At 38.8% G+C, this 144,179-nt stretch overlaps 2 protein-coding genes across 3 annotated transcripts; one reads left to right on the top strand and one right to left on the bottom strand.

Annotated features, from left to right (window-relative positions):
• Positions 1 to 46,966: 46,966 nt before the first annotated feature.
• Positions 46,967 to 78,555, top strand: FANCL (FA complementation group L; the record flags this gene model as incomplete). The annotated part of the gene is made up of 14 exons (XM_082307578.1): positions 46,967 to 47,059; positions 50,126 to 50,184; positions 51,158 to 51,218; positions 52,275 to 52,331; positions 54,050 to 54,147; positions 60,948 to 61,044; positions 65,924 to 65,992; positions 73,835 to 73,985; positions 75,781 to 75,864; positions 76,497 to 76,542; positions 76,627 to 76,708; positions 77,517 to 77,633; positions 77,967 to 78,038; positions 78,520 to 78,555. The coding sequence occupies 14 exons, from the start codon at positions 46,967 to 46,969 to the stop codon at positions 78,553 to 78,555; spliced, it is 1,122 nt and encodes a 373-aa protein (XP_082163704.1).
• A 60-nt stretch (positions 78,556 to 78,615) lies between these two features.
• Positions 78,616 to 125,003, bottom strand: VRK2 (VRK serine/threonine kinase 2; the record flags this gene model as incomplete). Of its 2 annotated transcripts, XM_082307577.1 has the most annotated exons (15): positions 124,879 to 125,003; positions 124,459 to 124,599; positions 113,467 to 113,522; positions 112,879 to 112,948; positions 111,961 to 112,048; positions 111,714 to 111,822; positions 110,162 to 110,254; positions 101,227 to 101,359; positions 91,365 to 91,485; positions 88,728 to 88,786; positions 86,728 to 86,900; positions 82,492 to 82,665; positions 81,974 to 82,150; positions 81,137 to 81,231; positions 78,841 to 78,858 (listed from the first exon to the last, which is right to left on the bottom strand). In XM_082307577.1, exons 2-14 carry the CDS (start codon positions 124,592 to 124,594, stop codon positions 81,157 to 81,159), a joined length of 1,464 nt encoding a protein of 487 aa, XP_082163703.1. In that variant the 5' UTR covers positions 124,595 to 124,599; positions 124,879 to 125,003. The 2 variants fall into 2 exon arrangements, with proteins under 2 accessions (XP_082163702.1, XP_082163703.1); XM_082307576.1 differs by lacking the exon at positions 81,137 to 81,231 and having other exon boundaries at positions 78,616 to 78,858.
• Between the last annotated feature and the right edge of the window lie 19,176 nt (positions 125,004 to 144,179).

Genomic DNA, 144,179 nt, shown 5'->3' with positions numbered 1-144,179 from the left:
AAAAAGTAGCCTTTATATTCAAGGCTTGTCTCTGTGCCGGATTGCTTCCTTTGAACATGTGATTTACCAATGAAAGTATTTTGGGGGTTTAGAAGCATAATCAGAAGGAGAATTCCCAATATCTTTCTAACAATCGTCAGTCTGTTAGCGACTTTAGCTAAAACATCCCGAGACAAAACCACTGCTACCATAACCTGGAACCATCCTAGGGAGTCAGACAGCTGAACAAGGCTGCGCCAACCGCAAATGTGACCCACACAAACAATAGGGTTAATAACAATGACCTTATTGCAAAGATTAATTAATGCTTACAAAAAGCTTCTACTCTCTAAACTGCTATTGTATTAGCCAGGCCACGGCATCTCTGTGAGCAAAAGGATGTGCAACTGTGACACCTAGGCTGTGCTTTGCTGAGAAAAGTTCCTCAGGAAACACCTATACTGACGTTGGGACCAGCTTTATAATGACCCTGACGTCCATATCCACTGACCATCTGCCCTGAAAGCCTCTCCGCTTCTCCCTTGGCAACAAGTCTGTCTAGGATTGGAAGTGCTGCTTGAGCTCCTAGACCTCAGCTGGGGCTGGCCCCTCTCCCCACCTTTCCCATACAGGTGTGTAGAACTCACCTAGGCACGGCACAGCTCACCCGCGGGGCCACGGTGTCAGCCGGTGCCAGTCCCAGGACCCCCTGCTCTGGAGTTCCTTTCTTTGGGGCTCAGCTTCTTCTCTGTATTTTTCTTAACAGCAAACAAGCCATGGGGAGAAGCAAGTGGCCTAGATGACCTCCCCCTGGTATGTAAACAATGACAGAGAAGTAAAGTTGGTATTTTACTATCCCTTTTCTGAAATTTAATTTTTCAAATAATTCTAAGCTCTTAAGGTGTTGTGCAAAAGACGGCTGCAAGCAGCTGTAGCACTTCAAAATGAAAATCTCCCCAGCAATGTTTATAAAGTTGTGCATGTATTGTGGCACTGATTTTAATACAAAACATTAGATTGACATCCGATCTACACATAACATGCATTTGACTGACATGGGCATTTATTATACATTGATGTGACATATGCCAAGCATAACAACAGCTCTGACTGACAACACAGCGAAAAAGGACTTGTGTTATTCATGTTTGATTCAGAACATTTCCATTCTTCCTTCTTTAGCGGTAATAATTGTGCTACTCATATGAGAAGATATTTTTGGAGTAATACAGCACTGCAAATTGGCCCAAGTGGCACTTAAGTCCACAGCAGAAAGAGCAAGAGGTCTTTTTAGTCTCTAAGCATTTAGAAAAGATAACATAACTAGGGCTCCAGTGAATTGGAGTTGTCAAAATTCACACCTAAGAGAAAGGGGGTGTTGGGCCTGTTGCCAGGAAACAGCATCTGGTATCACATTTCTAAAAGGATGCATGCATATGAATGCAAGTGGGAGCTGCAGCATGATAAATCTATCACAGAAATTGCACCTCCTCATGTCTGCGTTGTGGCACCCGCCCATACGAACTTCCTTGCCCTGATTCCTTAACAATACTTTACTCAACAGCCAGAGACACGTAGGCAGTCATTTGCAGGACCAGTGACAGGTTTGTCTTCACAGTGTGGCCAGTGCTACAGACTATGCCCAGGGCCAGAAAGCAAGCTTGACTACTCTTCATAATATTGACTGCTTGCACAATATTTAACTTGCTCCCTGGCTCAGTTCTCAGGCCACACTTGGACGTGGTTTGAGGGAAGCACATGGAAGGAGCCGCTCCCACAAGGTTGTGTGGACTGGACTGCACTAAGCTTGCCTCCCACCATTCTTCACAGTCCTCCAGCACTGTCCCAGCACCCTTTTAACCTCTAATATTTTCTGTGCCCTAATGCCATACTCCATGGTATGGCAATAAATTCTGACAATGTTTCAGTTACTGTGAACAAAGGCACACGGACACACAAGAATAATTCTGTTGTATGGACATGGGGACATCACAGAGCTCAGAGGAGACCCAGGGTCAAGTGCTACGCGATGTCGTCATGGCCAGATAATCCGCCTTGCCCGTAGGGGCAGAAGACCCATCTGTCCCTGCTTTATTCAGGGGGGGGTTGATACAGACCTAGAAGATGGAAGAGAACAGAAGGGAGTAATACTGGAAGTATTACCCATGACCCAGGGCATTGAAATAGGTTGGTAGTAGAGATTAGAAATATTCACTCTATCTTTTCCAAGACTGCTGAGTTTCTTTGTAGGACAGAAATCTCCAGAACATATTCTGGTAGAGCGAGGCAAAATCTTTACTGGAAATTCCAGTCTCTGGGCAGGCTTTCCGCTCCTAGTGATGGTGTGAGCAGACGACCAAGGACTGTGAGAACACCTGGTGTCCTGACAAGGTTCCCAGGACTGTTTTATGATGTGATGCTGCAATTGTAATAATTAATATTGAATGGACAGTATATTACTGAGTTTTCATAAGTATACAGACACACAAATAACTTGCTAGTTCACCAAATTATGAAACACACTTATTCAAGGAGTAAAAACTAAATGAATAACAAGATATTATTCTGGGCACCCATTCCACCAATGACATCAGCACAGCTTTCACAGACTCTATGTACAGCCAGTGCAGGCGCAACTTAAAAGTGCTTTTTTAGACAGAATTTCTGTTCACTCTCAGTATGGTCTGTAGTGCAGAAAATGAAGATATTTTCTTTTTTTTTTTTCATTAATTCACAGCAATATCTTTCTTTGTTCTAAAGTTTAAGTGATTTTCCCAACCAGATTATACTTCTTAGGTATGTAAATTTGTAAAAACTTAAACTACCTGACATCATTTAAATTGAGGTGGAAAAGGAGATTTAGGAACTGACAAAGCAAAGGCCCTTTCCTGAAGAAAGAAAGAATGTCTTTATTTAAACACAGTGCCTCCCCCACTTCCCCACTTAAAGGAATAGCTGTTGTATGGTAAAAGCAGGTCATGAAAAGTTTTAATTGCCCAGGTAGGTGTTAGTCCAGGGTAAAAGAGAAGAAAAGCTGGTTGAGGGAGATATACAATAAGTTAATGTTTCCCACAAATTATTTCTTGCCTGTTATTTAAAAGGCCTTTTATTTCAGACAGCCTTTGGCACTGTAACCATTCTGTGGATGTGGTGGGTTGACCCTGGCTGGACGCCAGGTGCCCACAAGAGCTGTTCTGTCACTCCCCTCCTCAGCTGGACAGGGGAGAGAAAATATAATGAAAGGCTCGTGGGTCGAGGTAAGTCACAGCCTCCTTCGGGCATCCCCCTGCTCTGGCGTGGGGTCCTCCACGGGCTGCAGGTGGATCTCTGCTCCCCCGTTAACCTCCATGGGCTGCAGGGGGACAGCCTGCCTCACCATGGGCTTCCCCAGGGGCTACAGGGGAATCTCTGCTCTGGCGCCTGGAGCACCTCCTCCCCCTCCTTCTGCACTGGCCTGGGTGTCTGCAGGGTTGTTCCTCTCACACATTCTCACTCCTCTCTCCAGCTGCAGTTGCGCAGGTGTTTTTTTTTTCCCCCTTCTTAAATATGTTACCCCAGAGGTGCTACCACCATTGCTGATGGGCTCGGCCTTGCCCAGCAGCAGGTCCGTCTTGGAGCCGGCTGGCATTGGCCCTGTCAGACACAGGGGAAGCTTCCAGCAGCTTCTCACAGAAGCCACCCCTGTAGCCCCTGCTACCGGAACCTTGCCTCGCAAACCCAATACCGCGCAAACCCAAATAAGTAGCGAATTCATTTTACAGAATGTCAATCCTGTGTCTCTACATGACTGTTATATTCGTTTTTAAGTAAGGCCTTGGCATACCATTTTGTTTTATTTATGGTTGTATTATTAATTTTAATTATATTAACCTTGTATACTTGCAATCTTCTAAACTGTGTTTTGTAATAAAGTACCTGGTACTCTTGGGTAGCAGACAGTGTACAGGCACATTTTCTGAATAGAGAATTCATCATATATTATGATTATTTACATCACACCTGAAGTTTACCAGAATATTAGGCTTTTTTATGGTCTTATTTACAGTAGTATTAACAGGAATAGTTCTTTCAAACTAAAGGATTTTTGAGTGGCGAATCATTGCTTTATGTTAGAATGTGTCAATAGTTGAATAGGACGGTATTGCATTCCAAGCTGGAAGGCATTCCTTTCTATAGGGTCACCACTGCTAATATATAAATTTCATGAAAGTAACTACCAGACAAATGCTGATCTTTTCTAGTTTTCTGCAAGTAAAAACAATCTCTGCCTTATGAATAGCAGTAGTGTTGCTGTTGAAAGTGACAGAAAACTATGCCATAACTTAACAATTTCTTGACTATGGTAAACTGAATACCATTCTTGTCACTTACATGACTGTTATAGAACAGATGAGCAAGCAAACAATAATTTGGGGCAACAAAATCTAACTATAAAGATTACTTAAATTTCTGCAGAGGTAGGCAAAATAACTTATGTAAATAATTTTGAAAAGAGAAGTTTTAGCTGAAAGTAAAAAGGCAGCAAATACATTTTTATGGTAAGATTTCAGTTCTTCCCCGCAGCAGTCTGCTGATCTCTTGGCCAAGAAAATCTAGTCTAGTATAAATCTAATGCATTCAAAGGGGCTGCAGACTCTAATCAATTTTGGTTTAATCTTATAGTGTTCTCAAGCTAACTTTGCTATAAAGAATAGGTAATATACATAAAGAGCATCCCTTTGGATGTGTTTCCGAGGGCTTACTCTGTTCCACTGAAGTCAGTTAAGAGCTTTTTGACTGATTTCTGGACATACAAGTTTAAACTGGATCATACAGAAGACTGCTGAATATTTTTTTTGCACTTTTAAACTACAGAAGCAAAGTAATTTATTTGCTTGGTACTGCTGTTCAACTGTTTTAGGATTCAGTCCTATAAGGACTGGTTTCTTTGAATGCTATTCTCTGTGTTGCTCATTACTTTCTAGGATCAACTGTCTTACTAGAAGATTCCTAACACTGATTTGAGAATGCACTTACTATAAAAACCTGAAAGGAAATTTTATCATGGAATTTATCTCTACAGTGCAATGCATGGAGCTGTTGTCACATGCCAGTTAATTGTAGAAGTTAACTATTCTCTCTTTATCTGCATATTTACCCACAAGAAACTTGTGCAGATGTAGATATCAAAGATCTCATACAGCTGAGGAGATTGAAGTTTTCAATTTTAAATATGCATTGCAAAATAATAGGTGTATTGCAATTGTAAGAAATGTCCAGTGTAGTTTATATAATGCATTTAATAAAATATTTGGAAGTAATTATTAATTGATACTTTTAAAATATACTGCATTCTTGCTAATTATCTGCAATAATCCCTATCATTTACTACTAAGAAGTAGGTTGGCTGATTTTTAGTGCATAGGAAAATTGCAATTTAGAACTGGGAGCATATCAAGAAGCTGTATGTTGTTATGGTGAGCAAATACATTTCCTTGTAGGCCTGTTAACTGTAAACAATAGTGGAGTGTAGTTTACATATCTTATTCCACATAGATGTTTTTATAGCTTGCTGTGATTTTTTTTAATTGTACCTACAATAATATTACTTATCAAGATCCTTTTAATTAATTAGAATAATTCAGATTAATTATGAACATTTTTTCTTTAAACCAGCCTTTCTTTTGCCTTACATGTCTGTTGTTTTAAATTTTCTGAGATTCAAGTTCTGTATGGACATGCCATATTTCCAGGTCTTTCCTCTGTTTGTGTTATTTGGGCTGGTTTTGTCTAACACGGTTAAGGATGTCAGAAGCAATATGTACTCAGGCCATTAGTTTGGCAACTGCACAGAAGGCCACCATTTGAGAGCTGGTCTGTGCCAGGGTCAGTGGAGTTCAGGTGTGCTGCAGAGACAATGTATTCCCATAGAATGGGGAGATAAGATTTGTGATGACCTGTTCCATGGCCTGGTAAAAGTAATAGAAAGCTCCTACTGCATGCCTGCACTCTGTAGGCTGATGTATACAGCGGGAGTAGTGCCGGCCTCAAAAGAGACTGCTGCTTACCCGCTCTTCACCTAAAGCATTTCCAGCACCTAGATGTTTCAGGGAAATGGGGCAAAAGGTGTTTCCTGAAGAAGGTAAAAAATAAGCTTCCAGAGGGTACAGGAGAGCTTCAAATTCCAGAGGGAATTAGATGCTAGGAAGCAAGAATATCCCAAAGTGGATAAAGCTGTGTGCTAAATCCCACTGTCTCCCTCAGCTCTTACATCAGCACAACTAAAAGTATATAGGCATGCTAAGATTTTATATCAATGTGGTGCTCATGAAAATGGGAGATTAATAACAGCGCGACATGATGACCCCTCAAATCAACGTTGTGTTTGAAGAGGTATTATTGTGCCATGTGTGGCTTCTCTAAAAATGTTAATAAGCTGGAGATGCGTGAAAACGCTGCAAAACAGAAAAACCTGACGGTGAGTGGATTGCAAGAGGCCACAAATAAATGCAAGCTTTACTATTGCAATTACCTTGATTTCCTCTGGAAAAACAGTACACGTGCAAAAAAAATCAGCTCTCCAAAGAACCTTCTTACACATGTCAAAGGAAACTGCCTTTCAGATAATGTTTTGGGTACTCTGCTTGAACTGTCAGTACAAGTTTGTAATTGAGAACGTAAGCCTCGGGTTTACTTGTATAAACTTCTTTTTGTTTTAAATTTGTCCAATACTTAACATAAATTCAGGTCACTCTGAAAAACTGAATGTGCTCTTATTTATTCAGATTCATTAATACTGAAAAAATGTGCGTATAAAGACGAATTTTTTTGAGTCTCTGTTGCACAAGAGAAATTTAAGATCTTAAGACCTAGAATCTTTCTCCTGCTAACCTGCAGGCTGTGGCTGCCTTGATCAAGCACCAGAGAGGGGACACATATTAACCAGTGCAAAATACAGACTGGCAAGAGACAGCCAGACTTTGGCTTTTGCAGTCTGAAACGCACAATATTATTTAAAGTCTCACACGCAGCTCTGCAGCAAACTTCTGTCCCTTTGTAGCTCTCATAAGACCCCATTATATGGTTATGCCTGCACAAAAAATTGCACATTATGTGGAAATCCACTGTGGTTGTGTTGTGTGTCCAAATGGGGACTCATTAGGCAACCAGAGTTAATTTAATGTATAACTTCAGGTAAGGTTTAGCTTTTATGTTTTATTCTTGGAAATTCTAGTTACTCTAACCCCTATGTCTTAGCCAGATGCTTACTCAAAAGCAGTCTTATATCCAGCCACAGACTACCTGTAGCGTGCCAGAAGCACTGTCCTATGGTTGGTACTGTCAAATAAATTCAGTCATTTGGAAAAGAGCATTCAGGAGGGTGGTAAACTTTCTGGATAGCAAAGAATTATTTAGGTTAGTCAGCACTACAGAGCACTGCAAAGATGTTCAATGAGACCTAATAAGCCTGCACAATGGCAGCCAAATTCAGCATTGACAAATATGAAAATACATATTGGAAGGAACAGATTGAATCGCTCATGCACATTGCTGGGTTCTAAATTAACTGTAACAACTTGGGAAAAAGACCTGGGGGTCACTGCGGGCAGCTCAATTAAACATCTGATCAATGAGCAGTGGAGGTTAAAAAAGCAAACAAAATGTGAGAATGTATAAAGAATGGGATGGAAAACAATGACAATATTGTAATTGTGCAATTATACACATTGTTGGCACACTTTCCCTGAATACAGTATTCATTTCTGGTCATGCCATCTTAAAATACATAATGGAAATAGAAGAAGCCCAAAGTTAGGCAACAGAACGGAACAGAGACAAGGAGAAACTTCCATATTAAGAGAGATTTAAAAGATGAGAACTGTTCAGTTGAAAGAGGAAATTAATAAGTGGGGACATGATAGAGAGATATAAAATAATTAATGGTATGGAGAAGGTCAATTGGGTGCTCCTATTTACTCTTCCCCATAATGTAAGAACAAAGTGACATCCATTAAATTGAAAAGAAACAAATTTAAAACTGATAAAAAGAAATACTTTTTTACACAATGCATAATTAGCCTGTTGAACTCACTGCAACAAGCTATCATTATGCCCAAGAGCTTAGCAGGATTCAAAAAGGATTATACACTTATTTGGATAATGAGAGTGCCCAGGGATACCTTAGATAGGATAAAAATGGTTGGGGGTGGAGATATATGAACCCTCATGCTTCAGGGCATAAACCAATCATTAGCTGTCTGGGATTAGGAAGAAACTTCCCCTACGAGCAAATTATTCAATAATTGTCCATTATGGGTTTTCTTGCAAATTCCACTGAAGCATCTGGTCCTGGCCACTTACTGTAGAGACAGGGCATTGGACCGCTGATGCGATCCAGTATGGTCTCTCCTATTTACATTGCCCAAATTGTCATATGCATTTGCCATGAGCCTAGGAAAGCCACCTCTGTACCAAAAGGGATAGTTCTGTCTGTTCTGTGACCTCCTTGCTGCATGGCAATTACTGAATATTTATTTATGTATTTATTTGTGATACAGACAGGACAGGATGAAGTTTCATCTTTCAGAGAGGACAGATTTTTCATTTTAAATGCATGCATGGCTTGCACTGAACTATCTAACGCTAACGTGACAGTGTTTTATCTTTCAAAGTTTTGTAAAGCCTTTTGTGAGATTCACTGATAGTGAAAAGAGTATGTGATTCTACTGAAGTATTATTAACTCTATTTTGGTTTTTATTTTGTTCCTTTTGATAGTTCACTTGACAGATTTTTCTCCTTTTTCCACATTCTCCGCAAGTGGGAAATACATCCTGATACAAAGTCTTAAGGAAACAGTGTTCCAGTCTTCTATTGTACTAGTCCTATAGCAATCTAGGTTAGATTTTCCAGTAAAGGTACACCAATTTACCTGTCCTGGAACATCAGTGAGATATTCTAAGTTACTTTCTGGGGGTGCTTTGACTATAGCAAAGTCAAGTAAAACCTGCCAATTTTTTCTACTGTGCAATATATTAAGAATCAGATGCCATTGAGATGCTTTTGCATTTATTTTCATTTTATGGTTTGTTCTCTGCCATCCATTTACCCTGGTTTTAATTCATTCACCGCATCTTATGATCAAGTTTTACTATTACCATCTAGTTTTACTATTTTACTATCTAGGGTTTTTTTACTATTATTTTTTTCCTACTACTACTTTCTCCTATTTCACTATTACTGTATAGTTTTACTATTACTGTTATTTACTACTAAGTTTTACTATACCATTTTACTACATGAAATTCTGCAACAAAGAGAGCGTCAGACGAAAATATAATTTCTGCTTTAAACCAACCAGAAGAGCATGCATATACATAATGCAGAACTGGTACAATTATTCTGGAATACCCCTTTCACGCGTTTGTGCCTTACTGACGAAGCTCTGCGCCTGGAACTCTCTTCTACGCACTTGTTTACCTATGGATAGTGCTGATAAGATCCAGTAGGGTCAAATAATCACCAAATGCAACCTAAAGTGCCTTTGTTTAGTAGATTTAATTGTCAGGACACATGACTTCATTATTAGTTCTTAGAGTACTGTGACCTGACAATGCTGAAAGCAAAAGGATAACAATGCTTCAAAGACAAACTGTTTGTGGAGAAAGGAGTCAACAGTGCAGAAAATAAACCAAGGTAGATTAATTTGAGGGAGTAAATTCTTAAAGTCAATGGAAAAACAACTTTAAAACATGTAATTGTTTCACTATGCTGCACAAAAATCATCCTTGAACCACACAATTATAATACTGTTTTCCACACAAGAGCTATGTAAATGTATTTAAATCCAGTTTATGGAAAACAGACACAATGACTACTTGTAATGGTGGAATAGCTTTTATGTTTTAAAACCAACAGAATGTTTAAAAGTTTTGTAAGCTTGCTCAGAGTTTTGAAAATTTGGAATAAGGTTTTCATATAAAAAAAATGTTTTCCTCATATGTAACTTCTTAGTCTGCAGTATGTGTGTGTGTATTTTAATAATACATTTTTGTTAAATAATAATAGCAACCAATCCCATTTTGAAACTTTAGGAGCCCTTAGGAGATATATCCAGTGTTTATCAATCTACAAGTAGCAGATGCAATTTCAGATGGAATATAATGGAGAAAATGAATGATGAAGTTAAATGCAAGGATCAGCACTTCCAGAAAGCCTCCTGCATAATGACAACCAAGTTGGAAGCATAGTTTTACAAAACTATATTCAGGGAGACCAGCTGGACTGAGTTAACAAGTAGTTTACAAGATTAATACTAGAAACTTTCTAAGTCTTTACTTTGAATTCAGCCCAAGTTAGCAGTGACCAAAAGCAGTTACTATATAACAACTCTGTCAGTGGCCTAGATGAAGTGAGTTTTCTGGTTTTGGTCCAATTCCTATCACCCAAGCGTTCACGCCACAGAAATTACCATTCTGAGTGATACTGGTTAGCATCCTTTTTGGCAAGTCTCAAGTAGCTATGGATTGACTCGTCACGGAGAATGAACAGTGCTGTCAGACCCATGTGAGGTTCCTCTGGGTCATGCTGGAGGCTCTGCAGAAGCGAACATAGCTGCTGCCTATGCTCTATCAATTTACAGATAAATGGAGGTCATCAGCCTCTAGGGATGCCAATCAGTGCCTTTTCTGAGTGCAGATTTCACATTTACAGCTGTGTTTCCTGGCTTCTAAAAGCCCTAAACTGGAGGGAGTTGGAGGACTTCAAGTATACATATGAGCAAAATATTGCAGAGAACAATGCAGCCAATATGAAATAAATAAACATTTCCTATATGTTTCTTTGAAAAAGGCTTCATAACCACTGTTGAATGTCCTTTGTTGAAAGTGCTGAAGCATTAGCCAATACAGTCCTCAAAGTGATTTCTGTTGTAAAAAGTCTTAGGTCTCTCCCTGTTGTGGGGCACAAATGATGCTGGCATTGAGACTGCTTTTACAGCAAGGATGCACTAGGTGAATGTCATTTCAGTGTAGTTTCAGAACAATGTTTTTAACATTTCCGCTTGGGAGTTCATCCTTCAGATGAGTCCTCACGTAAGTTCAGGCCCTTCTTGAATGCATACTTGCCCCAGCCTAAGCTACTGATTTTGTTGGCATTGGCATTGGCTAAGATTTTTCTTGACAGACACTTTCAAGATCCGCCCCCTGCTCAGGGGTGATCCGCCCCCCGATCACCACTCATGCAGCCCTGAGAGCTCTCTTGGGACAGCTGAGCATCGGGGCCATTGTCTGGTGGTGGTTTTTAGCTTCTTTCCCAACAGCTTTCGTATCAAAGGAAAATGTACAATTAAATGTATTAGAATAGATATAGAATTGTATATAAGGGACCTGAAAATGCACTGTACAAGACTATATTAAAAAAGTAGTCACATAAAGACTCATTGCTACAGCATATTTTCTTCATTATTTCTGCCTCATTGTATGTGAGACTATATTAGTATAATGAAGTGAGAAATAGTAGGATATTGGATATTGTATTTCCTGCCTAGCAGTTTCAGAGAATTTAGCTCAAGGCAAGAGAAAATGCAGCCTTTCTGCCCTGAAGAATAAACAAAAACCTGTTACAGAAATAAAAGTGTCAGTAAGAAATCAGGTGGTCTCTCCACATGCATCACTGCATTTCTTACCATAGCTTTATAGAGAACTGCTTAGGGTTTAGTTTCGTTTGGTTTTTTTTAGAAACACTCATGCTTATTCCACCAGGATATGTACTTATGTGTATCTTTCCTCTTTATAAAGAATGGAGACATTTGGGATGTTGAATGATCAAGCTGCCATTTACCAAACTTGAATGTCAAAGGAGTGGGGCACTGCAAAGCTCCCTGCTTCAAGACTTCAGATCCCCTAGATCCCAGTTAAGAACAAAATGATTTCTTTTGCTCTATTTTCATCCCCCATGCTTTATTTTCCTTATTCCATATGTAAGATATCTGATGTTTCAAAAATCGCTCTTTCTCTTCCTCTTCCCTCTTATCTATGTTCTCTTTGGTGTGCCATTAGTCAGTCTTCAAAGAATACTTTTTCCTCCATGCAAATAGTAAACTCTTCACACTCGTTGTCTGTCAGCTATTTTGCTTGCTTAAGTGGACAAAGAAAGCTGATGCCATCAGGAAGAGGAGAATCCCAAAACTACAGATACCAACATTTGCACTCAGCAGTAGAAAGATAAAGGTATCCAACCTTAAACTTACGACCGTTTTACGGTAACAGAACTAGATTTCAGTTATAGAGGTTTCTGGATTTCCTGATGATTAAAGTATTCTAGTTTTACAGGAACAGAATAGCAGATTTATTTAAAAGGACTTTGTGATTGTTAGAAAACAGACTTGTTCAAGCATTCGGGGATCTACACGGAGCTGCTGATTTGTGATTTAGTAAATAGGCAAAGCTACTTATATCAAGTAAATGGAACTCTTCAGAAAGATAGAGCATACAGTATAACAGTATATACATATGTACACTTATATTACATATATATGGCATGAGATACAGCATCACAGGCACCACAGTAGCTATTCACCTGTATCATAACGAAGAGAAACCAAATTGCTAAATTACTGATAATTGCACAATTCTAAAAAATTATATACTCAGAAAAATAAAAGTTACAAAATAGCAGAGGAGCCAGTGTTGCTGGAGTGGATCTTAGTGGACAGAAGTCCTGCTTCTACCAAAGACATCTTGCATTCTTTTTGCATAAGCTATTTGTAATGTATGTCACTGGTGTAAACTATGTACAGCAGACTCATTCACTTAATAGGTTCAGGTCAGAGAGTTATTGTATTACAGCAGCTGGCGTTCAGAGATTTTGTAATTTATGAAGCTTATTAATTTAGCAGGTATTTGTTTAAAATGTCACTTTTCCCTTTACCAGGCCTTAGCAATAAAACAAAAATGTGTTATCAAAACAGTGGAACTTCACAAACTTTCCACATTATTATGCAAAAGTCCATAAAATTAGACAAAATATCTAAAAATAAAATGACCCAAAAAGTAGAGCTTAAAGGAACAATAATGCTACTGCCCTGAAAAAAATAAAAAGAGAAACATGAGTGGGAGACTGGTGGGAAAAAACCAGAAATTTTAAAAGACCGGATGACCTAATACATTGTGTAAACCAGCAAGAAGTAACAATTAAATAACTAGCCACCATCTCATGAATGAAGCACAATATAAAGTTGCATTGCAATCTGCCTACTTGATCTTTTGGAACGAGTTGCTCCCGGTCTTATGCAAAAAGAATTATAAAGGGCTGATATTGAAATAGCCTTCGAGGGAAGTATATCCTAAGGCAGGCAGGAAGAGGTAAGAGTTTCCGCAAGGACTCTGCATCTCATGCATTGGCCTTAGAGACAAGGCTGCTGCACTCTTTAAAAAGGTGTGACTCCCATTAGCTTAGCAAGCACAATGCTTTTCATTATAATGATACTCGCTTCCCATTTTCACCCCTCAAGGCAAAGCAGCTCTGTGCCGTTCCAGAGGGCAGGGCTGTACCTCCCAGGAAGGATCTAACACCTCTGCTGTAGCCTTGTAAAGAAGCATGATGCTGATTAGAACCTGAATGCTCTTTGTTTTAACCTTCCTTCAGGTGAGACCATTCTAATGTTCTTAAATGTGCATTGCTTCCAAATGCTGATTGTGAGCTTTGTCAAATGCACTTACTTCCTCCTAGATCTTGGGCTTGGGTAAGTCAAGGCAGTGTACCTAGAAAGGCACACAGGCATAAGTCTAGCCCATTAATTTGAAAGCTCACAGTTATAAATAAGTATATGGTACTCAGAAGTCAGTAAGGCAAGTAGCCCATGTCAGAGGTTGTAGTGAGGCGATTTTATTCCACTTCCATGTGAAGGTATTGTACTCCCAGTGTAACCTGCAAAGAGGTGTCCCTCCAGCAGCAATGTTGAAGAGGTGCTCTACGAGATCAAGTGCAATGTTTTTGCTACAACCACATATACAAAAAAAAACCCCAAAAACAAACAGAAGAGCTACTAACTATTGTCACAGTACTGTGACTCCCAATAGCTGGCACTGCTCAGACAGCAGAGGGCTAGATACTGCAATTCGATGTTGCTCTGAACTAACAGAGCCCCTCTGCTCCACCATTCCTATCAGCCCTACTTTCCCCAAGTGGAAGGGAACGGAAAATGCTTGCAGCTTAGAGATAGCTTCGTTGTTTTTTTGTCTCTGGACCATGATGTCCACCCAAGCTGCTTTGTGAACCTGGACTCCTTCGAAATTGCCTACGGGTCTCTGGAAGTTCCTCCTTCTTTCCCAGCCCCCTCTGCCCTTCAAAAAGGGAGATCCAACAGTTGCTGGAACTGGATCTCCTCTACTTCACTCTCCTACTGCCAGATACTTGCCCCCCCTTATTCCAGTTCAGACTGCTACAGTAAGACAGGAGGGCTGACAAGAGCTCCCTTTGCGTGGAATTGAGAACTGCAATCACTGGCCTAACTTTGGGCAACTTAAGATCAAAAAGGGGCTGCTCTTGCAGCTGGAAACCACAAAGAATTAGGAGTGCTTCTGTAATGTTGCTTTTCCCCTCCCATTTCTTCTACCGAAGTAATGCCAGGATACCCTCATCCAAAGACTTCCCACTTATTGCTGCTTGAGGACATGTTTGTGCTATTAGAGAAAAGGAACACTACCCTAACGAAGGCCAGGTTCCAGCCCTGCATGTCTAACTTCTTTAATTCACATTAAAACCGTTGCATATCTTTCTTACCAACTACCATTTATTTTCATTTCACCCTGTTACAAACAGTTTCCTCTGTATTACAGCAGAGCTAGTAGTTACTTCACTGCTTGGATGTGTTACTTGCAGTTCCTTAGTGAATTTACAATATACATGGTACCAAAATCACTTTGTTTTACCTTATAGCCCAAACTAAATCACTTTTAGCGAAATTTCCCAGTACAGATACCAGTCTACTCTATTTTTTAATTCTGTCCAAAGGAGGATATTACTTCAGCAGCTGCCACCAAACTCCATGCTTTGCATATATCTCAGAAAGCAGACTTATCCTAGGGGTCTGATGATCAGTTTTGCTGGAAAAAGCGATTTAGCCTTCAGCTAAGGCTTTCTTTTCTATCAAGAGCTCTACTGTGAACTGTGTTTCCTGATAACTTTTCAACTTGTTTTATATGACATTTCTATATTTTCTCCCTAACACAATAATTCTATCTTTGTTTCAGGGATAAGGGTCTTAATATATTCTCATGTTTGCCACAGAGCAAGTGCAGATTCATCTAAGATATGACAACCAGCGTGCTTTCTTATCTACGAAGAGGGTCATCTGTTGTGCTTAAGAATATGGTGCAAATGATTGTACCAGTATATTGCTAATGCTTAAATCTACATTTCTATGTAAAATTAATTTTCTCTTTTGTCTGTAGTTGCAACTTGGAACACTTTCCTTATATGCACTATAAAATGTTAATAGCAAAATTTAGTGTGACTTTATGACTGTAGTGTCATTTTTCTCAGCTTGATCAGCTCTTTCAAATGGCATCATTATGATCAAAGTTGTTTACAGTAATAAAGCAAGAATAGTTCCAATAAAATAGTAGGTGCCTTTACAGTTAAAGAGTAGCTGGCATTTAAGAATGCAGCAGCTACTCATTCTGTGGGTGCAGAATCATAGAAGTCCACAATATAATAGAGTTAATGCATGTAATTACAAGATTGCGCCCCTGAGGATTTGAGGGCATTGAAAGAGACAACAGGAAATACATTATTATCTGAAAGGGGGAAAAGTAGCAAAATTGTATATATTGACAATATAAGGAGAAACAACTATGCATTGAAGCTTTGAAGTCTCCAAAATTGTGGATTATTCTAATGCAACATCCTTCTTCACCAGTAATTTGTCACCGGTTATTGACTTATGAGAACAAAATGGTGACACTTTAAATTAAGGTACATTTATAAATATTTTACTAATGTTACATGATTAATAGAAATTACTTTAAAACTAAATTATTGTAGGTATGCTTTAACATGCGGGAACACATATGGAGGATGTTTCAAAAGATGTTTAATAAATGATGTTCTAACCACCAGCTATAAACATTAATACTCTGGGACATATGAAATCATTTATAAACTATGGGTTTGTATGAAATCTTTAAAGAAACTTTGTAGCAGTAAGAAAATAATCAGGGATGGTGATTTACACCTACTTTACCCCACGTAAAGCATAAAGGTGAAGCCTGGGAAAGCAGGACTAAAGGAATGTAATGTGAATGAGATCTCACAGGATCAATTACTAACTGGGAATTTCATAGTTACAGTAATATGTTAGGTGAAATTCCAGGTCAGCAGTTGCAGTGAGTAAGATAATAAAGAAAATAACGAAAATTTGTTCAGTGGAGGGAGGGAAGAAATAAGATCGATGATTCTTTAGTGAAGCACTGCCCAGTACTCCAGAAGACACGGGATCAACGCTCAGCTCTGCCACATACGACTTCTGCGACCTCAGGTGATTTACCTATACCTTGATTGTCAGTAACGTGTGATACCATCCCTATCCACAGCAGTTTTAAGCACTGACTTCAAACAGATTTAAGCATCGGCTTAAAAGATGAGCTAGAGCTATTTTTCTAAATCAAGACCTTCAATTCTAGGATTCAGTGTCCAGTCTGTAAAATTAGATTAATAATACTTCCTCTTCTGCCTCTTTTATTTACCTGTACAGTATGTCAAGGCCCTGCGTGTACCAAGTCTCTACAGCCTCTTTCCCCCGTGTCCAAAGTCAGCTTTGATATGGTGCAGCTGTGTAACCTTGCATCCGACTGCTGGGAAAACAGCTAAGTTGTGAGAAAAAGCTGCAAGAAACCTCACAGGGGGCCTCTGCCCCTTGGCTTCTAAGCTGCATTTAAGCTTTGACCATCTCACTTGGCCCTCCTCCAATTTGAAAGCTGCATCAGGACAATAATAAAAAGTGCTATTTGCTTGTTAACAGTGGTAACTGGCGAAGTTTGGATCAAGGTTAAACAAGTGAAAACTCACTCTGAATGTCCATACCTTTGGTAATAATTTATTAGCAAAGTTTTTACCTGGGACAGTAACAAGTAAATCCCAGACTGATCATTGCTCTCCTACAATGAAATCTAGCAACAGTACTGATTCCATTTGAAGGCTGTGCTTTACGATTGCAGGTCCCTGACAGAGAACTGAGGATGTGATTGATTTACATGACACTGTTTTAACTGAGAACACCATAAAATAATTCAATACCAGTTTGACATCTTGGAAGACAACCTTATATTAAGAAACGTCAAGACTGTAGAGCACAGAAAGAGAAGCCCATGATATATTTTTTCAATGAATACCAGAAGTGGTAGGGATGCATACCTATAAAACTCCCCAACAATGTGTTGCAGCACATTGTATCCTTGGAAAGGCCAATCAAGTAGCACATTATATGGTACTTGTGAAATGTTGCAAGTCTTGGAATGAGGAACAGAAATTTGAAACAGGCATATAAATCTGAGTCACGCTGTTAGGGTTGAAGAATTTTCTTTTATCTGGATTACCCTGCTGCTCTTATTTGATGCTGAAAGGTGTTTATAACTGTTAAACTGGGAATGAAAAATATAAGCCAAGATAATGTGGTGCCACATTCACCCAGAAAGAAGGCTCATTGAGGAAATCAAAGTTGTCTTTGACTCACGGGATAAGAGAAGGAGACCTGTGCCTGGATAGGGGCAGGTTCCTGTGTTTTCACAGGAAGAACAGCCTTTCAAAAATGATTGCCTCATGTTTTCTGTTGGTAAACTACATCCTTATTACATAATTGATTTTTTAAAATGTACAGGGCCACATTCTCCTCTTTTAATCTCACAGAAGTTTAATGACTTTCCCTGCCTTTTGAAGCAATTTTAATCACTAGAGACTCATGTCTACAGGGTACATAACACTGTGGTTATAGCACACAATGCCTAGACAAACATAGCATTATTTCTGCTTCATCCTTCCTATGCAAAGAGAGAATGAATTCAGTTCTGATCCTTTGGATGCTCATTATTAGACAGATTTATACAAATGATTGTCTGTACACATGGTTGGCAGTCCCACTGAAATAAAGAGTGTTGCAATGCAGGAAGTTAAATATGCGCACAAAGCTTTGCAAGATTCAGGTCATAATAACAAATGGGCTCAGTCTCTATGCATTCACTGCAGTGTTTTCTCATTTGCCGTCATCTCAAAGCGACAGTGCATTTATACAGAGAGCTGCTTTTTGGAAACTCTTTTCAGTATCATTTATTAGACTTTAAACTGTTAAGACTACAAATTATTTGAATTAGTATTATTTCTTGTCTCTCCTCCACTATTTTTTCCAGTTCAACCTGTCCAAAGAATGAATATTGGATAACATCCACTTTACAATCCAGGTAGTAAGAGAAATTTTTTGGTCCTAGGATACCCTAGGGCCTCTGAAATGGCCCTAGATGAGTACGTTTAGATACCTAGTCCCGAGGCTGCAGATAGTTAAGGTCCCAACTACGCATCTTCTTATGGAGGAGATGTCTTATCCCTATCCAAAGCCTTACTGAAGTCAGTGAGGAAACTCACATTTAATTTTTTTTTTTTTAAATTAGAAGAATTTTCTCCTCTGAAGAAAACATCCATTTCGTCCTGTCTTTGCCTGAGAACATGTTTACATCTCTCTCCTCTCATTCAGCATTATTTGGAATTGTATTAGGGGTACATTAGAGCTGCAGATGCATTAAATCCCTTTGCCTTTCCCCCTAAAAAAAAGCAGGTAAACATTCTCCGTCTACACACCATCCTGATGCCCTGCATCAGTCTGAAATGTCAGCTCTCTGTCTCATTGCTAGCATCTGGCAGCGAAATGCTTTCTCCCTTGTCACAGAACATGCAGGATGAGTTGAAACATTATCCACCAACAGACGCAGTAAGCACACAGAAGGGAATGTGTTGCTTACAGCAACTCTTTGCCTCTTTGATGCTGTCATGCTCCATGGCTGTAGTCTTTTTACCTTTGGTCTGGTGGACTTCCCAGTTGGGATCTGATGTAGTTACACAAAGCAGTGAGAAACGTACAGATCCAAGAGCTAGTTTTCCTTTCTCTTTGCCCTGCTCTGTTCTCTCTTTTTTTTTTTTTCCCTTCTCTTCTGGTTTGCACAAGGGTGGAGCAAAGGGGGCATATCTGATTAATCCTTTTCAGACTGGAAGGCTTTGCAATTTTATTACAGGACAAAATTATTATGAACAGCTCAAGCTAGAAATACTCTTTGATACAGAGAAATTTATTTAAAAGTTTGCCTGCAATGCCTGGTAAGACCAGAGCTAGAATATTTGAATAAGCCCTTTGAAGCTTGCAGTTGCCTGAGTTCATTGTCATCCAAAGCTATAGTCCAAGATGACTGGAGCTGCTCCAGGCTTTGCGAACTTATTACAAGCACAGGTGAGTTGCTGTCATGAAATTGGAGTGTCCATTAAAACTTCAAAGGATAAGCGTGATCTAAGTTTTCCTTGTCATAATGTGTAATACTAATTACAGAGAGATTTATTAAGCTTCTCTCATTTTATAGGTTGAATCTAGTGTAGGGTCATGGAACATATTAAGGTTTTGACCAACAGTAAAGAGCTGAAATTTTCATATTTTGCTATTCATGACCTTGGGACTACCTGAAATGGCAGCCACCTTTAATTCAATGCAATTGTGCCTAAGCACATCCGTACTTTCACTCCATTGATGTTTCAAGAGACAAAAAAAAAAACATGAGAAGATGAATGTTGAGTGGGTTTAGGAGGCATTTTAAAAGACAGGCACTATGCTAGGCCAGAAATGAGGGACCTTGCCATGTAAAATAGTCTTACACTCAGGTGGTAATGCTATAAATATTGAGAAAAAAAGAGATATAATTTAGTAAATTAAGTTTGAGTGCTCTGTCCTGTCCTGAACTAAGTCTGCATCCCTGCTGCACATTAAAGACCCATACTGTGTGCCTGAAAAATCAATGTTTAAAACAGTGAGGTTTCGCACATACTTTAATATTGCACTCCTGTCTACTGTGAGAGAAATTACCAACTGGTACAGCATAGGTAATAATCTTATTTTTTTTCCTACTGGCACTGAGCAGAACCACAATGCAGATGAGAGAAGTGTTTATATTGCTTATGGTGGTGTAAATCTGTAGTAGCTTCTGGAGATTGAGCAAGTTTGGAGGGGCCGCATTTTCCAGCTGCTCATTTATTTCTTTTGCCACTGGTTTTGCAGACTTGAGGGTGGGCTTCATCTGGCTAAGAACAGCCCTGACATGACCTAGACTCTCTTGGTATAGCTAGCTCAGATCTAGTCAAAGGAGCCCAGGGCTCAGTTTGTTTCACCTTGAAGTAGACTTTAAAATGGTTCAGTGACTATTTTTCTCTGTTGACCTAAAAGCAAGCTTTGTGCGCAGTGGGTACGTCATTGTGGATGCTTGCGAGACAAATATCTTCATTGGGTTTAGTATTCCTAGTGCTCACTTTCATCATTTTTGCCCAACATTTCAGACAAATGTGAAAATTTTAAAAAAATTTAAATTGCTAGAAGCCCTGTAATACTGGATCCCAAATACGTCATTTAGTGGATGGTGTTGTTTTCCATGTATTATGTTAATACAACTAAAAGCAACATTAATCTAGCTTTCAAAGTTAACTGGGAAAAAAAAAAAAAACAAAACAAAAACAAACCAAAACACCAAACCAAAAACCAACTAGATTTTTTTTCTTCTGAGGTTCTTTATGGTACCTAACAAAAACCCAATAACAAGGTTGTTTCTGCTTAAAAAAGCCAAAACATTTCCAAGGGTTGCAAACCCCATCAGATTTATGGAACAACCACTCTATTTATCTTGAGCCACTACACTCAGAGCAGTTCTTACTATGATAACAGCAGTTCCTACTTTCACTTCACATCATGTAGGATAATTCTTTTGTGAACTAAGCTAAATTATCCTTAAGGGCATCACAGGAGTTATTCAGGATTTACAATAATGTAACTATGAGCAGAGTGTGAGCATGAATTTGTGTCTTATTCTGTTTTTATAGGCAGTTTTCACAATTTTGTTTTTACATAATTTGCCACACTGGGAGGGCCAATGGTATGAATGTGGCAGGCAACAGGGAAGTATTCATTCCTCCTGATAGTTGACAGCAAACTGAGAATGCTGTCCTAGTGAGGAGGTTAGTCTCCAAAAGCGTCCTGTGCAATCCATGCAGAAAGAAAGGCTCCTCCAGAGAGTGTCTGAGAGCACCTGAATTAGGCTGCTGCTCTGAACTACTCTGTGGAGGTTCCTTTAACTCTCTTCATATATAGGGAGATTGCCTTCCCCCCAATATACATTGGGTGCCTAAACTTACATGAAGGTGAAGAACCTCCCCAGAGAATCTATTTTGTGCATGGATTTTTGTGCATAGACTACATGACTAGTGGGAGAATGCTTTTTATTTGGGGGGGGGGGGTGTAATTTGGACTGCTGTACAACTGTATTTAAATCTTTTTGCGAAGAACAACCTTTTGCCTACTGTCCTAAAGAATTTATTTGTTTTCATGAGTTTGTCTCAACCTTCAAGTTATTGTAACAGTTTTTGTATTTAATATACAGTGTGTGTTAATATCGCAGACAGTTTTATAACAGCATTATAACATACACCATTCCCTCCAGCTTTTTATGGACATCTACGCTTCTGCATTAAACTACTGTAGCTTGTGGAATTTACAGTAGAAATCAAGAATGACGCCTGATGAAAAGCCTTTTAAATTGTGTTGTATACATCCACTGCATCCATCTTGCAAAAGGACTAAAATGAAGAGAACTCTTATGTGATAATTTCTAGCATCGTATCTTAGCAAGAGTACAGGATTACCATTCCGCTAGACAAACCATAAAGGAAAAAAGATTGTACTACAGTAGGAAGGCTAACTTCATCTTTTTATTGGAAGTCAAGTTTAATTATTTATGTTTTCTGAGGAAAATAAAACCAAAATGGTAACTATGCATTCTTGGTTTAATAGAGGTCTCATTTTAGATTCTGCAGCATTAAAATATGACTAATATATCCTATCTAGAAAAATAAAACCAGAAGAGACCTGGGGGGGCCGGGGTGAGAGGGGGAGAGAGAGAGAGAGAGGCAGATTCACAGATACCTTTCTCCCTACCTCTGCAAAAAATGGAGCTAAATAATGAGGAATTTTATAATTACAAAGCAGTCTAATTACTTATTGTACTCTAAATTTATATTAATTCTTAATTTGAGAATTTCTATATAATTTTTAATGTAAGCTTTATGCAAGTGACGGAAGTTCTTCTTATATTACCGACCAAAAAGAAAAGACACAAAAAAGCTGGACTGTTCTTTTTACCTTAGAAATGCTCTGAATTTCTACTGAAAAATATAATAGATGACACAAGTTATACTTCACATTATCAGTAAATACTACCATAACCTCACCATGAGGCAACACAGGTTGTCATATATAGTTACTATTTTCTTAGGAAATAAATGACTTCTGGTTATCATGGGCCGATGTGACATGACAGTGTAAAATCATATTCCAGTCTGTGGTGAGCAAGATTATAACATATGTCACCACTCTACTAAACCTGTGAAAATCCCTTGGAATTTCTATTTATTAAACTTCATGTTCACCACACCGTACAGTATGTGGCTTCTTCATTGGTTACAGTAAAGCGCTGCTTACTGTTAATTGCTTCTATGGATTCAATTTCAATAGCAATCAACCTTAAACAAACTAGTGAAAACTCTCCTTAAAGAAATACTATGAGCATTTTTCAAAAGTACTAGTATGCTACCAAATTAACTCAAGGACAGCTCTCTAGCAATCTGCGTCGCCTGTTTGCGGTCTACTAATTCAACTAAATTTAGCTCACAATTAAAGCACAGCTGACCCATACTAAAAGTACATTACCTGCATTTAGGTTCTATTTACATAACAGTTCTTATCCTTTTTATCACTCTATCTCTCAATTTTTCTCTTGTTTATCTTACTACAGATGTTCTTAATGGCGAGTTATCATCCTGAAGAAATACTTTGAGGAAAATTATGATTAAACAGTCTATATATAATAGATAGAAGTAATTCCTACAGAACTATCTTTGCACAGCAAAGCAAAAAGCAAACTGAAAAATTTAATTCCAGAGTTTAAGACCTCTACGTTCATCTAAATGTCCAGTCCCTCTTTGAGTTTTGCCAAACTAACATCCCCTAGCGACAAGCTCCACGTTGTGTGAGAAGTATGTCTTCTGCTTTAAATTTCACGAGTGTTCTTATCATACATGAAAAGATCCTAACCATCCTTATCAAGACGTTATTTCATAGCTTTTTATCATACCTATCATGTAGCCCTTCTGCGAAGCTGGTGGTGCCAATTGTTTCAGTCTTTTCTCCTTATCCTCTGTCATTCTTGCCAGATAGAAGAACTGAGCTGCTTCTAATTTTGCAAAACTTCTGTTTGCGGTTGGTGACCAGGATTGTACATGGTGTTTGAAATGCAGAGGACAACCAATTTAATGGCATTAAAGAGTTTTTCATATTATTCTTCCTTCCTGTACCAAAACTTTCTACTATAGCTGCATGCCAAGTGGAGGACTTTATTGCACTCTTGACAATGCAATCTAGGTCCTTTTCCTTTGATACAATTAATTTAGAACTCACTAAGGTGTAAAAATAGATTTAAAAAAATCCTTGTAATGTACATTAATTTGCATATATCAACACTGAATTTAATCTGCTATCAGGTTGATCATTCACCTAACTTGTTTATTTTCTTCTGAAGTTTCTTATTACCCTCTCTGGACTTGATTAACCTGAATAATTTTGTGTCACCTGCAAATTTTATCACCTCAATGCTCATCCCTTTTTCCAGTTCATTAAAAAATATATTAAACTATGCCACTCCTGCTGCAGAATAGCATGCACTTGGATGTCAAATTCTACTGTGGAGAAAACTAAGATTCATTTTCTTCCTCCTTTTTATATCTCCTAGTTGGATTGATCTGTGACAAAACCGAAGTGAAATCTTTTTTGAGTGAAAGCTACGGGAACTTTGTTGGGCATGGAATTTCTATTTTTGTCTCCAGCTTTGTGACTACTTAATTTATTTAAATTTTGTGAGGGTTTGAAAGGCTGTACTTCAATGATTAAGCGGTTTACCTTAATCCACATTTTTATGACATATTCAATGAGTTCTAAGAGACAAATTGGTATGTGAATGTCCTGTTGTATACAGGAAATCAGAAAAACAGTTTTTGTTTACCAGATCAGGTTCATTTAAAAGTAGTGTTTATATTATAGTAATTCTAGGGTGCATTGTTCTGAGCACTTTGGACATTTCAACATGTGTCTTTATTTAGAATATTTGTCTGAAGGGGTTAATTGAATTCCTTCAGAACGTGTGGCTCCCCGTATTTGTCATTTATGTTTGAGAGGACACTCAGCACACTTGGAGCCTCTTTTAGCCCTGCAAGGTTTCATTTTCAGAAGCAAACAAGCAACCTGTTTCCCCACCTGACATGTAATTGCTCCCTAGGATAGTCTGGCAAGCAAAATCATTACAGTACTGAGAGGCTAAGTTTCTTGTTCCTGCAAAGAAGGATTTGCAGTTGTTAGTTCAAACATAAAAATTCTCTGTATTTCTAACTAGCAGATTTCCTCGGTTCTCTGTCCCTTGAGAGCAAGTTATCAGTTCAATGAAGGCCAAAGAATGGGCCATACAACTACTCTGAAAGTAACCAGGTATGTCAGGGCTGCCTGTCTTCCCCCTGAAAGATGAGACCCTGCTCCGCTGCTGTCCTCTGCCTGATGATGAAAGTGAAATTAATAGCAACATTGGAGCCTTCCACTGTCTGAAACAAGAGGACTTTTCTGAAGCCCAGCGATCTTTTGGAAGGTGGAAAAGGGAATGAATAACAGAGGGTAGAGGGAATTATTTAATACACTTGCTGACCTCCCCGAGATATCTTGGGAAAGTTTATTGAGTTTGCTAAGGATTTAGTAGAGGGCGGCGACTGGAAGCTATAGAAGTTTCACTGATGCTTGCCTAAAATTGGGGAGTAATCCTCTAAGTTATAGTAATATTTAACTCCACATCTTGATGCTCTGTAATTCCTTTAAAAGGAATCTATATTATTATTTTCCCAGGAACATGGGTTACACTATATTATACACAGGATTAACAGATCTGTCTGGTAATTATGTAATCTGCATGTAACCCATATTACAGAATTTTTTTCCATGCCTTAGAGATTTTCGGAGCTTTTTGAACACCTGAGAGCTCAATATGCAGAATAGAAATATATTTACATAAAGGAGTCCCTACCTCTTTGCTGGATTATCTGTTGTATACAAGATCGCGGTTAGAAAAATTCTAGTGAAAGGGTGGCGCACATCAAATTTTTTAGTTCTAAATTCCTTGGAAATTTATATTGCATTGTGAAAACAGTTTCAAGATATGTAAACTGAATTTTTTTGGTGATCTGATGACTTAAGATCATCTCTTCATATGAGGAGAGGCTGAGAGAACTAGGGCTGCAGCCCGGAGAAGAGAAGGCTGATGGAGGATCTTATCAATGTGCATAAATACCTGATGGGAGGGAATGAATTCTAAGGAGCCAGACTTTTCTTGGTAGTGCCCACTGACAGGACAAAAGATGATGGACACAAATTAAAAAGTGTAAAATTCAGTCTGAACACAAGAAAACTTCTTTACTGTGAGGATGGTCAAACAGTAGAACAGGCTGCCCAGAGAGGTTGTGGAGTCCATCTGTGGAGATCCTCAAAACTCAAAAGTCAGTCCTTCAAAACTTCTGAGATGCTCTTACACATTTACAAAATTTATACCCAGTGCCTCTTCTTTGTGCATAGATTTAGTCCAATTATACAGGTCCAGTATTGAATATAAACTGTCAGAATTTCAAAACATCATCAAATCCATGCACCTCTCTTTTCTGAAGAAGTGAGAGAAGTGAAAAATCCACCCTTTACTGATTCAGCCAGTAACAATTCAGTTCCTTGTCTCAGTGTAGTTAAATCCCCAAGACATGATTTTATGGGTGAGAATGTGAGAAATGCTTTAATAAAAACTCATGCCTCATTATTTTTTCCCAGTAAATTCACAGAATAAAGTACTAATTAAATTATTAAACCCTTATGCTCTTTTGTAAAGACTACCTTTTTCATAATAGAAATGATGAAAAGGTTTCCACAATGGTACTTAAAATATTTTCGGAGGAATCTTTATCCCATTATTGCACATTAGACATGTTTCATGATATATTAGTGTTTCAAGTATGAAGAAGAGACTTCTCACTTCTTCTAAAGCAACACGTGAGACATCTCGAAAACAGAACACAACAGACAGGAAATGTTTATGAGTTAGAGGAGCATATGCTACCAGAGCCAACTTAAATAAGAGGTATCAGATGTCTCTGGTGATGAAAATCTTTGTGTAAGGTGAAATGGGCTACATTCCATTTCTTTTAATCCAAAGATGAGATGGATTTGAAAAACCTACCTGGCTCCTTGATACAAGGACTCGCCACATGAGATAATCTCCAGCACATTACTATTGGCAAGCAGATCTTTCACCCTTTTTTCTCCATGCATTACAGAAAATATTAAATCAGTTTGGTGTCCATAAAAACTTTTGATCCTAGGAATAGCCTAGGGTACTATCATTATCTTCAGGAGAACCATTTGTAGATCTTCAGTAGGTAGCACTAATTTAATTTCTTTGCTAGAGAAAAAGTGGCTGATTTTCTAGATCAATATTTGATTGAATATGTTTGAAATGTCAGCAGATAAAGGCCCCTTTTTCTGGCCCAAAGAGTTTTTGAACCACAGAGGTCTACTGTTCTAGCTCCCCTGGGATCTGACTGCAAGGAGGTCTCAAAGATCTGTTAGAAACCTTCCTGCTGTTCCTTGTGTTCTTCCAGCAAGACTTTCTAAAGGTTGAGATGAGAAGAAAGAAGATCAAGAACCAAAATGTCTTTATATCCATTTTTTAATCTTTCCTGGTGCTTCTCTTAACTAAAAATAATCGTTTATAACACCAGTTTACAAAAAAACTCCTGTAATACGATCATGTGAAAGGAAGAAAAAAAATAGTGAGGGCCAGTCCTTCAGATTTGCTTTAAGAAGATGCTCCAACAACTTTTGCAAGCCATTGACATTTGAAGGGCTTTTTCTCTTTCATGACACTAATTAAAGCAGAATATCAATGTATCATCTTCTTGAAAGTGATCTATTAAAGAGACATGCTCAAGGCTGAAAAACCAGGGCAATGGACATATGTTTTAGAACTTCAGAAGAGAAGTTGCCCAGTTATGTTAGATAACTACCGAAAAGCATAAAAGTGAAAAGATATTCTTAAACAATGATAAGAGATGCTGTTGAAAAAATGGCATGATGTGAGACCCTGCGTCAATATATTCCATATAAATTCATGCCAAATACATGCACACACAGACATCCCCCTCCCTCAGCCCCACACAGAACAGTGCTTGTGTTCATGCTGTTCAAATGGAGAGGTTTCTTTAAATCTTCAGGACCTAGACGTACACTTCTCAGAATGAGACAATGAAATATTGTGGATGGAAACTTCTTGTAAAATTGAGATAAGAAATGCATCTAAAGAGTAAACCATATTGCCTATCTTGACTACATGTATACCTTGATGTTACATGATTAACAGTATATATACTTCTACATAGTAATACCCATTCATCTTAACCTTAAAAACTAACTTAAATAAGAGAAAATTGATGGTGATTTGCTTCATAATATTTTACTTAGAGCTTTGATTTTATTTTTAAAAGTATGTTTAACTTGCTAATAATGTATGTGCACACTTTTTCAATATAAAAATTAGAAAGAAAACTGTACCAAAGATAGTGAAAGCATGTGGTACCATATCAGTTCTGATGACAGCAGTTCTTACTCATCTGCTGCAGTGTCTAATATCAGTTTTCTGCCATCTTTATAATTATTATATTATTTGCAGGGATCCAAAGTCCCCTGCTTTAAAAATGCCTTTCGAATTAGCCAGTATTTGAGCAACGTAATACATTAATGTATTTCACCGTGAAGTAAACATATCCCTATAAGGCAAAAATATGTAAGATACACCAGTAGCTATTTTGTATGTCATTTCAGTGACCCTGGGAAAGACTTTCAGTCTTTGTGTTTCTTTTAGAAGCAGCAAAAATGCACCAACATTTCTGTTACTCTCTTGGGAAATACAGAAAAAAAATCACTACCGCTCTGGTATCTACCACGTAATTTAGAAGGATGCTCTAGTAACTCAGATGCCTTGTATGTAAATAGAATGTTGGTCGCTCATTGCTTCATAAAAAAAAAAAAATTAGAAGCTTTGCCACCCACTATTTCTGCATCATACCTAAATGACTAGATTATATCAAAAACACCTCATCCAGTTGCTGTACCAGGTTCTGCTAACTGAAACCATAAGCCTCCAGCAGCGAAGTCAGATACCCAATAGTCTCTGCATGGATCAAAGTAAGCCAAACAAAATCTATGTTTTGTACCTGCTTCCAATACGTTTGGGAAGCACTGTTAATGAAAAATGAGCTTGATGTACCTATTGCACACTTTTGGATTATTGTTCGCTACCATCAATCTGAAACCTAATGAAACAGAGACCACCTACAGTGGAGGGATATTGTGTCCATCTGACAAACTGCATCCAATTTACTAACTGATGGGATGGCATAAGCTGCCACTGGTCATATGATTTTCAGCTTCTGATTGGTCATACATTAAGCATTAGTAATGGGGCAATGCCGTTTCCACTATCATTCTCTGGCAAGAGTAAAAGTATTACATAGTACACTATAATTCTGTGATAATGATAGCATGCAATGTGCTGTTTTCTCCCCACTGCGGACACAAAAATTGTAGGAGACTTGGCTTCTCCAGACTGTCTTTATGGAATTAACAGAGAAATATGCTTGCCATGACATATATTGAACCTTTTCAGTGCATTTCTGGGTAACTTTATGGGCACATGTGTTATGTGTGTCACAACCAAACTCTGCAGGAAGAGATAAAATAGTGCACACATCACACAATGGGTATAAACAATGGGCAACCTAGGCTCCAACCTGCATAGTACAAAGAGGCTTTTTCAAAGAAAAATGCTGACTCTCTAAATGGAAGATGCCTTTGTTTCTGCACCTGTTTTGCTCGGTATCTTGTTAGGCTGCTTCTACTTCTACTATATGTCATACTAATAGGGAGAAGCAAAACAGGGAGAAATTATGATGGATATTAGTTGATCCTCTTGTTATTGCTAGATGTGATTATTGCTTTTTGCTGCTTGGGCTCCCTCAGTGTACTCCTAACAGAGTGCAGCTCATTAAAAACCTCTGCTGTTTAAGTTTTACTAGCATAATAACCAGTTCTCTCTTTATGGTTGTTCTGAAGTCGATTCGCTGGCCACCTGTCAGTTTGTGAAATAAATGTTAGGTTTTCCTAATGACTATTAAGGTTTTTCATGGATTTTTCTCCCATCGTATCTCTCTGAACTTGTCCAGTGCTGTGTTCGTGCTTGTGATTTATGCTTAGCAGGTGTTTGTTTGCTATGGGTTTCTAAACGTTGGCTTCCTACTGTAAGAAACGAATGGGAAGGTGGGAATGGGTTTATTGTATTCTGTATATTGTTCCACAACTACGAAATGGATTTCCAGCTGACACTCTATGTGCTGCTATGTATTAAGCCACAAAACCCTATCTATATCGGCAATATACCAACTAATGCAAGGGAATCCACAGTTAAGACTGAAGCTCCGTTATTAACCCACTGTGTTGTGCCTAGGTATTGCTGTACATATTGTTTTGCTATATACCAAGAACACTGCAATAGGTAAACAAAAGCAGGTGAGCTCACAATACAACTTCAGTCTTCACTATGAGATTCTGTGCCCTGACTGTTTTAACCAGACCTTTTATATTCCCTGAGTTTTATCTTTTGCTATTTCAGTTTTTCAACTTTGAAATGTTTGGTGAGGCTATGTGATCCAGTAAAAAATATCCTTAGAGATCTCTTATGTAAATCCGTAAAAAGTTTAGCTAACTTCTTTTAAAAGAAGACATTATGGACACAATACTTTGGATCTACAACGCTAAAAGCCACTGCAATTCGGTAGATTAGAGCAACCTAATATTAAAATGCATATTACTTACCTGATAAACTGTAACAGCTCTTGTCAGGACTACTGTTTGTTCTAAATACTTTTTGCCCCTAATTCTCACAGACATTATTCACTTTAGAGAGGATAACTACTGCTGTGAAGTTGTGGATTGTTAAGCGTTACTAACAGCATTGAGATTGTTTTCAATAGTGTACCTATACAAACAGTGGAATACTGTAGGAATCATACCTTCTTGAAGAGGAAAGAAGATATATCTCAGCTTTCTGGAAAAATATGAACCAACCCAGTACAAGATAGTGCAAAAACCTGCAACTGATCCACACACTTAGTACTGTGGGCTAGCTTTGGTTCACCTTAAAATCGTGATTATAGAGGCTTAAATCAGTATTTCACTTGCAATTAGAGCCTACTATAAAGAATGAAATTCTAACAACAAAACCACTGCACTTCATGGTGTTTGGAGGACTCTACCCAAAATTTACATTTAAACTAAAATAACCTTGTATCTATCCTTCACAGGAGTTTAGTTACTGGTCTTTATTCTTCAGCCATTCAGTGTGCTTGGGAAGTTGCAATGCGTACAATTTTATTTATCGTGTAACTTTCCTTCATATCATTGAGATATACACTAGAGCTAAGATTGGCTGTCATTTGCCAACAAAAGGTTGTTATTTTTGTTGTTAAGTGTCTGCATGCTGTTTTGACAATAACTCTTCTGTTTCCTTGTCTCCTCTGCTTAAACTTCCTAGCACATACTTGATAATTTAGAAGATCTTCTGAAGACTGCTACTTATCAATATCTGTTAGCTCCATTTTGTAACTCTCATTTGAGGAAGGTGTCATTTGATTTATTTCTTTATTTGGATTTTTACTACTCTATAATAACAGTACCCAGTCAATGCTCTGGGCTCTACTGACAACCTTTTAAAAACATGCACATAAATAAATAGAATTTCCAGTTGTCACAAGATCCATCAGAGAGTCCAGCAACAAAATAGACATAACAAAAGTAATTTGTCCCTACAAAGTGACTGATAGTCCCAATGACCTCACTGGAACAGAAGCTGTGTATCACTACCATGGTACCATAATGACATCACCAGTCCTTTCCACCTGTATTCTTATGGGATAGGGAGAAAGAATGCGCCGAAGATGAGAAAACATACGATTTTATAAACTGAGGGAAGGTACCTTGTACAGTTCTAAGAGGGATGCTTCTAATATCTGTAAGACAACTTAAGGGAAAGGAATCTGGATGTAAGACATCCTGATTACATCACTTTAATCACTAGTCTTAATCTGGCCCATCAATTTCTGTGGATTTTTCCATAATTTTATTGGTTTAAAAAGAACACAGCCAAGCTTATAATAGGCCTAGTTAGCACTATAAGAATACTAACACAAACTACCTGCCAAACAGAATCACATATACATGCGTGTTTCTGTAAAATCTGAATTCCAGTATTGTTCCACAGTGGAATCCCATTTTTCTCATAAAGTCTGCAACAATGCTGTATAGCTCTGGAGAGCGGAACTTTTTTATATAGTGTTTGAATCACCTTCCTTTTAAAATGCTGCTAAGTGTGAAATTAGTGTTGTCCCTCAAAGTGCATGAGAATAATTGTCAGTAATTGAACACAGTTTGGGGGCTAATTATATAAAAATTGGTATTAAAAGAATACTACAGGATTGATTGAGTTTTGCAGTTCATATTTAGTTTTCAAATTACTAGAGTTGAAAGGCTGTGGTAAGAAACAATAAAAATCCATTCAAAGCTGCTAAAGCAAATTAAGGTTTACTAGTCCTTTGAAAGACAAATGATCCAAGTGAGGTAATGTAGGGAGGACAGTAAAAATGTTCTTGACATTTACCATAGATTTAAAATATCAGGTGTTTTAGGATGCCACATGAACACATTTAATTTTTCCACTGATTTTCTGTTCAAATGGTTGGGATTTCTATTTTGGTTTGTCTTTAAAAAGAGGAAAACTCATAATGTCGTGGAAGAAATGCCTTCTTTAGGTGTATCAACTCCAGAATATTGTTGAGGATCCGTTAGAGTAAGTACATGCTGAGATGTGAGAGGAGCACAGCCTGTCACGACCTTGATCTATGCTTTTGAATGGGAGCAGGAAATTAGTTTTGGGGAGAATTTTTAACCACCACTTGTTCTAATTATACAGTGTCAGAAATAAATGGGATCTTGACAAAAGTAGAGCAAATGAACTTACCAGCGTTCCTCATCTGGGAAGGAATTTTGCAACCCCAGAAGCAGTTGAAGCACTCCCAAATTTTCTTGGAAGAAGAACTGTAAAAAAATAAGACAGAAGGGAGAGAAATCATGTACACTGTTGCATGTCATAGGCCCAGAGGGTTTCGAAACCTATTGTATATTTCTTTGCGACCAGAAATAGATGGAAATTGCTGAACAATTAAGGGAAAAAAAAAGTCAAATAAACATTGATCTACCCCAAAAAGTTATTGGTACAGAAACATTTCCTTTTTAAACTAGCAGCACGGAAAGACCACTAAGCGATATTTTGAACATGCACATGACAGTGCAGAATGGTTTAGATGTGAATAGCTTACTCATGGAACATCCAAAAGACTGGACCAAAACAATTTAATTCAGGGGTTTTTTAATTGGAGCTTATAAGTATTGTGAGGAAGATTATACCCTTTTCAGATTTGTTTATTTTCCTATAAAAATGTCATTCCCTCTTTATCAAAAAATCTAGAAAAGGTTTGTAAGAATGATTGCTGATATTTTTCTCTTAATGAAAAATAGTAACTCTAGGAAAAAGAAGTATTACAATAACATTTTAAATAAATACAGGCTATTTAAGTATAAAATAAATATTCTTGTAAAATATTTTTTAAAATCTGATAAATTTCAGTTTCCATGTAATTGTTTGGTAAATATCTTGCTATAAATAGTTATCATTTTACAGGATTATTGTATCAAGTAATTTGGATGTTACAAAAACAGTGAATATTTACATTGATAACAAAAATATTTCTAAATGAAATAGCAAGTTTTGGAAAAATAACTGAAATGTATCTGAATAAAAGAATCCATTTCTCTCAACAAAGGCCTGGTTCAAGGCTAAACAATTTAAAAAAAAAAAATTTAAAAAAAGGAAAAGTAATCACACCAGGATGAAGAGATATGAGGAAAGACTGCATTAATACCTGCAACTTCTAAATGATTGTAAATAAGCAATCAGCCTCTGATGAATCATAAGATTATCATTAAAGTCATCGCTTTAAGGAAAAAACTTTTTCTTCTATTTTACTGTTAGTGTAGAGAACACAGAATTTGTGCTTCCAAGGCTCCGCTGACAGTCACAATGTCATTGACTTAAGTTGCTCTCAGCAGCTAGGCCTTTTAAAAAATTAGTAATGGTATCTAGAGTCACATCTCTCAAATTCACAGCTTTGGCTGGACACTAGGTATACCGTGAGAGCATCCGTTCTGCAAAATTGTTTTGTGTCCAGCAAAAATTTAAGATTTGCAAAACCACATTACATGCCTGGGCATACACTAAGAGAGCAATGTTTAGATGATCATGAAGAAACTGAGTTCATTATTCTGTTTCTATGCAAACATTCAGAACCAGACCCTTTCAATAATAGTTTGTGACACTAGAAACAAAGGCAACTTGCAGTAGTTTTGCAAGCTGAGTGAAATGTAGTAGTGGTGAACATATGCAGAAAAACTCACAGCCACCCAATGCTCAAATACTAAAGTACTAAATATGATTCATTAGCGAGCAATTAAAATGTTCAGGAGATGAAGCCAAACTGTCCTGTCCACAGAGGAGATGCCACTGGCTAAAGCTGTAAGCTCTGGAAGAGGAAACATGCTTAGACATGACAGCCAACTGCAAATGCATATGATCAAACAAATTTGTCTACTGAAATGGATGTACAAACTACAGTTAATGAATCTGATGACGTTTTTAATGGATTGGGATGCATTACATCTATAATATATCACACTGCTATAGGCCCCAATGTGCTTTCTGAAGTAGACGGGCCACATAAAACCCAATTAACTCTCAAAGACAAGAATACAAACTGAACTTCACCAGATGGCTCAACCGTTTGGAGTGAATTCAGACACTACTGACTGGGTTAATAGTATGGTCACTGTACTAAAACAACACAAAAAGTTATGAGGACTTTAGAGATAAGAAAGACACGAATAAAGCAATCAACCTAAAGTAGATGCCCAGAAAAGCAGGTGAAGAGGTCACATTTAGACTTCAAAATGCAAGAGAGCTTTTAGTTTGGGATGTCAGCCAAAGAGCCTGGCAATTCTAACTCTATAAAGAATTTGTTCCTTCAACCCTTTTCAGAAGAGGTTTGAAAGAATGGATATGTTTCACAATTCCATCAGTACCTGATTTTTAGGAGTATCTTGTCTCAGATGTTGAAGGATGTGGACAGCATGGAATCAAGTAATTACTACTGACCTGCTGGTCAGAATGTTTAATTTCTACGAAGGAGAAAGAACATTAGACTGAACAGAAACCCACTTCTTGTTCAGCCTGGAAGAATTTGGTTATGTAGAAGAAAACAGTGAGAAAGAGCCAGACTTGACCCTGTAAAAATGGATTTAAGTGTATGAATGGAATATCCCAGAACACGGGAGTCTGGCATACATTCATAGGCTTGTTCCCAAACTTGAACATACTCATCCATAACTTCTTATGGTTAAGTATTTCCTTCAAACAATACATAATGACAGAGATTGAATGGCAGAAGAAAAGCCTGTGGAATACAGAAGATATTATTCTGCAAATACTGGAATATTTTGAGATTAAGCAAGGTCCACAATCTCAACTGTGTTACGGACTATTTTAATATTTACTGACATGTCCTTCTAACCCTATAAAACATAACAGAATGATCACAATTTTAGTTCAGAAACATTCTCTTGTCTAATGCCTAAGAAATCAGGATTATTTAAAAATAAAAAATCCCACATACAAATGATTGTTTTTGTAAATCCTGCTGTCTTTGCTGAAGCCTTATTTTATACTAACACCTCTGTTTTGAAAGGCAGGTGAGTTATTTTACTTTTTCTATCTATCACTGACTTTAAAACATCCTTAACTGAGATTTGAATGTTACATAGCTGGCAGGAATCTTCACTGCTGCAAAAGCTGCGTTCTCTTTAGCTTCCTTATATTAAATACAAGTCCAAGGTCAATCTAAAACCAGATTTTCCTTAAAAATAATCCTTCCTTACAAGCAGCTCACGCATATTAGTGAGTACCACAACATAACCATAACATTACTCAGTTTCACCAGAAAAAATCTTTCAAGCTTTCGATGGCTTCAAGGCCATGTAGTTTGAAGAAGGAAACTTCAACAATCAGGCTCAAGTCCTGGTCCTTCTATATGACTGCACTCTTAGCAAAGCCCCTCCCTATTTTCTTTGTGATCTTTCATGATTTAATTAGAAACATCTTTAAAATGCGCTTTTTTTTTATACTATAGTAGTATAACATCTGCATTTTCAGCAGTATGCTATTTAATCACATTGGGTTATAAAGTGAAATTCTTAGTACTTAGTGTAATATCTTGTAGAACCCATGCATTTGGTCTTTTAGTGTCCCTGACTCATCATCTTATATTCTTTCATCAACATTTTAATAGCCACTCTTAAAAATGTAATTTGATGGATAATTCTCTAAACCTGTTTTAGTTATGGTATTTCTTTAAAAAGTTGTGTCTCTGCACATGTTTTCTTTCTGTGATTACTGCACCTGAAACTAATTCCAAGCATTCAAACATACAGACTTAAACCCAGATCCAGTGTAAACTGTGAAGTTGCTTGAGCTTTGCTAGATTATGTTATGCAAGACTCTGATTCCCAGGTAAGAGGATTTTGTCAGTGTCAAGAATTTTACTTTTAGCTTTAACTGAAACATGCTTATTTATTATGTATCTAATGTATAGTGTGTAGTTTGAGTTTAGACACCTGAACTCTGTTTTAACGCTGTGTTCAGTCCCCATGTGCTTTATTAGACTGAGCACTCTCTGTCTACACTTAATCCTCTGTTCCAATGTAATTTAGTCAGTGACTCTGAAAATCAACTATCTGCAGCTATTTTGCAGCAGACTAACTGGGTAGAGCATTTGTTGACTTACTTAACTTCTTTCTTGTTAATTTGACAAAAGTAAAACTCTATACAGTAAAGTGAGATACCTATGAATTTCAGGGAATTTTGGATTAAAGCTTCCTTGAGGATAGCACCTACTTAAAACCATACCTGCTCTGGACAGCTCTGAAATAGATGTTTATGTTAAATGTTTACTTAAATATTTTTCTGAATGACTCTTCTTTCTTGAGGATGGGGGGTGAATAGCCATACTTATTTCAACCAGACTATTTAACACAAGCAAGTTATGTATGAGAGTATCTGTTCCTTTCTTCTCTAACAATTCACAAATAGTTATCACAGAAACCAGGCAACTAGGCTGACTGTGAAAGCCCAAAAGAGAGTTCCACTGCCATATTTTTCCTTTGACAGATTTCTGCTAGTCTTTAAAGTACTGGGAAACAGAGAAATTCAAACTACTCCCTGGATTCTCTGAAAAACGGCAATAAGGAGAGGGGGGAAAAAAAAAAAAGGACAAAACAGAACTAGCATTGAATTATTGGCAAGGTCTAACATAACTGAACTGTGTAAAGTTAAAGAAAAAAAAATCAAAAACCCAAACCAAAAAACCCCAACCAAAAAAAAACCTTTAAGGTGTCTGCCATTGTTGAGGAAATTCCAGAAAGATAAATAACTTGAAAAAACAGAGGGAGGAAGGGGTAGATGATAAATATCTGATAGAGAGTCTTCACCTAAAACTTGAAAACATCCTTTAAGTTCTAGTTTGAAAAGTGACTATGCAGTACTGATGCTTGCTTATTCAATAGCTGTGTGCACTATGAAAGTCGTATGTGCCTATTTGGGCTTTTAAACCACATTGTGCAGAGTGCACAAAAATAAGACAATATTTTCTTCCTATGTGTTTAAAAAAACCAAACCGTATACAAATTTCTACTACATATTTAACGACACACCCAGAAAACTACCATGTTTGTATAGGAATACGGGAGTGTACTGAAAAAAAAAAAAAAATCTACATTTTGTCTACAGAGATTTGCGTCACTAAACTGCGTTAGTTGTTACAGATAGACAGGCTCCTCTGGGGAGAGTAATACAGAGCAAAAGCCTAATTTTAATTGCTTTGAAATGGTTTTGGAAGGGTTGGGTTCTTGCTGTACCGACATTGCTTGACAGTGCTAAAGTCAGCATATGTGCACACCCTCTAAAGACTAGGACAGAAGCACTGAAGCACTAGGCCAACATCTCTGGCCTCAATCTGGATATTGAAAATAATTGGTCTGCAGAAATGTGGCCTTTGCAGGTTCTGCACAGTGTACTGCCCCTTTGGAGAATTCCACCAAACCTTGTAAAGTGAAACACATAAAAATTCTTAATGCTTCTTCTACAGCATGCACACAGAAAGTTAACCTTATCAGTTCCTTTGGATAAACAAAATCTTTTTTGTATTTACGTATGTATACGTTATACCAGGTGACCAGTCCTTATTTCCAGGCAGTGTTGCTAAAGTCTTCATGTCTTGATATACCCGCCTCTCGCTTTCTTAAGCAAAATCTTTAAAGCACTTTGGTCCTTGAAGCACCACTGGACTGAATATATGCTTTTGACCCACAAGTGGTAATTATGAAGCCTTGTTTCAAACGTGGAGGGACTCTGTATTGCAACTTACACTACTAGTTAATTCTTAAAAAAGTAATAATTGGAGCCATTGTCTGAACTCAATTTCATTACACATGAGCAAATCTGGAATAAAGCTACTGCAGTCAGGTTAAAGTCAATGAACTCTATCAGATTTTTATTGGCTCAACTGAGATCATAAATTGGTCCTGTAATTGGACCTTTAGTTTTAAATATAACATTTGCAATTGGCTGTTCTGCCCAGGGAACAGACAACTGTATCTTGACAGAGTTCTGAATCTATTAGAATTAGTTGGGAGAGGGTGACTACATGATGAACATCTAATTCTATAAAAGAGAAAGTAAAACTAGAAATAGGGAGGTGCTGAATTTGATTATCCTTAAACTTGCATCAGCATTAGCAGTGTTTATAGACCAGGAGGAGTGTTAACTTAAAGCAAAATAGCAGGTGATGAGGGTGTGATGTCCATGTTGCACTTTTTTTAATTTAAAAAAAGCTGTAGTTAGGTTCAGTTGACTGAATGCCCATTTGCAGCTGGAGTGCATTAGATGCATTCCAGCATTTTCCACTTCAGTTTAATCCAAAAGGAATTCAGTTCATGTGCTTCAATACCACACCATGATGTGAATCAAAGCACAGAACATCGGGACAATCAGAGATTCACTTCAAAAGCACAAGGCTGATCTGAACTAAAATGACACTAAAAAGAGAAGAACTCCCAGGCACAGAAAAGTATTTGTAGGCTTTGCTGAAGACTGTTTATACACTCAGTGGAAACTGTCTTACAAAAAGGCCCTGAGTGAATCCTATCCGCGTTCTTTCCTGAAGTGCAAAGACAGGGCAAGAAGGCCTGTGAATGAATTGCTTTTTAAACAATGAGATAAAATGATCTTGTCAAGATCAAACTATGCTTGCTGGTTTTTAGCCAGCTAAAACTAATCATGTCTTATATACCATTCTTGTATTACATCTCTTAGGACTGAATTGTTCCTAAAACAAACTATTGGGAAAGGAACAAGGACTTACTGAGATAACATGAACTCTGCTGCTGTGACCATCAATTGCAGTGCAGATACTGTTAGCCCAAACCAGCTAACCTGGCTAGGTTAAGGGCTGAACCACAGGCTTGCTCCGTTTTATATAACATCTTCCATTTTCGTGCAGATGAAAGCCCTAATGTGTTGATAGTCCTTTTACGCCCTTTCCACAGCTCACCCTCGTGGGCCAACGAGGTGTCTTACAAGTCAACTTGCAGAAGAATCCCATGTTACTTGAAAACAGGTCATGTTCAGGGGAAGGCAGAAACTGTGAGGAGCCTTGATACATATAAGGCTTGATAGTGACGATGCTCCCACGGTGACTAGACTGTCTTGCTTATGCACCTGCAGCAGCCGTCTCAGCTCTGGATTTCTGCTTCCAGAGCTTTTCTGGAAAAGGCAACATAATCTGCTTCAATTGCCTTCATCAAATATTGAAATCAACCTGGATGGCTTTGCTAGAAGCAGGAGGATCTACTGTGTTCCCTCACCCGGACTGATCAGCTGAAGAAGCGCTTTTTGGCACAGAGGGACAGCCAGGTCAACAGTGTCTTCAGCGTCTTCAACCAGTACAGCTACCCATGAAAGGAGTATCTGTCCGTGGCCCGACATTGGGGTACAAATCAGCAAGTTAACTGTACGCTGCAGATGCAGCCTAAATGTAATTAGTTCTTTTGTTTAAGAATAAACTGACTCTAACCACTACTTGAGCATGTGGTTCCTTCAAGACAAAAAGGCAAATAACTCAGTTACATTTAGAAAAATGGCTTTAATGAACAGGAAAATGGCATTTAATCTTTCGGTGCATCCTGCATTTTATGAGTAAATTCCGTGGGAAACTGTGTAAATGGAACGTAATTATTTTTAAAATAGAATCCTTTGTTATTAGCTACATAACTGTCATGTGTACATAAAGCACCCTGCTGTACAGACAAAAGACTGGAAAAGTTTCCTGGAGAGTTTTTGCTATTGAAAGAATAAAAATTGAAGCAGTGGGGTGAACTTTTGGTTCACAGACTCAAATACTGAACGTTAAACCTGGCTGAGAGAAAATCACTTTATTCTGATAACCGGATTACTTAGAACAAAAATAGAGAAAATTAAGAACTGAAGAGCAGAAAATTAAGGTGGAATGCAATTTAAAGAGTAAGTAGATGATGTAGGCTTTCATTTTCATCCCCCCCAGTGTCCAGCTAATTAAAATTACAATCAAAATGAAAGTCTAAACTTGTAAATATCTTTAGCTAATGATTTTGTCTTTTTAATCATCTTCACATTCAAAGACTTTATTTTATTCATTTAGAGCTTTACAATAAAATGAAATTGTTTTCCTCTAGTAAAATCCTTTTAATTTTCGTTATCTGTTTCTTTTTACATCATGCATTATGTATTTTTCTTTTTTCTTTCTAATTTCTGCACAGTATTCTCTACTTTTATAGTCTGTGCTCCTCTTACGCACTTACTTAAAACTATTATAAAGTTAAATGTAATGAAGTGCTATAATGTAAACTTTTTGCTTAGCATAAAATCACTAGAGTTGCATCTACTGGCTTGAAAACTAATCTAGACAAACACTAGCTTTCTTCACAAGGTGCATATGCAGATACAATGAATTTTTAAGCCACTGATCACATACAACTTTAAATTTAGACAGAACAGTAAGTAGTCATCATCTTTTTTTCTAAGACAAAGAATGGCTTTGCCCCAATTTAGAGACTGCTATCTATGAATAATGGTTGTTTTTCTGTGAGTTTTGAGGCAACTCTTTTAAATGGTTCAAGAGTTAAAAGTAATGAAAGACATTCTTAATGCAATGGGCAGCAATGACTCACCTTTCTGACTTTAATGTTCTAAAAATTAGCGTTTGCTGTCAGTATACTTTACTCTTCCCAACAGTCTGGGAATATGGAGTAATTGTATCATTTAAAAATGCATACAAACTTGGAGCCTTTGTTTTACATGTTTACGTTGTGTAATTTATAAAAGGACATATTTAGTTTTGCTTCAATATTTGTTTTTGTTATGTAAGTTTTCTAAACGGAAGGTGAGGAAACGTTGAAAATGTAGCGAAAATGATGCTCGGTGTTATGGCTCTGTCTTAATGACTTCCCTCATTTTGGATTATACAGGCATTTTATTTTATTTTGCTAGCCAATGTTGATTTACAAAGGGCACTAAGGTTGCAACTTAGCCAGTCATAACAATATACTTTAACACCACACAAAGACAATATTTATTTAGTGACCTAGTTCATTTCAGCCTCAGTGTTACTTGCATGATCCAGCTGCACTCTGAAATCTGAGGATTCTGAACTGGATCTTGGGAGTCAGGCTGTGGATTCTGAGCTATGCTTGAGAGACGGTTTTGTATTCCTATGGTACTTAGAAAATCCCACAAAAAGGCAGTGCCAACACTCAAGTGAAATGTCATAGGTTCAAAATACTTGGAGTCACCAGCTGGCTGATGGACGAAAATTGAGTGTGACTACATCTACAGGTGCTAAGCCCTTAACTTTACAGAAAGATAATTCTCAAGTTTCACATCTGTAATGACTGTCACGGACACTGCAAGCCATGTGCGTACAGGAGATCCCATTCACATACAAACACAGACCATGGGTGCACTTGCAACTTTTAAGTGTTCAACCTACCTGGGAAGATTTATACTGTTGATCATCACTCTGGTATCTGAATTATTTCTGGGTAAAACCTATTAGCAGCACAAAAGACCTTCAAAGCTATCATGAAGTGTCTCACAAATGTTCTGGGGGTTATAAAACTTCTAGTTGGAACAAGACAATATTTTTATTTGTTTGTTTTCTTCAATTTGGTTTTCTTAGGCATTAACAGGAAAGAGGATGTTAGCATTATACTTTATCTTGCAAGATAATGATCAGTTTTATATTTATATTGGCGTACATATACACATCTTCACTGAAATATTCTCATTTCACACTGGTAAAAGCAAGGCCAGATTTTGGCCCAGCATCTTTTGGAATATCTAAAATACACTCCCTGGTTCTGAAAGGCAACTCTCATCTGGCTGCTTGGAAGATCTCCAAGAGTTTGTGCTCTGCAAGGTTTGCAAGGGATTAACTGCATACTCTTGTGCCTTTAGAATCAATACAACATATGGATTGGCCTCGTCTTCTTGAGTTGCCACTGACTGCACAGGGAATATTTGTACAATTCAGGAAGATGTAATTGGGCTTAAAGCCTCTGTGTTTTTTATGTGCAGAAGTTAATTTATGTGAATACATTAATGTTCATACATCAGTCATTTCACTGGGTCATCTGCCAAAGAGAGTGCCAAGATTTTGCCTATATGTACAAAGATGAACGTGAGCCTTGAGAGCCCTCTAGACCCAAGACATTTTAAAATAGCCAATGCTTACTTAATCATTTTATATTGTTAATAGATCAATCGGTGTTCTTGGGTTTGGTACCAGCGTACGTTTTCTAATATTAAAGTTCTGAAATACAGAAGAACAATTGCATTTCAAATCATCAGAACAGACACGTTTGTTAACAGCTGTACTGCTTTGTACTGTGGTATTATAATAGAGATGTCTGGAGTCTCCACCTGAATTTGTGAACTGTTAATGATGCAAAATGGTTTTAAAATAGTCGGAAATAAAAGTACACTGTAAAGACAACTCTATGCAAATCACTAGGACTATTTTGTAGCAAAAATTTCTTGGGTAAAACAAAGGAAGGAGTATGGATGAAAACTGTGCCAGTAACAGGCTGTGGGCTGGGAGGATTGTGGTAGAAGGGGAAGCCTAGTGGTTCTCACCTGCGTGCTCTTCCAGCATCTGATCTAGGTTCTCACTGGTTCCAAAAAGGGTGCTTTGGCCTGTGGATGAGCCCTCCTGATGCTTTCTTCATGTCAGCTCTAGTGCTTGTGTCACAGCTTCAGCAAGCCAGGCCAGCCTAAAACATAATTCATTGAAAAAGCAATTATTTTTTGGTCAGTGAACAAACTGGCACAGTGTACAAGGGGATCAGTCAGGAACCAGAGTTGGCATAAGTGAGAAGAAGGGGCTGCAGGGCCAGGAACGGGGTGAAGGGAAGAGCACGACTGTCCTGCACAACAGTGAGCCATTCAGGAGAAGCAGTAGTACAATAAAACCTCTTTCAGATGACAACCATGGCCTGCTGGTTTAGTCATAGAAAACTCCACCTAGTCCCAATGGCTGTTAGTGTGCCTGAGCTGTGCTTTCAAACAGTGGAAAACTGAAGCTCAGGAGAGGGAAACTCCTGAGTTAGCTGAGGACAAGGTTTAAGCATTATTTTTTTGTCTAGGACCTCAGTTAAGTTTCACTGGTTTTCAGTGTAGCTTTTAGGCATAAAGAAGCTAATTTGCCTTTAGTAAAAAAAGGTACAACTGCATACTGTTCAAAGTATTCTTTTGCTATATTTAATTATAAGTGCTTTCATATGCTTTTACCTTTAAGAATTCATTAGGACTGGAATTCTTAAACTGTGGTCTATGGTGCATTTTGTAGAGGCCTGTGAAGTTGTTCTGTAGTTTTAGGTCTGCTTAAAAGGCAGCTAAAATACACTAAATATTTTTCTAGTGTGGCTTTTCCTTACAAACAACTACTGCTTTTAACACCGGATTTTGTGATCACTAGATAGATGAGGAATCACCTCAGAAGAGAGGTACTCTCTGAAATAGAAATGTTCCATGTTAAAAAATAATATAAACTATGAAAGTTTAAAAACACTTGATCGATGGCTTTGCACTCCTAGTAACACTGACCTTCAGTGGCTTGAAATACTATTGTAATTTTTCAATTTGCTATTATGAAATCTAGATTTCATAAACATATTATTATCTTTCCATTATGATTACTTATTCCCTCTAAGGTCTACAATGCTTTTCTAACACATCTAAATGGAAATGGGATTAGGATGAGATTCTGTCACTCAGGGGATTTGTGGAAAAAGGTGGGGATACGCACAGAAAAGGTCATTTCTTAGGGGCGCAATGAATAAAATGACACCGAGTTGTGAAGAAGGAGAGCAATAACGGTATTAGCAATTTTGCATGGTTTTAAATGTTGGAGATACGCTGGAGAACAATGCACTGTTATTTTCTTGCCTTTTATAATATCTTTAAATAAATTAAAAAATTAAGCTCTTAAGAAATCTACGTTATTTCAACAAATTTTTTTTTGGTTACTGAGTGGTTTCATGTGTATTCTGTCTTCTGTGAATGTGCTTGCTGTCTGTCTGTTCGTGGGATAAGTTTACTAACAAAATCTAGCCTAGAAATTGTCACTTTCAAGTGTTTGGTCTGCATACTGTTTGTTTTGTCATTCAAGTCATGGTTTGTTTTTTTTTTTTTTTGATTACTTAGCTGGCTGCATGTGAGAACTGAATGGACAAATAATTAATAACAAAGTTCACTATGATTCTTCTGGCAAACAATGATTGTAATTAAATTAGTAAAGGTGGCCTGTGGCTGAAAGATCAGATCAGGACTCCTTTGCCTGAAGAACTATACCTGTCAAACCTCTTTTTTGCTTTTATGTTGTTGTTTTCCTGTTTTAAAAATGCTGAAGCCTGTGTGCCAGATCAAATTAACATGATGTTTCAAGTAATTGCATTTCTGTACAAAGTTTAAGTGTGCAGTATATACAGTGTAAGATAATACTGAATGTTCTCTGGGCCCCAGTACTAAAATATTTTATGGTTCTGATATTACAGTATTTTTATTTAGATACATTACTCCATAACTGGACTTGGCTAAAGTGACTTGCCATTTCTTTTAATGTCAGAGACTAAGATAAACATGGCCAAAAGAAGGAGGAAAAAAAAAACCCTGTCTTCAGTTTTGCATTTGATGCAATTAAGAAATAATCTCTGTACCTGGTACAGAGAGACTTCACAATTAAATAAGGTAATTGCTAGTGTAATGCATATTGAGAAAAAACACTCAAGAGAAGAAATGTTTTGATCAAAATGAAATTAATAGATAATATGAAGGATGCAATTTACTGTGAAGCATTGGATTAACTGCTCAAGGTGAACCATGCTGGGTATTGAAATGCACATGAACAGCTTTAGGGGAGCAAACTCTGGGCATACAGGTTAAACATGGTGGTATTTAAAACCCGTTTGTGCATATATTTAGAAAATGTTTCTTGAATTGGTAACGGAGTCTTGCATTGTCCAAAGTTCTCTGGAGCAAAAAAGGATGACTAGAGCAACAGTCTTGCAAAGAACTGAACTGCTAGAACATGTCTTTCTCAGGTACGCTGATAATCTGCTGGAAGTCTGGAAATCATCAGTGACATGTGAACCAGCACTGAAGATATGTTTTTATTAGCACGTATTCCTGAAAATCTTACTATGATGAATTTAAATGGCAAATCTTGGGACTCTTTCACCTCTCTAATGACTCTTCTTAGTGGATGGTACGCCTGATGCTTGGGCAAATCATTGGCAGAATTTGGATACAGGACAGAGGAACTTTGGCAGCGTACAAAAAGAACACAGAACACAAAAGACTTTAACATCTGGCTTAAATGAGCAAACAAGGCTTCACATTCATTACTTCACATAGTAGGTATATTTCTAATAGCCACTACACCAATATAAAACTGCAAAGGGTTTGACCCCTTTTGACTCCTTGATTTCCATGCAATCCCCATGTACAGGTCTCCCACGCTAAGGGAACAAGATCTAGCTGCAGGTATAAACATTTTTGTTGTTTTCTTTGCTTCTCTTTCAATTCTCCTCTTGTCCCACAGGCACTGAGCTGCTGCCAGCAAACAGAGACAGTGGTTCTCCAACTGCCATAAAAACTTGCAGCCACTTCCCAGTTCCCCAGCCTGGAACAGCTGAGCTGCTGCTAATACTCTTTTCTACATTTTGCTGTGCCTTCTGTACTCATTTCCACAGTGAGAAGCACTGGTTTAAAGATACGAATGACTCAACATGCGTTGGAAGAAATAACCTCCTCTATGACAAGAGATGAATAACTGGAAAAGTTAAGAAGATTTAGCCACTTTAGTCATTCATACCATACCCAACAGTGGAGGCCTTATCAGCTCACCTATAAATATATGACCTTCTACAAACTTCAGTAATATATTGCATGCTAATCAGATTGCATTTGCATTTGTTCCCAAGGGAAGCAGCCTTGGGGATTCTCAAGATTCAGTTACTAGTTCTGCAACACACCTCTGAGGTGACTTCGGTAAGTCACCTATCCCTTTGTAAAACTGTCTTTTCTGTCTCTAACGTGTCTATTTAGGCAGAAACTGCTTCTGTGTTTTGTGTGATATGCAAAGTCTTCAGGCCTCCTGAAACATATATAATAAACCCCAAAGTTTTGTTTAAGTCTCTTTCCTTAGGCTTTCCCAAACACAGTGACTATCAGGTCCTAGTGGCAGCCCACCCAGAAATGCGAGGAAGGTTTTTATCCCAACACCTGTGTGAGGGGGCAGAAGAGTTTTTATCACTCTAGATCTGTAGAGGCAGGAAACACTGTATAATTCCTAGAAACGCAATGCGTGAATCGAGCCAGAAGCACCCCCTTGCCTTGCCTTGGGTGGCACTGCCAATCTGCTTGGCGCAGCCGGTTGTGTATTAAGAGCTCGACGGTTCTCCTTAGCCCTGGGCGCTTGTCCCCTCAGGACGTGCTAAAGCCTGAGGAAAACCCGCGGCGGGGCTCCCGGGAAGCCGCGCTCCTCCGAGTTCTAGAAGCTGCTCCTCGCCGCGGGAGTCTCCACAGGAGCGCCCGCCTCAGCTAACGGTCGGCACGCGCCCGCCCCTCAGGTAACGGTCGGCACGCGCTCACCCTAACGGCCGCGCCGCGCGCCCCTCCCTCTCGCTCAGGCGCGTGCGCCGGAGGGGGCGGGGCCTTCACCCGGCGGCGCGTCGGATTCGAACGGCCGTGCCGGGCGGGCGGGGAGGAGCGGGGCGGCATGGCGGGCTCGGCGGCCTTGCTCCGCCGGTGCCCGCTGCTGCTGCCTCAGAACCGGGAGGGGACGGCCTACGAGGGCTTCGTCACCGCGCAGGTACCGGGGCTTGGCCGGCGGCCGTGACTGCGCGTCAGCTTCCCCCCCCCCCCCGCCTCCGCCAGGGCCTGCGCCCGCGGGCAGCCCCGTCACCGGGTCTGTGTGAGGGGGGAGCGCTTCCCGCCTCGCCGGGGCCGGCGGCTTCCCGGGCGAGCGGGGAGCCGCCGGGTTTGTGAGGCAGGAGATGCCGGGGGGAGCGTAGCGGGGCCCCTCAGCTTGCCGTGCCTTCCCGCGCCCGGTTCCCTGCCGTCAGGGTGCTGCGGGGAGGCGCCCACGTCGCCATCCCGCGGGTCTGCACTCCTTGTGCCCGCCGAACTGCTCTTCTTCTGGCGGCGCGGTCTCGCTGGTGGCTTGTAGGCTGGATTTGTTGTGCTGGCAAATGTTTTTTTTGGGGGGGCAGATTCAATGTGCCTGCACTCTTGGCCTAGGGTGAAGGCTGAGGCAAGTGACTAATTGTGGGTGTTTTCCTTTCACTTACCGTGTTTGTCAGGTTTCAGTTTAAGTCGCTACATCGTCTCTGAGGATCTGGTAAGTTGCAGTGCAGGGAGAACAACAGCACCTAAGACAGCTTGAGAGTGGATGCTCTTGAGCCAACTTTGCCATCAGAGGCAGCATGCAGTGATGCTACCGCCATGGCTCATTAAAATATCATACATGTGCGTGCACACAGACCACAGAAACAGCTCTTAACAGGCGTATTTTCATCTAGAAATAGTGTGGGATTATCTTCCTATAAAAATAAGTAAAAGACATGGGCTGTGTCACACTAGCATTTTCAAAAATATAGTTTTGCAGTCAAAATTCAGGAAGGTTTTTAGTGACTCTTGTATTCAGCTTTCACAAGACGTTTGCAAGCGTGTGTTTTTATTTGCATTACTGTAACAGCTGCAACTTTTGAAATGCTCTGTGTGTTAGAATGCATCCTGACGTGAAGATTAAGATGTGAGTGTGAGCGTCTGTTCTCAGATGTGATTTTTTGATTAGAGCTAAGGCCATAACATAGCGAAGTCTGAGGTTATGTGCTTAATTTAAGAATACAGTAAGCATCAGCTTTGGAGAAGTTTGGAAGCAACTGATGTGCCAACGGGCTATATTCAGCTCTGAAACAGGTATCTTGTTTTTGCATGTGAGCATCACAGAAACACTGAGGTTGAAAGGAACCTCTGGAGGACCTCTAGCAGGGTCAGCCGGAGCAGGTTGCTCAAGACCATGTCCAGTCAGGTTTCGAATATCTCCAAGCATGCAGACTGCGCAACCTCTTGGGTAGCCTGTTCCAGTGTTTGACCACCCTCACTGTTACTGAGGGTTTTTTTCGTTGCATTTAGGTGAAATTTCCTGTATTTCAACTTGTACCCATTGCCTCTTATCCTGTCAGTGTGTGTCACTACACCTTTAGTCCTCCTCCATCAGATATTTGTACATGCTGGCAAGATTCCCCCCGAGCCTTCTTTTCTCCAGCCCAACCAGTCCCAGCTCCCTCGGTCTCTGCTCATATGAGACATGCTTCAAGCTCTTAATTGCCTTCATAGCTCTTCACTGGACTAACTCCAGTATGTCCATGCCTTCCTTGTACTGGGGACCCAGTACTCCAGGTGTACCTCACCAGTGCTGACCAGAGGGGAAGGATCACCACCCTCAACCTGTTGGAAATGCTCTGCCTGATCCAGCACACGAGGCTGTTGGCCTTCTTTGCTGCAAGGGCGCGTTGCTGGCTCAGGGTCAACTTCATGTCCCCGAGGACCACCAGGTCCTTTTCTGCAGAGTTGCTCTCTGGCTGATCAGCCGCCAGTGTGTGCTGGTGCATGGGGTGAATCCTCTCCCAGCGCAGGACTTTGCGCTTTCCTTTCTTAAGTTCATGAGGTTCCTGTCAGCCCGTTTCCTCAGCCTGTTGAGGTCCCTCTGAATGGCAGCACAATCACAGGGTCTATCAACCACTCCTCCCAGTTTTGTATCCTCTGCCAACTTGCTGAACAAGGGTGCGTCCTGTCCCATCATCCAGGTCACTAACGAAGGTCAAATAGCGTCAGCCCCAGGACTGACCCATGGCATGCACCAGTAGTCAGGGGCCTCCGACTGGCCTTTGTCCTGCTGATCACAACCCTATCAGCCCAGCAGTTCTGCATGTTTTCAGTCCACTGTCAGCTTTTCTAGTTCATCCTTCTTCAGTTTGTCTATGAGGATGTTATGGGAAACTATATTAAAAGCCTTTCTGAAATGGACGTAAAGCATCCACTGTATCGGTCATCTAATCACAGGAGGAAATTTGGGGTTGTTCTTAACTTCCTGCTGAAGAAATCTCAAATTTGTGGACATAATTCAAGGTATGCTGAGCTGGAACAGAGTCTGGAATAAAAGTTTTGAGATGAGTTAGCTGCCCTCTTCGCTTCAGGGAGGAGTTAAACCTACTCACAAACCTTCTTTATTTCAGTTTTGTTTTGATCGTCCCATAAGAAATCAGAGGGAGGATCACAAATCAGGACAATTACTGAAAATGCAAGTAGGTGGCATTTAGGAACTGCCCCATGTGGATTGCACTAACAGGAGAAAAAATTACATTCCTGTACTTGGGACTGTTTTTGTTTACAGTTTCTAAAATCTTGCTGAAATATGTTGTGGATCAGTGCCCAAGTTCCTTCTTAGTGTAGTACTTTTATGATAAGAGTCTGTTTTGACTTTTACTTGAGTTGAAGACAGACTTTCATGTACTTCAGCATGACTTGGATTAAATTATATTTATTGGGTTTGTCCAGATTTGTATAATGGTTCTTTTTCTTGTAAAAAGTGTTATTTTTGCTTTATGAAATGTGATGCACTGAAGAGTTTTTACTGAATACGGCGAGTTAGAGGTCAACAGTATTTCAACTTCAGAATTAAAATCGGCATTATTTGTACATGTTACTCATGCAGCTTTTTTTTCCTAAATAAAGAAATTCTGAAAAATATTCCTGAAAGTCAGATAAGACGAACTTTCTTTCTTAACAGCTGATCTTATGCGGGATGCTTCCCACAAGTGTCTAACTATTTTTCTTTGCAAACCTTCCTATTAACTAAATGTTTATTTTCAAGGGTAGAGACTTTCACATCAGGATACTGTTACCAATGGATTTGCAACTGAAAAATGCAAGGTAAGATAGTTTTATGAAAGCAGTTTGTAAATGTATGTAACAAAAGTTTATTTTGATAAAAGCAATGATGGGTATGCATATGAGTTATTATTTTTTCCCAATATCAGTGTTGGTAATTAATTCTTATTGGTTTCAACTTAACCTTGCGACAAAAGTGTACAGCATCAGTGTTAATAAACACTGACAATAAACATTGCCTATATCAAAATATTTTGTTGTTAATTAACTTTGAAGCCTGTTGTAATTAATTGGTTGTATTTATATATAAATCAGTGTACTTGGAAAAAAATGTTCATTTAAATCGGATTATTTATATAGTACCATTTGGGAAACAGAAAATTCAGTGCAAAGTTGTAAATTTAAGCAGTTATATACTTGAAGTTAAAAAAGCTGTGCTCACCATCATTTTTCTCTTTCCTGCTCATACGTATTAATTTGGATTGCCCAACTTTTCTTTAAAAGCTCTGTTCTTACTACTGTGAGTGTTTGTCATAGTAATATGCGTGTGTGAATTGTGTGTGTGCACACGTGCACGGATTAGTCTTTAACATTGTATTCCATACTTCTGCCTAGGCCAGCCTGCTCTGAACTGTGAACAGATGTAGTCGATAGGTTTATTACATTCTAGGTTGGATACGCATTGTAGGTAACTTTGACATTTTCAGGATATCATTTTTAAATATTGGTATCTTTTATGAAGTCATATTAGCCTGCAAGAATTATGTTGTTGTTTTCAGCAAAGAACACAGGCTTTCGTAGGTAAATGCTTAATTTTTAATGGGCTTTGGGATAGTGACATTTGAAAGTTTTAAATAACTTTGAATATGAAAACTCAAAGAAATTTTGAAGTATTGTTTACTTCCTTTAGTTTTTTGAAGAACAACTTTTATGTTGTTGTGTAGCAGACATTCTGATCTCTTCTAAAAATCATGTACTGTGAATTTAAAATTTATACAAAATACTGTTTGTCTAGGATAGAGTGTAGCTGGCACCTAAAGAAGATACTGCATGGATATCGGCATATTTTAAAGCAGGTATACAGATGCTAAAACCATTTCTGTTAAATGTATGCTTGTAATAATTCTGAAAAGCTTATACTCACGCACCTATTCTAAAAGTGTTAAAGAACTCTCCTTTTATTCTATAGCCAACTTTTATTTTTAAATGCTTGAGGATTTGCAGGTCAATCTAAAGAGAGATGGATAGAATTTAGTAAATACTTATTTTTATTCAAGCTTTATTTTTTGAAGATTGAGATAGAATGGTTTTTGATAAATGGCTGCTGACATTTCTCTGGAATTTTTTTTTAATGTCTCAATTAGAAACAGATTTTGTTTTTCCTTTTTTATATATTTATTTTTTACAAACTGTTCATAATGCAAAGAAGAGGATTCACATTAATTGTTGATAGATCTAGCTCATTCTGTGTTGTAGACAGTCAGGGAATCTAAGTTAAACCTTCCTATCCAGAAGCAGCTTTGGAGCAAGGATACAACAGCTCTGCAGTCATGAACAACATTTCATTTCTGAGAAGGCATCTTTGCCACGTGTGCTAGGTAGGACACTGTATCTCATGGACTGCGTACCCCTTTGTAGAACAAGGGTTGTGAGCTAGGAGTAACCAAAGATACAGAGCCGAGGAAACTGAAGTGTAAGTATGTGCCGCAGCTGAAGATACACAGGGATCCTTAATCATGCACAGCATCTAAAAGCAGGCGAGTCTGGAGAGTTCCTAAAGAAAATGTAACCAACTAAGAAACATTTTTGAGTGATTCTAAAGCTTCTGTTCTTGTTGGTGAAGACTAAAGTCTTCATAAATGTCTTCATAAACACATAAAGTGTAAAGTCTTCATAAATATATAGAAGTGTAATGTGACATGATGTGACGAAGGTGACGGTTAATTTTCAGTAGTTTCCTGTGCTCTGGGAGGTTTGTTCTGTAATTGAAATATTTAAACATGTGGTATATGGTTGGGGTTTTTTATGTTAGTTGGTTTGACAATACTAGAAAAATAGATAGTTAAACTGAAATTGTTTACCACTAAAAGTTATGAGTTGAAGAAAATGAACTGATACTGCATTCTCTCCAGAGGTTGCATAGCTGTCCAGATCTTGTCAGTTTTATGGTGGAGCTGAAAACTATTTTGGTAAGTGACAGAATATATATGTGGGAGATGGGATGTTCTTATAGCTTTGGTTTTCGCTTTCAGTTTTTTACAGTTTACTGTTTGATAGATGGATTTATGTTTGGGTTTTTTTTTTTAAGAAGAGGTGATTTTGTATGTATGCTGTTGATGTAATATTTGTATAAATATCCTTTAGGATTTTAAGTAAGTGACTGTACTCTTTGGAAATTGGAGAGTTACAGAAAAACTAAAATCCCGGCAAGGGTTCTCAGTGTAGCGCCATCCTCTTTACAACGATTTTCTTGGAATTCCTGGTGTTGTCCAGATGGTAAAGAAGGATTATAGTCATACAAAGGATTATACAGTCAGTGGATTGCTGAAGGTGCTTTCACCTGTGTGACAGCTTGACCAATAAATGCAGAAAGCCTTTTTTCATAGTTCAGAGACTGCTGGGGGTTTTTTTGTTTGTTTGTTTGTTTTAACTTTTTCTGGTCTGGGATTGAAGAGGAGCAAAGTCTTTAGTTAACAACATGAAACTGACAATTTCTTGTCTGTTACTAAAACATTATTGAATGAGCATTCTTGGCAAAGAATACTTGTGTACAACCTACTTGACTTAGAAACAAACCAAGGTAAGTATTCTTCAAAACAACAACAAAAATACCCTCCTGGAATTATACTCCTGGTCTATGCCGGGAGTGCCTTTCCTCAGTATTGGTTCAATCCCTGCCAAACTGGATTACACTAAACCAGGCAAAGGTGCTTGGAATAGGACTGAATGTCTACATATGGCTATTTTGGAATATTTCACAATAGTTATTCCAATCTATTTGCCTAGATACACAAGCACCCAGAAGATGAGAATGTAATGAAAGTATGATTCATTCAAAATAATAAAACAGTGATCCTCAGTGCAGACAGTAAAAACAACAGAAGACACTGCCGGAGAACTGGGCAGAAATGATTGTTATACTGATTTTTATTAATAATAATTTTATTATTTCTTTTATTTAAATTTATTTTAAATTATTAATAATTTTATTATAAATTTCTTTAATTTATTTATTTGTCCTGTAAGCATGATTTTAACTTAAGTACAGTTTTAAAGAACAAGTAGCATAACACAAACATGGAACATATGGTTTGGGTTTGTTTTTCTCTGTAACGTGGCATTACCTTTTTGATAAAAAATTCTTTTTGAGGCATTATGACATACTTGATAGGTATCTGGACCAAAACTTACTCTTTGGGACCCTATGATGTTAAAACTGAGAAACTGATTTTTTTATTTTTTTATTGCTATTTAAAGTTGTATATAGCTACTTAAAAATAATACAGGGGATTTCATATATGTGTTGTCTTTTGTGGCTGTGGAACCCAGGAGACAGCTGTGGGCTTAATAGAACCTTCTTTTGAAATGTTCTTTCAGTCAAGATGCTTGACTTCAAATTTATTAGCTGAAAAAGAGGCACAATTGATATTTGCATCTGAAGACTATGTTGTCAACATCTGTGGGTTTTTTTTTAAATTGCAGATGTTTTCATTACCAGTATCTGAAGTAATTTACCAAACAGCTTCTTTGTCTGCTTTAGCTGGAGGCTATAACAAAACAAATGCAGTGTACAGTTAATTTTACATAGGCTTAGTATTTTTGAATGAATTGCAAAAATCACATGACTAAATAGATGCAAAAATATTGAAATCTCTCTTAATGATGTTTTTAATGTTCTTTTAAACAGGAAATTGCTTTAAAGAATACACAAGACCTGCATATACCACGACCGCCAGAATACTACTCCTGCCTTGTCAGAGATCTAGAAATATTGGGTTGGAATAAGTATGTATGTTTTATTTCTTAACAGACATTATCTTTAGAGTATCTGTTCTTCTTTTTTATTTTTGAGTGGAACATATCAAATGTACTTTTCTGTTAATTTATCCTGTTCAGAAACTGGTTTTGCTTTAAAAATTCTGTTGTTTTGTTTTTAATTAAAAAAAAAAAAAGAAAAAGAAAAAAAAGAAAAAAAAACCCAAACCACAACAAAAAAACCACAACAAAAAACCCCCACAAAACCAAACAACAAACCTGTATCAACTGTGAAGGTATATTTTCAGTCTCAAATAACTGAGCTGAAAGGTGAGATGCTACTACTAAGAAATCAATTCTTCTTTGACCTATAAACTATTGGCATAGTAAACGTATTTAATACAGCTTTTATAGTTCTCCTTTTTCTTCCTTTTTTTCCCTACTTTGTACAGCTTTTTTTGACTATTCCCATATGCTATGGTTGATCATCGTGTACCTTTATGCTTTCATAAAAACAGTTCTTCCATTTTTTAGAACTATTTTTAAAGAACAGTTCTGTCTTGCTTTCCATAGCACAAGGATCTCCTTAGACAAAGGAATAACATAGTTAATCCACAAAAAGGTAAATCCACAAAAAAAAAAAGTCAGTAGAGGGGAGAATTTGGAAAGCTGTAAATCCAGAACTTCAAAACAGCCAGCTCTTTGTGACACCCACAGAGAAACTTATATATGTTTTTTGCTACCCAGATGGGTTTGAGCAGAGATGAGGGCTATTGAAAAGCATTCCTTAGCCTCCAAAAACTGTGCAAGCAGACCATGTTTGGAGGAGCAGGGGGGGCATTTCCAAGTGGGGAAAAAGGTTGGTTATTGCACAAGGAGAGTATGAACTGCGTCCCTTGAGGATGGAGGCTCAGTGCACCCAAGGACATGGTTTCATGTATATGCTGTACTATAAATTGGGTATCTGTGGAACAAGAAGTGACAGTTCAGGTCATCTTCTGGGGGAAGGAGAACTAGAAGTGAATTTTTTCACCCCAACTAAAATGCTTGCTTTAATACCATGGGAAAGAATGTCACATTAGGAAAGGATATTTGACTTTGTTGAGGAATGAAATGTACACATAGCTGCCTCTGGGTGCCTTCTCATTAGGTCTTGAATGAGTGCAAACAGATTATATTATTCACAGTCCCATATACTCTCAAATGAGCTCATAGAGCAAATTTAGTTTCATCCTCCTACAGAGGAAAACAAGGTTGTTCTCCTCATGCCTCCTATAGAAACCTGAAGGAACACGCAGTTGTGCTCAAGTACCCAAGGTCCATGTGGAAGTTTTTCAGAAATCTGCAAAGCTTCCTGTTTTGCAGACTTTTACTTGAAAGGCTTTAACTGCCATCACATCTGCCACCGCTGGCAAGTTCTCCGATACTAGTCTTCTACTCCTTCAGCAGAGAGCCTAGGATGGACTGATTTCTGTCCTTTCCCCTAGAACCTCCAGGAGACCTCTATAGGGTTGAAGAAGGTAGTTGTTTCTGTGTAGGGAGGCATTAAAGAAATATATTTGAAGGCTGTCTTTAACTAATAATATACAATTAATCTCGCAGTGCCTCCTTTCAAGGGGTTAAGACGAAAGATTTTGTAGGATGTTGAAGTTTTAAATGAGAAGCTAATTTTTAGTTTTGATAAAAGTTGAAAGTTAAAAAAAAAGTCTACATTTGTGGTTTTCAACAAGACAAATCTACTTTTACCTTAGTCTTGGATGGTAAGTTAACTTTAACAAGTGTTTATTTTGCTAAATTAAATGAAGAAGCCTTGGGTTTAAGAATAGTTTTGAGTTTTCTTACCTGATTTGTATATAAATAAATCATGTGATTAACATTAAGCAGGAACTTGCTTTGAAGACCCACTTTTATTTAAAGATTTAAAACATCCTTGTTAAATCAGCTGAAGCTTTTTCAGTGATTTCCATTATTAAGTATGTAGTTGTGCCAGCTGATGACATACTCTATTCATATTTCTGAGACTCAAGTCTGAGAGTATTAGTTAAAATTTACTAAACACATGGGAAATAAATTTTGAGTCATGCCTGCTCAACCCAAAATGAAAAAAAAACCAAAACACAAAACAAACCCAAAATCCCCTTCAAAAAGCTCATGCTAGCAAAACAGACGCTGACATACAATAAATATACTTTAAAGATATAAATATAGAAAATGTACTATGTTTATAATTTGATATATAAATATAGTATATAGCTAAATATACTAAAAATATACTTTGAAAATACAATTTGGTAGCTTATCTCAAAACTGATATTTCTTCTGACTTGCTGCACATACAAAACATCCGGTGGTTTATTATTAAAAAGCATATCAGTGTTTTATCAGAGAGCATGCTTCTAGGGCAGAATTTGACCTGGTTTCTACGCAAAAATGGTCTTCATGTAGACACACAACTGACGCTGTGCTTTTGTCCAGTGTGGTCATGTAATTCAGTAAACGTACACCTCTTGATTGACTTATGTTACAGATAAGGACTCTCTTTGATTGGGGTTTTATGGTTGGGGAAGTCAATCATTAATCAAAGGACTGTGCTTTACATACAGGATCGTATCTGGTTTACTATGAGTTGGAAGGAGAATAACCTAGAGAGGTGATTTGAAGTATGTTAGTAAGTTACACCTTTAATTTTAGTGTGCTTTTAACAATATAATGAACTGCTAAGAAGGCCTGTTAACCTAGACTGATTTTGAGTTGCAGGTGATGCATATTTGCATGTTAGTTAAAAACATCCTGGTATGGTCTTTCAGCACAAAACTAAGCCTGCATTTAGTACCGGCAGTAAGGATCTATCACTGCTCACACCTTGAGAAGCCTCCAGCTTTATCAGGATTTTTCAGGATTTTCCTATTTATCAGGATTTTTCTTAAAAAAGAACTGGCTTGTTGTGGACCCTAGATTGGCTTTTTCCTAGTGAGTTTTGGGTCATGCTGGAAGCTGACTGCATCCAAATCCAACTGAAAAACGGAAGGATATTTTGTTTGAAAGAGAATCTGAGCAATAGGCTATGGCTCCTTTACCTCTGAAGTGAGTTAAGAAGCTCTCAGGTATGGCACGAATTTAGTGTGTTCTAATGGCTTTTATCTAAGGGGTATGTGAAGTTTCTCAGAAGCAAACTGAAGACATTATCTGCAATGATCTTATACCTCTTTCCTCCTAAACTCCTGAAAGTACGAACAGTTATGAGGATTGCAAATGGGCAGGCTGCTGTGATTAGATATAATCACTTTCTCTGTGACACAGAAAACTTGATTCTTTGACCTAATGTAGGGAGGGTGAATATGCTTTCATATTCAAATACTTGTACACAAAAGTCACAGTTCAAACATTATAAAATTGTGCAAGTTTTTTAACACTAAGTGCTGTCCTAACAGCTGAGGAGCTCACAGGAGGATACTTCTGTCATTTTAAGAACATGGAAAAATACCAGCACAAACTTGATCAGCTGAGGTGGGAGAGAGTACGCATGTACTAGTAGTAAGCTATAGGAAAGGCTCTTCTAATACTGTCTCATAATCTGGCAAGTTGATTCAATGACAATGTCTTGGGAAGCTAAATTATCGACTATAAAACAGTTGTAGGACTCTTATCACCCTCGTGTGGATTCGTAAAGGTTGCTAGTATCTCCTAAGTCCATGGTGTGAGTCATGATCTCTCAAGTCTCGGTGCATTTCTGCTTGATACTTCCCAAGTTTTTTTCATAGAAAGTATCTTGTCTTGCCTTCCCCATTTCCAAGGGAATCCTGCCTTGTCACGTGCTCTCAATCATTTGTGTGTTATGCTGAATTACAGTACTGCAGAGATTTAACTAAGGCTTTCCATCTCGATGGTCATTCCCTTTTTTTCTGTGTGATAAAATGACGGAGCCTACAGAGGAATAAAGGTTTATATAACTGAAATATCACCTATGTAAACAATTCCTTATTTGATTACACAATCATATGAAGAAGTTCATGTGACTTTTACAGTGTTGTCCAACTTTCTCCAGTCCTAGAAACTGACCCTGTCATCTCTTCTTATCCAAAGAATGGTAGAGCGATGTTACAGAGCAGGTAGTAGCCACAAAGCTACCGAGTTCCTTTTTTCGATCTGACATGGAAAATGGAATCCTCCTTCATTCCCCAGAGGCAGTTTACTGTTTTTACATTCTGTTGAGAAGAAGGAAGGCTAGCTGTGGATTTTCATTCTGGGCATTCTTCAACCCTGTGTGCCCCTTGTCTGAGGAGTTTTTTATTCCTTGGTGTTCCTGTTTGTGAAAAAGTTGGAAGGGAAGAGAACATTTTTACTAGAGAACCTCTGTGGTTTGTAATGAATAATACTTAAAAGGTGTCGCGTTGCTTAGGTTGAATAGTTGTCTTCTACTAGCGGCTAGTTGCTGAAGTCAAAATTAAATAAAAGTCATGAGACTTAATAATTTCCAGATTGGTCTGGATTGTAGTGGTGCTTCATAGCGGTGAAGATCTACATTTTATTATAGTTTTTTTTCTCTTGTCTCCGAGCTCAGTGAAAATCACATTTTAAACTGGTTTTAAAACATACTTTAACTGAATTCTAAAACTAAAAATATGTTAAAAATTAAATAACGGACAGAACTTGACAATCATTTTATGATGTATCCCTCTATACCTAATTAAACAGGTAGCCAATATTGGTGCTCTTAGCACCTTTCCCAAATGCTTTTTTTTTTTTTTAAAGTTTGTCTAATTTACACTGTCAATAAAACTGAATGTGAAGGTTCTTTACAAATATGATTGAACATAACCATATTGTCACTATATTTTTAATATAATGATGTGCGTATATTTATATTTTAAATATATAAATGGGTGCACATATGTAGATATGTTTATTTTAGAGGCTGTCAGATTTTTAAACTAATTGCAAAAGTACTGAACCCTTAAGGATTTCAGAAATAGATTTTAAGATATGTACGTCCATTGCTATCTAAGAAATAAAAATAATTTTTTAATCTCGTTCCCTCCCACCCAATATAGAGTAAGGAATTGCAAAAATGTTTGATTTTGAACTAAAAAAATCCATACCTGTCTGGCATTTCAAGACTGAAGTGGTCCAAACAAGATGACTGTCAGAACAGGTAATTTTAAATCATGAACACCTTGACAGCATCCCTTTAATTTTTCTGTTCTCTTTTGCTGTCTAACCTCACAGTGCATTGATGAAGGCACCAGTTGTGCTTTGTTTTGGACACTGCTGTACCTTTTATTGCAGTAACCATTCTATGCCTTAGCTGCTGGTTTAGGATTTCCCCACCCCAGGCGACAGTAGATGGAGGGGTGGCATATAGATAGTTTCTTATCTTTATAAAACCTTGTGATATAATTTTGAGGTAAAGTTGGAACAAAGTGGGAGTAATGATTTTTTTCCAATTAGAGGAAGAATGCTCTAGTGCTTTCTAAATAAATTGAGTTTAATTGACTACAGTTGAGTTACACTTTTATCAAGACTTGTATTCTTTCAACTGTTGTGGAGAAAAGGAGTGTGAACATACTCCCAGGCATCTGTAGGACTATTTAATATTGCATTAAAGTTAATCAGCATTAAACATGAAATAATTTATCTCTTTCCCTACTTACTACCACTACTGCTTTTTCCATCTGTATTTTCCAGTTCCCTCATACTGAGGTTATGTCATTTATGTAGATCATTTTCTTTTTGTCTTTTCACTTCCTTCCCAGGAATGTGCACGCCCTTTGGTGTATGTCTACTTCTTGTACAACTTCTTGTACAACAGGCTTCTACAACTCTGTTGCCAGTTTTACTTGAAAGAGAACCATTTTTCCCAGCATGCTGGTTCAAGTGACTGGGCTAGTATGCAATGGTTTAAAAAAAGAAAATGTTACTTAGGCCAGCAAGCAGATGCTTTCTTTGAACCCTGATAGGCCTTTCCATCAGTCTAGGTGATAAGTTGTACAACAATCTTGGACTGCTTTTTATCTTTACACCCGAATGACATAGTAAAAATGCCAAAATATCCACACGCCCAGTTCACTGGTAAATATATGGAGAAGTCTGAACCTTTCTGGCAGTTGTTGACGCTACTCAGCAGAACGTATTTCTAGAGAACAATGTATTTTACAATTGTATTCGTCTTCATTGTTGTGGGAAGCACAACTCAGTGACATCTTAAGCAAAGAGTAGGTGATTATGTCAGAAGTTTTAAAACTTATTTACATTTAGTATGTGCTTGCTACTTGTTTGGATGCATGTATACTGTGTAAAACTGTCATGAAACGAAGGGAAATAATCATAAATAACTCATTTTGTACCTGTTTGGGTACTGCTTTCTGCAGAAAATCAATTTCAGAATATGAACCAATATCCCCTGAATTTTCCACAATAATAGTACTGATAATAAAAGAGAACTTCATTGAAGAGAAAAGCAAATCAAGAGCATAAAAGTCTCATACAGTAAGAAACTGCAGAAATGGATCAAAGATTTGACAGGAAGTTTAATGTGTACATAAGTAGAGGCTGACAGGAACATGCTGTGTGTGTCAAAGGTTCCAGTGATGGAAAACTGAAACACAGTGCTCACTGACCACAGCATGAGCCTTGACACACATTGTAAATAACCCAAAGATATATGACTGCATTAAGCAGCAGACTGGTGTATTAACAGCAGTAAATCTAGAACGGCAGAAATGGTTGGCGTATAGGACTTCCTCTGCTCAATATTTGTAACAGACTAATAAGAGTATTGCAGGCATTTCAAACTTCTTACAATGCTGTTAGAGTTTTCTTTTCTCTTTCAGAGTCGCACATGTGGATACCGCTCTTACCACAATCAAGCTAAAAGCTGAAGACTCCTGTGGTCGACAGCATCTCATCACTCTGAAGTTAAACGCAAAGGTGAATTTATGTGGGAGAACATATTTTAAGGCTTCCTTGAAATAAATGGATTTTTCTTAATTCATAAAGATTTTACGGATTTGGTTTGTTTGTTAGTATGTCTGTTCTGCAAGATAACAGTGGGGTTTTTTTGAGAATTTTTTTAATACAAAGTAGAGTTTTCAGACTTGAACTGTGTTTAAAATTAATATTACATTATGGTTATCTGTAAGAATCTTTTCATGTGAAACTGTGCATCACATGAAAAATACTTTATGATATTGCGATTGTTTTACTGGATTACAGACAAAGCCGTCTGGGAGACTTTCATTCATTATCACTCCATCCAGAGACTATGCATATAACAAGAATCAGAGGATGTTGGGTTTCTTCTTTAGCAAGGCTAACTGTTAAAGCTATAGATGCAAAGATTTATGAAAAACAGACTACAGAACTGAGTTCCTTATGTTAAAAAAAATATTTCTTTTTAGTCTAAATAATTGGCTGATTTTGACAGTGCTTGCAAAGCAAATTCATGGTGTGTGCGGAAGCAGACAAATTTTCATTCTTCCTGGTACTTAGAACCGAACTCAAATCGCAATGTTTCTTCATAGAATTTCTCATTTCAAGACATAAATCTCTTATCAGAAACAATGAATATCCAGGCTGTATGGTGACAATTGTATGGTAATGGCTGTTGTCTTCAGAAAACCAGTCTAGGGGAAAAAGCGGATCCAAAACTGTCTAAAGGTTGTTGTTTGGGACTATGCTTGGTCCATCATCTGCAGTAATAACCTTGAAGGGATGAGGAGCGGGCACGGTATTGTAAGGTTAAGTTTCACCTTCACAGATATCCTATGTTCCTTTAAACACCAGGAGTTTTTTTAGTTTTACAGAAGACAAACTTATTTTGCCTTAGAGGGGAAAAAAGAGCCTGTGGAAAAAGTGCTGTTTGGGAATTGAGGTTGGTAAAGTGGATTAAAAAAAAAAAAAAAAAAAGAGTAAAACTATCCTGCATGCACAGAGTAATGAATACATAATTAATTTGCTAGTCAGTCCGTTATTAAATACATGATGGAAAAAATACATCAGGAAGTACAATTATGGTCTATTTAGCTGGCAGGGAGAGTAACCAGCCTGTATTGTCATTGTTTATAACGGAGCTGCTATCCCATACTTAGTATGACAGTAGAAATGAAGTGCAGCCTGTTGCTCCTAAGTTTTTTCTTGATTTTATGGTGACTGAAGTAAAGTATTTTAACTCTTTGGAAGTATAAAAGTGCAGAAAAAACATACAGTGCAATACCCATTTTTACCAAGCAGCCGCCGTGGTCAAACGCTGTTGCACTTTTGCATTGCCTGGTTCTGTTTAGCCTTAACTTGTCACTGTACTGTAAGGGGAAGCGAGATTACCGTTTTCTGTTCTTGTAAAAACTTGTGTATTTTCTTTATAGTAATAAAATATCTGAAGTTGAGACCCTTAAATAGCAGAAGAAAGCACTGGCTAACAACTAAGGATATAGTGTAATAAAGAGGCTAGATTATCCAACTTGTCTGTTGTAACAAGTAATCATCAATTTTTTTTTTTTCTTTTTTTCAAGTGATTGTTATGATGAAGGATCAATTGCTTGTCCTTCTTAAACCATGTCTGGCATTTAAACTTGCCACAAGAGAAAATTTATATGTGAAACGTGGTTTTGGTGACATGGGGATTTGATTTTCCTTTATATACATATCTAATACCTTTGAAAAGGCTTTGCTGAAGTATTTTTTGAAGAGATTTCTTTTAATAACCTGCTTTAATAAAAGTATGCTTATTTTTGTTATGCTGTTTCTTTGATTAAGGTTAGTATGTGAGCCAAACCTCTCCTCCCTAGCATGTATTGCTGGCTCTTGTCTGTATTCTGGCAGATGGGTTTGTTCAGCCTTGTCCTCATGGATGCCATGCAGTGAAATGAGTTTATAAGCCTGCCGACAACGTTTTCAGGAAGAAACTCTTCAATAAGTGATTTAGGAAATTCTTTTTCCTAAGGTTATCGTGTATTGAGATAATCCCCTAAATTCCTTTGCTGTAATTCTTAACGGTTTGGATGTGTTTTGAGGACTTTTCCTTAATGCGTTGTCCAATGTTTCCACCTGTTATCCTTGCCTTAATGTGCTTCGTGTTAGGAACTGTCCTTTCAAAGCACTCGCTCTCTATAAACTGCATTTGTACAGTGTCTGGGAAACTTGGGGCGATCGCCTTAAACCTGGAAGAATTGGGAATGGTCATATCGTAGTTAGGTATGTTAGCCAAATCTTGTGCTACACGATTTTGTTTTTTGTAAATGATGAGGCTTAAACCTTGGAAGAGGATATACTGTTTAAGGCTCCGATTACATTTTGTGAAAGAGTTTTCTGATTTATTTCGGTGAAAATGGCTGTTCCAGAAATCTTTATCCATTCACAATTTAAATAAATGACTAGAGAAGTTTCCTGAAAACAAAGCATGCATCTTTGCAAGTATAAAACCAAATACCTTGGGTTTTATTTATTAGATTTCATTTTGTATTGCATGAGAAGTGGGTTGGGTGCTTGCCATTTCAGATCCCAAGAATTCAAATAGGCCACTGCAAGAATTTGCATGCCGTGTAGTAATCAAGATGCTGTGGTAATTATCTGAATGATTTGGCAAGGGTTATGAAAATACTTTTTCTAGATAAAGTTAGCTGCATGCTCAAAAATACAACATAAATATTTTGTTTAATAATTGCTTAAGTTGTTGTAAGGAATAATAGGATGATTTCTGACATATACATTTGAATGTAACTGTAATAACATATGCTGTCATTGATATGCTCTGGTATAGTATTTTAAAATACTATCTCCTGGGGAGTCACTCAGCTTATTTTACATAGCATTTCACTCTGCAAGGTCTAAAACCATTATGTACATACGTACAGAATCACTGTTGCGTGCTCCTTGGCAATTATCTGGTGCAGAGTACAATATTGTGCTCTTAAAGAAAATTTGACTAAAAACGCAGGGAAAAAGTGCTGTAGGTTTTTTGGTTTGGATTTTTTTTTTTTTTTTTTTTAAGTAATATAAAGTTAGTAGAATCTGTTTGCAAGCACTTGTTCAAAGGCACCCTACAAAAGACTGCATAAAATGAATTTACTTACCAAGAAAGTAAACACATAATTGGCTAGTGCTGCTGGGATTTAAATGAGGGAGTCCTAAAACCAATCCTACAGAAAAATTGCTCTGACTTCGTTTGTTCTAGGCATTGTTTTATACGTTGAAAACAAGTTTATTTCTATGCAAGCATTGAAGTATTTCATGAAAAATAATACCTACAATACAAAAACACTAACACTACAATGCCTGCAATACAAGAACGGTAACACTACAATAAAAGAAACTGTAACAGCTTTTGTGGATATACATTTCTAAGTTGTAACCGCCTCCTGTCCAAATCAGTTGTTTTGCTTCTCTCGCTCTGTCGCTGTTGTTTAACCTGTCTGCTGCCACTTTGATAAAATGGTAAAGCACAAGATATTCAAGTTGTAGGAGTTGTCTTCAGGAGGTGGATGCCGAACAGAAACCACACATGAAGGCAAATTAAAAAGCAAGTTTGAACAAATTTCTGTGAAATCCATAAATCCACTAGATTGTTATTAAAATGAAAACATTGAAGAAATGCTCTAGGGAAGCTGTGTGTCTTTTTTGCTCTTTGCCATAGAGAACAACTGGAATCTAATTACTGTAGAATTATACTTTACATAAAATAAAGACACATTTAAAAAATTCTGATAAATTGATTGCCCCCTGTCCGATAAATAAGAACAGTGTCTATGTCTGGAGGTTTGCTTTGGATGGAGAGTGGTTATGGGAAGCAGCACAGCTAAACTTTGCCTCTTCGTCTTAACTCCCTTTAATTCTGTGAGGAAGCTGGGGCTTTTTTTTCCTGTGTCTCCCCAAAGAAGATTCTCTGTCACATTTTCTGGTGTTGGCAGTTGATGCAATACTAATGCGATTTCTAGAAAACTGCTGTGTACCTCACTGGTAGAAGTTGAAAGGTCGCATAGGAGTAAAGGAGGCAGCTTCTCAGGTGAATAAAATTTTGGATAGGTGCTCTTAGAAAGGACACGGTTTATTTGTGATTAGATGTTTCTTTCCTCTGCTACTTTATTTTTCAGAAAATATCAGTTTTTTTCCCCACAGATTTCCTATTGGATGTTGAACAGCAATAGATTTACTACTGTAATGAATAGTCAGTGGTTATTTTTGGAGTTATCAAACCTTTTCTAGCTTCAGTTTTCTTAATACAGCTATTTTTTCTTTTCCTCATTGATACCTTTTAATTTGGGGTGGGGGGCAGGGAGTTGTTTTAATTTGGGGTGTATGTTCATTCATCTCTTTCTAAATAGTGATGTACTTCCTCTGATAACTTTCAGTTTCAAAACAAAAAGTGTTGCCAATCAGAGCAAATATTCTAGTTTAAATGAAAATTATTTCTTGACTTTTTTTTTTTTTTTTTTTTTTAGACTTTCTTATCCAGTGCAGGTAATTGAGGAGAAATTTTTTAAAGTATTTAATGTTTTGGTCTTAAGTTCTTTTTTAACATGTGTTTGTGAACACTGAACACAGAAAACTGTGATTCTCCTGCCTTTACTAAAAACTGATATATAAAAACTGTTTACATGTAGATTTCTTCTTTAAATGATAATTAACATTCATAACTATTTCTGAAAATGCTTTACATACTGTTTCCTCTTAGAGCCAAGTTCTCAAGATGCTTGAAGTGCTCATATTTCGTTATCAAATTTGGCAGCTGAGTATCAGTCTGACTTTAAATCACTTGGAATAAAAATAAAAAAAAAAAAGAAAAGAAAAACTGTATTTTCTTTCTCTCCCTCAGTATCCAACAGAACCACCGGATTGCCTTGTGGATTTTCCTGTTCAGTTTGCTGTTTCTTGGATGCCACAGGTAAACTGCTGTACTATGCATCTTTTTTTAATAACCGAGATACATATGCAATACGTAGGTGGTAATGAGGGATTGGACTTTATTTTTTAACTCTTTTTTTTCCCCTGTGTGCATTTTACTTTTATACATGCTTATGTAAATGTAATAATACTGAACTCCATATTCCTTGTGATAGTGTTTTAAATAGTTCCCTTGCCATATAGATATACCTTGCATGTTGTATGCTTTGCACTCATACTGGCTGTTTGTTCTTAAGTTGTTCATACGGCTGAAATATCTTTAGGAATGATATTAGGAAAATATATGCACAAGAAATGATCGTCTTACAGAAAAGAAGCACCCTCAAAAGTTGACAGACATTAAAAAAAGGCAGTCCCCCGGTTTGTTATCCTGTATAGTTTTCATAACATAATAAAACTTCTTCAGTTACAATCAAAAGAACAACAGGAATGTACTTGATAGAATTCTGATTTCAAAGTTTAACTGATATTGTGAATATAAAGAACCAAGAGCCATTGCCTTTTTTTAGTCTCTCTTGCATTATTTCGTGTATCTTTTTTCCTTAATAGAGCATGTGTACTTGATTAAATGGATGTAAATGTGACCACTTAGATGGAAGTTAATTTGAATTATCTCTAGAAAATAGTTGACGTTTAATTTCATTTAATTCAGGAAAACAGATTTTACATAAATGGTTGCATTTCATAATTCTAACTCTCACGAGGGTTTCTAGCCATCAATAAAGCCTGTCTTTATGGCCCTAAATTTACATAGGGAACATGGCTGAAAGGTTGCATCAGAATGATTTGAAGACGGGCATATAATTTTGACTACAAAGCTCAAGGTTCTGTGTGTCACCTCAGATCCTCTAATATGCGAGCTTGAGGAAATAACTGCAAGAACGGACCATTGCAAATGAAAAATATATTTAGTTTCACGTGTAATTTTAGGTTTTGATTCTCTGGTATGGTTTGCAACAATTTAAACAGATATTGTTTTTCCCTTAAATTACACTGGATTCCATATACCACAGGCAGGATTTTGAGTAGTGTTTCTAACCTCGAACTTTATGCATACTTTTAATAGTATTTCATTAATTTTACAGCCTTGCAATTTATGTTGCCTCAAATTAAAAACATTTCAAATATCCTTGCCAGTCATTGCTTCTCTGTGTTTACTGTTAGAAATTTTAAAGCTACTGGCTGGACTTCTGTTTTAATAAAACGGTCTTGAAAAACATGATATGAAGCAACCTTCTTTGACAAGTTAAAGATGGGAGCGAATATATTAATATTGACATTACGACCAAGTAAAAATCCAGTGTTAAAAATATGACATTCTAATGCTTGAGATCTTAAAATCTTTTTACAGTTAGAATTACCTATGGACTCCTTGAAAACATGAACAATAGATGTTTGTATGTAACTGGAGACGCTGTTTTGAAATCATAAGGTACTGATTCTAGCTGCAGAGAGCCTGCTGTAATACTGAACCAAATACCAGCAACCTGTGCATCGTGCTGACAGAAATGATTTAGTTGTGCAGTCTTTTTTGAAAATTGACCTTATCTGTGTGGGTGACGTGAGCCTAACACTTCTGGGGAAAAAAAATGTGTGTAGTAATTGTGTAAATTGTGTTTATTTTCAAAATACATGCAAATCATTGCAGCAAGCAGTCTTCACGCCCTGGTAAAATAAGGGTTAAGCTTAGATAACACTAAAACACCTCTGGTAGCAGAATTTAGCAGGTCCTTGAGTGGTTAAAAATTTTGGTTCCTAAAAGGGAAAAAGAACACGCTATACCTATTTTCTAGTAAAATAACATGAAGTTTTGATACTGATAGGTCTTAAATTATAATAGTTGTTGGTCATCTTTAAGGTAAAAACTGACAAGGCTTAACTGAAATTATGCAATTGCACTACAGACTATAAACTCCTGTGAAGGAAAATATAAATAGATTTCAGGTAATTGATTTTCCTTTGCCACCCCCCTGTGTGTGCTGTTGCCTATTTCAGGTTCTTTTCAGTGCTCATGGACTTTAAACTTGAGGGGTTGTTGGGTGGCTGGTTTTTTTCTTCTTTTTTTTTTCCCCCTCTCCGTATAATAATAGACATGGCTTTATGGCATCCATATTAAAAATGGGTAATTTTCCTTATGGTCCCTGTCTTCCTGCTGGGTTGATAATGTTTTGATGTATTTTTCTTTTGCTCTGATGAGAGGTCTGCTGCTGCTGCTCTGACATATTCATTTGGATGAATAATTATAACTTGCACAATGTCAAGCTGAAGATGGTAGGGTTTTGTGCGTCATGACAAGCCTAGTAGCCAGTGCAGGTGTCTCACAGCATGATCAGCAACAGCCAGTGTATTCTGGCTCAGAGGAGACATTTTAGAGTAGTAAGAAATCAGCACCAAGGGCAATGCTGCTGCTGCTGCTACTGTTCTAAGTGCCAAATAAATGCAGAGTGCTTCTCAATGACAAGTGCAAGAACATCTACTTATTTCAGTTATATTCTTTTTCTAAATAACCAGAGAAATGTGCCCTCTCCACATTTTAGCACACGCTGTAAGCGTGGTTCTGCGCTTTCAGTGCATCTATATTCTGCTGCCCTCACATCAGGGTATTGTTCCTGTACTGCCCACTGCCCACCTGGTTGGCTACATGAAGGTCAGGAGAGTGGAAATTAATGACTAATGAGGTCGTGCAGCCAGCCAACAATGAAACAGTAATACAAGATTCACAAGGTAGAGTGGTATGAATGAGATTATTCTTTGGTTATTTTGATGAAAACACAGTAAAATGCATTATAATTGTGCTTTTTCTTAGCAAAGGAGCTTCACAGACACCAGCTTTATGTGCATCTATAAATACAGAAAATGGAGGCGGTTGACAAGACACTTTATAAAGATTTCAGAGTGTTGGGTCTCAGTTTCATTTGTGCTGAGGAAAAAAGTTCCCAAACAAATCTAGAGAGTCATAAATTATTTAGGTGATACAGGTGATCCCTTTTCCATCCAACAGCTGCTCACTTTATTAAGTTGTGTTTTATCTGTGAATTCACAAAGGGCAAGCAGGTAACAGCACCTATAGTTTAGGCTACTTTACCTTTGCCATTAGGAGGCTTTGCAGTTGTTCTAATTTTGGATAAGCAAATTTTGTGTTAGGAAGAATTGTAGCAAAAAAAAATCTCAATGAAATAAAGATCACATTTTTATCTTTTTTTAAAAAAATAAATTTTAATGAATTGTTCTGTATTTACCTTAATTAGAACATTCTTACTACCATTTAATTAATATGTAATTTCTCCAGGATTTGGAGCAGGTGTTTGAAACTTGGCAGAACGGCCATATAGCCATATAGCACTTCTGAAAAGTTATTGCGAGGCTTCATGGATTTTACAGCAGGTGCAGACTCAAGACTTCCCCTTTATTCTTCCCAGCCTCTACGGCTCTAGAAATCAGACCCAAGAGCAGAGCGACTTTTTTTCCGTTCCTTCTTACTCCTTTAATTGAAGGAAACAGCGTATGGACAATAGGGGTCAACTTGGGGAAGTGTTCAAATTGGAATAAAGTAAAAAAAGAAGGCAAGAATTGGCATGAGGAGCTACCGGTGATGAGATGGAGATGAGAGTGCAGAGGATAGAAATGGGAACAAAAATATTGCAAAGCCACAGGAGACTTTCTCCTGGTAGAAGAGAAGGTATGTTCCCCTCAGGAACAGACAGGTCCGCAGTATCTGATTTTCCCTGACCAAAGTAAGCGCTTCGTCTCCTACCTGTTACTGAAATGAATGGAGGATACATAGAGTCTGATAGCACAAAGGTAACTTTTGGGTCAAAGTTTTCTAAAACTGCTGGGGAATCATCAAAGTTGATGGGTTTACACGTCTGTTTCCCTGTAAAAAACCAATTTAACCCAGTCTCTACAAACACCTGGTTTCAGAAGTTAAGAGCTCAGAATCACGGCCCTCCAAATGAACGTTAAATTGCCGTCCAGTCCAAAGGACTGCGTTGGTATAGCTTGTATCGGTCTGTATCAGAGCCTTGCCTCATGGAGCCTTGAGCAACCAGGACTTCGAGGCTGAATACATGCTTTGTTGAGAGAGAAAACTGTCTGTGCTGAGAGTCTCGTACAGTGCCTTTTCACAAGTCATCACTAATTGTATTCTTTGTTTTCTACACTCACAACTCGAAATTTGAAAAATCTGGAGAAGTGTTGAGTGGTGAAAGCTGTGACTATGGTCATGGGAGGTGATGCTCTAATAAAAACAGGCCTCTCAAAGCCAGATGAAGGGATCTCAGGCTGAGTATTCCAAACTAACGTTTTCTCGGTCTCTTATTTTTCCATCTGAAAATTCAGAATGGGGCCATCTAATCTGAAAATGCATCTTGATGATAAACTCAATAATGGTTTTGGGCCGCTCAGTTGCTGTGGTGGCCATTATAGGGAGCTGAAGGGAATGGGATCATTAAATCAGGCAGCACATCTCCGGCAAACACTTAGCAAGCTCCCCCTTGAAAGTAATGAGGTGTCCTGGGACTGCAGGGCTTCCTCAGGTGGAGAGGAGGCCGGCTCCAGCTGCTGATTTTGGGTGGATTCACATTTGATGGGTCCTTCAGCAGCCCTAGCTCCAGGTACCTTGTACAGCTACCATAGCGTAGATAATAGTAATTAATAATCACGTCTCCTCTTGCGCTGTTTTGCTAGTCCAAACCAGTAGAACTTTTTTGACCTTGTCTCCTGGTGGACTCTCCATCCCTCATCTCGGAAACTTCTTTGTCCGGCTATGGTTGGTTTTCTTGAGAAGCTCTGGTCAGAATCGCGCAGTGTTTCGGCTTGGCCCAAACCCTCACCAGGGCCTTCTACACTGATTTTAATAACGCCCGGCCAGCCTAGCAGTCACTTGCCAGCCAGAGCAATAGGTGTCAGCGATCCCATAGGGGAACAAAAAAGAAAAGTAGCACGTGATCGAGTTAGAAAAGACTCTGAGATCCCCTTGCGCAAAAACCTGAGGTTTTGTGACTATTCTAGCGCTGGTATCTCCTTACCTCTGCTAGCTCGTCATTCCTACGCGTATGGGCAGCTGATGGCAGCGTCCTCGGTAGTTAGAAATAAAATGCAAGGTTTGTATTATCCATTTTTTAAAAATATTCATTTTGTTTTAAGTTGTGAAAGATTAAACTGCCACATGTCCTTTGTTTTTATAATGGATGTTTTGCCTGATGAGCATGGAAACCGAACAGAGAGAGAGGATGGAGGGATCAGTCTGGTTTTGCTCGTGGGTTTGAGCGTCAGGGCAGCCAGTGATGATATCCTGAATTATGAATCCAAAGAATATTTGCCGTATTTCCTACAAATTCTGATGCGTTTGTACAAAGGTGACCAAGAAATAAGGAGCTTGTGCTGTTTGACATTATTAACGACTATGTTGGTGTGGTGTAGGCAAAAAAAAAAGCAGCGTGATAGCGGTCTTTTCTGAAAGTGCTGGGCAATGACCAAAAATTAGTTGGTTAATCAAATAAAAAGGGATGTTATGGTTTTCACGGTTTGCATGACAAGCATGTGATGTATTTAAATAGCTATAGATGCATTTATGTATATAGCAGGAGACAGCTGGCGACATCAATGAAGCATGCAAATAAGATCAAATGAACAGTGCATTAAAAAAAAAAGATTTAACTACCTTTTTAAGGAACATCATTGAAAAATTACAATTAGTATTAAAATTAATTGGATTTTAAAACTTATCTGTGGGTTATAATCCCTTGATGTTTCTTTTTTTCTAGTGAAACCCTTTGAATTCCCGGAAGATAAAGATAAAAATGATTATTAGAGGATTTATCTGTATGTGATATAGAAAAATGTAAAAAATCAAAATGGAAAGCAACTGTTGCAAGTACCAGAAAATTATGCTATTAATTTAAGTGTCATCAGAGCACAAAAGATCACATTTCAGGACTGTGTGAAAATTATTAAAATACTGGAAATAATAGTACTTAAGATGAAGATATTATACTCTAAGATGTGGTTAAGTGACTGACACTATTATATCACTTCAGGTATTATAAAAGTAACAAAATGCTTTTAAAGATAATAAGCGTTACATTTTGAGATTGGCAGTATTCACACTTTTCTGCTTAAGTGCTTTCCTACTTTAATATAATTTAATAACAGCAGGAAAAAATGTAGCATTTTATTTCTAAGCTACACCATTTCTTTCTAAAATATGTATGTGTAAAATATAAAAACTTATTACATATAAAAACCTTATTTCTTATCTGCGAATGTTCCTATAATTTGCTTCTTTTTGTCCAGGTGAGAAGGGAAGAAGGTAATTACTAAAGACTAAAGGAGACCGTTTCATGTATATTTTGTGTTATTTATAGAAAAATACCTCTTTAAGAACTGAACATTTCATTTGCTTTTTCTTTTTGACCCCGAGAACTTGTTCCCAGGCCAAAAGACGTCTGAAATCTGGCCCTTTTTACAGCCATTTTGTTTTTCAAAACGTACTTTACCATCGCTTGATCTGACGCGAAGAAGTCCGGTCGCTTCTCTCCTATCCTTCCTGCTTTTTACTCCTGCATTTAATTGTTCGGGTGTGTTCTGTGTAAACGGTTTCAAACGACCCTTTGGTGCTCCCAAAGGATTCCTCTTTCTCTACTCTCGACTTTCCCGCTCCCAAACAATGTGAGGAAACAGGTTATCTGGGAAGAGTCTGTCCCCAAAACACTTCCCCGTTCCCTTCAGCTCCCTTCCCCGCCGCCTTCGTCTGGTGCCTTCACGCCCTCGCGTTTTCCCTTTCCCCCCCGCGAGGCCGGGTTCTGTCGGCTCCGTGTTCTCCTGGGCTGTTCGGGGCGCTTCCCAGTTCCTCCGCTGAGTCCCTCCGACGGCGGGCTCAAAACCCGCGTGGGGTATTACTCCGAGCAGAACTCATCTCTCTCCTCCTCCTGCGTTCTTCGCCTCCTTTCGGTTCCCTAAATTCATGTTTTGCACCCTCTGGGCATCTGCATTTGGAAAGGTGCTGACTGCCGAGTGTTTTCTCTACTGGCAGAAGTCTTTCCCTGTAGAAATAGTTACTTTTGTGCTCACTGCTGATTTTAAAAAGACTTCTTTTGCATCACTGTTCTGTATGTTGTCCTGTATAATGAAAGATTTTTCTGATTCCGTCTAATCCACTCTCAAATATTGAAATCCCTTGAGTGTAATCCTCTGATTATGAGATGGCTTCTCCTTCCCTTACCGTATTTACATGGCTTCAAATCTAATGTTAAGTACCTGGTTTTATACTGCTTAATTTTGAGATAATTATGACATTGTTAGGCTATATTTCTTAGAGCCTCTAAAAAAATAAATAAGCTACGTTAGTGACGTGGGTATTTCTGTGTGTTTGTATTTGGTACCGCTGCCGTGTTGCTCAGCTGAAGTACAGCCAAAATATCAGAATGGCGTTAGAAGTTTAATAGCAGCTAATGATGATTTTTACTTTAATTTTACAGGAGTTTGTTACAAGTTACAATGCAAATTAACAGTTGTTAGCGGTTTTCAGAAAAGTTTCCTAAAAAGGAGTGTAAAATGTTATCAAATCCAGGTACGATGGATGTATGCCACACGTTAGATCTACCAGGGTTAGAGTACTTCTTTGTACGCAGGATACAGCTGTTCTTTATTTGAGTTATTTCAGCTTAAAAAAACGTGAGGTTTTATGCTCCCATGATGATACAACTGGATACGTACTTATATTTTAACACTTCTTAAATTACCTACCGTTTGTTTTTTAAATATTCGATACGGCTGTAGGTGCAAACACTATGAAATTTGTTTAAATGTCTTCTTTTCTTAGAACTCCTTAACGGACATTTATAATCAGTTCCTGGCGGCATTGGAATCGCTGAAAGAATTCTGGGATGCCATGGATGAAATCGATGGGAAGACATGGGTGCTTGAGCCGGAAAATCCCACACGGAGCGCTACAGCAAGAAGGATTGCGATAGGTAGGACAAGATTGGCAGGAATGCAGTGGGTTTGAGAAGTGAAACTCGGGGTGCTGGTTTGCTTTGCCTTTCTAATCAGGTGGTGCTTGGTAGAGTTAGGAAAGGTAGCACTTAAAACCAGCAAGACACAACTCTCTTCGTTGGTGTATTAAAAAAAAGCAGCCTTGCACAGACTACTGAGCCTCTTTAGGAAATGAATTACAACTTTATGGGGTTACATAAAATGAGTTTCTGCAGGAAAATACTGTGTATTTGTAAATTATGAACATTTAACTGTCAAAAACTGAGGACTTGCATGAAAACTCTAGAAGACTCAGTATTTGTGAAAAATCCATTGAGGTGAAGCCCTTCTCTCGTTCACAAATTCCTCAGTTTTTTAACAGACTACTACTTTAGATTGATCCCGTCCTGGAAGAGCGAAGGGAATATGAGAGTGCAGTCAAACGGGAGAAAAGGGGTTTACAAGAGGCAGGTGGGGAGGGCAAAGAAAGAAGAGAAGAGAGGAAATTAGAGGCTTACAGCGTTAACCATCTGAAAAAGTACCTTAATTCATATACCTGGCATTTTAAAGTCTTAATGTATATAGGATAAGGAGTCTTGTAATTGCGAAGGAGAAGCTTGCCACTGTCACAAGTTAGAAATACAGGGGAAATGTTGTCTTTGAAAGACGAGTTCTGGTTTTTAGCTGAAATCCAAAATACCCATAGGACATTGTAGGAATTGAGAAGATGCAATGGACCAGCATAGACCTGAGTTGTCCCCGCAGCCTGTGGAGAGGCTGGTTGCCTGCGGAGCGAGGAAGGCAAGGAGCTCGTGGGGGGCTGAGGCTGCTCGTGCGCTGGGGGACAGAAAAAGTTCAGCAACCGGCTAAAATGACATGGGTCCGACACCGCTTGCGTGTGTGCGTGTGCGTGGTCGGGGTGGCTTCATCTGGGTGCCGCTGCGCTTCGGCACAGCCCGCTGAAAGGGAACGAAAAGCCTCAAAACGCGCCTCAGGTTGGATCGGGGCAGGGCAGTCCGGGGCTCTGAGCCCCTTGTTGTCGGTGACAGACAATCTGCAGTTAGGACTGAACTTTGGTTTCGTTCATTCCAATGTCTCCAAGGAGGGTAAGCCTAACGTACCTCTTAATTGCAAAAAATGTTGGGTTTCACCTGTTTTTATTTAGAAGAGCATTTGCTGGGAGGTTTTTAACCTGGATCCGGAACATTTTTGAGCTGCTTACCCCTTGGGAATAGCAGACCTTAGGAGGATGATGGGGGATCTGGTAAAAGAAAAACATTTGCTTTTTCAAAAATAGTCGTCGTTCGCTCCGTCCAGGGGTATGCTGTGGAGGCGACTGACTTTTACCGCTTACTATTGTCGTTATGCTTCTCTTTTTGACTGTAAAAGACGACGAGGACTTAATAACTACTACCGTTACAATTTCACTAAGATTTTGAATGGATTATGTCATCTAGCTTGAGTTTGATCATTCAGAAATAAGTCTAAGTGTTAAGGCTAAGCATAGTCTATATAAGAAATGCACGACTGGCTGTTGTATTTAATCAGTTGCTATTTTTAATTACAGTCCATTGAAATTTAAATATTTAATATATACTGGTATTTTGTACAATTATTTGGTATTTTGTACAATTATTTGGATACCTATCAACTTTGTTATTATTTGTAGTAATGAAAACCAGCCTGAATTAACCAATTTAAAACTGCCTTTAAAAAAAGGTGAATGTTTCCGTTTTCAAATACTTGACTGGAAAGAAAAGCTTCCCCTACGACTGACTTGCTTTCTCATTGTAGGGAACAACGTCTCGGTGAACATCGAGGTCGATCCTCGGCATCCGAAGATGCTCCCCGAGTGTTATTTTCTGGGAGCAGATCACGGTAAGGCAGCGGACGGACGCCCTTTGTTTCTCTTCTGGCACCTGAGCTCTGGTGAGCAGATACTGGTGTGAGCTGTGTCAGACTCCTGGGGTAAACGTCACTGGGGCAGAGGCAGGAATTACGCTGAATACGTGCGTAGGGGAGTTTGACACAGTAGATGCTGGGGTTTTAACAGCCTAAATCCCCAGCACGCTGTTTTGCTCTGTGAGTGACACTTTGCGCCAGTGCTTTCCTAGCAGAGTTTAGAGGGAACCCTGTGTCCTACAGGTGATTACCCAATCGTGTTTATATTTTAATACAATGTTCTTTCTAAAGAGAAATTAAAAATTTACTACGTATGTCCTAATGGCGTTTGGAAAGTAAGTAAGTCTCTTACTCTGCGTTCCACAGCTTTTTACCAACTTTTTAAAGTAACTACAATCGTATCTTCAACAGCATGGTATTTTAACCATTAGTGTAATGAATTCCCCAAACCAAACACCAAGACCAGTCATTGATTTACATACCTGAAATAATTAAAAAAGCCCAACCCATGCCTTCCCCTTCAGTGCTGAAACATGAGAGGTTAAATTGGGTGGGGGAGCAAAGGGGATCCTGAAGGTGATGTAATGATTTCTGTACGTCGTTTGCAGTGGTTAACCCCCTGAGAATTAAGCTGAACGACAATATGCACTTATGGTAAGCATCTTTAATAATACAGGTTGGAAATGGTGTTTGCTGTTCCTCGTGTTGACTTTTTTTCTCCCTCTCTCCCACCTGCAGGGATCCAGAAATCAGTTTATTACAAAACTTGAAAGACCTCTTAGAAATTGATTTTCCATCTCGTGCTGCGCTAGAAAAAAGCGTAAGTTGCTTTTTGTTAATGATCAGCTGTTACTTCTCAATAAGTAAAATTTAAATGGTCACTTTATAACTGCCAGCAAAAATAAGAGACTTAGAAGAGAGGTAATTGGATTAATATATTGTCATAAGGACTTCTGAACTTCAAGCAACAATTGTCAGAGCTTGTTAACCTTTGATTAGAGGTGCGCACTTTCCTGCGGCCTTCGTAGCAGTAAGGCGATTAATAACAGGCTTCGCTATTAAAAGGGAAAGAGGAAGTTCCAGAGCAGCTAATGAGATGTGGAAAATCCAAACATTCTGTTATGGATGTTGATGACTTAAGTTCTAATTAGGTAGAGCTGCTTAGAGGGGACAAGAGGCCATCCAAATACTGGTGCATTTCAAACAAACTTGGAATTAATTTTTGACAATGCTGTAACACTGGATTACTAGCTTTGCTTTCGCTTGTGAAATTTTTAAATTAATATCTGACTGTGAGGTCCTGTGTCTTATGTCCAAACGTAATGGCAAATCATTGTGTTTAATAAAAAAGAAACAGCGGGGCCCAAGAGTATGAAAATGCTTGGCAAACTAGACGTAATTCAGTGAGAGGATAAAATACAGCCTAGCGAAGTCGTGTAGATCTGGCAGCTAATCGCTCTTTGTACCATGATGCTGTCAACATACACATATTGAAGGCAAAAATATTCAGCAGGTCTAAGTGACAAAAATGCAAAGGCAAAGACAAACAGATGAACGCGTCTTCTGCGTCACCAGCCCTGTTTTGTCCTTGCAGTTGTACTGCAAGCTAAAACATGTTGTGTGTTAAGGATTTTGCGAAGGACTGTGGGATCTGCTATGCCTATCGACTCGACGGCACTGCTCCCGATCAAGTGTGCGACGATCCCCGATGCGGACAACCTTTTCACCAGGCTTGCCTGTATGAGGTAAAGTAATTAACGGGACAAACTTGCCCGTTAACTTGCGGATTCTAGAAAATCAGCATTGCCCACTTACATTTCAGATGAAGCAAAGTCCTTTAAGGAGTGCTACAGCAGTCGCTGTGCTTCCTCTGGTCTTCTAACCCCCAATTCCTAAATAAGCTCCCTTATTTAGGAGGGGAACCTGCCTCACGTTGTGCTTATACAGACTCTGACCTGACACGCGCCGTGTCAGGTCTTGATCAAATGAACTCTGTTGGGAAAAACCCCTGGTAACAGATTCTTCTTCAATTTGATATGAAACAAATGTGAATTTTAATCTACTTACTTCTGTTGCAGTGGCTACAAGGTCTTCCTTCTAGCAGGCAGAGTTTTAATGTCATCTTTGGTGAATGTCCGTATTGCAATAAGGTAAGGAAGTCTAATGAAAATGGGTGAGTGAACTAAATGGTGCGTGGTAGCTTAGATAAAGGCGAAAACTATAACAAAGTCAGCTGTAAAATAGAGCTTGTGGCTACTATCTTCCCTTTACACATTGGAATAAAGAGAGGAAAACTTTAAATTCCCAGGCATTTGATCCATCAGTATATAACTAAAGGTTTTCTGAAACAGTATAGACACACCAGTTATCGACACACTTGTGTTAGAATTTAATATCACACGCCAGTGTATTTCATGATACTTTTTTAATGTTGCTGCAGCAAAGGTCCAGTTTCAAAAAAAAAAAAAAAACCTGGAAAAAAAAAAGAATCCCAACATTCGTAACAGAAAACAGCCTTGTACAAATACTTTAGTGCATACGTAACTATTGAGTACGGATTTGGAAAGTTTAAGTGAACCTGCCTTCAAAAGATATGTATTGACAATATTATTTAAAAAAATCTTTTCCAAGCCACTGACCCTGAAATCTTCAACGAAGAAACTTTAAGAAAGAACCGCGTGATGGGAACGCCACTGCACTGACGCTGAAGACATTGCGACAGGGACATCAAAGAAAATACAAGGAAAATAATATTAGAGGCAGAAGTACAAGGATAGCGATGCTGTAGTGGCACGTTTCGCCACTAAATGCAACCCTGAATAGAATAGCTATGGAAGGACGAGCGACGTCAGAAGCAGTTTCCTGCAATGACGCTGGCTGATCTGTAGTCACGAGTTGATCGCGTTTCTTTCTGGGTTCTGAGAATATGGCTTGGGGGTCGAAGGGTGGTAATTCTCTTGCAGTGTCTTTCTACGGGGAAAAAAGAGAGTTATAATAAACTTCATGTTGAATAAGTGAGATGTGAATCGGAAAAACAAAGATGCCATCTGGGTATTTAAGTTATCCTAGAGAAAGCAATCCAATTCTTACAAAGGCTTAACTCCGGGAGTTGCAGGTATAAGTATATTGGATATTACGTGTATAACATTAGGTATGATTAACCACCCTCTCAAGAGACATACTCTATATTTATTACTGAAGTCAACAGCTGAAATCCTTCTATATCTTTAACTTGTTTCCAAAAAAAATTAATATATTAAGTCTTTACAGTGTTCTGCTAATAAAGTTTTAGCCTAGACATTACTCTGAAGTTTGATTTGCCGTTTTAATTTGTGTAAGTTTTTGCATGTCCTAGTGAAGCTCAAGGTCTCCTGATTTATGACAGGTAGCATAAATACGCCAGTAGCGTGGGGTTTGCTCTCGTTGGGTAGGGGGGCGGCTGGGGGTTGTTTAGGTCTCCGGAAGCAATGTCGTCCTTGGCTTACCTTTCTGATCTCCGTCTCTGAAAGGGATTCCCAAACACTACAATTCTGTTTCTCACATATCTTGACCATATTTTCCACTGTCCCTTAGAAAATTTTCCACCTTTGGTTTCCTTTCTGTGACCCCATTCACAAGATGTTGTTTTTTAACAATACATCCCACTTCATTTCAACCCTAGCAATACAGTTTTCTCGGTGAATATTCATAACTTAGATTGTATTTCTCTAATAGAATTTTCCTCTCTTCCTGGTTTATTCCTCTTTCAAATTAGTGACAGACATGTCTGCTTCTTTTCTTTTAATGAAATAGAAAGATAATCTAGTAGATTATCTATAGATAATAAAGAGATATCTATCTAGGTATCTATCTATAGATAATAGAAAGATAATATCTAATAGAAAGATATTATCATGTCCAACATAAAGGCAGCTCATGTGTTTTTTCTTCTCTGCTTTTTGTTGTTTCCATATTATTTTCTAGACGTTACTGCCTCGTTCTCTCTTTCCCGGTTTGTCAGCTGTCCCGTTTCTCACAAGCGTCCTACCCTTCTTGTCCTGCTCCTCTCAGTCAGGTGTTGCCCTTTCAGCAGAGAAATGTTTCTCGGTTTAATTTATACCTAAACTGTAACTGCTTTCCAGCAGCATCCCACGAAGCAGACCCACTCCTTGCGTTGTCCCAGCTACGTGACATTTTTCTGAATGTGCTTCCCCAAGAGCTGAAGCAGGGAGAAAGAGAACTTTCCCTCCAGGTTCCGTATTCGGACCTTTAACCGCACGGTCTCTGACCGGCAAGAGGGCGGCCATCCCCCCTGAGCGGCTAAGCTGGAGTGAGGTGCCTGCACTTAACTACTCCAGGTAGTTGCCTAACCAAAGTGTCTAGAATTGCTCCCTGGAGAACGCCTGCCAGCCTCTCGCCGCTCTGGTTCCTGCACGAACCATTATGTCTTTTCCCGCTTTGTGCCTGAAGAATCCTCCTGAATTTCCATAACCTAAAATCTCCTGTACAGCTTTCCTTTACCGAGCTCCTAAGTTATGTGAAAGGAATTAAGAGGAAGTCTGCAAATTGAAACTAATACAATCCTGCCTTTTTTTCCTTCTCCAGTTTCTCATTTGAATATCTTAAATGTTATCTGACATGCATTTTAACTCTCCCCTGTTATGCATAAGATTCAGTGAGTACCACAGAACTACTGTACATAGATGCAGCATTATTCATCATTTTGGAAATCTGGAAACACAGTGGCTTTTCCTGTAGAAAGACTAAATCAAAACACAAATACATCTAAATACTGGAGCAGCGATTAGTCCCATTCCTGTAGAAATGTACTTTTCCTTCCTCCCGCAAAAAGGAGGGAAACACAGATTCCCCCAGTTACTCTCCAGTATCAAGATCTACAGCCCATACTGTGTGCTTGCTGTTCAAGAGAACAGGGGAGGTCATACCAGCTCTTTTTTTCCCCTCTATGTCATGCTGGAAACCTAAATGTGGCTCTTTTCCCATATCCACTGCTTTCTTAGGACTACGGTAGCTTTTATACAAAATACACAGGAGGGAGGAGATTTGGGGGAGAGATTTACTACCTTTTTTTTTTGCTAATACTTTTTAAATTTTACATTTGAGGACTAGGAAGTAGCACTGGAATATCTTCACATTACAAAATCGTATTTGTTACTTTGAGTCGCTGCTGTGTCAGGACTCCAGAGACTTTGCAGAATCTGTCTACCTTGCTATCAGCCAAAGCATCTCCAAAAATTGTTCTGCTCACCACTTTACTGCCTGACGCTCTCAGGTACAGCTGTGCTTTTTCTGCTTCGCCCTCCTAGCTTGTACCGGAGTCTCCAGGCAGTGATCAGCAGACGGCTTAAAGCAAAGAATTTTGGATTAATAATAAAGCTACCTTTAAAGTTGCCTTTTTGTGCTTATTAGAAATTGTCCTCATTTAACAAGTTATTTTTCTATATGAAAGAAACAAACCGGGTGGAATCTTTGTTAAAACATACTTAAACTCCATAGCAAAGGAGCACAGTACGATTACTAAGATGTACTTTATTCTGCCTTATTTTTACTAAAACCTTGATGAACTTTTTCACCCATTTTTTTCATGTACAGTTGAAGAGTAAGACTGAATACATTCATTCAACCCTTTGATGCAGTAATTACCGATAATATTGGAGGTGAGTTAACTACTAAAATCCTCAGATTAAAAAGTCAGAATTTAAGAACTTAATTAAGAGCGTTATGAGGTTTTCTGCTACATAGAAAACTACTGAAGTAAGTTTCTACCAAGAAAACAACAGGACCCACAAAGGGAGACTGTCATTTCCCAACACTTTTATCTGCGCACCGGTGCAGTACTCGGTGCACTGCTTTACTACCAAACCATAGAAAACAACGGAGTGGGAGCTTGCTAACAGTGTGACCAAGCAACTACACGCAAACTTGTAGTGTTCGTGGCAAACATCTCGTCTGCATACATTTAGTTCAGGCTTTGTTTGTGGTGGTGTGGGTTGGTTTTTTTTCCCCTAAACCCTGATTTTTAGAAAAGCGGATCTTTCTTTTGCAGGGTGCCATGACTGTTCTAAGGTAACACCAAAAATCTCACCTTTGGTGGGTGGTCAGGCTCCTGAATCGTAGTGCAAAATTTGAGTGGCTTCTCTTCAGGCTGGCAGGGCCGGCGCGTTACCCGAGCACAGGGCCTGCTGAGGCGCTTCCACTCTTCCTCTTTCACGTCCTTCTGCTTCTGTTGCACGGGTTTGGGTGAAGGCTTCGGGAAGTGAACCTGTTGATGTACAGACAGTAATTCTGTATGCTGAAAAGAATTCAGTAACATTCAAAGTTATCACAGGTACCGTTCAATACTTGGACCTGTCCGGGTTGAGAGAGGGAGGGACAGTGCCCTGTTGGCACTTACTCCCTGGGCTTACAAGAAACTCGCGAGGTTTATGTTTGGAATAATACAAGCCAGTTAAGCATATGCCAACTTCTGGAGTTTACGACACAGCTCCTGGCTTTTGCCAAGCACTTTCCTTCCTTGCCCAGCCCAAAAGGTGGACACGGAGCTATCAGAGCCGACAAACTCCCAGGAGATGCCATGCCTTACCATGGTGCCCAAATCCTCACCTGCTGAGGCTCTGTTTGGTGAAGCATCCCGTTTAATCTGCTTGGCTTTTCTTCATCGTGGAGTTGTTTGCCTGTTACCCCAGCACAGGCTTTGTTCTGACAGATGTATTCTTCACCTTCCATCTTTTTTTGCTTCTGCTGAACTGGTTTTGGCATAGGCTTTGGTAAGCAAACCTGTTGAAGTACAGCGAACAATTCTGTACAGTAAAAGAAAAGTCGGTATTTCAAAGAGAAAAATGTTCTCTCTTCAGTACTAGGAACACAGAATGAGAGTAAGCTTTCATCTTTCTCAAAATAATTGTTTTCAGCGTTTTAATTATCAATAAACATCTTCTTCAAACAGTACAAAGTTAGAGCGATGCTGTATTTGGGAAGCACGCTATAAAATAAACTTGAGTTGTACATTTCAAAACATTGACTAGTAACCTTTATTGGGAACGATGCCAGTAAGTCACCGCTGTTTCATGAACAAGCAGAGCTGAGCACATTTCCTATCACTGGATTTGAGTCAAATGCAAACCTCTCTGAAGTAAGAAAATCACTAAGTCTTCTGACTCGGGTAATCTAATTTAAGAGTTAAGTCTTGCATTCTTTTGCAGTCTTCTACAATGTAAATGGGGACTACACGGTGAACAGTCGCATGAGTTAATGCAAGTTTTTTCCAGTGCTGCTCTAAGCACTAAGTATCAAATGATGTCTGTTTTTGGCTTGTGTAACTTGGAAGACAAATGTAGCCAAAACACAGGCTGTATGCCACATGCCTTTGGTACTTCTGGCACACTAATAACTCTGTAACTGTAATGTTTGCATATGGTCCTCTATGCAGCAGCTGTATCTCAATATAGCAGCTAAAAGAGAAATAATGGGCTGCTTTTTTATGCTGCAAATTAAATACATACAGGAGATAGAAACTGCACAACCTAAATACCGTTGAAAGTGCCAGTAGGCACTTCGTATATTGTTTAATCCAAAACACCTTTTAAGAATATAATCCATAGTTCTGCTCTGCGAAAATTATTAATGTTTACAAACATAAAGGCGTATCTGTTCTGAATAACAACTCGAGCTAGTTTCAAACAGCCTGCCCCAGGAGAAAACACTGTAGGTAGCCCTGGGAAATGGAGTCACCTAGGGGAGGCTCGGTGCCACGCTGACGGTTACCGAAAGCAGGGGCCCAAGCTGTTTTCTCTGCATCACGGCACCGCGCTGCATCGTGCAAGAACATTTTGGCAGCTAACTCTGGTATCTTCACAATGTATACGTACCTTAAATGACTATATCGCTTTCAAAACAGGACTTACAGCACTCGTGAGATATTTATGCCCCAAAATTACCATATTCCACACTAATAACAACTACAGGCTGGTATCGATGTAATTATTTTTTAATATGAAAGCTACAAAATCTAGCAAGTAGTCAGCTGGCCCTCCCATACTCCATTTGGCCCTAATGCTAGCGCTTTCACTCTAGGTGAAAAAGCTGAAAATATTCATCCACTGCCAAAAACTGTGGTAAACGAATTTGAGAATTAACGCAGTTAATATTTTATCACCTGTGTTTGGTGTGCAATTGAAACAAAGAACCAGGATGTAGCCACTGCTAGGCTTTTTATGTCACCTCAAGATTAGATTCGTGTAGTCTACAGGGAGCTGCAGCTTAAAATTCCCGTCCTGTAGCAATTCCTCTTCACATCATCTTCAAGGAGCTGGTGTTACAGGATCCCCTTATTGGTACTTACGGGTGTTTACTGGTCTTCAGAAGGGAATTAGCCCAAGATCACCTCTTTCCTGTGTACCAAACTGGTACAGGTGGAATCAGACAGGTCATCTGGAGTCAGATTCTGCTCATAAGCAAGAAGTGAGGAGACAGTGGATTGTTTGTAGTGGCTCCCACTATTCTGAGGTTGCCTCTTTAATGGGAGAAGTGTTTGGTGAATAAAAGGAGAGGTGGAAAGGGAATGCAGAGGGCCGAGATGAAAAGAGTCAGACCTAGGATAACTACAGACAGTGCCGTGAAGAGATGCAGTGGGAAGTGCCTGCCTGTCACTGAACACTTCGTCAGGACTGTAGCACCAAAGCGCACCAGGCCTCGAATATCCTCCGCAGCCGATAGCCACAGACTGAAAAATCGGATTTTCTGAAAACAGCAATAGATTTAGAGAAAGTTCAGTTATCTGCTCTCTCTACTTGTATTTAAGTGCTCCTCAAGTCCTTTGAATAACCCTAGAAATTTCCTTTCTGCAGCTGTTTTGCGGCGAATGTTACAGGAAGCTTGCGCGCGTAAGCAGCAGAACTGGCTGAAGAAACACACTCAAGTGAAAAATAGGTGCTCGTGGGAGCAGTGCTAGCATTCTTACTGTTCCAAGGAGCAAGACACTCAACATTAAAAATGCCTCTGAAAAAGTGATGATAGGTGCCAAGACGTAGTAATATGCAGGCACGCTCTCTCTCTGATCTTATTCTTCGCCATCAAAACCAATTCTGCCTCGTCCTACAGCACACGAGTGGTGATAACTGACACTCCTCATTCATGGATTTTTCAGTGGGGTTGTGAACTTGCAAATAGCGAGCGCTACAGCAGCTTTTACAGCCTGGAAGTTCAGGATCATCTTTTATGCCAGTATACTGTCAAGTCTTAGGCCAGGCAATAAGAAGAAAATAGATTTACTATTCAATATCTGACTCTAAGAAATCAAAGACTCTTGTGAACCAGAGATCCAACCGGATCAGCTGGAGATCAGTTGACAGCTATCGGATATTTCAATGAAGTTCAGAAAACAGTACAAACTTAAAAAAAAAAAAAAAAAAAAAAAAAAAGCTTCTCAAATTAGTGGTCACCATCGTAGCAAGAGAAATACTGTCACTGAAATAGCTTTTGGTTTTGCTAAAAGAAAAAAAGTGATAAAAACAGAAAAGTCAATAAAATTGCTAAAATAAGTATCTGTAATTACCAAGATCAAAACCCAGTGCCTTTTTATTAAACATGAACTTTTGTTCTGCCTTCCATAACACGTAAATAGTGCTGACAATTGGTTTGTGAGGCACTTGCTACAATAAAATGTAATTGTATCATGAGAGAAAGGTGACAATCAGGAGATCATGAAAAAATTACATATTCTCACTGGTGGTTAATTAGCCATGCAAAACCCCCTCAAACAGATATTCTCTTCTATTAGGAATGATTACTATGCAGGCCTACAGATGTCAATACCACAGTCATTCAAATACTTCTTTCCCTACTAATTGAAGGTTGTAAAGCTCTGGTGCCAAGGTTTTGCTTCCAAAGAGCTAATTTATGACTAGAAGGATATTTTATGTCTTCAGTTGCAGCAGCTACAAAACTCAGCAAATCAGAACCATCTGTGCACTGATACTTGAATCACCATTCATCTAGCAGCCGATCAGTCACATTAGTTTGCATCCTGCATTCTTGGCTCACGTACACTTGTGATGGTCCAAAGTTCACCAGAAATATTAAAAATGAATGGTACCCTGACCCTGCCTTATTGCACACGCATCAGAGACAGAAACGGGGCTTTTGCATACGGGGAGTTTTGAGGCAGAGGTACGACGGGACTGACATTTCACAGCAAGTCCAGTAAGACTGCTAATTACCTCAATCTCCACTTATTAAAACAGGGTTTTATTAACTGTATAGTTTCAGACTTAAAAGCACAAAAGGAAAATACAACACGATAGCTGTCAGTTTTAAAATTCTGTGTTAGTGCATCACATCGCACTGCATACCAATAACACACTTAAATCCCAGAATAATACCTCCTCCACATTAATGGCTGCAGGAGTATAAAGGCAAATGACAAAGAACGGTTTGAAAGCGAGAAAATGAATTAAATGCTTTCACTAATAAAGGTAACTTCGCTTTTAATCTGGAATGAAGGAAAAACCTGGCATTCAGGCTCGTCTTCAAGATGTTAGTGAACAAAGTCCTTGACTTCCCCATTATCCTGAAAGTAAATCATTCTCCACAGACCTACCGCTTTGAAGTGAGAGGCTGTAGGTCAAAAGGACTCATGACAGTTCTTCCTCCTTAAGGGTTGACATCCCACTTTTTAGCAAAGCCAGGGGAAACAGGAATTAACAAACATGGTGTATTTAAGGCAAAAGAACTGCTGTGTCAGTCTCATTTTGAGATCTTAAACTATTTCCTCTCCTACAAAAGAAAAGGCAACAATCAAGCAGGAGATGTCAGAAATAATCCCAGAACTGTCTGTCTTACCTTTGACACTTTGTGATTTCGCGTGCATGCTGCAGCGGAAAATTCCAGAGGGCCGTCGTAGCGAGTTCCACTTGACTCTAGTCCATCCAGCAGGATTTTCTTGAGCACTTGATACTTCGGCTTTTCATCGTAAGCTAAGCCAGAAACGCATGCCAAAAACTTGGATATTTCACCTGTGGAGCATATTTTAATGTAAATTTCACTTGGTGTAGACCTAGAACTTCAGAAAGAATTTAATTCCAAAATGGATGCCAATCCTCCATTGCCAAACAAGATGACACAATTCCAGCTGAAGACACACTCCACACACAGAACTGACAGTATCTTGTCTTTTCCAGGTGAGAAAAGGAAAAGATAGACTTGGATAAACAAGCTAACCCCGAAGTGCTCTGTCTTGTTAAGCACATACACTAATTCGTACCGTACCAAAAGCTATCTAAGTACAAAAACTAATCAAAATCCTTTATCAACAAATATTGATAGTTCTGTCTAAAATAGAAGTATTTTATATTGGATAGATCATAATACTCCTTTAAATATTAACTACTCTCAACAACAATATTTTAGTCTGCATAGATATTATACTTCGAATGCTTTGGAAAAAAGCAACTTTTTTTTTTTTGCTTCTAATACTTGGACAAATATTGGTTTTGAGATTACATCCTAAAACAGTCTAACAGCAGCTTTATTTTGCTATCATTATTGAGTGGTTTTAGAAACAGCGAAACCACTGAATGGGCAGAAATAATGCTATTAGGAAAAACATATGGAGGGATCAAACTTTTCTGTCAATTGAAGACCCAAGTGTATCCTAAAACTGGAGTAGTACACCAGATATTAGCATCTGGCAAAATCCCAGGCATAAAGATTTACTAAATATGTATACACATCATGAATATATTTTATGTAATATATGATGCATTCCGATAATTCAAATGCAGAAATGTTATGAAAATAACTGAATAAATCAAAAATAGATACTGGCCTTGGAAGGAAGTTGGGTGTTTTCCCTGGGTTACTTTTGTATTTCAGTGAAGGAAGAACCATACGACAAGACAAACCGTCCATTCATTTGCTTCTTCAAACTCTGAATACTAAGCAATAAACCTTTTGTAGACAGGTGCTTACTATTTCCATACCAACAGCTACTTCTGTTTTTAAGCTCGTCACTGTTTCCTAACACCTTGGATTACATATGATACCTAAGATCCCTTATGTCACCCTATGGCACACATCGCAGATGAGAGTAATAAGGATTTTTGTACTACCAGACACCAGGGTTGAAAATTTAGCCCTCCATGTCTGTATCATCCACTTAGTACTTCTTTATGGGATAATATAGGAAAGCAGCAGGGGGGGGAAGAAAAAAAAAAACAAAACCAGTCCCTGCAATAAAAGCATTAAGTATCCTGTATCAGTAAGCATCAAGAATCATTTATTGCAGAGTGACCAGCATTCGACAGCATCCAGAAATTTACCTTTGCCCCTTGCAGTAAACAAGCCTTTGAGCTAAAAACGTTTAAAATATGATAAGCTTGTACACGAAGGGCCTGATCCAGTCCCACTGATGTCAGAAATATTAGTTCAATTAAACTGCACCCTGAATTAATGAATGTGACTAATAATCTAACTATGAGTGTTACATAACTACTGCGTTATCAGCTAAATACAGATATTGCGGGCTGAATTCTTCTGTCGGATAGGTAGTGTGAGAGTGGTTCACGCAGGCTTGATTTCAAGGCGTTGATTCAAGGATGACTTCTGCTCGCACGCTATAGTTTGCCCTAAGACCGGAGCCAGGTAATACTGTGTGGACTCAGGCCCAGTGAAGGCATCCACCTTAAGGTGCAAAGCTTAGCGATTACATTTAAGATTTTAAATTGAAGGCTTTGTTAAATTTGTGTTGCTTTTACACTGCTTCACCCAAACAGACTAAGACATTTAAGTATTTTTTGTAACAGACTAAAGAGCTATATGGTACATACTGCAAGCATACTTACTACAGCTGCGTCCAGAAGAATCCCATTCCATCACTGAATCTGGGAGCTCATCCATAAGTCTGAAACAACACGAGAGTGCAACAATTTAATGTGGTTTTGGAGCAGGTGATTCTTCATTTGGGATTTAGGAAGACAGCAAGTCTCAATTCCAAAGGGAGTGGACCTCCAGGATAGCTAATGATTCACAGTACTGCTTTTAAAACAAAATCTCCTCTTACCAGCTATATTTTTAACTCTTTGGAGACTGCTGATTTCAGCAAGACCGGGCTTACAGCTAAGACTGCACTTTAACATTAAGTTTTTCTTTGCAGATGTTTTAAGCTTTCTAGAAAGAAAAAGAAAAAACCTTTGAGCTGAGATAGCTTGTTCTGATTTCAACTTAATGATTAATACTTGTATTTCAGAATTTAAGAAGCAGTTCTGGTCTGCTACCAGTCATTTAGCACCAGGCTCTTTCTGCCATGTAGCTCACGGGCAGCTGGGTGATGGCTGTCAAAATTACAAGCAGACACAGCAGGGACAAAAGGGGAGAGGGAGGTTAAACGACCTTAAGTCCCATGCACTTCATAAACTGAAGGGCAGGGCCACAGATGTACTTTCTACCCACCCAGAAACAGAAAAAGCAAAGGACATTGAAGTTCAGAATCAATCATACCCTAAAAACGGATGAAGTAACACCAGCTCTCATCTCTGTGCAGGCATGAACCAGGATGATCGCCTAGCACCGGTAGGAACCTGCAGCTGAGGGCAAGCCCCCTTGCCCTGAGTAAGTGAAATCTGTTACTTCACTCTGGCTGGTGCTACCATTACGGGATCCCTTTTTTTGTTCGTTTGTTTAAAGATGACATAAAGGTCCACCAATCAGTAACAGGATGTGTTCTCAAACGCATAAAGTTGGGGTACATAGGCTAATAGCCTTCAATTCAGTAATCTGCTGTTTAGTATCAGAAATAGGCGTTTCAATTTTAGGGAAATGAAACATTTAAACATAAATATTTTCCTGTAATCTAGCTTAAATTCTAATTCAAATGGAACCTCTCCTCTAATTACAGCATGGCATGAATGTTTCTAAACTCAAATATATCAGCAATCCCTAAGTATCCCCAATACCAATGCCCAGAGCTTTGGCACAGCTGCCTCATCGCCCCAGCGTTACTGGGAGGAAAGACTAAGAACTCGTCGCGAAGGGATGAGAGGATGAGACAACTGGTGAACACCAGAGTTTGAGGTCCTTTCCACAGCACCCCACCTTCCAGGCCCAGCCCCTTCTTCCTCACCATCACACAGACTCGCAGCAAAGGACTGGCAGGCTCAGAAGCGATTCGCCTGTGCTGCTTAATGCACTTACTAACTTACAAGCAACTGGAAACACACGTATATCCGGATGTCTATTTCTGGCCTTTGAAAACGGTGTAGGCACTGAAAATTGAGATAAATAAAAGGGGACAACCTGGGCAAGTTACCTAACACCAAGAACATAATTCATTAGACTAATAAGTTATTTCTGATAAATGGAATCTGTATCATTTCCCACGCGTTTCCTCTAAGCGTCTGTTTGCTTGACATGTGAAAACGCTAGCAATCTAAGGGTTAACCGCAAGGGAAGAATTAGTGAAGCAGCTCGATTGATTAAATTGATTTAACATTGAATTGTATAAGTGTTACCTTGTAGGGGGTTGTGTAATGATCAGAACTTCTAAAGGAGAAATATTAAACATAACATACGATGTCAACATTTACAGATGCAATCTGTATTATCCACAGTCTGCAGGCTAACCTTTTTCTCTGTTGAGAGCAGATGCCACACTGAATTTGCAGATTGATTTCTGTGGATCAGCTATCCCTATTGTGTACCTCTGTTGTGACTTGCCCTACTTAAAAGTTTGCTGCCTTCTCCAATTGTGATGTTACATTTATGGGTAACTACTCTTCTGTACAGCCTTCTACAGGCTACGCTGTACTACATGCAATTAACTCTCTCAAGTCCCAACTGTGAAAGCAGAGAAAGAAAACACTAATGCACTCTGTTGCTTTAGTAAGCTCTAAATGAATCACGCTGGGAAAAAGGAAAGATTTTAATCAAGTTCTTTAGTATTTTGGTATTTAATTGTTTGTGATGGCAGTAGGCTTACATAACATTAAAAACCTACATAAAAACATCGGAAAACTAGTATCATATAGAAAGGAAAATAAATTGAATGCACATGTGGAAAAACTTCCAAGAGATGTTTGTACTATGGTGTCTACAAAGCAGCCACAAAGTTTAATGGAAACACACAACAACCTTCTGTACACGCAATAAGGCCTGCACTAATTCACAAATGTTTTCTTTAAAAAAGAGTATTAAAAAGATACGCAGCAGACAAAATGACGGTCTACTGTGCATTTGAATTTATCGTCTCTCCACAGCAGTACATACATAAACATGTGGAAGAGGCTATACATGCACAGAGAGTTCATGTTTTTAACTGCTTCTAACATCTCTCAATCAAGGAAAATTGTTTCAGCTTCCTCGTAAGGTGCTAGTCTACGGGATGTAAAGCTGCCTTTTTCAGACCTGGTTTGTTAAGCGATGAGGACATTGCAGGGTTCTAGGGCGGTATGCGTGCGTGTACGTGCGTGTTGTTTTATTTTTACTTTGTTTTCGCAGTCTGGACAGCTACAGGGTCCTTCAGGTTCTGTTCCCAGGGTAGCTTCCCACATAACCATTGCAGCATGCAGTAGCCAAGGATTTCAAGGTCGCCTCGTCTGGATGGGGCTAAAATGTGGGGAGGGAGGGGGGAAGAGAGGAAAAAAAAAAAAAAAAAAAAGATGAAGAATAAGAACCTCTTCTTGGGAAATAGAAAAGACTTTGATTGAACTAGTGTTGATGAAATATGAAAAAGCCAAATGGGCAAAGTGTTTTGTTTATTCAGCTGTATTAGACCTAAAACGCCCCGGCATTTGGCCACAGTCCACAGACAGGCAGTGACTTGTTACTGTTGAAGTAAGGGTCAGTTTCCTCACCTCCTCCAACTTCATCCTTCCTCAGTCTGGCCTGTCACATGGACTTGATCCCCATGGCCTCTGACATGATCCAGACAGCCCATAACTGAGTACCAACACTTTCTCAAAGAGCCAAGCAGTAAAACAAAGAAATAAATGTCTGCTGCTAAATTGCTAACACATGTTCCAGGAAGTCCATGGGGTCCACATTGGTCATGCAGGGACCCTGTGAGTGCAGACTAAACACTGATGGCCTTTCCTGTTCTCCTACAGAGCTATTTGAACTTGGAAGATATGACAAAACTGCCATCTAGTGTACATTTACACACCAAAGCTGTCTGCTTACAAGTACCATGAACTGTTTGTTTAGAGAGTCGTAGCACAAGCTAAAATACACTTGCTGTTTAGCAAGTCCTGGGTAAACTTTCCACTACTGCTTCCAAAAAGGATGTTATTTCAGGAATAACTTACTCTTACCCTGCACACCCCAAACAGATACACTAACTGCAGAATACAAATACAGTAGATACAGTTAAATCAAAAATCAACCCTGTCCCCAAACATCTTCTATGCAGAAAAACAGGTAACTGAAGTTAATCTATAGATTGACTTTTCCAAGAGAAAGAGGGGGGGGGGGGGGGAAAGTGCAATACTAATAGAATTGCTATCGCTTGCTGCTATTCAGAGGAAATCAAACTTGAAAAAAACTGAACAAGCAGGACGGCTGCAATATTTCTTTGTACACATTTGACTTGCAGCCTATAGTTCACAAGTCAAGACCGCATAGAATCTGCAAAACCAGAAACTATTAATTGTGATTAAAGACAGACAGATGTAGAAGTTAAATTTATGCTTTTCCGAAATGAATTTGAACTTTCCAGGAATGAAAGATTTCGGATTTGTTCGGTACTTTTTGTCTAGCGTAAAGACTAGTAGTTGAGCATAGTGCTGTTAATCCAGCTGTAAACAGATATCGTATTTTATGGGCCTTCATTAAATAAATTCCAGAAAGTCACTCAGCAAACTTATCTTTTAATTTAAGAAGTCATCTGCTAAAAGCTACGGTGCCAACACATCATAACTGTTTCTTGTTACCATACACACATTATTGTAAAAGCAGAAGATTAGTTCTTATACGTTCTCTATCTTAACTGCTATTAGACTGTGGGATTATTAAAGGCCCTTCAATCTAACAGAACACTACGCTATCCCTTGGGTGTCGTTTATTTTCTGCACTAGATTCAGCAACGTCCTAATGCAAGACTTGGCTCTCATATTAAAATAAAAACACAATCTCTACCACTTGCTGTTCTGTAGTGATTTCTTCAGCCATAAATCTCCTGTTAACTGTGGAACAATTCCATTCATACACATGTGTTCACAACTCCTTTTTCCATTATGGCAATTCCAGATTATAACCATATATGCCAGCATTTTTGATTGCAGATCCTCTAATTTTCACACAATGCTTTTCTGGCACCTGTTTGTGTAAGATGGGCTACAGAAAGTGGCCTTTTGAGAAAAATTGTCAAAATTACAACGGACGACTTTTTTCCACTGAGGGGCTAATTGATATGAATCTGTAAATAATGCTAAGTCAATTAGATTTCAGAACCTAACCTAAGAGAACTCGTTTTCTGACAAAACAGTCCCCAGAGAGTAAAGTTTACTTCACAGTTAACAGTTTGGCCGTGACTAATTACCTTCTCTCTCACAGGCAGATCTTCCAGCCATTTCCTGACTAACACTGGGGCAAAGCCATCGCAAACAGGGAGATGCGGCAAGTAAGACTTTACTAATACCTTCCGAAAGCCACAGTCGTCAGCTAGGGGGGGAAAAAAGGTACGTGTAACTAAGACACGCATAGCTAAAAAATAAAAGGGGAAATGTTTTACAGAGAGATGGTAAACTCACGTATCACTTTATCTCCCAGGTCACTGCAGGTGTTACGACTTGAAGACATTTACATGTGTTTTTCATAGAACCGCATGAAAACGTCAACGTTTGATTATTTGACTGTACTAGCTTATTCTTTTTCTCCGCTCCTTTGTCAGCTCAGTATTAAGAGATGCTAACTTCCTCAACTTTTAAAATCATTTAGATCCTTATAAAAAAAGTATTCAACTAACTAATCTTTAATGAATTAATATTATCTATGAACAATGGAATAATTAGATTTTCACCCCAAAGAAAACGCTAATACATACATTTCAGTTATATGTTTACTTGAAAAAATAAATCTGCTAATATAATTGGGGATTACAAGAATCTTGACAAACATCGACGGAGAGAAGTCAATCTGGCTTCATTTTAAATGTGATAGCCATGCAAAAATATTCTGCTTGATAATTTGTCACTGTTACAAGAGTATACATTCAAAATAGTACTTATATAAATCAAATTCTCTTACTTCTCTGTAGACTAAAAACTTGTTGGCTCTTTTTTCTTTCTTTTTTAATAGATATTTGATTTCTGCTTTTCTATTAACCAGGCATTTTTTTATTATTATTTTAGTCTCATATGAAATACTACTTAATGGGAACATGTTGGCGATAGTTTATTTCACAATATTTTTATAGTTTAATTTTTTAATTTGAAGATTTAAGGCCTGATTCTATCCTCACTCCTGCCAAGATAAATCAGGACCAACTCCACTGAAGTTAATGAATTAACAACCGTGTCAATGAAATCGGAGTCAGGCCATAAGAAGTTTTATATACACCACAAACATATACTCAACATGCAGGCACAGGGTTCAAACGATAACTCAGAATAACATAACTGAAGCAATTCACCCTCAGAAGAAAATATATTATGTATCTCTGTATACAGGATTTGGCAGCTATTTGAGCCCTTATTTATATTCAGATTACTATTTCAAAACAGATCATAAATGATATCACACTAGCCACAGCATGCTCTCAAAACTACACTGCTCCCAAGAACTCACCTGAAACCCACGTCAAAATGGGAGTTTTCCTCTATGGCCCTTATTAAGCTAACTTTCTCAAGCCTTTTGTAAAGATCTAGGAGGCTAACGAGTGACAGATGAAATGTTCTTCTATTATTTTTAATTAGCACTGTTACATTATAATTTGACCATTAGTGTTTCTTTAGATTGGAAGCTTTTCATAAAAAGGATCATTTCAGTTGCTCATATTGCATCTACATGCAGCGGAACCTCCAATTCTCACTGGCATTACAGCATACAAATTCATGTTAATTCACAAACAAATATAACTCTTACCATAGCCATTAATCCAAAAGCCCATAAAGGAAAGGAGTGTTAACATGACCATGGAGAAATATAATTATGTTAAAAATGTACCACCACAATATTTTAATAAATGAACTAAAAGCGATATAACTTTTAACTCAAGGTTGAGATGATTAAAAAAACCAAATGCAAGACTTGTCAAAAAACAGTGCCTATAATAGGGGCAGGAGAAAGAGAAAGACCAACAAAAGCTAATAACGAAGTATTGCTTCCCCAAGGTACTGGTCAGTCTGAGGAGTTCACTGCAGCAGGATAGCGACTAACTGAATAGAGTGGGTGGCTACAGGGAAAAGGTTGGATAAAGATAGTTAAATTGTGAAAGTTCGATAAATTTTACTGTTTGGAGGCCATTCTGTAGAGTTATCCAGTCTCAGGCAGGGCAACTGCCAGCAGGGGCTTGGAACAATCTCTCCTCCCCTCATGTACAGTTCTGCACTGTTAGCTTGGCACGTTGCTGAAGCACTCACTGACAATAACCACCACCACGGAATGCTGGAAAGAAAAATAAATCCAGTGCAAACATGGTGTCACCACAATGGGACTACAGCTCTTCCAGAGAACTCAGTCTGGGACACGGCAATGAGCTACTTCTCCTGTGCCAGCTATGGTCTCTCTCCTAAACTCGGATCCTACAGCTGTATGTTTAACTGGTCATACGGCTGATCGGCACGAAACCTACTGCAGAGCCAGCAGGAGCTCCCGCAGTTGTTCACAGGGAGGATACAACCGTGACTCCCCAGCACTGACCTCGCCTTGGGTCACAGAGGTGCCGTGCTGACAATATCAGCCTCACAGTCCTGAGGGCTCACGTCCTCTCAAAGGCAGCATCAAAGCTGGGAACCATTCCGTACATCAGCACTGTCCTGTCAGTCACGGGATGCAGTCCCAGCACAGTAGTCAGATAACTCGCTTCAAGACCCACAAAAGCAGCGACACTACTGGTGCTGTCCTGCCGTGGCCAAGCTCATGAGCACACTGTGAGCCAGCAGGTCTCGCAGACCAGAAGTTCCCAAACCGTGATTCTCAAACCTCTTCAAAATAGCAGAGCTGTCCTGGACAACCACAACAGGCTAACATGCAGATGTGTGCACAGCAACCCCCAAAAAAGCAGTTACCCCTGTCCACTGACCAGCAGGATCTAACTGCAGAGCCTCCTTGCTTTGCACTTGCTCTGCTGCATCCATAATAGAAGAGTGCAGCCAGCAGCAGGATTCTCCTCTAAACATGGACAGAGAGTGAATAATCATCAGGACTGGTGGAATGGGACGTGCTAAAAGGAAGAGGGCCGGGGTCCTGATTTGGTGGGGAGAAGTTTAGGTAGTGGGCAAGTTGGAAGATGCAAGGGAACCTCACCACGAGATCTGAGTGGGAGATAAAATGGTGGTGGCAAGAGGTGCAGGTACCTGGTCGAAAGTAAAAGGTTCCAAGCTTGCAGTAAGGAGAACATGTGGCAGGAGAGTGGGGACAGGAAGTTTTACTCTTCTTTCACATCTGTGTGGCAGAAAAAAAAAAAAAAAAAAAAATCACAAAGGTAAGGGGCTGACAAGCAGCTGTGAGATTCACTAACTTTTTGAATTCCTGGTGTGGAGAACGAGAGCCAAAATTAAACAGCCAATTCCCAGCCACACTCATCAGTCGTGCTAGAAAGTTGTGATGCTCATCATCTTATTTTGCTGCTTCTGGACATTCTTGGCAGGACAGAATAAGCTTACAGAGGTGGTTATAGGAACCTATTCAATCTTCTCCTTGCTAAAGCCTGACTATTTTCACTTACAATGACCTACAAATGCTCCCTCTTCTGCTGGGCACACATTTCTAATCCAACACTCAGAAACGAAAACATCTTTTTATTTATTTCACACTGCAAAACTCCACCCATTTTTCACCAGACCAGTTATATTTTCCTTTTATTTTTAGGATTTACAGTTTGTCCTGCACACAGTCTTTGGGAAACACATACCAAACTGCAGCAAATCAATAATTCATTTAACCGACAAAAAAATCCAGCAGGCTCCCTCTGACTCCTAACTATACATGGACAGATGCCAAATAAACCTCTTGATCCAGAGCCATTTAGAGCTCTGTTCTCTGGAAGCCACGCAGGCTCAGAAAGAATATGTTTCCAGGCATAGGTGTTTACATTCTTGCACATCCTTCCTCGCAAAATGAACCCTGCATATATTCCAGTCAACCCCTGCATGTAAAAGAAAAGGAAAAACGGACAAGCATCGAGCTATGTTTTTAATATCAAACAGCAACAGTTCTGTCAGACCAGTAGGGAAAATAACAAGAACTGCAGAGCTTTCCCTACAATCAGCCCGATGCCTGCGTTGCCCTGTACAAACACGTGTACCAGCATTCGGACGGACCTCAAGGAGCACATGTTGCAATAACCCAGTATGAGGGGCACAAAGAACTGGCTAAAATCTGGCATCAAACACAGCTGCAGCTGCCTTCCCCAACACAGCAGATGAAAATAAACAAACACGCTTTTGCTCGATGAAACCAGCTCAGACAAACCATATTCACTAGCTACAGAAAAGTGACAACCAGTGGACCTAACTGAGGCAAACGTCATCAGCCATTCTACTTATCCTTACGCTTGTCAGAAGTCATCACTGCTATCTTAAGCAGCTTTTACTATTCCAGAAGTAAATGTAAGTTCTGCGAGGATTTTAGCAGGCCCTCTGCCCAATGCGAGAGATGGCAAAACTGCTCATAGTTACTGTGAAACGTTAAAAGGAAGAGGAGAGTCATCTTGAAAGCTATGCCAAACACAAATACCTGCTGGAGGGAATTCAACACAGACAGTTCATACTCATGTTCATCAATGATAGCAAATTAAAACTGGTCTTACGTACTCAATGCACAGGACTGGAGTATTTAAAAAAAACTCAATATGTTAAGCGCAGTATATCTCCAGAGAAATTAGGTATTGACTGCATGCCTCAGTGAGTAGAAAATCTACAAAAATCCATAGGAGGCATTGATCCAAATATTACTTTTTAACACTAACTATGTAACTATTTTTTAAACGTACACTGGGTGCAGATACAATTCTCTTTAATTATCAATCAACAAACAAAAAGGTAATACTGTTTATACAGTATGGTCTTTAAAAATGAATACAATGAATACGCTCAAATATTACGCTAAAACTAACAATGCAGTTCTGCCGTATGAAATTTGCATCAAAATAAAAAGGGTTTAAATTTAAAAACCCCACATGCTGGTCGCAATGAGATCCAGCCACCAAATAGGGGAGTGCTGATGGTGTGGGTCAGATCCTGTGGCAAAGCCCAGCAATTCGTCATCAGCTGCCACGAGAGCTGCACGTCCAACTCGGCCCTTACCAGAGGCTGTCAGACGAACATGGACTAATTCTACCACGCAAAAGTGTTGCCATGCAGTGGCCACTGACAGGAAACTTTCTGGATCTCAGTGGACTGCGTAACCTCTACACCTGAAGAACTCCACAGAGAGCTTGGGGAATAAATAGGCAGGCAGCTGGCTTAATCTCTCGATTCAACTAGGGAAACACCAGTGTTGATCTGAATTAGTGGGAAGTGGTTGCATTTGATTGGCTTTATGCAAGGAGGTTATCAGCTTTAAGCATTGCCAAGAGGCACTTTTGAAAGCAACAAATTCAGAATTTTGTTTTAAGTTTCAGCATGTACCTCAAACTGCTGTATATCTTCAGGTAAGTGCTTTAGGAATAAAAGCAGAGCAAGTCAAAATGCTCTCATTTGTCTAGCTCAATACAGCAACTGGTACTATTCAGGGGGTTTGAGGTTTGAGATATATTTATATTGCTACCTACACTCAGGAAATGCCCTCTGGAAATGATCTCATTTATATAAAATAACATTTAAAAATTGGAACTGTATTCCAAAAGCATTGAAATAAATAATCCACCCTGAAAAATGGGGTAACACCAGAACGAAGGCTATCTATGCAGCTTTAATTTGCCAATGGTGAAACAGTCTTTAAACACTTTCCAGAAGAGCACCCCACCTCACTTGGTACACGAGACTGCGCTGAGACTCCATCATGAGTCGGGAGTACAGGAGATTGTTGAGCAAAGAAGCCCTTTGCCCCAACTGTTGGAAGTTTTTTAGTATCCTGAAACATCTCCGAAACTCTAAACCTCACAACAAGAGATGAGATGAGGGAAACCAGTCGCTGTGTTCTGCCATCCGGACCCGTGCAATCTCTGACAGAAGTCACTGCAGACGCAAATTTTCCCTGGGATGTTGAGAGACCTGCTGCAAATGGGAACCTCTGGTAATTTGATCTTAAAGGATTCCGACTGTTAAGAGGTCAGAGCTGAGACATTCAGTGTGAATGGTTTGGATTCTCTGCAATATATCAGATATCACATCAGGTTCTGCAGGGTCTTCCGGCAAATTTTCTGTTTGCAGCTATTAACAAGCAAAAAGTTTTCAAGTGTAAGATGGTCCCTCAAGCTATCTTTCAGAATATTTTGTTTTCTGGAGTCCTCTGCTTTTCACCAATTCCATCATGGCTTTAGCTACTTGAGGGGGTAATCTAACCCACAGATTGCAAAAGACAACAACTTAACTCACACTTGCACACCCTTTGCCACCCTAGTCTGTAAAATTTCCCTGCTTTTTCAGATAAAAGGAATTCTCTCTCCTGTAATCACGTACCCATCAACAGACACCTGTCCGCTAGACAAACTACCTGCTGTAACTATCCAACTGCCAAATCCCACGTACTCTGGCTTCCACCTATTCTTCAAACAGCATCCACATCAAATACTAGTGCACAGCCACATCGCTCACACTACCAGGAAAAACAGCCAGAGTCAGATCTCCAGAAAATGCACCGTATGCTTGGGAGGGCTAGAAGAGTCTGAAACAGATGCCCTCTTCACCGCAAAATATTTTTGAGCAGGTGAAATTGTGCAATTGTCTTAGCAGCAAATACTTGACAGTCTTATTTCATTTTTTCTAATGACCAGAGTTAAACGATTGCAGGTTTTAACAGCGCCGGCAAATTATCAAGACCCTCTACATTACATGGTCAATGGTCCTTTTAATAGAAAAAGCAATAATATACAGTTGTTTGTGCCAACTAAAACTCGTTAGAAAGTATTAGTTTAAGGTAACAGTTCAGCAGCTATTAACAAGCACAAATTTCTACAGTTATCGCTTGTGACACGATGATCCTAGCAAAGCCGGCAGCAGAAAACCATTCCTTTTGTTTTAGATGATCTTGGGGGTGAGGGCGGGGAATAGGGGAAAGAAAAGTTAACAAAAACACTGTTTCGTAGCAAGAGTCAAAGTTTTTCAATAATCACCATTTTTTTCGCTAGCATAACATTAGAATTGACTTTTTGTCTTGCTGACATAGCAACTAAGAAAGTTGTGTTGCATTGACCATATTGATTGTGAACAATGCAGCCATCAGTGGGACTTCGCACCATATATTTTCGATATTGACCTCCCATTCCCTTTTCCATGGCTCTATGGGTCTGCTATTGGATTTGGACTGCAGTGTAATAAACAGCTAAGGTTTAATTAATGGTAAATGAATACAAGACATAGGTTATGACTTTAACTAATTAGGGAATTGTTGAATTAAGTCTGCCTTGGAATGCAAGGCAGTACAATCAATATCCAATAAAAGGACTATGTATGTAATTTACCTGCAAATGTGTTTCCAATACCATCAAAGTGAGTTTAAATAAGTAAGATATATGAAAGGCTACTGGAAAAAGATTTCAAAAAGTTAACACTTTATGGCTTCAAAAAAGGTTTTTCTCCTTGCAGAAGGAATGTCATCTTGAAATATCCTCTCATAACACAGATGGTGACACTCAGACACAGCTCTCCCTAAAGGACAGTGCAGACTCGAAACGTTTTTCCTTGACAATGCAACATTAGCAAATATTGCCTCTGCCTCTACAGAGTACAGCAAACACAAACCAGTACTCCCAACATGAACCAATTAAGTTTAATGGCAAGCTCTTCTTAGGGTGTCTTGGTCCGCCTTCCAGTACCATACGTGCAGCAGCCTTTCAGTTTTAATCGTGCTGCCCCCCTTCCTCCACCAGCCCCGGCAAAGTGTTCCCAGGTACAAGAAGAGGTCACCACACAAGGGTCTGATCAACCCTGAGCAATCCCCAAGACTACTTCTACTGTATACATCAGCTCACACAGCCTGATTACTCATTCTGTAATCACTTCTCTGAAATAAAAAAAAGAAACCTACCTACTCCCTTGTGGGCATCTACGCTGGTAAACTCTATTGTCCCATTATGGCCCTTCCTAGGATTTTCCTGATACTGTTTGTGGTTCCCATTGGGACAATATCTGTAGGAAAGTCCATAATCTGCAAGATAAACCTGGAAGACATGAACAGACAAATGAATAATGCTTTTGTCCTTTGAAAGTATAACCTTTATAATTAAGTCTTAAGAAACTGATAGGTTAAGGACAGCCTTAGATCTAAATTTTATTAAACCAAATGGTGCCTCAGGATAAAATATGTACAACTGGGGGCTATAACAGCTGCCCTCCCCATTTAAATCCTTCCACTACTATACTCTTATCTTATTTCAGAGTCGAACAGAATTTCAGTCTTTTTATTTTGTTCCTAAGCTCTCTCCTCTCCAGGTGGGCATCCAGACATCATAAACTGCAATATGCCTTTCATGTATCCTCACGTTGCTTATGGGACCCCTTCCTCTCTTTACTTAAACAGGCACATACGCACCCCTGTTCAAATTTTCCATCAGCTGAGACTGTGCAATTTCATAACAGCAGTGCAACTTAAAAGCCAGAGGAAGCGAGAGGCAGCAGCTTTCCCCAGCTGGACCGGACACAGGGCTTCAGCACTAACAGGGGCCGTGACCACAGGGCTGCTGGGCATTAGCCTGACTGCAGTCTCATCTTTGTCAATGTCACCGTCAGTAACTTCATACTGGCAACAACTATTTAAACAGAAAGCATAAGATAAAACAAAGCAAAACAAACTAGCCCCCCCCACCACCCAGAAAGCACTCTGAGTAAATCACTCCTGAATTTAAAATAAATTTTAAAAAGGCACAGAGCCAGACTTCACTCTAAGTTACTCTGAAGCAAATCCATGGAGCAAAATCAGTGTAAGAGAAAAACATTTGGGCCCCCACTGTGTATATTGCAGCAAGGTCACGCATTCTGCCACATTTACCCTTCCGTGTGGGACAGGCAATTTTTTTTTTTCCCCAAGATGCTTCACCGTAGCTACCTAAATAACCAGAGCAAGGAAGCCCCGCAGTTCTGAATGACGTATCTGGGAGATGCACTTCCATATTCTTGGGACTTAACTGTGAAAGCATTAACTCACTTTAAACTTAGCCTTGCTCACTTTTGATGGTATTTGAAGCTGAAACCAGAACAGCTCAGGAGAGCTCAATTTTACTTTCTGTTCTGCTGCTGCCTGTCAAGACAAACCCGAACATGCCATCTGGCTCCTATGCCTCTATTTCTCTACAGGCACAGCACCCAGTACTACATCCGTGTCAATCCTGCCACCCACATAATTTAGATGAAGGGCACAAGTCCACTCCATGAAGTTCAGATTAACATGTTCTACCCTCCAACAGGGGTGGACTTAATACATGCACATGGTCGATTACTGCAGTGCAGCTGACAAGCAGTAACTTGTTGAAAGCAGCCGGAATTTAATCACAATCTGTCCGCCCCACAATATCCCATAGGTTATTTTCTCACTCTGTCATTTTCACACTCCCACCTGGCCTTTGCCCCTTACATTGACCAGTTCTCACATTAGGTAATTGCTTTTTTTATAAATATCCAAGTATAGTACTTTCACTTAAAAAAAAAAAATGCTACAGACTGCTCTTATATTGCCAATGGAACTGATCTCTGGGGCAAAAGCTAAACCATCTGAGGGCACATAGAGATCATTTCTACTGAATCATATTATATTACAAAGCAAACCTCTTTCTCATTTGAACCGTAGTTTTGTTTCCTCTTTAGCTAAAAAATAGTTTATCCTATAAAAGTCTAAAATAAACTCTTCTGGCACTCACTTTTAATTTAATGATGTCACTCCTGGTGGAGGAGAAACAAACAAACAAAAAACCCTCAAGAAAACTTAACGCACTATTTTCCAGCGCATTCTGTTGAACTACTGATTCCTGTTTGTGCTCCAGGCAGCTTAAATCCTAGGATGGCTGGTCTCTTGGTTTTACTGTTTCTGCTGCAGGATCTCTGCTTATTTGGAGCGTGTAAGCTGGGATGCAGCACTCGTTTCCTGCAGGGCGATGGCTTTTAAGATTACCGATGATGTTTTTCACCTGACAGACTATACAAACTGTGATACAAGATTAAAGACCGTAGGCACATTTAGAAAATCTGGGACAAGGCATAAACTTTGTTGGGTTGACCGATTTGATTTTCTCCTGTGCCCGTTCTCCAGCGTATTCCTGATGCTCTGGTACCTGTCGTAACTGCGCCCACAGTCAGGGTGAGGGAACTAATTTAAACTACCCTAATATCAAGTTTTGCGAGTCTTCTGCATCCTTTGTGGGCTGGGAAGGAGTAGGCTAGAAGGTGTATGGTTAACCAGGCTAAGCGGTACATTTTGGATTTTGCTTATATAGATTTCTGACATGTACAGCTGACCAGATACAATAAAATGAAATACAGAGCAGATTCCAACCTTTACAAATTCAGGCTATGGCTTATATTAAAATGAGATTTTAACTGTTAGAAAAAACAATACAAGAAAAGCATCTCTGCCAGCTCTCTGGTTCTGTCTGGGCTGGGAACGCTAGCTTATGTGATAGACACTCCCATATGGCAGCCCAGCCTTGGTGGTCTTTCAAACTATCCTAACAACAGGGCATGTAGAAAGTAGCCACAAATACTCAACCTTGAACCATGTAAAAATGTTACTAGTTATCCCACAGATAAATCACAGTAACTACGTGCTCTAAAATCCATTTTTAAGCAACAGATTTGCTTAAAATACCTTCAAGTAGTAGCATCAGCAGAGCAGTTTTAAATTTATACTGAAAAACCCCTCTAAAAGTGAGACGTAGCTTTAGGTTATCCTGCCTTGATTGATGGTGGCAACACCTGGAAACCAAGAAGCAATCACTTCTTAAAGGCACTCATATGCAATTGCAACAACATCTATGATTGCACCACAGTTTGCTCCAGAAGTTGGTCATGAGTGTCACTGTTCAGCTTACTTCTAGCCGAGCCACTGAGCACTTCCACAACTTTCACGCCAGGTTTTTTCCACAAACATGCAACTGATGGTAGCCTCTCAAGGCAAAGCCTCTTGGCCACCACAAAAAAAAAAATCAATCCCCTTCAGCTTGTACAAAACCAGCAATGCACTGTTACAACCTTGCCTCAACCATTATCAGAATTACTACATTATTTTAAATTACCATTAATTTCATTTCATCAATTCTCATTATAACCCTTTCATCATTAAAAAGATATATAGTTCTTTAAAGCTAGTTGTCACTTTTTGATAATATAACACAGCGTGCCCTTCCAAATTTGCTCAGAATGTGGTGGGTAGGGGTAGTTAACAAATTTGTAGGTTGCTGGGGTTTTTTTAAGGGTATAGGGAGGGGGAAAAGATGATGAGTATTGAAGAATATTGAGAAAAATTAAGTCAGTGTTAGTATGTGTTTCAATACCATCTGCATGCTTTTTTTAGGAACAACAAAACAAATAAGAACAAAAAGAGAACAAAACATATGCAGAGTAAGATAAACAAGACACTTGAAACAAGACATGGTAACATGGATGATGAAGGTGCAACAGTGACATAAGCCTAGAACAGCTGGGTTTAGCTGTGTTACACTGTACGCTCCTTCCCCCACGCTTACTTATTTTAACCCTGTTGGTTTGGTTCAAGTTCCTCTTTTTTACACATCCCAGTCTGCACTAGACTCAGCCGTGCTTAGCACGGTCTGTTATTAATAGATTTTGTTATAGATTAGGAGCCAGATTTCTGAAGTCTTCACACTTAATTTCATGGAAACATGAACGTGCCCATCTCATTGAAGCGAACAGCCACCCGGGCACAAATAACTCTTTATGTGCACAAGCAACCAGCCGTACCTTTGGCAATCCTCATGTCCTTTCTGTGCATGACTCCCTCACAGTGCTTTATAGCTGCAGTGCTAAATATCTGCTAAATATATAAAACTCTCACAACTCGTATACATTATGATACATATATCATGGATGTACCATATATGGCACTGATCTGCGAAGTCACAAGCCTGGCACTTTGGATTCTCATGGTATTCTCTTTATCTTGAAGTACACGTAGCAGGAGATTTATTGCTGAAAGGGTAACAATACAGTGATTTTCTTTGTACGTTTTTCTTTCCAATGGTTCCATTACTAAGCTTATGTAATGCGCTGTAAATAATTAAGTAGATACCTACTAACAAGAAGCAGATTGGTTGATAATGGCCACAGAGCTGTCAACTTCCATTGGACACTACGCTACAAAAAGGCTAACGATGGACTGAAGTCCATCTTGGGGCAAGAAGTCTGAAGTACAGTGTTTGGGACAGAAATAGCATCTTTCCCAGAACAGAAGCCGAGGAAGGAGGAAAGCAGGGAGAGAGGGGGAGTAATTTTCTGTGACTTGTCAGTGGCAAGTCCCGATGCTGGAATCAATTGAACTCCAAGGTATTTAGGCCACAACTACAAGAAGAAATTAAACCAGCGTAAGCAGTTCTATTCAAATGTAGCAGTAGGACTAATGAAAGAAAATTAAGGCCATCTGATTGTGAAGCTACATCTCAGACCAGGGGCGTAGCCAGCATCCGTGAGTTAAAATTCAACTGTTTCTGTATGGCATCGCTGCATACTGTATCCTTCCTAAAAACACATGAAGGAGAACAGAAGAGAGTTTCATTTTGCTCAGTTCATCTGCTCTTTAGCAAATCTGTCATACTGGACTAAAGAGCTGGAGTCACAATGATTCATCTCACAATGAAAAATGGCTTAAAGTTGGAACTGTTTTCATGCATGTTTTTCCCACACGATCAATGTGTGAGCTCTCCATCTTCTATGCTGGTCCACTGAAAGATGGCTGTAAAAGTTAACATTCTGAAACATTTTTGTATTCTTCTTTTTTCCTTTTCAGTTAAGGCTATCTATGATAATCAAGTCTGTGAGTTTTATTCTGTAACTATCGTGTCTAAGAAACACTTAAAATCAGAACTGAGGTGCAAATGCAATTAAAATTTACAGCTTAAAAAATCCGAATAGGCAACTTCTGGTGCAGACTTGAGTCTGCAAGACTGCAGCACGTCTGCCCATATATTCCGGGGGGGGGGGGGGGGGGAGAAAATACTAGAAGGTAATTGTTTTGGAGAGGCATTCTTCCAAACCTTATTTCATTTATTACAAACTGTGGTTTTAAGCTCTTGTCTGGTGACCGCTTGTCCCTTTTAGTAGTATCACAATTTAAATGAGTTTAATGGATTTGAATTTCTCTTTTAGCATCTATATAAATAATGCTTATTCTGCTTTATCAAACGAACAGTTACTACTATGCACCGAATTATCTTTAACTCGCCGCAATACTGAGACAGTGCTTCACTTGTTCTGTAATTTATAGGTCTGATCACTTCAAGTTTCTTTCAGGCCTCTTCGAGATTCATGGGCTGTGTACTTCCCTCAGTACATCACTCCTGTCAGTCATTGTGCTGGGTCCATGTTGAGAAACATATTGACTAGAGAATTGATCTTTTGACCTGTAACTCACTGAATGGCCTCGCTCCCTTCTATTGAATAGATCTGCAGCAAGCTGCTCTTTGAGGTCAGTTGATTCTGATCTTCTAACCATTTCTAAACATCATTTGGAGGTCACCGAGTGACAGGACCTTTACTTTATTTGTTTCTCTGCCTTGCCACAGAAGGTAAGGGATAGCAGTATGGATTGCACACGTTCTTTCAAAAAAAGGGGACTATGATATTTATTGGCTGTGGTGTAAATTTACCGAGTTAATTTACAGAAGAGAGAGAGTAGCAGCAGAAAGTCTAACATAGAAAAATGATCTTTTTTGGAAGGGCAGGAAGTCGGTGACAAATTCACACAAAAGAGTACACATGAACAGCCACTAAATGACAAAAAAATGCAAAGTTGAGTAGACATGCTTTTTTGAACAGAGATTTATGTCTCTTCACCAAAAGAGAATATGGAAATACATTTTGAATATATATATATTTTATTTTTAAGAGATTAGTTATGGGTTTCTTTTAAAAACAGATTTCTAGAATTAAAGGACACTTCCAATTTATTTTCTCTTAAAACCCTAGACCCTAAAGAGCAAGAACACACTAGCATAAAATTCTTAACAAAAACTCAGCACAGAAATTGTTAGGTCAGACAGCTTTATTATGCAAACTCCCACTGGAGCTACAGGTCTCTCAGCTTGTATTCCTGAGTTGGAGTTTGCCACTGGCTAGATGCTCTCACTCCCTATTTATAAGATTAGTTTGATCACTTTACCTCGCAGCTCCATTGTTTCAAAAAAAAAAAACAGACCAAGGCAATCTAGCTATCCACCCTTTTAGCAGAGACAGAAGACAAAACACTTCACAGGCATTTGGTAGCAATAACAGTGTCTGAGGTTTTATCTGAAGCGTCTAAGGTTAGTACGAGATAGCCAAATTAAAACGCAGCATCTCCGACAACAGTTTAGAGGATGCAGGACAGGATATTCCATATTGTTGCCACATTTAGTCAGTGGTAATGCTCCACAGAGCTTCCCAAAACACTGTTCTGGTAAATACATAATACATTCAGCTCACCAGCATGTTATAAAGACAGCTTGATTTGTAGAAAAGGCTGTCGCAACATCGTAGAATCATAGGATCATAGAATTGTAGGATCATAGAATCGTTAAGGTTGGAAAAGACTCATGAAGTCTGACGTAGGAACTGCAAATGTTTGGAATAGGAAGAAGCAATTTTCATGGCAAAATTACATGCAAATTAATGGCACAGGCAAATAGCCAGGACATGACAAATGAAAAATCATCTGTGCAAATACACATGTACCGTTCTGAATACCTGAATCTGTGTGAGAATATTGTCTAGTACCGCTCCTAACCCAGGTAAAGAACATTTACTGAAGTATGGGGGCAGACAGCACATCAGAGTCAACAATTCCAGGGGAAGGATATTCCATTAGTGGCATATGTAGATCTGCCAATTTGAAAGTTTTAGCTGTGTTGTTGGTGACATTGCTCCTTCTTTTCATGCCCCACAAGCCACAGAGCATACATGTTTCAAGATATTGTGCAAGCTGTGTCTGGAAAACATTTTTTTATTTGACCAGAAAGAGTCCCATTAAGCCATCTGCCCTGCTGTGTAAGCTAAATACAGTACACATTACCTTAAAACACATTTAGAAATAATCATCACTGTCTACGTGGCTGTAGACTGGTACGGTATAGTTGTCATGGCTTCAGTGAAATCAGCAGACCTGTGGCCGCTTGCAGAATTTCTGGGGCCCGTGACTGGGAAGTTTATCTAACTAATATCTGAACAGGTCTAAGTTTTCTTAAGCATACAGAAATTAAAGTTTAATTCATACCTTAGATATGCAAGCAAATATTAGAAATTCTCTCCCATTAGCACCTCTGAATTAGAATGTGAACTTTTTGAAGTGTTTTATAGAATAATTTCAGTGGCAGAGAAATTTTACTGAAACAAAATTCTACACAAAACCTCTCAGCAGTAACATACACTTTGTACGTGCTGAGCTAGGAGCTACTTAAACTGGACTATCTATTGATTTCTTTTATTTAATAAATATAGCTTAAGTTATAATTCCACCTAAAACCTCTGTCCGGTAACTCACAAGTACCTTATTTTTAATCTGTCAATGAATTTACTACTTATGAAAACAAAATACTAGAATAGCACGATCTTCATGCAGACAACATGAGAAACAAATCAGAAAATCACCCCACAATCTGGCTAATTCAAAAGCAGCTGATCAAAGTCAGCTACATGTCTTAAAATTTTATGATTACTGTAAATGGACACTTCCAAAATGATTTCAATGTGAAAAACAGTAGCATATCTTGCTGTCACAAAAATACACAATAGCCAAGACAAAAGAAGTCATTTGAGTTATGTTAATGGGTTTGGGTAGCAGATCGTTTTGCCTCTAAATAGCCTCCTTCTTTGGATTCAGCAGGCTGGTAAACACCATAAACTGAGATTATGTACTGGCTGCTACCACTGTCTAAAAACACGGTTGTTCTAAACAGCCATGATAGTTTTCAAACTGTGTGTTTTAGAAAGCTGAAAAGTTAAATTTGACTCAACCCTTTAACTTGAAACTTGTAAAAAAGCAGATATAGTTCAACTGTTCAGCCTCCAATGGCAGTGAGCTGCTTTGCAAGATCTGCTTCATCACTGCAGCAGAAAAACAAAAATTGAAAGAAAAGGAGAAGTATTGCTTACAGCTAATTACATTTAAGTAAAGTTAGAGATTTCCTTTTTTCTTAAAAGATTTTTTTTTCCAAGGAAAAAGCATACTTAGATTTTATTAACTGAAGAAAAAAAGACATGGTAAGAGCATGTGACAATATGACAGGATCAAAAGATTTGTTTCAAAACATTTCACCAAAACACGTCACTTTCAAAGCTAGCTTTAGGCTTTAGAGCATTAGAGTGCAGCAACCTTAATCCTACTTACCTGTTATATCCACTACAACGAGCAGGACATAAGAGTTAGCTTCACAGAAACACAATTCACAACAATATTAGAAAGCTAGAACTTCCCAGGAATGAAAATACAATGGGCCACATCCTTAAACTCTACTACTATACTTAAACTGGCATAACCTAGAACAGAAATTAGGTCCTCTAACTTACCCTTCTTGATTAGTTTACCCATCCATACCAGTACCCCAGTCAGCAGAGCACAAAGGGAACAAAGCAGACTTTTGCCCTGCTTCTTTCTCAGACCTTAACCTCCATAGAGCCACTTGCAGATTTGTCGTGACAGGATGTGAATGTTCATGCACAAACGCCTTTTAATACATGAATTGCTAATGCAGAATATATGTAACTTAAAACTATTAAACAGTTCTAAATACATTAGAGTAGCAGTGTAGATAAGTAAACACGCTTACCTCGTGTGGATTGGTGTAACCCAAAAGTAGATTTGCTGCTTTAATGTCACCATGAACATACTCATTTTCATGTATATATTCCAAAGTATCCAACTAGGAAAGGATTTAGAACAGAAAAGAAAATATCATCATCTCCACTCAGCCCTTAACCCTACCAGCAAATATTTCTCTTATACAGTGAAATCAAGGGCTACACAGACTGAGCTGACAAATTTGTTTTGAGTTAGAGCACAAGGAGTACCCACTCCGCCCACAGGGTCTGTTCCCACCAGGCACATAGCTGATGGCAAATGGTAAACAAGCCATACTGTGCCATGAGGTACCCCTGTGTAACTACCTACCAGTACCAGCTGCTAAGGTCACAAAGCAAGAATGGAACTAGTACTTTATAAACACTGGAGAAAATGTTGAGAACACCAAGCTCTTAAAAATAACATATTCAATCCACCCTGAAGGTTTATAATATATTTGATCCTGCCAGTTATTATATGACCTGCATTTCATGTCACCATCCCCCTGCATCATCGTCCTCCTTCAGCTCCTTACTGAGGTACGATAGTTCTAATTGTTATTGAAAAACATGTTTGCACTTGGCAACTCATACAAAGGACAATCTAAGGCTGGCTTTTGGAGAGTACAAAGACTGTTACAAGTTTGTCAATTATGTGACTACAAAAGCCCTTCACTTTTCTTTTAATTATTATTATTTAGGTTAAAAGGGAAATTTCAAGGTGTCCAGTCCAAACCCCCTGCTTCAAGCAGGACTAACGTCAGTCAGATCAGGTTGTACAGGAGATTGAGTAGTTAAGTTGTAAAAGTCCCCAAAGATGGACGTTTCACAGACTCTGGGAAGCATGTTCCAGTGCCAAGACACTCTTTCTGGGAAAACTTTTCTTTTACACTCAGAGTTTCTCTTCCTGCAACTTAATGACCATTGCCTCTACTCCATTTGCTGTGCACCTCTGTTCTGTAATAGCAGTCTTTCACAACACAAATGATGTTACAAAGGAGCACATATACAATCTTCTGTTAGCGTATGCCAGTCTACACACATGTGAAAACAAAACTGATATTTGCAGACTAGCCTAATCCTGGCCTGTACAATCCGTGTGTTCAGCAAACACACTGAAAATTTTGCTTTCAGGCATGCAATTGTGAACTTTGACAAATATGAGTGTCTAATACAATACCTTTCAGACACTGGGGAAAAAAATCAATACATGTTAACGCATATGAGAATAGGCTTACACATCTCAGTCTAGACACACATTTTGAAGTGTATGGTCTGTGTTTTAACCTATTAGGAAAAATTTTGGTTTGAGCCCACCAACTTCCAGTCTGCAGGGGGTCTTGATTTTCTACTTAGTACTCATTTTATTTAAAAAAAAAAAAAAAGAAAAAGAAAAAAAGAAAAAGAAGACAATACATAGCATTTGCACCTGTTTAATTCTAAACTCAGGAGCTACCTAAAGGAACTTTATTAGAAAGATAATTTTCTAGTCGAACTCAGCAAGTTCCAAGACATAGCAATTTCCTCTCTCTCCGTACATACCATTCGTGCCCCAAGTTGCAGAACAGTCTCCTTCTTAAATCTGCTTCCACAATCTTCAAAGATTCTTTGAAGGTCTTCCCCCAGTCTCTCCATGACCATGAATCTATAGCTACCAGGAAATATATAAAAGGGAGGAATCCTTTAAGGCAGGACTGCAAGTTTGGATCATATTGATAGGCCTTATCTCCATTTTGTTGAAAATGGATCTTCAGTCAATTTGAGGCTTAATTACAATTCATTTCATTACCTTTTTCCCTTGTACTCAGCCAAGCCTGATCCCCAAAACACTGGAATTCCTAAACATCTTATTTTTTTGAGATTCATCCATTTTCTTACTGTAATAATAATAAAAAGATAACATTGGGTTAAAGGTAGCTAGAGAATTTCAAATTTGGTATGGGTTTTTTTGTTGGTTTTGTTTTTATCAAGCCAAGACTTTGAATGAAACAATGAAACAAACAGGACTTATTTGGCAGTTTGTGTAGCAAACAATTCAGACCATAACTTTACTGTGAAGCTCTCTACATTCGCTAAACAAGAAGCAGCTTTTTGTTCTAGCAATGTGGTATTTTCGTTCCCTTAGAAGGCAGATAAGCAATTATCAATAGCTGAAGAAATAATTCCTTTAGAAGCTCTACTTTATTCAATACAGAATGCTTCAAGCTATCACAAGTGCTTATGCCTACCAGCAATCTAAGTCATCTAAAGTCTTTAGGACAGTTCCCATGAATAAATCACATCCATGCTTAAGTGTCTGCAGAATCAAGTGCCTTGATTACTACTAAATCCTGTGATGATTACACACACACTTAGCTCCGTACATGGAAATAGTTACTAGCAGAAATACGGTCACCAATTAGTCCACGTAGTACCTCTGTTCTAAGGCTGGCCTCTCTCTGGAGTCCATTCATTGTTGCGCACTCTGAAGTGTGCACATAATAAATTTGGCACACTTCTGTTCTCCCTTCTGATCAGAAAGGACAAGGATGACATCCAAGTGAAGAAACCTACAGCAATCTAAAATTATTATAGCACCAACTAGGATTAATTCAGTGTATATGAAATGAGTTGGCTATCAAGCTCTAAAGCAACAGTTCTTGTCAGAAGTAGTTAAACTCAAACTTGTCCTTAAATCTATGTAAATCAGAACTGATATATTACTTACTATGCTCTTGTTTTGCAGCCCTCTGGTAAAATTTCAGTTCAGAAAATAAGGGGCCATTTTCAAGATATTCCTATTGAGAAATAAACTTAGTATCAAAAAATGCATTAGAAAGACAACAGTTGCTAAAGAAAAGTGTACGAGAAATTCAAAGAGGGTGAAACCCATCTTTTTTCCCACCGCCCATATACCATGCTATCTGAAAAGTAATTTTAGCAAGCAGCTAAAAAGAAAAGTTGTTTGGCAACACATTTCCATAAAGAACACAGATTCTTTCAGGAATTATTTAAGATACTATTTTCAGAAATATTGTAAATCAGGTGTGTTCAAGGTCATAGTCTGCTTTTCCTTACTAAACTGTTGAGGGCAGTAATCAAGGAAAGGAAAGAATCCAGTCAAGGAAATACCGTGTGTCACGGAAATGCCAAATATATCCCCAAGCAGGGAAAGTATATCAAGATATAAAAAAATAAGAAAAAAGCAAAAAGTTGCAAGCGTGCAATATGGACTCAATGCTGAAAATAAGGATAGATAATTAAGAGAAAGAACTGCATACAAGTTAACAATTTAGAAATGAGATCTGCACATTACCACTTTAATTACATGCACTGCATCATCTTCTACAGGAACGTGAGTTTGAGGGGAAGCTGCAAAATGAGAAAGAGATGAGGATCAAGATGTATGCAACAAAATATAACTGCAAACAAATACCAAGCCAACATTGCATAGAGTGATCAAAAAAAAATACATGACAAAGCCAGCCAGTATTTTGTCTGAATTCCTGCTTTTGGAGGCCAGAGTTTTGCCAAGTTCAAAGAAAAACAAAACGAAAACCACACACACGAGTTTTAATCAACAAGTACAGAAGCAATTTTAACCCACATTTTCAGAACTCTGTCCCTCAATGCTAATTAAGGAGTAAGCAGGATGTCCCTACTGCACGTTTGCACCACAATGAGGTATTCCATTATAACCAACTATGTTTAAGTCATTCCAGTCAATTGGATAACCTCTGTATTTGGTTGCTGTCAATCCACTGTCGTGACAAAGACACCGCTTAAAAGTTATGACCTACATTATGCCTCTAGACAGGATTGTCTGCTTTCCTCTATTACAAATTAATTTGGCCCTAGAACCTTGATTTCTATTCTGACATTATTTAGACACTGGCCTAAGTTAGGGATAGCACAGCCACCACCTGCCTAAAGGGGAGATGAGGGATTGTGCCTCTTAGTGCAAGCAGAGATTTCAAAACAATAATTGACCACATGTGCCAATTACAGCCCAGGAGACAGAACCTCTCTGCACAGACAATGCAATCCTATTTTCTTCTGACCCTGAGAGAACTATCAGCTCTCTCTGATACTACTGAGGCTACAGGGAGCTACACTGGGATTAAAATTTAATGAGACTAAATCATCTTTTAGAATCATCACTAAAAAAACTAAAAAGAATACAGTTCCTAGGAAATAAGTGTCCCTTTCAAACTTCTTATAATGATCAAATACCAACAACAGTCCAGGTGTGAAACACTTCAACTATCAGCACACACAAAAATAGACTACTTTTATCCGCATAATAAAAATCAAGTAAACTTGGATCTGATCAAACCATCCAAGCTTACATTTTTTGATGGTCAGGGCATAAAAATATTTTTACAATGAACAGACTCCTTCAGCTGCTATTTTCCTTCAATTCTATTCAGCATCTGGGTTGAACCTGGCAGCACACATACCCCAAACACCCGCAGGGTCCCCACTGCCTTCTGCTTGACACTTCCCCATGTGAATGCTTCTGTGCTAATAACACATTAAGATAAAATGAACACATCCTAAAACAGTAGCTCTGGAAGGTGTGAACTATCCATAGACTCAGATGAGTAGCAGTCACATTCAGAATACAATTAAAACTATGACACAACCTGGAAGGAAATTTTGGTAAACTTTGTTCTCACCATATTCTTGTACTGAACTGGGAATTAAGGCACAGGTGCTTAAGTCTTTATCTTTCTCTGCCACATGTAGACTATGTGTTAATAGCTGAAGACATTAGTTTAAAGGAACATATCCCATGTGTTTTCATTGTATTCAACAACATCACATCACCCAAACAGAATTAGGTGTGCTCCCTTACTGACACAGATCAGAAAAGAACCCGTGTATAAGACATTGTATTTTAATACCAAGTTACTTAAACAGAGCTTTGATAGGTATAGAGAAGTATCAAATTTAAAGGTATTTGAAGGAGTCTGATCTAACTTCCCTATAGACATCTTGACATTTTATAAAGAGAGGCCTCATTCATGGTAATCTGGAACAGACAGTCACAGCTGTCAGGGTAATGAAGAAGAGCAATTAACGGGGAGGTAGCCCAGCAAAAGGGCCTAACCCCCATGGTTCTTACACTATGCCAGCGTGGATGCTTTTCGGAGTCACACTGAAAGAACACCCTGAAGAAAAATTAAAATAAAACTAAAACTAAGTGGCTATCGTTACAATGTGAAAAGGGAGACAAGTCAGACAAAGCTCAACAAGATAGAGGAACAGGTGCTCCACAAAATGAGCAACATGACATTCAAATCTACAAAAGGAGAAATGGAATTATTGTTATTACTGCACATTCATGAAACAAGGCGTAACACTCACAATGAATAACACTAAAGTTCTTAGATAATGCTTCGACAATAATCACATACGTACACATAAGCTGAAGTTGCCTGTGTACCTTTTGTTACATCTTTTTAATTAACCATTCATACATCAGGCAGCAATATTTCAACCGCAGCTTAGAAATAAGACAGACTATTTTTTGTCCATAAATATACATAAATGGTTTTTAAAAAATTGTCTCATTACTATGTATAGTTACTTAACAGACTGGAAAGGCTCCCAAGGTTTAACAAACAGTCTGATTACATACCTCATAGACCACCATCACATACTCTCCTGCGAGTTTAGCTCATAGTTAATTACTGTATACTCGTAATTAGCCATGTGCTAGCCTCGTTCTGTGTGGTAGCACATGGCTATTTATAATATTACAATCAGTTAAATGCTAGACTGCAGGACAATAAGCAGAGACCCTGCAGGAGAGCAATGCTGATAGGCAGGAGGTCTCTGATGGCATGTAAGTACCCACATAGAGCACCAGGAGCACTATATGGCGAGATTATGTTTGCAAAGGATATCTTAAAATAGCATAACAAGCGTGAGAGTTCCCAGTTTACAGTTTACGTTGCTTTTATCAACTAGAGAAGCACAATCTCCTTACATTTGGGGGGGGAGAGGTGTTGATGTATGCACACAATCAAAACCATTGTCTGCATAACTGTTAACTGGGAACGCTGGCACAAGATGAAGCTGTGTAGCGGGCTGTGGCTGTTTCCATCTCATGCCAAGATGAGTCTCACAAAACATTTGCAAAGGGCAAAGGACACAGCTCTATTTTCCCTTCCTCCCCTTCATCCCACAATCGCAGCTACCATGCCAGTGAAAAGCATCCAAATCTAAAATACAGTCTGAAATAAAGCAGTGCAGTAAGGTTCACATTCTTTGCCACAATTTCCAACTGTTATGCCTACACAACACAGCAAATAACTTACCTCAAATTAACCCATGTCCAGAATTCCCTAGTTTCACCCAGGCACAGCATTTATGGTCTTATCATCCACTTTAATCGTGAATTTCATCCATTTCGTTGCTGAGTGCCACAACCTTAATGAATGTAGCTTTCTAAATGTTAATATGACATGGTAACAAAAGAGTGTTTCTGGATGAACTGCGATTTCCTACAACCACACAGCACAATTGCATGCAGTCTGACAAAGAAACATGCCAATTCTACTTGCCAGTTCAAACGTGCTTGTTGTAGTTTCAGCAGTTAATTTGTGGCAGTCACATTTGGAATATGGTGAAATATTTTCAATGGCTCTCACAGAACCAGTTTCGTTGACAAAGTTTACACAGTGGAAAAGAAAACAGCATTGATTTGGCAGTTTGAAAAAACATCCCTGCTCCTCTCCACAGCTGGTGTCTTTGCCACTGCTGGATATTTTGAGGATATATTTGTTTGGGAAACATGAATAAAATTATTTTCAGAAGTTCTTGGGTTGCTAGTATTTTATTTTTGCTTTGTTTCATTCGTTAACTAATCCGAATGAGCGATATTGTCAGCTTAGTTTTTTGCAGAAATAAAAACTAACCTCTAGAGTACCACACTTTGAAGTTACAGGCTACCTATAAAAAAAGCTGGAAAAATTCTGACCCCGTTTAAGTCAAGCCAAGAGCTGTTAAATTCAATGGCTAACAACTGGGGAGGAGTGTTGCTCAGAGCATCTAACAATAAAAAACAATCCAAGTTGCAGAAATATAGTTACCAAAATCAAAATGTACACAAATAAAAAGTAGCATCTGCTATTTAACCCACAACTTCAAGTATTTCCTACATATGGAGGGTACTAAGGCAAATATTTAAAGAAGAACAAAGCACATTGCTTTCCCCCCACCTTCACGATATCCAATATTTCCCAAGAACTGAAACATTCAGTGCTTGAAGGGTGTTTACAGTCCATTTTTAACATAGCCTAAGGAAGACCTGCTTCTCTGCTCATATTATTACTTTAAAGATGCATCATCATTTCCTGGACAGGCTCTCTTCAGAGCAGTGTTTATGAATAGTTTTTTTTTTTTCCTAGATTCTTCTTCTAGGTAGCTTTATGAATGCAGAGTTTTATTATACAAATTACATATACATAGCCCTCTGTACTGTGCTTGTGAAACCATCTTCCACAAGACCCAACTAAACTATTTTCGGTAGAAAATGGTGCTCAACCGCTAAACTGTTTGGCGGATAACTGCAAATGCCTCCAAGTTAAGAACATTCAGTTCTGGTAGGAAATGTCACTCTATTTCTTACTCATCTTTCTATAAAACCTTAACCTTGATTCACTAGAGCCAAAGTTTTGTATTCCACAGCAATGGAAGCCACTGTTTGACTTTCAAAGTTAATTACTCTAAGCTGGAATAGGTATGACACATCCTTTAACCCCAGGCAGAAAAGCTATGCATGGCCTGCTCTTACAGCACTCTCAGATGGGAGTCCAGGCCTCTAATATTTAAAACTTGATGCACAAACTGTTTTTTGGCAAGATCCTGCTCCAGCCCATCTGCTAGTCTGAGATGGTGCCCACTCGGAAGATACCATGCCAGTTTCAATGGGGTACAGGTGCCAAAGACAGCTGAAGGGAGTGCCCTCCATAAGGCAACAGGTGCCCTATCTGTCATCCAAAGCTCTTCCTGTTAACATATAACACTGCTCAGAAATACATCTCCCACTGAAGGGGGAAAAAAAAAAAAAAAAGAAATTAAACCTGCTCTCTTGACTTTCTAGTTTTACTTGGCATGCCGGGGTCTCGGTCCCTGACCAGAACTCTTGCAAGGTGGACTACTGAAGAGCAAGACAACAGCTCCCAAATCACAGATCCATACATACGGGGGGGAGGGGGGACAGGGACAAAAAACCCCACACACACAAAACCCAACACATTATGTGGCCAGAACACTAAAGTGTAATAGTAATGATCTCTGCAGACTTTGTAACGGGCTATAGACTACTGTGTAAAAGAGTTGTGCTTTCGAAGTTAAGACTTCTAGCCTACAGAGGACCAAAAAAAAGAGGGAAGATTCAAGAGGAAGCAGTCACCAGCAAGAACCCGTCAAGGCAGGGAGTATTTCCTCTTCAACAGATGGAGCAGGCTGATCCTGTACCATGTGGTCAGCCCCGAGTAACCACCGAGTAGCAAAATCAGGCTAAACTTACAGTTTAGTTTCCCCACAGACACAGGGTGAAAAATTAGGTAATCTACTTGCCATATCTATATTTATATAGTTTAATATTAGTGACTAGATAAAAAGACTCTTTCTTAAAGTGGTGTTTGTCTGCCAATCAATTTATTTTCACACTAAGGTTCACACCTGCAGATACAACGAGACCTTTGCTGAAATGCATTTTAACACCTGAAGGTTAAGAAAAATCCATCCCTAACCAGACAGTTACTTGCTAGTGCTATTAATTACAGGGTTTTGCTATTAATATTCTTCTTTCCATTGAGTTTATAAAAATGATGCTGAACGTATATCTTTCAGTATCATTTTTACTGCATTTTTAATTTGTTTGCTGCACTATAGTAAATATTTTCAGTGAAGTTAATTTAAGCAACTGTTGAAGTACTTAACTTCTCTAGAACCAATTGCTAAAGCTGGCTGCCTAACACAAACCAAGAATGAACAGGATGACAATGACTGAATGCGCTTCCATCAGCGCTTCTCTTCCCTGACACATGTATGCCCCTGCTCACAGCTATACAAATTATCCATGGAAATTACTCTTTCTGACATAGAAACAAACCAACTTTCACACCTCAGCCTGATTCCCAGCACACCAGGCCTCAGAATATCAACAGCAGGGTGTACTACAGTCCAAGCTTAAAAGCAGAAAAGGCCACAACCACGCCTCTTCCCTACCTCCACCAGCAGCAGAGCTCTCTGTGCTGCTGGTATTAAAAGACAATATTCACTCATTTAATCACTGGTTAATGCTCAAGCAGATATTCTTTGCCTCTTCCTGGAAAATGGGGTGAAAAAAGAAAAAAAGAAAAGATTAGCGTGCTGGCTATACTGGTGACAGATCTCCAAGCAGCGCAGCGTTATCACCAATTATAGCTTTATCAATATGTACTTTCCTGAGCTTCCCATATTGTAACAACACACACAAAAATAGCAGTCAAACAGCAACACATAAACACCTGCTGCAAAGCCAGCTACAAAAACTGGTTTCAAAACTCTTAGTTTTCACCTATCGCTTACAAAGTTCCATTTCAATATACAGATATAATACAATTAAAATACATTTACAATGTAATAAGTTCTATTGTAAAAGGCATCATCTAACAAACGTGTATATAAATATATATATATCAAATAAATATTTTGCAAAACCATCAGTTTCCACAAGAAAGAAGCCTGCAAGTAGATAGTGCTGTGTACAGCAGATTTCACTGTGACAGTAGAATCTTAACAAAACATTGTGTGACCTTTCTGCATTTAAATTTTCAGTCCAAATTGTGCATTAATAGAGTGCTTGCAGCAGGACTAGAGAATGATTTATATAAAGACTGGTGTTAATTACTGGCTGTGATCAGGAAGATAAATGAGAGAATGTAAGGCTCTCAGTAGCACCCCTCCTCAACTCTTGCTTAATCTTCCAATGTACTGCCACTGTTCTCCACAGGGCTACAAACTAGCCGTGAGACCACCAGTATGTCACGTTCTTCCCCAGTTGCTCTACATTCTGCTCCCCCTTATCAAAGAGAGAACGTTTCTGCCTGAGGTGCCCGACAGCAAGTCAGCAGCAGTAACAAAAATAAAATAAAATAAAAACTAACATACAACAGCATAGTTAATTCCAGCTTATGATCCATATTGCTTTTGCTACAATAAAAGCAATGCTTGAGAGAACATCTCTAGATGGCTTCTATTGCTTCTGGCAACAGAAGAAGCTCTCCTCTTCAGAAGCATTGGGAGGAATCAGTATTTGTAAGCCTTCTGCTGCTGGATTTGCTCTGGTCAAGATAAAAATGCAAAGGGAATCCAAGGGAAGGAACAAGTCAGCAAAGAAACAGACAAGATGGCACAGACAGGAAAGAGAAAGAATAATCAGAAAACCAGGGAAAACGTTTGTGAGGCAGGATAGAACTTGTAGATAGGGATAACTTTCAGGTATATAGTTACAAGTTTAAAAGCCCTGCACCTGAAGGGACTATTTGCATCCTAGGGCTTAGGGTCAGTAAATGGCTTTCAGCAGCTTTGATTTAGTAAACAGAACCTTCCACAGAACTCATCCCTTGTAAATATATTTTGCAGAGATACCATAAAACTTCTCAAGAACATTGTTATAGATTAATGGAGTACGGAGTACTCTTAATGGGAAATTAAGCTATAACAACGCACATCAAAATCTTTACACCGCTACTGTAAAAATACTTATTAAAAGATATAGCCAGCCAAGTTAACCTTTACTTTTATAAAAGGGCTGTGCTGTTCATATCTGGCAGGCAATCGAATCCGTCTCCACTCTCCTGTCTTGCCCACCTCTCGACAGCTCTTTCTGGGTTAGCTTCTCACTGAAAGTTTAGCGGTCCTCTCGCATCTTGCTGTATGTGCACTAAAAACTAGTCTGAACAGCACAGAGAAAGAAGGTGCCTCTCAGCACCAAGCACTCATATCTTACTCTCAAAGGTTCATCATCTACTTCATTCCCCTTGACTCTCAGACAGCTAAACCCTCTTGTAGGATCAAGCCCCAGAAAAGCTACTGAGTGGTATATTTTACATAATATAAACACATATCAGAGGTAAAGAGGTGGACTAAACAAGAAAGCTTCAGTCAGCGTCAGCACCTGGGGATAAAGATTGCCCATTTCCTCTTTTAATTGTAGGATGAGCTATAAGGGGAACTGAGCCTTCAGTTCAGTGTTACATGTAACATTCACTACCCCTTCTGAAAGGAGAGATTAAATGACCACAAATACCATTATAAAAGTGGCAGCTGTATTTCTTCAGCTATGCTGTCACTAATGAAAAAACACAGAATAGCAATACCAAGAGTCCCAGACTGCATTCTCACTCTCAACTAATCCACTGACTGCTTTCCACCTCAGTTCAGCGGGAGCCAAACTGCAACAAACACCACAACACATGAAATCACCTCAGAGGTCTGTGTGATCAGGCAGAAAACTAATCAAATCTGCATGAAACTGACTGAATCCCACATGCTTTACCACCCACAAGGTCTGGGGTGATTTGACTGCAACAGGAAATGAGCGAGCTATATTCCAACTGATTCAGGAACACGTTTTTTGTCTTACATGTGAAGAACTGCACCCACTACAACCTTGCTTTCTGCACTGCATCCCCAGTTGCCCCAGTCCTTCCTCTCCATGGGAACCTTCTGCAAGTTTCCATCTTCCTTTCCTTTACCCTTGAACGGCAATATCCAGAGACACCTTGACTTCACTTCTTAGCTCACACTAAGGTCTACTTTTCTTATTGGTAACATCTCATATATGCTCTGTGCACAGCATCTCTCAAACATAACCAACTGATGTTCCAAAGAAGGTCATAAAAAGCCATCAGATATATCAAAAGGAAAAATAATGTAAATATTCTAAGTGCACTAGCCTTTGACTCCTCTGTAACTGGCGTTAGTTGAAACCCCTACCATCCCCACTGGTTCAGTTTGCAGAGCAGTTAGGTACATGTGAACTATATAAATTCCAGAGGAAACCAAACCAGAAACTCCACTACAGGAATCTATCAGATGCACTCCAACTACTAACAGCAACATAAGGATTCAAAACAGTTCCTTCGACAGCCTCAAACCATGCACTTGGTGAGGCGATTCAGTGCAGCAGACCACACCAAATCTAGTCCAAAGTAAAACAAACTCTCAACTTAAATATAGGGTAGATGTAGGGCCATAGCCACCAACTGTTGCCATTTACTCATTCACTTCCCTTACACCAAACTACTTGCAAACATACACACAGCCTTAGTTTCCTCCAGGTTTTTCAGTGACTGCTTACTTTGTGAAAAGGCAGAAGCAGTGGCATTCAGGTTGTTACTCAAATCTTTTTGCTTCATTTACACAGGCATTCAGTGGAACAAAGTACACTTTCCTCTTTCGAGAAGCCAGTTTACACCTTTTTCCCCCTCTACAAAGTTTCTCCACTCAAACCTGAAGTCTAGATGCAACTTAAGTCCAGATGTACAAGTAAAATTGTCCACCCTCCTGTAGTTTACAGCCACACATTAATAGCTGCAAGAACAGTACAACTGGGCAACCACTTTAGAGAAGCAACATCTGACCACATATGGGACTATCACACCATGAAATAAAATTTGAGTCTTCACTTGCCATTCAGTTCTTTATGATTAACCATAATGGACATGAGGAGAAAAAAAAAAAAAAAAAAGACGGAGAGGAAGAACACTTCAGTGCAATATAAAATGTTCCTGAACAGCTGAAAGCAGACAAGTACCATGAGATAGCCAGACAGATGTAACAAAGATCACAGTAAATCTGTCACCAAGAGACCAGTGGCACACAAGTTCTACATTTATGTCTGCAAATACAACAAAAGCAAACATGCTAACCCTTCTACAGAAAAAGCATACTTTTTCTCTCTACAGTAGGTTCCTGATGCTACAGTTTGACACTGATGCACAACTCCTTCACCTCCATGAAGCCACACTGAATCTAGCACAGCTCTGCAGATTTGAAAGGAGTTACTAAAGACAACAGAATTGAATGAAAACTTGTCTCATTATAAAAATCTGGAAATCACACTAAGTGGAAAGGTCATGCTGCATAACAGTGTATTATCAGATTATTTTCCAACAAATGACTCATTATGAAGGAAAAATCATTAAGAGATCAACTGAAAAAATCCAAAAGTGGGAAACAATCAAAACTGTATTTTCCATGGCAGAAACATACAAAAAGGAAAAGCTTAAGAAAAGACAGTGTTATGCATAGGAGTGACTTGCTTATCAAGTTTTAAACATTAATATTCCAAATAGAGAGTTAACATACCTCTAACTTAAAAAGATCATGTTTGGCTCCAGGGACGATGTACTAAACTGCTTCTAGATAATTCTTTACTGCTGTCTTAATACAAGCTCAATTTAGTCCCTAACAGTCACTGTGGACTAGTTTGCTTGCATATATTTGCCATGAAAAAAAAAAAAAAAAAAAAAACCAAAACCAAAAACCAAAACAACAAACCACAAACATTGCCTTGAAAACAGGATTTGCTCTTTCATAGAGACCAGCAATAGTAACATACATTATATCCCCTCCAGTGACTCAGAATGCCTTACAAACTGCCTTTCAGAACCATTCATTCCTTATAAGACACAGACTGAGTGAAATGCAGCAGCTTCTTCTGAAGAAAATACAGAAACATGTCTAGGCTATAGCAAATAAAGAACAGCATTTCCACCTCCGGTGAAAGACTTTAACTCAGAGGCAACACCCAGGTAACTATTGTTACTGTTATGTTTCTTGGATGAAAACTGATTTAGTCTTGGCCAGAAGATAACATTTCCAATAACCGGAAACCCAGAACGCTCCAGAGCACAAGACTGGCATAAGTCCAAAGCAGCAGCTCACAAAAGCATAGCCATTACTTTGAAGAGCTACTTTGAAGAGCATTGCCTGGCAGTGCTCTTCGGCAGTCTGACAGCAGCAGCACCTTGCCTACCCCACGCAAGCTCCATAGAAAAGTGCACTAGGAGCCAGCAAACTGGGCTGGGCAGCCCACGGAGAACACGCTGCGCCATCAGCAACACTTTGAGCAAAAAGGATGCCCAACAGGGCACTGCAAACGTCAGAAAACCACGATTCAACACAGACCACCACCAGCACGCAAACAACAGTAACTTTTTAAACCCATTCTGTCTCATTCATGTCAGAAAGTTACAAAGAAATTTGCAAGTCATCCTTCCAATCACCACCAGGATTTTACCTAAATAGATCAAGCCAAATCCTCCCTGGCCGATCTGACTGCCCAGCCTCCAGGCTTTTCCTTCGGTGTCTTTCAGGATCATGTCTTTTGGGAGAGGAACTGGCAGCTTGCCTCCGCCGCGACCCTTAGGCGGCATCGCACCTTGACGGGGGAAAAAGCGAAAGAAAAAGTTGACTTTCGTCAGAATAAACAATATCCCTCGATGTCCTTTGCCCAACAGGCACCGAGCGGGGGGCCAGCTCTCCCCAGCCCCCCCGGTGATCCCTCTCAGGGCGGCGGCCGGGCGCCGGGAGGCTCTCCCCCGCCCCAGGGCCTATCAGTTGAGCGGCAGGCCGGGGCGGCTCACTCGCAGCGGCCTCCGGGACGGGGGGAAGCAAGCGGCCCGCGCTCGGCCCCGCCGCCCTCTCCCCTCACACCCACCTCCGCAGCACCCCCGCGGCCTCCCGCCGCCTCCAGCCGCAAACTTCCCAGCCGGCAACTTCCCGCAGGCCGGGCCCAGGCAGCGAGGGCCCACCCGCAGCAGGAGGAGGAGGCGGGCTGCCGTCTTCCCGCGGGAAACCCCGGGGCGTGGAACGGGGAAGGGCCGGGCCAGCCCCAGCCGCGACGCGGGCTCCGGCCGCCGGCGGGGCGGGCCTCCCGCAGCCGCCCTGCTGCCCTCAGCGAGGCGGCGGCCGCCGGCGCGCGCAGTTTCCCGCTTCCCCGCAGCCCGCTCGCGCAGCGCTCCCCCCTCAGGCGCCGGCACTTCGCTTCGGCGGGAAACGGAGAAACCCCGCCTGAGCCCCGGCGCTTCGGCTCCCCCTCTTTTTAAGCTGCACTTCACGAGTGAGGGAATTTTTTTTCTTTTCCTCTTAAAGTGCCTTGGTGCACATAGACGTCGTTCATCAGACTGTTCCCTCCCTGAGGTAAAAAGGGGGGTTTCCGTGTGCAGCAAGGACTTCAGGAACTATCGTGAAGTCACAGAGCCATCAGGGTGCCACGCCTCAGCCAGGCCACTTAATTTTTACCTTAAGATCTTTCCATCAAAGGTCCACCACCGCCTCCCTGTTGTACTACAGGATCATTTCTACACACAGAAGCATAGATGCTTAGCCAAAGCCAACATGCAACGCCTCCCGTGTTTGCTCCGGTTGAGACAACGTAGAGACTTGCACTGCAAGCCGCCAGCAGCCCCACAGCGCAGTGAGAAGGGGCGATGGCCACCTCGCAGGCCAGTCAGCCATTAAAGAGGACAGATGCAGCTGACCCGGGGATGGATCAGCCCCATCACCACCATCAGCTTGTGAGTTGCTAATAAAGGACACAGTTTGGTTTTTTTTACTCCCTAAGCTCATAGGGCATACCTCTGATCACAAGCCACCACCCTGTGTGAGTTTTGCTTTATTAATAGGGTCCACCCCCCCCAGCCAGCACACTACATCTACACAGAGCTCACTGGGGACCACCACATCTTCCAAGCAATGACTACAAGTCCTTTTACCAAAAAAAGGTTCAAGAATAATCAAAATCCACATCATCTTCAGCAAACATATAATTTGCAAGTGAACTTAAAAGTGGTAACATAGATTGTGACTGCAAAGTATATATTGCCATCATTAGAGGCCTTAACAAAACAACCCTTTCTGCTTCATCAGTCTTGCAGGCTTTGTGGTTTTACCATTACTGAAAGGACCAGCTAAAGCATTGCCAGTAGAAAGCTCAGCCATAAAACAAACAAATTAAAGATTGTCATAAAACATTTCATAGGGTTTCTCCCCTTTGCAACAGCTGTCAAAACAGGCTGTAGGAGGGTGGTGTTGGGGTTGGTTGGTTTGTTTTTTTTTAAAACAACAACAAACAAATAAAACCAAACCACAGATACTGCATCAGAGAAACCATTACCACTCAGTGGAGAGAGGTAGCACCTTTATTCACTGAGACCATTTGGGCAATGCTCTCAGGATATCTGTCACTTGGGATAAGAACCACTATTCTGCCATGGGTGAAGGATCTTTTTCAGAAGAAAATGGTCTTCCAATAGTTGCCTGGGAAGCAGAGAACCAGCCTCTGTTTAAGGAGAAATCTTTTTTGCTCAGCTTTTGCAAAGATGCATTCACATGATTAAACTGAAACAAAAGCATGTATTAGAGGGCTTACTGCTTCTGAGCTATGTTTCCCAGACCACAAAAGTAAAACGTCATGATAAGGAAGTGAAACAAATCAGATGAGGTTTGCATCTGTCTTCTAGACATTTAGCAAATACCAGTGATAGCATTAGCTTGCTGGCAGACACCTACATTTTTATATAGTTTAAAGCTTTTTTTCTCAGTAGAAACAGGAGAAAACCCCATAGCAAATTAAAACACTCAAAATTTGTAGAAATTATGTGAAGAAAAAAGATTAGTTATGAATTAATAGAAAGATACATGACCTAAAAGAAACAAAACTGATTAGATATGCCAATTTTTATTTTAAGTACACAAGACCTGGAGTTTATTTCCCTTTTGTTCCCATGAGACCATTAAGAATACCCTAACATCAGGAAGTTAGTGGAATACATTGATTAATGAAAGGTTGGTGTTCAATGCAAAACTTTACAGTTCAGAAATATAAGTTGTTTTGAGTTTATTTTTTTTTTCATGAGCAAGGATAAGATCACAAAAAGAAAACAAGTTCATGCCATTCTGGGAAATAATGAAGTCATCAGAAAAGGCTATTTTAAAAAGAGTCATTATAAGCTAATAGCAAAACTAAAAGTAGAAATAGATACATACACAAGGGTCTATTTCATTGTTAATGGATACAGTAGCATATGCAATCTGTTACTACTTTTGAAAATTGAAGTCAGGCTACATAACATTCCTTTGACTCATGCAACATAGATACCTACACAGGTAGCTGAGGTTTAAGGTCTTCAGTTTTTAAGTGAAAGTTTCCTTGTACTACTAAAAGAAAAGAAATAGCATGTTTACAGCTTCAACTCTATCCAAATTCAAGAGTACCTGAAATCTTAGCTATCTTCAACATCATGCAGCTCTTTCAAAACTTGTACAGTTTAACATTACCATGTAGTATAAAAAGGTTTAATATATGGACCCTAGAAGTCGCAGAAAATAGTTGTGGGCTTGTTTGGTGGGTGTTTGTTTGTTGTTGTTTTTTTGGGGTTTTTTTGGTTGGTTTTTTTTTTTTTTTTGAGAGAGAGAGGAGAGACATAAGGTTAAAGATTTTTAAAGCTTTTACCATTGAAGAGTTAAAAAACCTTCAAAGACAAATGTACTAGAATGTGACAGGGACTAATAATATCACTCAGAAAATAATTAAAAAAAAATTTACTAAAAAGAAAAGTTTCCTGCACATACCAGGCTGCTTCTGAAGAATGAGTTTGTTTGTCACATAAATGCAAGTGGTTATTAATAAGCAACCACAACTAGTAGGCTCACAAAAAAAAGTATACAAGTACCACTAGTAAGTTTTTCACACAATTCTGTTCTAGACAACAAAAAAAAATTAACACATATTTCTTTTTACAAAATCAACAAAGATCAAAAACTTTACCTGAGAAAAGCTCTAATCAGCTTAGAACTTGATACTAAAGCCTTTTACCCTATACATAGCATAATCCTGTGTTTTATGAGCAGGACTAAGAAAACCTCTTTTCCTGTTGGGCTGAACTGGAGACAGGGCTTCTTTTTTATCCTCCTTATCATCAGCCAATTAGCAACCCTCCCAAGAAACATGAGCTTCATTTAGGCAGGTTAAAGCCTCCATTGCCTTTTCACAGTTGCTTCAAATTAGCAGTTTGGGGATGTGATGTAATGGGGATGAATGGCCAAAATAATTATAGATAGGAGGGTGGGGTTTTTGTTTGTTGGTTGTTGTTTTGTTTTGTTTTTTCTTTGGGAAAGCCTAATTATGATGGAAGCAATTTCTATTCAAGGTGGTATAGCCAGCATTATTGCCAAATTGAAGAATCCTTATAGGAGAAAGGTGTGTATGATAATAAGAGTGAAAATATACAACTCCTGCCAGCATACAACAGAAAATGCTACCAAATTAATTTTATTTTACTTCCTGATGGCACATTGCTGCAAACAGCTGAGGGCCACAGGCCTTTCTCATGAAGAATCTATCACTCCTGCAGCTCAGGTGGGCATTTTCTTGTTACTCAGGTCTATATATTAGAAGTGGTGGAAGAGACTCTGTTTGCACGTTTGTTTTAGTGCTCCTGATATCTCTAGGGTTTTATTAATTTGTTTTGCTGGTGTATACTTACTTTGCTGGTGTATACAAAACCTTTGAGGAAGTCTGAGCTTCTCTGCAGAGTTGATGCAGGTATGATTGTTTTCATATTACTGAAAAAGAAAATAGTAGTTCTATACTTTTTAGGCTTTTCTGTGATTATTGCTAATGCCCTGGGCTGGGTCTTCCACAAGGTAAATACATGATCTAGTTTTGGGGTGAAGATACGTGTGTAAATCATTTTACATAGTGGATTTAAGTTACATACCTAAGTAACTTTTGAATGTATGGTTCTGCTGTCTAGCTATGTATTCAGGTGTCCGGTGCTATTTAATATCTGACCTTTTGGATTTGTAGGTGCCCAAGAGGCACTTTGAAAGCTGGAAGTAAGCCTCTGAGGTACAAACTTTGGAAGTTTTGTCCTGAGCTGTGGCTCAGAAGCAGCACCCTACTCCTAATGTTCTTTCCAGAATAAGTTCTAGAGGGTGACAAAAAGCTATACTGTGTTATCATGGGTTACATTTAAAAAGTGTGGTGAGATTCTCGGAGAGTGAGTGCTTTAAGTATTTAATAATACAGCAAACTATTTTTATATCTGTCCTGAGGGTGTATTTGTTTCTGTCTTTGTTTTAAAGCACTGTACATTAAGCATTTGGTCCATTTCCCATTTATTTAAATCCTTTTTTCCTTCTCTTTGCTCAAACCTAAGCTTAAGTATAAAAGATTTCAGTTAATTATATGAAATCTTACAGTATCACATACACAAACCCCCTTAAATTTGCTACAGTAGGTGAGCAAGTTGTAGTTTCTCTCACTGTTGTATTGCGATGCTTTTGTGGTATTTAACACTGACATTTTAGCACTTCCACATTTAATTCTGCCCCTTCACTCCAGATCTCCTTGTTGCTTAAAATATCATGGCTAAATTTACACTAGAGATGTAATGTCTCTGTATTAAGACCATTGACAACAAGGCATCAAGTTTCAGACTGTTTCCCAGTTTCTGCTGAGAAATCTATTCGTGTTCGTGCATCTCTGCAGAGTCCTATGCGCTTGCTGTGCTTATTCGGTTGTCACTGTGCTCGCTGCCAGTTTCTTAGAACTTTTAAAGTAATTACTTTTTGCAGTATCAAGGGATCTCCAACATCCAGGGGGCATGTTGCTCAACTCAGTCATTGTCTAGGTGCATTGACACCCATTTTAAAGACTCTTGACTCTATTTTGTGTGACTGGCCCCATGATAGAGATCACATAATTACAATAATTAGGAAGCTCACCTCAGGATATTATCGGAGCAACCCACCCAAACCTAAGTCCATATGGTTTGAAATAGCTAATGAGTCAGTTAATGTGCTATGTCCAGGAGTAATGGACACTCAATATGGATGGCATGAAGACATAATTTACCAACTTCTTGACTGATTAAGGTTTTCCACGTAGACAGTTCTTGTGTTTTGCATCTCACAATAAGTTCAAAGTATTAAAGGCTTTTATGTGTTAAACAGAGCAGAAGAAACCAGCTGAGACTTTTAAAAGGCAGAAAAGAAATTAGTCCTCTCATTAAAAAAAATACAAGAAATTGGCAGTCTTGGAACTTTCATTTTAAATATAATACTGCAAACAAATTATTTAAAAAGCTCTATTGAAGTACAGGAGATGACAATGGCAATAGGTGACATTTGCTTTAATGCCACGTAGCCTGAATGAATGAACGACTCCTACACTGTTCTTTTATCAGAAAATAAATTCCTTCCATAGGGGCTGCTTTAGCCTCTGTAACTTGCCTCCCCAGTCTCCCTTTAACACTTGCCTTGCTACCGATACAAGAGAAATGTGTAATCAGGTCTACATCCTGAACTAACCAGAATAGGGAATTAATACAAGGAGGTCAAACCTTCTGGCAACAAAAGCGCCAGAAGCCCTGAAACAGGGAAGAAGTGATGTCTGGTTTTTGAATGAGCTACAGGATCTGTCTGTTCAGTCAGGGCCAGGATTCCTCTCCCCAGGTCTGTTCCTGCTCTCGCATCATTTTAATGGCTGTTGGGATGAGATGTTACTCCCAGTTCCTATCGCTATAACTGAAAAGACAGTCGGACCCTGGGTGTGTTCCTTATCTCTTCTTCTATGTCAGAGGTTTTCGGGCACATACCTTTAGAAAGCAATTATTTATGATCATTGAAGAAAAAGTGTTTTCTTAGCCATGTTTATTTACTTTTAGAAATGTGGAAAGAGATAATGTAAGTTTATTGTTGTTGTGGGAATGAATTGTATTTGCAGGGAGAGCAGAATGTCTAGTGGTTAGAGCAGAGAAGGGGATCAGGAATGATTTTCCTTAGGGGAGTAATTCCAGGAATCCTAATCCCGGCTCTGCTACTGACTGACCTCATAGGAATGGTTTCATATCTATTTCATTTTATCTGTCTGAAGCAGACTGGATGGCTTGTTTTAAGGCACTGAGTTTCTCAGGTGAGAGTTAGTGTGTATGTACTATTGCCATGGCTATTATCTGATGGTGAACATTAGCCCTACCTTGACATGTGATGCATTGGAACCGGTTTCCCATATAAGCAGCTTGAATGTACGTTCTTCTTTCTGTCATTGTTTCAAGTGGTGTTTTATTCGAGCTTCTCCCCTCCAAAACCAAACATATATGGAACACATAAAATTTGCATGAAGTTAAAGTTGTCGCAGCCTTGCAAAGAAAAGTATGTTTGCCTCTACTGATACTCTCACGCATTTTATCCTAGGCATAAAAGTAAAGACGCGCTGGTCCAAAAAGCAGAAAGAAGGTTGCTAAGCTTCTGTAGTGGTTATTACTTAGACATTGGGTCTTCTCAAAGGATATCTAGGAATGCAAATGAAGGGATTACAGGAGCATTAGCAGTAGCACGCCAGTGTTCTTGGTCTACAGGAAGCAGTGACTTCTTATTTTTCTGTACAGCAGTGTATGTGAAAAGGGTTAGAGAAACAAAGAGGAATTCGGCAATGCGCTCAGGGAGAAGGTGCATATACTCATTTAAGTCTTTCCACTTCTGAGATTATTCGCATAAAGTTGTTTGAGAAGGGAAACTCATCTGTCATAGCATTCATTATTCACATATCAATGCTACTTTTTATATATAAACTTAATTATGATGATGGGATATATTAAATATGACTCACTTTACTGCAAAATTGATTTTTTCCTGACCTCAGAATAAATATTGATCTTCATGATCTTTAAATGTAGTGCAAAGTTCGTTATATTAATGGCATATTAATAGAAAGTAGCCCTGACCATGCAATATTAATATATTTGCATTGTTATTTCTCAGATCCCATCCAGAAGGAAAGAGGCAGGGTGCCGATGCCTTCTTTCCCAGGAGAAATCAGGAAGCCGTTGATTTTAGTGAATGTTCAGAGTGCTTTCAGTTTGTTGTTGTGCTTTGGTTTTTTAAAATTAAAAACAGTGGTGAAGTGGCAAATAGGTTGTATAATACATCTAATAAGACAGTGATGTGTCGTTTTTCCAGCATGCGCAGGAAAGCAAGGCGCTGTCCTTACCTGACAGTGCTCCACTACCCTTTGCCATACATCAATTCCATGAGCAGAACCATAGTTATGAAAGGAGACTGGGATAATTTGGTTCTTGGATTCAGTATCTGGGGCTCCGATTTCTCCAGTAATCCTGCTAGTAATTTCCTTAACAGCTGATTTTTAAAAACAGTTAGCTTATTCAAGTGAGGGTTTACTCTACTTGTGTGACTTTTTTTTTTCCTTTTTTTTTGCCTTTATAGTGACTCTTGAAAATCCAGGCTTAGATCTGCTGTTCTAGATCTGTTGTTTTTAAATATTCCTCATAGAGTAATTGTATATGGCTGTTCTATAACGTCTGTACTACAAAGAGCAGGGATAAGAGATCATGCATTGAAATGACCTTTAAATAATACTGTATAGTTTGTAGAGAAAACAGTGCCCACTTAGATAGAGGAGGAATACTTGTGTGCTTTTATGAATGCTGTTTTGTGAGCAGTCTTTCTGTTTAATACATGTTTTGAGTGTTTTGTGTCAGGTGATGTAAGTCAAAAGGGAAGATGACAACTTCCATTCCATAGTTTACAGACAGCAAGGAAAATAAATGTCTAGTATGACATATTACCATACAGAAAATACTTACAATTAAGAAAGGAAAGTGATTTGAGCAACTGAAAAACTGGTAGCCTGACTTCAACAGTTCACAGCTTTAGAACTAATTTTGAAAGAAAGAATAATAACAGTGCATGATGATAAATGGAAAATGGAATAAAATGCAGTATTGCTTTGCATCATGCCAAACTAACTCAGTTTGTATTTTTGCTAAGATGACTGATTTGCTGGACAAAAGAAGTGTTATAGAACCAATTCATTTGGATGTCAGCAAGGCATTTAATACAGAACTACATGGGAAATTATTAATTAAGCCGGAGAATGTGTGAATAAGTGCAAAAAGTGTAAAACAGTGGAGAAATGAGCAAGGAGTAATAAACTGAAAGGGTAAATTGTGGATGACAGAGATTACTAGTTTCCTAAGGATCTACCTCAGGACCTGTTCAATTCAGTATTACTAATTTCGTGAGCAGCAACAAGAAAATAGAAACATCCTTATACAATTTGCTGATGAATATAAAGTTGTGAGGCACTGGAGTATTGGTGTAAGAGAAACAGAACAGAATTTCATAATACGAAATTTGAAGCTATGCTTTTTGAGACTGCTGGTTTGGAGGAAAAAGAGGAGAATCACGGAATGACCATGGGCTGGTAATATGACTGAAGTCTGAAGAAAAGTCAGGCCTGATTCTGGGTTGTATCAGATCAAGTAGTTTTATTATGAAACTCAGAATACATATTTGATAGTCTTTCATTGAGAATTCATCTTTACTGTCCTATATATTTCTTAAGTGTTAAATCATGATTGTTATCTCTAAAATGATGTAGGCAGAGGGCAATGATCAGTTCTGCGGTGGAAAGCAGAGCTAGATCATGACTGTGAATTGAGTTGGAAGAGGACCACTTCTGCTGGAAAAACATTCTTGGAAGAAACAGATTTGAAAAGAAGTTGTGAAGAAATTTTTCCAGAGGGTATAGTAAGCAAAATTATATAGTTTTTCAGATGTTAGGTGTGTTGAGGTGTAGGAACGCACAGAAACTCCTTTGCATAAACAGTAAGTGGCAGGGAATTAATTAACTTGGTAGATGAATTAGGAGCTGGGCAGAGGACAGAAATGTACCTTGAGAAATAATATCAGAAATACCATGAAAGGTAATAGTGAGGCTGAGGGTAATGTAATGTGAATTACTTTGGGATATGCAGAGCTAGATTTTTGGAATCAACCTGTCCTATTTCTCTACTTCTTCATGATGTGAAAACCTGTTACTTGGGTATACTTTCATCCCTTGCACAGGAAAAAAGGCAAGAACTGCTGAGGTTTGAGATAATTTTGTTTTTCCCCATGGGATTTTCTAGAAAAAGGAGAGATTTCAGCCCATTTAAGCACCATTATTAGTTTGGTGCTTTGAAAGTATAGCGATACAGTAATGGTTATGCGCTATTCGAGTAAATTAAGACAATGGCATTTAAGTAGTATTTCAGTAACATCCTGGGCTCAGTTTGTCCCAGAAGTTTTCAAGGGAAAATCGGACTTGTTTACTTGTTGGCTTAATATTTTGATTACAATGTAACTTTTTGCATTTTTCTGTGATTTTAAAAATTAGTAACTACAATTTTGTATTAGGGACATCAACAGAAACAGTTCATGTATATTACTGCGTACATAATATACTGCATATGGTACTGTTAATTTGCTTGTTTGTGTGTCTGTCTGCTCTTTGCATATTTGCTTCTGTGTGTGATGTTTTATTGGAGCACATATGATTTGAAGAAGCTGATTGCCTGCTGTGGTATTTATCCTATATAAATTCTACATTAAATGACAAATTTGAGACCCATCAGAGACAGAAGACTAAGTCCATCCATTGAATTCCTATTTGTATTATTACTTTCTAATGAATTCTGTACTACAGCAGGTGTCAAATCATATCTGTTGTTTTGCAATCGAGTATGAATAGAAGATGTATTGCTATTGCAAATGAATCTAATATGAATCTAATGAGCAGTAATGAGCAACTGTTTTGTCATTATTGAGGCAACCACTGTGATGCTAATAAACTCTCATTTCTGCTCTTTAGAAAAAAGCACTGACCAGGATTTATAACATGGCCTTAATGTCCCAAAAGCCTGAGGCAAAAGAGAAAAGTGGAACCCCTAAACTGAGCATAATTTAGTCATTTTCTGTGTGGCAGTCCTCTTATTTTCTCTTATTAAAGTAACCTGGTTTAAGTCTTTCAAGCTTTCCTACATTTGAAAGGAAAAAGATGAAGAATGAGTGTCTATTAAAGGAACATAAAGTTAAGATGATGGGCATTCTGCCTTAATTTTCGTTAATGTAAGCACACTAATTCCATACTTCTGCACTTGACAGTGCTTTTGTAATGTTAAAGGCAACTATGTGCAGCTGTTTTAAAAGCAGTCACTTTACAAGTAACAGGCCGTTAAATCAATATAGAACTATAACATATTTGGGGGGAAATATCACAACTGTCTCTTAATTGAAACTTCTTTTATTTTTTAATTTATTGTCATCATATGTGGATCATAAGACTGCTGAATAAACAAAAATACCTTTGACACAATGGTATCGGTAGCTTACTACATAACTGATATGTAAATGAGTTCTGACTCCTGTGTGGCTCTGCCTTTTCCAAGTATAAATAATACATAGAATGATACATAAAGCTGTGTAAAAGGGACAGCTGGGTACATGGTACTTACAAGTGGAGCACAGGAAAACCAGTCAGCACTGCTTTTCTAGAAGCTAAGTACTATACTTCCATCAAAAAATAATGCTTCTGTGTATATAGTCTTCGTGGACTCATCTCTCTGTGCAGTAAAGCTAGATGCACTGTAGAGATTCATTTCAGTATTTCATTTGGAGGTTTGAACTATTCTGTGTAGGGTACAGCTGTTTGTTTTACTACAGTACACTCCATACTTGCTTTAACTGCTGAATGGAGACTATATTGCCAATATTTAAAGTATTATATAGACACAGCAGTGAAACTGAATTCGTGAGCAAGCCGTGGGATGGGCATTAGGACAAATTACAGCAATCATTGCTCGAAGTTGCAAATAGGGCATCAAAGGTTGTATGAAAGCCATAAACTGTTCCTTCCATGCTTGGGGCATTAAAAGGACTTTTGGCCCACTGAGCAGTGGCTTGCAATAGTTGTCATTTACTGACATTTCAATTCCATCTCAATGCCTAAGAAGGGAGGGGAGCAGGAAGTCGGGGTGCTGCCGGCTTTCTATCAGTTGCTCTGCCAATGCTGTGTTGTTAGCTGGGTAGACCGTTACATTCAGCTTCTGTTACCATCGTCAGTAATATATGGATCATATTTGCTTACCCTTTAGGTGTATTGCAGGGTTAGTTTTTAGTAACCCTTGATACGTAGAGTTGAAAAAGGCAACTTGGCTTAATAGCATCAGTATCCTAGAAATCACCAAGAAATACCTTTCTAGATATATTCACATTCACTTTAAAATTCATAGCTTCATTTGCTCTAAAAGGAGTTAGTTCTCATATGCCGCAACTGTTCTGGAATACAAACCAAGGCATGGGAAGGGGAGACAATCAGGAGCTTTGTTTTGACAGTATAACCCTGGCTTGGACTTGAAACACTGGTGGAGATCCATCCATAGTTTAGAGGAGGTGAAGCAAGAACAGGTCCAGGTCTCAAGCATTACTATTAAACCACCATCTTTAGACAGGAGAGTCTGCAAGTCGCACGTGATGATAAAAGGACTTTGTTACAGAAAGCTTTCGTACAAAGTATCTGATTTCTCTTCATGCATTATGGTGTAATGGACTGTATTAATTTCTTTGATTCCTTATATGATACCGAAGTTCTTGTGATGCATCACATCTAATAAAGGCTTTTAGGTTGCTTGTGGAATTAATTGTACCATACATACAAGTTACAGTTTGAAGATGTAAATTAGTATTGCATAAAAGTTCAAGACTAATTATATTTCAATTTGGTAAATATAATTTCACAAAATCGTAGAATTTAGGCCAAAAAGGACCTCTCGAGGTCATCAACGCCAGTACCCAAAGCAGGACCAATTCTGAAGTTATATCAATCTTAGAAGTTAAATCAAATTGCTCGGGGCCAGAGCTTCCCTGTCGTTTGAAAGCTGTAATAGTTTGTTGTTGAATGTCTTGCAGTTTTATTACAATTTACATTTTTTCTGATTGCTTTCATCTGCAGTAATAACAGGCGTATATTACTGTGGCATCCGCAGGCCTTTGTTAGGACTGGATCTTTCCCATAGCAAACATGGTAGAAATAGAGAGGTAGAAGTGGCTGATCTCTGAAATGTAGCTTATGATCACAAGGTAAAAATGTTTTGTGGTAGTAGAAGCCATCTTCCTGTTGCTTTGTACAGCACCTTATAGACAATGTTTGGATTCATGTCTCAGGCTTATCTGTGTGCTATGTTAACAGTAAGAACACATGGGGTAAATTTTCCTGCTCCCAAACAAATCTATCACAGTGGAACACATTGAGCATTTCATTTGACCAAAACCAACAGGCTTTTACTGGCTACCTTTAAGAAAAACATGCACAAGTGCTCATTCAAGTCTATATGTGGTAACCTAGCAGTGCATATATTATTATACGTCTTGTATACATCAGTTTGAAGTATTTTATGATTTAATTAATGTGAATATAATTTACATTTCAGTAGTGGTCCATAGCTCTTTCTATTGAGATACCTATAGCCTCTAAAATACCGTTTAACCTACTTCTATGGTGTCTGCATTTCAGCATCATTGGGGAAGATGGGCTCATGATATTAAGTTGTAAATTTTTTGGAGATACAATGACCTGGAGGTAGCTAATGAATGGATTACAGCATTTTATGCCAGAGGCAGCAAGTGTGAGGGTCTCTTTATCTGATAGTCCTTTTTTTTTTTTTTTGTGCTTATAAATTTTGCTCACATAGCAAGGCAAAGTAGTTAACTCTGAAATCACCTTGTTATGGAATTGCTGAGTAGTAGAAAGCTGAGCTGAATGTTTCCGTAGACACTGTCACATGTTTGCAGGGTCTGTTCCATTTTGCAGTAAGGAGTCAGGCAGTGACTTGTGTTTTTGTGCTCTTGTGCTCTCTGGCCACAATTCTGGAAGCTCTGGACAATCCTTTGAGGTCTCCCAGATCTTCTGCAGTGCTGAAACAGCAGAGCTGTTGCATGCGTGAGGCTACAGAAGTCCAAGGGGACTTGAGCAATTGAGTACTCAGAGAGGATTCTGCTCAGTTAGAGTCCAAGTGGCAGAAACATTCCCAAAGATTAGAAGATTAGATGAGAATGGATAAAAAGTTGGCAGAAAGGGAGCAAAGGAGAGTTCATTGTAGTTTTTACAGCATTATGCGTAAATCACAAGACTCGCATGGCATCATCACTAGTATATAGATTACAAGAATCTCCGTTTGGTAGGGGCATGAGGTAGAGATGTCCAAGGGTTTGTGTTGTCCACCTTGCAGCCAATGTTCTGGAGCGGCCTGTGAGTGGAGTGGCTTGGGTAGGAAGGGGATTGCTACTGAAATTTGGGGCAAGCAAGTTTGGGAAGCAGTTGCTGTTTAGACCATCTTTGAATTCTTTAGTTATGCAGGGAACTTACCAGCAGCACTACCAATGGTGCACAGACTTTGTCGTGCTGAGTGTACTGTTTGCAAACTGTGTCAAGCCCCACTTGGAAAATTGTACCAAAAGGATAAAAGCAACTCCAAAATAAAGCACTGTAACTGAAATAACTAGAAATTCAGCTGAGATGACTACAATTTTTCTGCTTGTATAAGATAAAACTGCTTTACTGCCTTGTATAAGTGTCTGTCACTGACATTGTCGTTACATCACTACAGTGACCTACTGTAGGTGAGTGGTTCATCAGATCGAGGTTTTATGGAAAGTAGATTGTCATGGGAAGGCATTTGATGAAATCCCTTAAGGATATAAATATCACTTGCAGGAATCCAGAGGCATGTCTTTAGGAAAAGAAAAAAGATTTCCTTCTGAGAATCCTAGTCTTCATATGCTACTACTTTTTACATAAATAATGAAACAGCTGTTTAGCATAACCATTGAAGGCATGTCCTAACTTTGTTTACATACATACCAAACCCTAGACAATGTCCAGAGACATCCTTCCTTTTGCTTATGGCTCTCTTTGTTCTGCTGCCTCCTCTGTCAACAATAAATGAATCAAGGGGTTGTTAAGCTCTAATAATCTATCCCCTTGTTCATATAGAATAGAATCATAGAATCATTTAGGTTGGAAAAGACCCTGAAGATCGAGGTCAACCACTAACCTAGCACTGCCAAGTCCACCACTAAACCATGTCCCTGCGCGCCACATCTATGCCACATCTACACGGCTTTTAGATACTTCCAGGGACTGGGGACTCAACCACTTCCCTGGGCAGCCTGTTCCAATGGTTGATAACCCTTTTGGTGAAGAAATTCTTCCTAATATCCAATCCAAAGCTCCCCTGGTACAACTCGAGGCTGTTTCCTCTTGTCTTATCACTTTTTACCTGGGAAAAGAAACCCGTATACACATGGTGGTCTTCCTGTGTCTGTGGGGCTGAAGAAAGAAAAAACCCACACTTTTCATTCTGCCCTATTACACCACTGCCTGTGTACACACACTAACTCAGTAAATCTTCTGTTGTATCCTTTCCGTCACTGTAGCTTAGTTCAGCACCTGATGGAGTTAACGGGTGCTAGAAACTAGCTGACATCCTAGGAATTTTGGTGAGAGGTTTTGGTAAGCATGTAGCTAAATTTCTAGAAGAGGTGGGCATGAAACATTGTAAGGAGAAAGTAGTAGCTTTAGCTATACAACGGTTGTATGCCACGTAGCTTTATAAAGTTATATTGAATTGTATTTGCATTCTTATGAAACCATTATAAACACTACAAGAGCCATGTGTAAACCAGCAGCAGTATCACCATATAGATAGCATCCCGTTCAGATTGAGAAATACGATCTTGCACTTTGTTAAAGAGCTGACCCTACTCTGAAGGAGTGAAGGGCATCTGAATCCAAATGGGAGAGAAAATATGCATAAAGAAAATGGAGTTACATTCCCTATTCTAATAGGTGGCAGAAAATCTATAAAGCAGCTCTTTGTAAATTTGTTCACAAGGCATGTGAAAAAGCAATAATACAGCCAAGGTAAATGTTACCCATACAGAAGGTGTGCCTGCCCTCTACTAACATTCTAGAAGGGCTATATGTTCTGCACAGTACAGTAAGAACATACGTATAAGGAGCACTGCAACCAAAAGGTGATGGCCTCCAGGGAATCCTTGCTAAGGAATCCTATCGGCTTTAATCCAACACCGATCCGGGCCTCAAAACCTCTGCAGTGCTGCTAAGCCTCCTTCACAAACTCAGGAACCGCAGATTTTAAAGCATACTGTGCAGGGAATGGCTTCCCATTCCCATGCCATATAATGTATGCCTGGCCACAGGCTCTCCTTCCTCTTCCAGGAGGGAAAGGTGGTCAGTCACCACATATAGATGTTCTCAGATGTATGGCTACACACAATGCATATTGACAAATAGATTATTTTTCTCCATGCAAAATAGCCAGATTATTTTAAAGAGGCTTGATGACACAAAGCCAGAAGCTCCCAGCCAGCAGTTATGAGGTGAAGTTAATGGTCAAGTCACAGGACTGGGAGAGAGGAAGGAAATCCGTACCTCAGCTTTCCAAAACTGGGGTTACTTTAAAATGTCTAGAAACCATTTTGGTTTGCCTTGAGTACTGACTCTGTGAAATATGAAGTATGGAAGAGGGAAAGATTTGCAGGTGTCTTGTGAGATGAATTTCTTGTCTACAGGTTATAAAAGTAATCTTTCTTTCAGAGTAAATCTCTGTCCACTCTTCCATCCTACCAAGTTATGACAGGCCACAGATTTGGCCCCATTAACTAGGTTGGGTGTGGAAATTACAGGGTGAAGTTTTATAGCGTGTGATTATTTGAACAGATGATCACAGTGGCTGTCACAGCCTTCACATCTCTGAAATTTCTAGACCTTTCAACTGTAGGCACTGTCAGGCAAAGGTGTATGCACGGGGTATTTGTAACCCTGGTTGCCACTCCTGTATCATTAAAGGGAAGCTCTGTTCCCCACCTCGGTGTAGTTGCTCCTACCTTGAAAATAGATGCCATCATCCAGTGACCTAAACGCTTTAGCCATAGCATATTGTTAATCAGATATATGCATTGTTTCTGATTTCATAGCAATTGTGCTCAGTAGTTTAGCATAATTTTGTAATCCAAATAGAAATCAGTTCAGGCTGTTCTGCTGCCCTGCAGAAGGTACTTGTTCTCTACAATTAGATGAATTGGAATTGCTTAATTTTCGCAATACTTTCTTTCTGTTTCTAAGTTCTCAAAGTTTCCCTCAAGCTATCGGCGATCTCGTCATTCTCTAGCTCTCATGTGCTTTGTTCCTTGACTCTATAGTGGAGTTTCACTGTGACTTTTAAATCTCTTTTTTAATAGCTAAATGCACAAGGGAGTGAGGTTCATTTCTAGTTCTTGGGAGATATTTCTTGTCCCCCGTTCTTCTGTACTATTACAGGCTTATTTTTTGGCAAAAGGAAGAGTAAGATCATTCCAAACACACTCTCTGGGCACTACGCTGTGTTTCTTGACTCCTCGAGACTGTGATGCTTTTGTATTTGTCTAATGCAAGGCTTTAATTTCATCAGTGTTCTTATGCAGGCTCCCTGATTAAATAAGAGTGGATGCTTGGTAACTACCCAGATCGCCTTTGATCTGTTTTGAGAATGGCCTCTCTAGAGGGTCTTAGTAACACTGAGCAAAAACTTGGTGTCAGTCCACGGCAGAAAAGTTACCTTGCCCTGCGGAAACCCTCCTGCTCCCCTGTTTTTGTTCATCGCCTTTAGTGAGCAGTTGCTGTCAGGAGCAACCTGCTGCTTAGTGCAGAGTGCCTTAATGCAGCTGCGCTTGTGATTCCTGATGAGCTTCACAAGGGACTCCACTGAAGCTCTCGGAGGAATTCGCTTCTTCAGTTGAGCTCTATCCTTCAGAGCCACGCTGCCCTAGATGACACTGTGCTGCTGATGCTGAATGTTGCTGTAATGCAACCGTGTGAGGCAGGCTGATGAAAAAGTCATTATAATTTTCAGTTAGAAAAGGCAGAACTTAAGCAAGTGTCAAAGTGTTAAAAGATTTATGTTCTTTTCATCAGCTAGCCTGAGATGTTTTGTAGAAGGTGGTTTGGTGAAGTTCAAGGGTAACTTGATTTTGAAATTTTTGTTATTACAGCAAGGAGAGTTTTTACCTGATGGAAAAAGAAAAATTGCTGGCATAATATAGCTTTTTTTAAAAAAAATATTTAAGGGAAGAAGGAGGTTTGTGGATTAGACAGAGGTCATTTCTAAACAGCGAAAGCACAAAAACCATCTCTCTATTGAACTCTGTATTTGGGGACAAAAGAGTTTTATGAGACTATTGTAAACAGTAATGACTCTGATAAAGACACAGGCTCAGCCTCTGCAGGATGGTCCTAGTGCTAGCTGTTCAGCTTCCGATTCGTGCACCGAAACCCAGAGAACGGAAGGCAAAGGACATCCAAGTGTAGCAAGCAGAAAAAGGGTAATAGATACTTTACATTCCAGGTTTAAAGAGGTTGTAAAAAGAGAAGTAAAAGAGAGTAAGGAAAGAGCCTAGCTTTTTATTCTTTTGGGCAAGAATGGTGGGAGACTTCTGTAACTTCAAGGAACTTTGTTTTCAATGTCTGGAATGATTTTTCATTGATCTTCCTGAGGGTTCCCCAAGATTTATTTTTAAGGTGTAGTGGATAAATAAAGTATTAATTGCAGCTTCTCATTCCAGCTTTACAGTGAAAACATTGTAATAAATGCAGCACGTGTGCAAAACATCTGTCAGAACCTGACATTATTTCCTCTTTATAGCTCAGAGTGGTTTTTCATTAATTGGTTATAAAATGAAAATATCAAAAAGCTTGTTCAAAATGCACAGTAAAAACCATAAATGCTTAGAGGGCTATGTTTTTAAGTGTGATTTTCATGCTGACATTTGAATGAGTCATGAAACATAAGCAGATGGAACAGAAACGTAGACCAAGCATTGAAAAGTCCAAGAGTTCAGTCTATTATTCTTCTGTTTTACTAGTTACTGTTAAGGCATGCAACATGCTTTCAAGTTTTTTGGGGGGAAAAAAACCTCATAATGCACTATGAGCTCGTATGTGATGGACTGTCCCAGGTGACACATGGTGCTCACATATGAGGTCATTTGAGTATTTTGCAGTTTTGCACAGAAAGCAAAAGCTTTGTAGTTTATGCATCAAACTACTAACTTACAAGTGCAAGCCTTTTGTCTGCACCAAGCTTGTGACTATGGACTATCATAAAAGGGGAAAAAACTGTTAAAGAACTTTTACTGCTTTGAAAGGGGAAGCAGTTGAAAGTAGAGTACATGCGCATGCTTTTACTGGTGTGATCACAGCATTGAAGTTGCTCCTAGGGTTTAAATGGAATCCAAACACAACTCAGCCCTCTGTTTCAGTGAGATACAACAGACTGTTAGTCTGATGACATAATTAATGGATATTTGGCAGAAGCATGAGGTACCAAAGGGAACCAAACAAACTTACCTCTATCAGTATTTAGATTTCCATGAAACTTGCATCTTTTCATGAAGCTTTTGCAAGTGTGCTGATGCCTGTCCAAGGTGTATAACAAGCATTCATAAGAATCTGGGTTTTTTTATAAAACATCTGTATCTGTGTGGGGGTTTTGTTGTTTGTTGTGGTTGATGTTTTTTGGTGGTGTGTTTTTGTTTGGTTGGTTGGTTTTTATTAAGCCATTGACTTCCAAGGAAAACAGCAAACTAGCAAGCCTGTATTAAAGTGCATTTGCTTAGTGTTTTTGAAGTAGGCTACAGTGCTGTCGGCAGCCCAGGAAGGTAGTGACATACCAGATGATTTCCAGATTACAAGGAATGTGTTTAAAACATATTTGTATGTTATATTTTTCTATTTTAATTCATAAAAGTGTATCTTGTGTGACAGATATGTAATATTCCAACCCACTACAAAAATAACTTTTCACAGTTAGATACAGTTTAATTTAAATGATTTCTTTTTTAAATCAAGTGCAAATTGTTTCAAGTATTTTGCTTTCTCCTCCTCCTTGTTAAAATTGTCATTTGAGGAATTTTATTATTAATGATTTGTCATTTTTCTATAATTCTGAACAAATCTGCTGGCTAAATTGTAACATATAGAACAGAATATCTAGAATAATTTGACTTTAGTCAAGGTTTGTATAACATCAAAAAGTCCTGTTTGGTCTAGTGGTATGA

This window comes from Platalea leucorodia (genome assembly GCF_965183815.1).
Source record: "Platalea leucorodia genome assembly, chromosome: 3".
In the NCBI taxonomy this organism is placed as follows: Eukaryota; Metazoa; Chordata; class Aves; order Pelecaniformes; family Threskiornithidae; genus Platalea; species Platalea leucorodia.
The sequence above is the reverse complement of the archived record's forward strand: the minus strand, read 5'-3'. Positions and strand labels throughout refer to the sequence as shown.